We start from the raw sequence: 101,853 nt of genomic DNA, 5'->3' as shown, positions 1-101,853 counted from the left end.
GGCTCAGATGGACAGAGAAAGTTCAGTTCTCTGTCTACCTGTTCTTTATACCTGTTCTACCTGTTCTTTTCCCACATCTGAAAGTATTAGAATTGTTCTTAAATGGATTTCTAGATGGAATCGTAAATAAGATGAGAATTTTTAAGTTCTTAAACTTGGACTATCTCTACCTGCAGTGCAACTATTAAGGGATTTAAAAGAGACACAAGTGATACCAAAATTAACCTAATGCAAAAAAAAAATTAACCTAATGCAAAAAATTAACATAATGCAAAAGGTGGAGAGAGGATTGCGTTTTTATGGTGAGTACAGTACACAACATGTAATCTGTCTCTTGTTGGTTTTAAGGAGGAATGTTCCAGTGACTTCAATAATGTTCTAGCTTCTTAAATAATTGAAGAGTAAATGAAATCTGTGTTAAACTGTGGTTTTATTGATTAAGAGAAGTCATATCACTGCTGGTTAATGTAAATTACAACAGTATATCTGAGGACAATAAAAAAGCACAGATGGGCCTATTTGAAGTCTGCCATCATGCAGTTTTTGTTATTAAAGTCACTTTGCTTAAGTTTCTGTTTGTAGGTTTCCTGATAGAAAAAAAAATCATTATTTCCCAGGTAAATCAGGTATATTTAGCTTGAATTAGTACTTTATATCAAGTGAGATTAGCATTGATGAATTTTCATAAATATAAGGATATAAATTATATGGTTATATATGTGGTTATTTCATGTGTACTTAATATCTTAATTCTATATATTTTACCACAAAAATTAAGTGAAGAAAAGCAGTTTATATGTCATTCTATTAAAATCATTCCTACTTATTCATTAGTGGTTGTTAACAAACCAGCTTTAGATGTTTTGGAAAACTTGAACATACGCCAGTGGAAAAAACAAGAGACATCTTGGCTATTTCTTATTGTGTATACATTGGCAGTCAGATGTATCAAATCGATACAATCAATATGTGCACTAACTAAATACCATGTAGGACTCAGCTATATTGTTCCTACAGCTACTGTGAGAGTTTTGACCAAGATCTGGGGGTCCTTTTTGTCTGAGGTGCAGTGGATGTACAGGAGATGATCTCCGTGTGATAAAATCTCTAACTTAATAAGAAAGGTTCACAAAAAGGGGAAGAAAGTCTGATTTCTGGTAGAAAAAGTGAGGAAAACAAAAAGCAAAAACTGGACCCAGTGCCTAACTGACAGTGTTCAAGGTCTGGCTTCCCAGAAGCTGCAACATTCTGTAATAGTGCTTAGTACAGAAAATAGTTACTTTGGAATCCAGTCTGTGCATTCCTAATGAGTTAAAGTCCATTTCAGTGTTCTTATGGTTTCCTTTCAATGGTACTTTCTTAATCTGTATTGCTTCCATTATTCTTACTATATTCTTCCATTTCTGTTAATTCCCTCTTTGGTATGTCAATTTAGCCAATTTGTCCAAACATTAAATTATCTACTGCTGTATTTCTTTTGTTCTTTTTTCTTTGTATTTACTGTGTGGGTTTTTAATTGTTAAGGTGGCATCTTCAACATGGTAAATAGTAAATCATTCACCAAGCTTTTCCCTTCCTTGGGTCTCCTTTGTAAACTTTTTCTGTCACTAAATGTGGGTTTCAGGACATTGTTTTACATTTTTGAAATGCCTCTGAAAATATGGACAGCAAACCCTGTATGTTATATCTTTTCAATTCAGAATTACATTACTAAGAAATCTAAACTTAGGGTGAGGTTTCTATTGGTGCTGGGTTTCTTGGGCAGGTTTGCATATCTCAGTCTAAGGCTCTTAGCATCTGATTGCACCAGAAAATATGTTCCTTATGTCCAGAAAAGTTAATTCAATTAATTTATGCTACCAGAGAGATGAAGTCAAATATGTCATCTGAAAGTAAGTTTGCTTTCCAAATCTGGTCTGTATTCAAAAATAAAATACTGATTTAGGTAAAGAATGAGCACCTGAATGGAATTCTTTGAATAAAACCTCTGAAAAATGAAACCACAGCTGGAGTCCCCAAAATTACATTCTTCTCCAGCTCCCAGATGTGTTTGACAGGGAAGGGAGACTCCATTCAGTGTGTTTAATGCATACAAGGGATTCTGATGCCTGACTAGTGTGTGGGTTTTATACTAGTGGAAAAATACATGATTTCTGAACTGAGCTCAGCATGGGCCCCAACATGTGGATTGCATCCTAACGCACTCTGTTCATACAGGCTATTTGTACAGGAGACACACACCTGCTTTTTAAAACTTCTGATTCACAAAACAAAAAAAGGCGTCAGCAGTAGTCATAAATCCATCATTGTGGTAGCCAGTGTTCTCTCCAGCTTCCTTGGCATTGTGGCAGAAAGATGAGAAAAAGAAAAATATCGCATGCCAACATTTTATTTTATTTTATTTTTTGTAATTATTATCGTGTGCTTCCTTTGGCAGTGCAATGGCAGCTATAGGGTCCACCGATCCATAGTGCAATCTCAAAGCAAGCCTGTCTAGTTCTCCAAGGTGATGTCTCAAGCAGTTGTCTCCCCACCAGGCAGATCACCAGTTACAGGATGTCAGCTGCAATGGCACTAAGCCCACGGAGACTCTGCACATAGCTAAACTCAGGTGGCTATAAGACGGAAGCTCACATTCTGTAACACTGAAATTTGTCATGCTACTGGAAATGCGTATGTGAGAAGCGCTGGAAAGTCTCATCATTTTGGTAGTTGTGGACCTCCATGTAGATTGCAATGGCAAAAGTGGTGAAATAAGAAGTAGTGCGTTGTATTGCTCCCTCTTTCTGCTAACAGCTCTTGTGCCCTTGCAAAGAGGCTTAGCTTCTTCAGGTTCATTCAAAAGTGAGCAGTAAAAAAGCTAGTCTTGGGCCTGGCCATGCCACAGACTTTCATTTTGACCATGTGCTAGTTAGAAGAAGGATTCTGCCAACCTGACAGTCCTTCTAGATTCACTGTCTGCAACTGAGCTAGCCCTTTGACAGGGTCAAGAGAAAGAAATTTCTTCAGGCAGAATTCATTGTAATTCACTTTCTTGGCTGCCCTACTAGAACTGAATCAACTCCCTGTTGCTGAATCAGCTACCTGTAGCTGTTGCCTCCTCTCTAGTGAATAAAGAGAACAGCTAAGGTGAGCACTTTAGGCTTAGACATCCACCTTTTTAGCTTTGGTAATGCCAGCCATAACTCTCTAGTATCTCCATTCTCATTTGTTACTTCTGTAATGGTATCTCCTTTCTCTCATTCTTCCCAGTCATATTTATTTTGTTTGTAAAAATTTATTTAATTTTAGGCTTTTTATTAGATTCTAGGCTGATTAACTTGTAGATAAACACTGTATTATGGATATCTAAGAGCGGGTAAATGTGCTTCATTTGTAACATCTTTGTAAGAAAGTGCAACGAGTCTCTAACCTCAACTATAAACTGTAATAACAATTATTATTGTTATTATTATTACAAGTAACCATAAGCTTATTTATGCATAGATATAGCTGTGATTTAAAGACTAGTCTTGCAGTCAAAGTGATGATAAGCAATGGTCTTTATCAACACCCATAACACTCTTTCTAAACATATAGGTTCTGCCAGCAATAAGTAGGGATTTTCAAGCTTTAGAGCTGCAATCCCTAACTCCAGCTTCAGTATTTATTATTATTATTATTTCTATTATCCTGAATTACCATGCTGATAGAAAAGGGAGGGGGGATTAATTGTTTTTGAAAGTCTGTCTCTTATGTCTAGGCAAGATATTGATGTGTAGACCCAGACAGGAAATTTCATGGAATTCAAAGGAAGGATGAAAGGCAGTCTCTTCCCTGCTGGTTTCTGAACTTGCATTTTCTGCAAGTTTGGGTATTTCTAAAGATACATTCAGAGCACTAACACATTACTTGCAGCTGCCATTTAATTGATTAAAGACTATGTTTAATTAAAATGTGTCACAGGAACAGAGAGATGGAAGGGTGAGTTAAAAGTACATTTCAGCCCACCTGAAATGATGAGGCTCAGAACATACACTCTAAATCACACCACCAACTGGGAAAGCATTTTCAAGGGTAGATCCAGAGCCGTTCTAGAAAGATCCAGTTGCCATCTGTCAGTATTACCTATGGATCCTTACCTATCACAAAGGCCATGGGCTGCAAATGCCCTTCGGTATTTTGGAAAGGAGTGTGCTAAGAGAGCAGAGTTAAAAATCCTGTGGAAAGGATTTACATTAGTGTGAATAGATGAATGAAATGTTCACATTTAAAACATAACTTTAGCCCTTTAAAAGTAACATAACTTTCCCCCATGCCATATCTTCAAAAATATCCTAGCTTTTTTGGGTCCCCTCTTTTTTTTTTTTTCTTTTTCATCAATTCTTTCATTGCAGCTGCCCATTTCCCTTGTCTCAGGACAGACACTGCTGTCACTAGATCAATTACTAGCATTCATTTCGTCTCTTGCTATGACCCAATGGACTCCTTGTTCTCCTTCTGTTGACAGCCAGAGAAGGCTCCAGGCAAACTGGCCATAAGCTACTGACCCCTCCACAGACAGCCTTATTAGAGTAATTGCAAGGCTGGAAGCAGCCGAGACTGGGGCCCAATTACACCTGTCCTTGTCCAATTCAGCCAGGGCTTAAATTACTTGGATGGGTCAAGGATGGTAGTGTGCTCAGGTGAACAAAAGGTTTTCTTCTATTCTTATGCCTTTCAGAGACAGGCATTCTTAATTATTCTTGTCATTGGAATATAATAAGGCTGATTTCTTTAAACGACATCTTTCTTCATCAGGGTAGCCAAAGCATTGTCTTCCTAAACACCACAACTGAGCGGACTATGGTTTTAGAACAAGAAGCCATATTTAGGATTTTCCTCTTCAGGTGGTTATTCTCTAGTCTGGAACAGAGAGAAGTTGTTGCTTAGCGTGTATTATGTGCTCTTATTCATACAATTAATTAGTGACAGTGGTGACAAAAGCATGTAAAAATATGTTTCATAATGTTTTCCCATGACAAAGGTATGATCATGAGTCCATTAGTTTAATTTTGTTTGAAGAAGATGGTCATTTTAAGTGTTTAAATGAACTATAACACTGAGTTATGGACAAAGAACTTAAAAATAATGAGAGATGGGCTTCCAAACTTTAATTGTCTTGATGAGAGACTTTTTTTTTTCTAAATTTAAGAGCACTGCTATGAAAATAGCAAAGAAAGTATAATTTTTAGATTAGATGGCCTATATAATCTTATACTAAGTACTAAGAGAAGATCCAACTTCATCTATTACATTTGCCTTGGATATTTAAATCAATATTTAAAGGATTTTAATAAAATGTGATTTTAAGTAATTTATTTTGATTTACTGATTAATTTACTTCCTGTAAATCTCTTTTTGTTTCACACAAAATCAGGTTACAGGAAAGCAAATCCAAATGAATAATTAAACAAAAGATGCTTATAGATGCTGATAAACATCATGAAAAAATATACAAGTAAAATGTATGAGTATTGGCTTCTTTACTAAAATCTTTCCTGGTTTTCTGAAATCATTTTCCAGTACGAATAAAAATGCCAGAATTTGCGTACATCTTTTTCTATTTGTTGTTTTTGGTGGTGGTACTTTCAGTAATCAGTCATTGCCTGGAGACACAATTTCCAGATTTACATTTGGCATTGTTGGAATAAAAAAGCTTCTTGGCAAGGGAATTTATTGCAAATGTTTTATTTTGATTTTTCTCTGACTAGTAATGAGCTGTCTAGTAATGCACTTTTAGAAGTTGTTTATTGTATGACAGTTGAAATGGGGATGGGATGGGATGGGATGGGATGGGATGGGATGGAAAGGAACGGAATGGAACGGAACGGAACAGTCTTAATCCAATCTTTGGATAATTAATATAACTAAAAAGGCCATCACTGGAAAGCAAAACATAAAAGTGATTTTACAAGTGTCCCTATTTATTGTCCACTAATACTACTTGGAACCAAGTAGAAAATAGTGTACAAAATAGCTCAAACATAAATCTGTGGAGTACAGTTTCACATTGCAACCACCTTTTAATAAAACTAATGATTACTTGGGTGGAAATGTCATACATGTGCTCTTCTAGACCGGACTTGTTTTAGTAATCCTTTATCATGCTGAAATCACTTTGTCTGCAAACAGTGTACCAAGATCAGCAGTGAAAGACCCACACTTTAGCACATTTAAATAAGGGAAAACATATAATCTCTCAAGAAAAACTCCTAAGAGTTGCAAGGAAATAGACAAAGTGAACCAATCTAGCAATCCTATTCTGTGCTAGGTTGCATCACAGTGCATTTGGACTGCTTCCAGTTTAGTCACAGCATTCCTCTGCATTCTGTTTGATCAGATCTGGCCTTCAGTATTAGTAAGTTCTATTTTCCATGACATTGTGTGTTTTGCCTTGTGGAAATCAGTTATAAAACCATCTTGCATTACTAACCCAAATAATGAACTCATTTAGAACTCTTAGGTAGGAATCCATCTGCCTTAAAAAGACTTTGAAAGGAAGAGATTCCTCCTGTTCTAAGATACGGTTCAAAGATAGGTGAAAATAATTTTGAGTTACTCTCTGGAGGTACACATTTCATCAATTTTAATGGCTAAAATAAGGTGAAATGAATCCTGTCAAATGGAGTAAAAGCAACAAACATAATAAAAACAAACATATTACTAGAAACAAGACGTGAGATCTCAGTTTCCTCCTGGGCTCAAGAATTCATATACCTGGAGTCCTGATGTTACTGACAGTTTCAACATTGAGTTGAAACAGCAGAACTATGTATTGTTTGCTGCCTTAGCTTGAAGCTGCTTTTCTGGAAAAACAATTATAAACACACCTATATTTAAAATTAAAAACTATAGCCTCATAAGACACCACAGGATATTAGTTATAATGACTTTTCACTTCAGCCAAGGACCTAAATACACTTTATAAACACCATTTAAATGTCATCACTGTCCATTATTAACCACAAAATGCATTTCCTTATTCTCTCTGGAGACTTTCTAATTTTCTCTGCCCTTCCATGGTATACAACACACATAGTGAGCAACAGAAGCTCTGTACACAGAATGAAAAAGCACAGGAAAAAGAAGATAAATCCATCTTAATGACACCCAAACCAAAGTAGTGCGATGAAAGAGAAAGATTTTGCTCCTGCTCATTTCTGAGACCAAGCAACTTAGATTTTCATTGCATCCTTTTCCCATTATGTTGAAAACTATCTAGATTTTTTCATGTACAAACTCAGCATGTGATCCAGCCATTTTAAGCTTCCATGAGCAGATGATGCCCACCATTGCGAAAATCCTTAGTTGAGATTCATGTCTGTAAACACCACCTTGCAATATCTTTTAAAAGATCTCTGATTCTGGAACTCCATGTCACTGCTGATTGCTAGACCACTGAGGCACTTTTGCTTCTGTTTGTCCTGAAGGCCAAGATATTTGCTTATGTAGACAACAGGTTAGTGGGGAAAAAAAATAAAAATAAAAAAGTAAGGAAAAATCCACCTGAGAATGGCTTAACAATTAGGGCATGTGCTAAAAATCTGAGTTTGTTCCAAGTGAGCAGAACCAATCCTGAATATGAATTTTTAATACCACAATTAAGTGCCTTAGCCCCTCTTTATTAGTGGGAAGGAAATACAGATAAATAAATAAATAAATAAATAAATAAATAAATAAATAAATAAATAAATAAATAAATAGGGGTTTTGAAATTATAGCTCTTAATTCAGCTGCTGTTTTTGCCAGTAATGTGATATGCATCATCTCTTGAATCTGTGATGCATCTATCAGTGTAGTATGAAGCCACCTTGTACGCAGATGGGAATTACATTATCTGGGCCAGATCAAGAGCAAATTTTGCCTTGTTATAGTGTGCATTTCAATTTGCACTGGCATAACTGAGATCAGAATCAGCCATGTGAGTATGGAAGTGAACATAACTCTGCTTCCCATTTAAAACAGCTTTCTCAAGTGGGATTAAGGGATTAGGTTTTGTGGTTGTCTTCCAGAAGCAATGTCACGGGGTGGTTTTACTATGGAAAGATCTGGTGTTTCGCCAGTGTAAAATAAAGTCTGCTGGCAACATGAATGCAAAATCATTGAGACAGAATCTCAGCTCAGCTGCAACAGCACAACCCCAAAGTTACATGAACTCCAGCTCTCCTGCAGCAGTTGATTAAAATTAGATGGTGAACTTGTGAAATTCCACTCTCTCCATATTGTCCCTCTTCCAAGGTTGCTGCTCCACTGAAGAAGTATCTTAAAGCAGCATCTGAACAGTTGCAATTTGCATCTCAGTGCAACACAATTTGGATTAATTTAAATACATGAGGCTGAACAACGAATATTTATTTAAGTTTCCATTGGGTCAAAAAGTGTAGTAGTTCAGGAGCTGCTTAACAAACTAATCATCTTGCTGGCAAGTCAACAAAATTGGGAGGACAAACACAACACTGACCTCAGCTATCCAATTTCAAGCAGCTGCCATATGTGGGTGAAAGCCATTACAGCCATGGAGCCTGACCTCAGTGCATATGAAAATAAAGAAACACAGCAGAGGTGTTATAGCATCCTTCAGTTCAGCAGACTGACTTCTTCAAATGCCAGTAAGAACAAGAGTTGCTGGCCAACTTAATTAGCACAAGCTGGATGATCACTCCCCCTTGGACAGAAGCTCCATCCACCTTGAAAAGAAGTCTTGCCTCTCTGTCCCCTCTCTTGTGTATCTAACACTTCAAACCCTAGTGCTGAGTGCAGTGACTAAAGCTCTTTGCATGCTAGGAATAAGCCAGATGTACTTCCTAGAAGTCACTGATATAATGATGTCTACAACTTTGAAGACATAGTGGTAGTGTGGTCATGCAGAAGGACATACTGTGCCATGCATAAGAAGCTGGTATATCTGGCACTGCACAGGATAAGGCAGTTTCCTCTAAACAGTGCAAGATCCCATGCTGAGCTTGCTCCTCTCACTTCACTGAAGTGATGAAAGTATTAAAAGCAATGTCATGTTGTATGTGGACATGTTGTGGTGTGTGTGTCATGTTTGTTGCAGCCAGCTGGAGGTGTAACTCCAGCTTTGCCATCTCCTCCTCTCTTAAACAAGCTGTTGCAGCTACTGCTAGAATTAGAAGTGTGTGGACACCTCGTCTGGGTCTCATCCACAGCCCAAATTATCTGTTCTCTTGTCAATCAATAGGTGGCAGCTAATGGGAACCATCAGCTACCATCCAGACCCCTCTGCGGGTCTCCAGGCAAACCACAGAAGTCCCAAGGATCCCCATTTACTGTGCCTATTTCTCCTCATACAGAAGTCCCAAGGATCCCCATTTACTGTGCCTATTTCTTGAGAGGGGACTGGAGGTTCCCTGTAGGTTTCTCATAGGGAAGCAACGCCATGAGCTCTTCTAATAAAAATAGACAGTGTCTTGGTGGTGTAATCTTATTATCTGCATTCCTAGGAGGAACTTGTGGCTCAGTTTGAGGACGCTTTGGTCATGCCACAGCAGGGATGCAGGGTTGAAGATGGTGAATATTTTTTTCTTTTTTTTTTCTGTGCTGTTTCTCCACCAAATCCAGGTAGATTGTTAATTGGTTGTAGATTAGAGAGAAACACTGAGATGAGAGTATTTTGGAGCACAGCATAACATGTTTTTCAGTTTGATTTCTCCTGGGTTTGATCTGAGGTTCTGTACAAAATAATCTTCTCCACTTCAACAACCGAACTTCCGTAGGACAGTAATTCTTTTATTAACTTCTTTTTTTATTTATTTATCTTTCTGGCACATCTTTGATGCACTGGAAATACGATTTACCAGAATGTGATCTGAACCTCTCTGACAATATATCACCAAGATATGAAACATAGAGAGGGACACACACACACATAAAGAGGTTCTGAATTTTGTCCTTGTATTCAGAAAAAGCATGGTGTCAAGTGGTTCTGACAACTGTGTTGATGTCCCAGGTAATACTTGGAAGAACATAAGAAAAGGGAGACTGACTGCTGCACTTGCCTCCAAAAATACCGGATAGTTATTGAAGACAGGATTGAAATAAAAATACAAATAAAATTGAAATTATATTTAAAAAAAAAAAAAAAAAAGAAATAAAATTGAAACAAAATTGGATTTGATATAAAATTCCAACATTGATTAACAGAGTTTTCACTTTTCTACTGAAAAGCTTGTTTGTTTGTTGTTGTGTTTTGTTTTTTTTTTTTTTTTCCCTTGACGACCTTCTATCCCAATGCCACTTTTGTTTTAGAGCTGTTCTTTCAATAACAGTCTTGTCATTTAGGCTCTGAACAGGTGAGCTGGATCTGGGAATCTGTGGAGAGAGAAGAAGACAGGGAAAGAGCACCATCACAGTTTGAAGTACAGATTTAACATTGGAAAGTGACAATTTACACAGGCAGATAGTGATAGGACAAGGAAGAATGGTTTTAAACAAAAAAGGGGATATTTAGATTGGATGTTAAGAGGAAATTCTTCACTCAGAGGGTGGTGAGGCACTGAGCAGGCTGCCCATTGAAGCCATGGATGCCCCATCCTTGGAAGTGTTCAAAGCCAGGCTAGATGGGGCTTTGGGCAGCCTGGGCTGGTGGGAGACATCCCTGCCCATGGTAGAGAGGTTGGAATTGGGTGGGTTTTAAAGTCCTTTCTAACCCAGACCATTCTGTGGTTCTATGATCCATGTAGGTCCTTTCTTTGATCTGATCCTGACTCCTTTATCAATATTTTTGTAAGTGTAGAGCACAACATGCTTCATATTAGTTGAAGCTGAACTGTCTCCTTTTGGATATAATGTATCCTTACATTAATTTTAGTGGAAAGTTTTCTCTAGGACTATTTTCACTATTTACCTGTATCATGTACTACACAAACTCCATTCCTCTCCCTTTCATTGAAAGGAATAAAGAGATTCCCAGGGATCAGAACTGGAATGCAGACCCGGGATCCCAAGTGATTTTCTCTTTCTATTTTATATCCTCTATAAATCCTTTCCTCCGGTTTTAGGGTTTCAGGTTGAGGCCAGGGTACTAAAATCTACTCCTCTTGTGGAACATTCAGGGAATTTGCAGACTCAGCTTGGTAGAACCAAGCCCTAGAAGTCACCAGAGCTGCATTGCTTTGACTCACCTGCTGAATACAGCATTTCTTCTGCTGTGTTAGGGCCTGCAGATATCCCAGCACAGTATTTAGCACTCCATGGTCTTGCAAGGTAGGTTGGCCAATGGCATTTCTGTGTTGTTTTTTAATAAGCCATAGAAATATGTGATTTCCCCTCTTGGGTAAATAAACATGATCTCTGCCTTGCACAGTACCTCTCTCCCTCCACATCCCTCCTCTTACCCTTGGGGGTGACAGGATTGTAAATCTGTGCCCCTGAAAGTGAGACTTCATTGAGGTGTTTCCACATCTTTCCCCCTTACCCAATGGTTTCCCTTTTGCTCATTTCCATCCTTAGATTGCTACTCCTCTCCTGCTCCACAGCTTTGTGTACTTGACACAGCCAGTTGACCTTATTTGCAGGCCACCCCAGCAATGCATGCTTACTGAGACACCACAGTGACCACGCCTCTCCTATGGCCTACCAATCTCAACACTTTGCACAGCCTGACATTCAAAGCTTAGGAGATCTGTGCTAACTGCACAGGGTGATTATATTTGCAGGAAGTTTCTCGAGCGTTGCTACAATCTAAGCTCTTTCTATGTCTCAGCAAAAATGTTTCACCTTTTTGTATAGGCATTACTCTACACACTGAACAGCTGTGAAGAACTGTGGGTTGAAGATTGTTTGTAATATGCTTCCAAGATTAAAAATAAATAAATAAATAAATAAATAGAATTTAAATTAAATTAATAAATAAACAAAGTACAGCACCTTGTCTATTGCTAACACTGAGAACATGCTGTCACATCACAACTCCCTGGCTCCCTTTCCATGAAAGAAAGAATGACAATATGAAAAGAAGCTTCCAAGAGTCTTTTATGGAAAAATACAAAGAAGAAGTGATATTAAATACGTATAAATCACAGATATAATTACTGCCTGGAAATCTGTCAGAAAAATTTTATAGTGAGGCTTGATGAGGCTTCCCCTTTGGGCAATGTAGAGACCATGAAACTCTTTTTCTTACCTTTCCCTAGGCTGCTCCATGCTTTCGCTTGTGACAGTCATATGAGGCTGATATAATTTTTGCTGTCTCCTAATTAGCACCATTTCATTATCCAACATACTGTATATATCAGTTTTATTTGTCGTAGCATGTAGTATATGACAGTTACTAGTAATTTAAAAGATTATGATAAGTCACCAAACACATAGTCTTCTTTGCAGAGTTATTACCCCCAACTCTGGTGGAATAGAGGGGAAAAAAAATCCATGCAAAGAGATTTCACAAGCAAAGTGACCCCCAGATTTTAAGCTTTTTAACGACCACCCAATTAATCTACTTGGTGCTGCTCTCAGTAAATCTTTTTAATAATGCAACATGATTAAGTTATTCCCTGATTTTTCATCTCCAAAGATTTACGAAAAGTTACTCAAGAAACACCTGTGTGGAAAAAAACATAACCCAATCCATCACAGTTTGATGTTTGCCCATAGGCAATTCTCTTCAGCTGAACTAATGGCACTGTGTCAGGTGAGAGTCATATCTTCACACCACAGAACTATTTTGCCTGTGGGAATATAAGGATTTATTTTTTTTATATATACTTTTTTTTTTTTAAGATTATTCCTAGTTGTTACCTTTGTAGCAATGTATTTATCAAACAGGTGATACTCTGTAGTTGAGAAGTAATTCCACTGGAAAACCGCATTATGTTTAAGGAATCTCTCTCTCTTGTTGCGATGGTGTTTTCTTCCAGATGGATAATACTTAGTATTTTCAGGCAGGAGCTTTCTTCCAGTGACCTCCAGAGACATTGTCGGCTATCACAAATTTATGATATCATTAGAGTGATTCATACAGTCAAGGAAGCATGCAGAAACTGTGATCACAGATTTCCTCTGATCACTAACTGGATGTCCTTCTGTTTCAGGACACTGAACTTAAGATATAGAGAGAACTATTGCAGAGGTAACCTGGGCTCTTCTCCAGACATTTCTCCTAAATCTTCACATCACTCATCTCTGTATTGCAATGGTATAGTCAGCTATTACCATCTGGCTTGACTCTTGGGTATACATTAAAACATGAGAGACCAAGCTTATCTCACTTGCAAAACCAGTCTTGCATCTTCCCATCATCCCCAAAGGTCCAGATAAATTTTGCCAGAATGATACAAGAGACCAAACAACTTCAGAAGAGCCACTTATTTCCACGACTGTTTTTTTCCTGTAGGTTCAATGGTGTTGGCTGTTACCAAGGGTCTGACACACTTGATTGAGTTGGACTTTATTAACAGCTGCACTTCTTTGGCCCTTTCATCCAGGAATAGCTGCTTCTTCTTCTATCCATCAAAACAATTAATATCAGTCCATTTTTCCAGTTTTTCTTTCATTTCAAATGTCTTATCCAACCTTTTTAAGGCATAGAATTTAAGAAAAAAAAAAAAAATTAAAAAAAAAATGTAAACAAGAAAAATCTTATTATCAAAACCATTTTTTATGTTTTTTAAAAAACAAAACCAAGTCATGCCAAATAACGGGGACAGATGGGTGGTGTCAGGCTTCTGTGGCTTCCATGAGAAGTGCAGACTTCTGTAATGCCTAGCTGCACAGGGATGAGAAACAGCTGTATTTCTTTGTTCATTGAACCAAATGTCCAGTCAAACAGAACACAGATGAATGCTGAAAAGCCAGCAGCATGATGTAGAACTGGACTAACTAGTGGTGAAACATCTACAGCCTTAAAAAAAAAAAAAAAAGTCTGTAAATATGGTTCCAGTTGTTACAGTTTAATTGCAAGCATATACATGCATGCATTTTCACACCTGGATTGTTTCTCCACCCTTTCTGGGGACTAGCCCTAAACATCTCACTGACACACATAAAAGAAGAAAACAAGTTGATTTGCAGTCTGTCCTTGTGGAGGAAGTCTCTAGGCAAAGCACGGAGATCTGGCAGGCCTACAAGAAGAAAATATGATAGGAAAATGCACAAGGAGGGATTAGCCACATTGCTTTTGGCCTCCATATCTTACTCTCTTCTATTGAAAGAAATAGGTAAATCATTAAAACTAGTAAACTTGAAAGGGAAAAGAAAAATGCATCTGTTTGGGTCTAACGTTTAGCAAAAAACAGAAGGTTATGCCAAGAAAAAATAGAGGCTGTTTGGTTACTTTGACTGTTTAATCAAAATTTAAATTGTTTCTTTTTATTTGGACTTGCTTTCCCAATCATATCCTTTATTTCTACTCATCCTGCTATTGGCAGAACAGCAAATGTACCTGGTTTAACTGAATCCCAGAGAAAAGGTGAACACTATCTCCTAATTCTGCAGAAATGAAAGCAAATCTGATATTTTAAACCTGACAGAGACCACTGTGAATATCGAGGCTATCATTCAGGAAAAAAAAAATTAAAAATCACCTTGTGGGTCCTATTTGTATGCAGTGGATCTGAATCCCCTGGCACTGACTGATCTGTTCTTCAGGTTGCACATGGCTATAACTTGTTCTTTACTCCCTGATACCAGCTGTGGTGACAGGAGCTACAAGTGTTACTGTTAGTCCCCATCATGTATGTACAATAACTCTAATCTTCAATGTCAGTGAAATGAGAACAGTTCTCAAAACCTTGCATGTCAGCTCCAAGTTAGAGGTAAGGACTGTACGGACTGCCCTATCATCTATAAATGTAAACTAGAGTGAGAAGGGGCAACCACACTGTGGCATATCCAGTCTTGAAGTCACTAGTGGGTTTGGTACCAGACCTATGACCCTCTAAAAGCACCCGTGGCTTAGAGAGAAATGTCTAAAATTCACTTCTTCCATGAAAATTATGTGGCCACAGATTATATTTATTTTCTACGCCATCCCTCCAATTGCCCAAAACAAAGTAAGAGACAATTAACAAAGCTGGAAGATGAGTGGTTTAGTTATATAGCAGTTTCTTGGTAATACAGCATCCACTATGGCAGTTCTCTTCATGAGCTTTTTTCTTATCTTGAACATCTGCTCCTCTGATCAAAAAAAAAAAAAAAAACAAAACAAAAAAAAAAACAAAAACAAAAAAAAAACCAAAAAAAAACAGGGAAGAGGGGAAAGGAGCAAGAAGGGAAAAAAATACAGCAAACTGAAAATGTTTTGAGAGCAGCTACCCTATTCTCCTAGGAACCAAATGTCAGTGGACTGAATAGGTCTCCTAATGGGTATGAGCACATGCCAGTGATCACAGACAATCACACTAAATTTCCCTTAGCAATATCCAACAGACCAAACTGTGATCGGTGATAACTGAGCCCTTAGGGACTTACTTGTAGCCCATTCAAAAATGTATATGCCCTCAAGGGAAGGTTTGCCTTGTTTTCCTGAGGAAATTAAATAGACTCTTTATAGAATTAGCAAAAATCAGCAGGGGTTCAGATTTCCCATAGTCTTTCACGATCTGCAGTTTAATAGCAGGCTTTAAGTTAATGTATATCAGATACATGCATTTTCATTTTCCTCTCACTTACACTGAAGAAAAGACATTGACTTTAATGAGTTATTCCTGATTTCCATGTTAAGTGAAAGGACGGAAAGGGTCACAGTGTTCAAATACCTTTCTGAAGAAGAATATCAAAAAATTACATTGTTTTTTCTGGGATAGATATACAACTCATAGCACCAAGCATACATTAGTTTGCATTTTCAAAGTATTATTGTTTCAAAGTATTAGTGTTGTAGTATAAGTGTTAGGTCAAAGTCACGGGTAATTATTCTACTTCTTTGAGATTTTAGCTTGAAAAAGTGCTTTGTCTGCTTTCTGACCAAGTTTTACAATTCTAAGGGAGGAGAAGAACCTTTTTTCCACATTAGTTTAATATTTATACTTATATATATATGTATATAATAAAAGATATCTCTTGAAACTGATAATTCAGTTTGCTACTTCCAAACAGCTTGGGCAGAAATATCTTCACCAACTCTGGATATTTGTTTTCAGAGACCAGATGTGATCTGAGAGAACTGAGCTTCCCAGTATTTTGTTTCATACACTCTATTACTGTGGCAGATTGCAGAGACCGGGAAGATCTGAAGTTCTTCCTTTTCCTCCTTTTCCTCCTATCACATATGTGATCCTGTTAAAGCTCTCTCCATTGTAAAGCTCTCTAGGAGGAAACTTTGTGCCTTTACATTTTGGACTCCCTCAGGCTGATGCAAGCACTGTGGTTTGCAGCCCAGCTGGAGAGAACCATCACCTTCAGTTCAGTTGCTCTCTGACTGACACCACTCTCAAGAAGCGAAAGCTGAGATTTCTCAGCACATCAGCCTTTGAAAGTTCCTCATTCTGGGGACATGAGACCATCAATAACAGCAGCTTTCTCAGGAGGGAATCTCAAGAAACTCTTCTGCTTTTTAGGGCATAAAAGATGAATGTGGGCTGAAAAAAAGCAGCAAGACATCAAACATGCTTTCTTGCCTCAGTTTCCCCAAATATTCTTTTGCAAAACTAATTGTCCAAAGACGACATCTCTCTCTCCTCCTCTCTTGAGTCTCTTCCTATGAAGGCCCTAGAGGTTTGTTAAAATTTATAATAGTCAGATAAGAAATCCTCTTTTTTTTCTTTTTTCTTTTTTTTTTTCCTATTCTTTTTTTTTTTTTTTCCTATTCTTTTTCTTTTCTATTTTCTATTCCTATTTTTTTTTAAACTCCAGCTTTCTTTGTGGGATTATTGCTCCACTTATTGCTTTATTGCTCCACTATCTGATCCACATTTTTGGCAAACTTTATATTTTTAAAGCTTTTTTTTTTTTTTTAAAAAAAAAAAAAAAAAAAAAAAAAAAAACTTCTAGAGTCAAGAGCCTAAGAAAACTTGTCATTTAAGGGACTGTTGGTCTTATTCTCGGCTGTGAGGTCACTAATGTCACATGCATGCCTCACAGCCCCACTTAGGAGGACGTTGCTTCACAAATATATGCAGAAAACATCCCAGATTGTTACTGGTGATAATATTCCTTGCTAGTTCTTTTCCTGCTTTCCACATCATTGGAACGATAATTTGCCCTTTTCCTTTCAGTACCTCTCTTAGGAATACACACTGTGGAGCAAATCACGTTCACCTGTAATATAAAGGAGACGGGATGTAGCTAATAAAGAACAAGGCAATTCAAACTTTTTTCCTGAGCCCTCAGGAGGAATACCCAGGTGTGCTGAGGAAGATATGCTTGGAAAAAAAAAGAAAAGAACCATTCTGCAGTCAATCTAAAAGCACTAGGCTTCCTTTCATGAATTGATTTACCCACTGGGTGACATATTGGCAATTTTCTGTTACCTACCCAGTGATATGACTAAGTAGATGAAGCTCAAAGGCAGGTCAGATAAAAAGACTTTAATCTAACAAAGGCAGCCTGAATTTCACATGTCAAGGAAGATGATTTAACAGGGAATAGCAGCCTAAACGCGATACCGAATCAAGGTGGAGAATCCATAATTAATGTTATGCTGCAGAAATGTTTACTAAAAAACAGAATGACAAAAAGGGTTATATTAGCCTTTCCTATAGGAGACCCCAATCCGGCACAATACATCACTGTGGTCTTCATGTTAAACATATGCCTCAATGTCATCTTGAATCTGGACCTGCATGGGAAGCCTTTGAATTCATGTCTTTAAAGCCAATGCAAAAAGGGTGAAAATCAGTCATGACAAGTTTTAAAATACACAGTCTGAGTACTGTTATAATTTTATGAATAAACAGACTTGGCAGAAATGTTGTTCAGAGAATTAATTAAAATTTTTTTCTCTGAGGAAGGAAAAGTGTCTTGGGAGAAGTAGTAATATCATAAACAAGTGACATGAGACTTGTTCAAGTATTTTCAGGCCCAAGGGGTAAAATGCCCCAAGGAGCAGTTAGTCCTTGAATAATGTATTTATTTTGCAGTTATGCTTCACCATTTTCCTACCAGGGTTATTTGAAATTCCTAAACAGCAACCAAAAACATAACCTCAAGTCACTAAACAACACTGGTGCTGAGGAAGAGGAAAGCCATATTCTGCTCCCCGAAGTGTTTTATATGTCCCTTCCTTTCTGACGACTTCTTCTTTATGCTTTAAAATTAAATACGTGCAGTTTCTGTATGGTTGGTCTATGTGTACTAAGTGAAGCAGTCACTGTCTGCAATCCCTCAGCTGAACAAGGACTGCCCAGCACTTTGCAGAAGGAACAGGACAGGGCCAGCAGCTCAGGCTGAGTTGGATGGCAGGATGGCTTATCATTGGATGGCTACAAAACCATTTTTTGTCCTTTTACTTATAATTTTAAGGTTTTGAGCAGTCAAAAAGCCTCAAGTAGCCTGGACTTTGCTGTAGTCAGGGCCTTAGATGAACTGTGTCTGGGGCTACTATAATGTTTACTTTGCACCTCCTGCAATCCTGGTGGATGAGGGAGTATCTCACACTACCCTTAACACAACATGACCCCTCATCGTAGTTAATGACCATTTTGATCTGAAGTAGTCCAGCATGAAGAGACAGCAGTCCTTGAGGTAAAGTATTTGGGCCTAAACACTGCTAAGCACCCACACCACAGCCTGAGGTCCACTGGAGGTGGCTCTCAGACTGCTCACTCCCCTGAAACAGAAGGAAAAAAAATAAAAAAGATACATTCTGCGGAAAGCCCTTGATTAATTATCTTCATTACTCAATATTTTAACCCACCTTGTCAGCCCTTCCCACTCTGCCTTGCAGGAGGAATAAGACTCCCAAACTGCCTGGAGCTAACAGCAATGGGGAAACCACACACAGACCAAAGTGCTGACAAGAGCAAAAACCTGCTCCTCCATTAGCGCCCCCGAGTTCTGGCCAACCTCCACAACCTGGGTTTAAAAATATACACCAGATCCTTTTCACTTAGCTCTGGATTAAAGATTGTGTCTGCTTTTTTCCTAGGTGGACAGGCAAGATTCTTCTCCACCACCTGAACAGAGAGGATTTGTTCACAGCTTTTTCCCCCTGCTCTTGCACAACTTGTTTCTAGCATGATCAAGCACATTTTCATGTCCTCTGCTACAAGACTGTGAGTCACAGCTGAGTTTTAGCTTGCACAAATCTCTGGGCTCTGAGAAGAGACATCTTGGATAGAAGGCATAGATGTGAAGAAGAAAGACTTTGTCATTTGGGAAAAGTGAAGGAGATGTTCTTCTGTTTTTTATGTCTAGATACCTACATTCCAAATGTGACTGGTACAGAAACTTAGGGGCATGCAGTTTTGAGGTTAACAGCCCCACTCGGTTGCTCTGGGCTAATGGGTAAGGGTTGGAACTGATTTCCTCAATGTTTTTGTTTAATCTCTTGTAAGTCTTATTAATAGCTCCCAGTGGTTCCCATCATAATTTTCCCTTCCTCAAAACTTTCCCACTGTCAAAATCAGCCTGCATTTGCCTTCAGACACATTTGTCTAAGTCCCAGTGCTACGGTAGTATGTATCTTCATGAAGAGCCAAACCCACCTTGCAACAGGACTGAAACCCTCCAAAAAGATGTGGGTATGAGAACTGTTGTATTCAGTCCAGGGGAAACCACTGAGGCACGTCCTCCAATATTTCATTGTTAAATGAGTGGTTTACTCATTGTCTTTCTTTAAAGTAAATCGGAAACTATCTGTAACTTACTCCATATAACGCAGAGCAAGTATTAAAAAGATTTAAAGTGATAGGTTGAAGAGCATTTTTTTCTGCACTGTCCTTGACTACAGATAGGAGTCTTAGCCTCTGATTTTGTGATCAACTGATCTATCCTCGAGGATAAGACTACACAAGGGGAAAAGAAAAAAGGATCTTGGCTTAGTTTTATTTTACTTGCTACCAAATTCACTCTAAACCAGGAGGAAATGGAGGCTCTTGGAGTTATTCTAATGATGATAAATTTAAACTCCACCTCACTGAATATAAATTTGATACAGCTCCTTGATTGTTTACTGTTTTTTCTAAGCTTATCAGCAAATAAAAAAATCAAATGTTTATGCCACAACAAGTACAAGAAAATTTATCTCCTCCCTATATGGGAGGAGAATGGGATAGATTCATATTCTGCTGTGTAAATGTATTTTCCAAAATAGAAGACTTGATTTTTTTTGTTGTTTTTGTTTTTCCAGAAAATATTGTTCTCCTGTGACACTTTTTTTTTTTTTTTTTGTAATTATCTTCCATAGGAAAAGTAAACAAATGAACAAGGAAGCAAAAAACCTCAAGGTCTAAAACATTTTAGCTTTTCCCAAAATAAGTAAGTAAATAAATAAATAAATAAATAAATAAATAAAGTGGGACAGGATAAGCAGAAAGTGGGAGGGAGAGGAAGAGATTTGGCTTTGCAGCAAAGCTGCTTGCCTGAAGATGTAAGAACATTTTCCCAGTGAGCTCAGCATTTAAAGCCAGGCAGCCAGAACATGCTTCACAAGAGACAACCTCCTGTGAACTCCTCACCTTTGCAAGGTAAGTCAGTGTTCACAAGGAAATACCCCACCACACCATTCCCTTTGATGTTTTCATTCTGCAGAAGAGAAGGGTGGTCTCTTTAAAGAATTCACAATAGAGAGAGAAGGGGAAGAGGAAGCCCTTTGAAGAGAGCAGAGAGCCTCCTCTCATTTTGTTGCTGACTAGAAGCCACCCCTTTTCCTTTGTGCCTTGCACAAAAGAAGATTTGCAAGCCCACTTCCCCCTTAACTAGACAGACATTTTCTGCAAATACCATACTGAGAGGAGGTGGCTTTCCAACACACAGAACAGAGAGGGGGAAGGAACTGTATGGCTTCACACATCAACCATAAATCAAACCTCTAGAAACATTTGTGTAAAGTTTTAAGGTGCATAGGATCTGGTGGGTCTTCCAGCAAGAGCACACATGCAGGTCCACATGCAAAGGCCTCAGGAAATCCCATGTCTTCCTATGTTCTGCTTGAATCAGAATGCAGTTAATAGTTAATACTGCAGTTTGGAAAAAAAAAAAAATGTTTTCAGCTGGAGCTAAACACACCTAAAGACAAAATAAGTAGAAAGAAGGAATTTCATGAACATGCAACTGGAAATTTAGAGAAAATTTTCATTTATTGATGAATATGGGAGACAACATTGGAAAAGATTCTATGGAAAGGGTTGAATTACTTCAAGACATTTTTGCCTCAGTCTTGACAAGTAAAGTATGGTCCCAGTCCCCTGATTCCCACCAGCATGGCTCAGGAAGGAGAAAGATAGTGAGAGAGCAAGTAGTAAGGAAAAACTCAGATATGCTGGATGAATTCAAACTCTAGAGTCAGGTGGAATTCACCTCAAGGTACTGCGAGAGGGTAGGAGGGTACCCATCTTCTGGAGGGTAGTAAGGCCCTGCAAAGGGACCTGGACAGGTTGTGTCAATGGGCAGAGGCCAATGGGATGAGGTTCAACATGGCTAAATGCCAGGTCTTGCACTTTGGCCACAACAGCCCCGTGCAGTGCTAGAGGCTTGGGGCAGAGTGGCAAGAAAGCTGTGCAGAAAAAGGATCTGGGGGTGTTGGTCAATGCTCACCTGACCATGAGCCGGCAGTGTGCCCAGGTGGCCAAGAAGGCCAATGGCATCCTGGCTTGTATCAGGAATAGTGTGGCCAGCAGGACCAAGGAGATGATCATACTACTGTGCTCTGCTCTCGTGAGGCTGCACCTCAGTGCTGTGTTCAGTTTGGGCCCCCCACTACAAGAAGGACATCAAGGCCCTGGAACATGTCCAGAGAAGGGCTACAAAGCAGATGAAGGGTCTGGAACACAAATCCTGTGAGGAGCGGCTGAGGGAACTCAGGTTGTTTAGTCTGGAGAAGAGGAGACTTTATTTCTCTCTGCAACTACTTGAAAGGAAGGTGTGGGGAGCTGTGGGTTGGCCTCTTCTCATGGGTAACTAGTGATAGGACTAGAGGAAATGGCTTCAGTTTGTACCAGGGAGGTTCAGGTTGGAAATTAGGAAAAAATTATTCTCAGAAAGAGTAGTCAGGCATTAGAACAGGTCACCCAGGTGGTGGAGGAGACACCATTCCTGAAAGGTTGGACATGGTGCTTAGTGGTATAGTGGGTGCGTGGTTTAGTGGGTGATATTGGTGCTAGGGTGATGGTTGGACCAGATGATCTTGGAGGTCTTTTCCAACCTTAATGATTCTATGAAGAGCTGGCTGACATGATTGTAAGGTTGCTGTCTACCATGGCAGTTAGGGCCAACAAATCCTTGATGATGGAAAATATTAATACTATGCCTAACTATAGTTCTTCAGTCTCACCTAAAGGCCTGGGAAGTCCTAGGAGCACTTTCTCCTGGTATTTACTTCCAAACTACTGAAAGACACAAAGAATCAAGAGTAGTATAGATAGCTTTGTCTAGGGCAAATCATATTTAATCAACTTGGTTGGCTTCTGCAATTAAATGACTGGTGTAAAGACAAGTGAAGAGCAGTAGATATTACATATCTTCAACACAGTGAGGATTTTGTCAGCCATAACATTATTGCTGGGAAGTTGAAGAAGGAATAAACTTCTAGAGAAGTTGACGTGGGCTCATACACTTGTCATAAGTGACTCAATGTCCAGTTAGGAGTTGATAAGAAGCATATTGCAACTAATTGACAACTGGAACAGTAGAGCTTCAAACCAGGAAGGTTTTTAGAAACTTAAAGATTGGAATAGCAGAGACTTTGTGAAGATCAACAAAGATAGTATAAGTTTCTGCACCTGGAGTGAAATAACACCACGGAGCAGTAAACACAGGGGACAGGCTGAATAAAGCCCAGTTCAAAGTGGATACCAAACAGAATGTGAGACAGGAATGTCCTCTCATCATGACTATAACAAACTTTTTGCTGGGTTATGTCTGGATGAGTGAGACCAGAAGGTTAGAGAAATTATTATCAATCTCTGTTCAGAAGTGAAAAGGCTGCACTTGAAATCCTTTGTCCTGTTTGGGTTCCACAGCTCAAGGACGATATTAGAAAACTAAATAGGGCTTATCAAAAGACTAACAAGGTGCTTAGGGGTTTATATCACATAATGTACAAGGAGAGGTTGAAGGAGATATGTTCATATAGCCTAGCAAAGGAGAAGTTAGGAGTTGATTTATTGAGTTGATCATCCTACAAAATGTGACAGAGAGTTACAAAAAGCAGATCTCTTCTTGTTAATGGCAGGTGTTAAAACCACAGATTGTGACTTGGAAGGTCCAGGCTGGTGATTGGGAAAATCTTTTCCTCTAGGAAGACAATGTAACAGCAAACAGGGCCACTCAGACAGGCTGTGAAATTTCTATCCTTGTGGCTTTTCATGACTCATCCAGACAAGTCCATGTTTGACCTGCTCTGTGTTGGAAACAGGACTGCTTCAGCCTGGAGGTTGGGCTGCAGACCTCCAGACACCCTTTCCAACCATCACATCTGTTCCAAGAATGGAGGTCTTAAAATCCCAATAGCAGTGAGGAATCTAGATCACTGTGTTGCTAGGCAAGAAAACTAGGCAAACACTACATAGACCAACTTCTTTAAACCCTTTGTTTGCAAATTATCTCTTAGACAATTGGGTTTTTACCACAATCAAGAGCATTTCTTGTATTTTCTAATCAGGCCAACCATTGACATTTGAAAATGCATCCAACTGACTAGACGTGGCCTTTGTGGCTGTAGAATTGGCTAAGAGAGTAGGAGATAGGCTTGCCAACTGCCTCATGTGTGGATACTTTTATTTTGCATGGCAAGCCTTATGCTCACAACATAACAGCATAACAGCTGTGATGCTTTGAGTGTCTAGACAGCACCTCCACAGTGCTTTTAGAGTCCATGGTAGCTTGTCTCAGCATGAGGAAGAGGAAGGGGGCGGAGGAAAGAAAGAGAGTTTATGCAGATGAAAGTGCTTCCAAGTCAACACTGATTAATTTTGAAAACAGGCAGGTACTCGTGGGCGATATGCAGCAGAAAGCCTGCTGAATGGTGTGTGCCTCCGCACGCAAGGGGAATAATAAACATTCAGGTCATCCTTTCAGACCCCTCCCAAGATATATTAGCCAATGGGCAAGCCATCCATTATGCACCAGGTGCATTTCCTGACCTATGTTCTTTATGACAAAAGTCCACCTCTTGTTCCCATGAGTTGTATTTTATACATATGGCTGGAAAAATGAGTATCATAACATCCAGCATTCACATGACAGCTGGTCTGGAGAAAAAAGGCTAGTCAACATGAGACATGCTCATCTCCCACCCACTATTCAGAGCAGAACAGGTTTATAGCTCTCCAGAATAAAATGGAAGAGAGAAACTTTGATGAAGCATGAAGGTGCAAGTGGAGGAACGATACTGTGCTTTATCCCTGGTTGCAGCTTCATTGATTATTGAATATCAGGCAAATTAAGTGTTGTCTGTTTTATAACTGCTTTCTGAAAGAATGCCTAGAACAATAGGTGGGTTCTTTTTCTTTTTTTCTTTCTCTTTTTTTTTTTTTCCTTCTCCTCCCCCCCCTCCTTTTTTTTTTTTTTTAATATGATAACAAATATCAAGCTACTTTAATCTTTGTACTAAAGTAAATAGCTATAGCTGAGATGGAAGACTTCTCAGCTGCAATACTGCTCACTATAAGAACAAAAAAAACCCTCATACTGGTATTACATTATTTTGCACATAAAGTCATTGAAAAGGTTGTCTTCAGAGACTATAATACTGAGTTATGAGATTTTTTTGGCATGAGGACAAGATAAGATATTACTAGACAAAGAAAATACTTATAATTCAGTTACTGGCTGGCAAAGTTATACTCTTCTGCTACTAATTAATTTTCCATATTTCCAGCCAAACAAATGGTGAAGTCCTGTATAATCACCCAGGACAGCAGTCAGAAAAGTTTTAAAGCATCCTTAAGTTAAACACTGTTCTCCATTAAATGTTTTGCACCAATTTTATTGGAGAGGATAATTTTCTAAAACTCGTATTGACTGCATGCACTACCAAAAAGTGAGGAAATGTATGGGTGAGGGTAGCTAACATCCCTTAAGTCAACCTCAAAACATTTCTTATGAGTTTTTTTGGTGAAATTAGAACTAAAAATTATCTCACTCTAAAGCAAAGAAAATATTTTAGCTCCTTTTCAAGTTTTTTGTTTTGTTTTGTTTTGTTTTGTGTTGTTTTTGTTTGTTTGTTTTTTCTAAAATCACATTGGCAAAAATTTCAAAATAAATGTTTCTGAACTGGTCTTTTCAATAACTTTTTTATGTTTGGATTTGTGGGGGAATACTTTTTGTGTTGGTTCATTTGTTTGTTTGCTTGGTTTCTGTTGACGTGAATCTGCAAGAATTTTTGGTACAAAAAAAAAGCTTTTGCCTTCAGAAATAAAAATGCATGTTATAGAATTTAGTCCTTCACCTCTGTGAACTTAAAAATGTATAGATCAGATTTTCATCCCTCTCTGTCAAGAATGTAATGTCCTATGGAAGATTTAACACTTTTTTAATTGATCTGCTAATGGACTTGCACACGACTGGACATGATATGTTATGGACATTAAAACTTTTTAAGGCAGAATTATTCTCTGTAGGGAAGATTTCAATATTCCAATGGTAAAATTATTTTTAATTTAAAACAAACCTCCTATTTTTACATTTTAGTGATATTTCAGTGGATCCTGAGCTCTTGGACAGTCAGATGGTTGGGTGGATGAAATGAGAAATGGTGTTCTGGTTTCTTTCTGTCTCCTTTTCCACCCAGAAAGAGATAGAAAAAAATTTAACAAGTATGTTTTAACATTTGCAGGTTCCTGATTCCATGCCTGCAATAGCCCTGATCATGTGCTGATGTGCTTCAAAGGACTTGGTTCCCACCAGGCCAAGCCATCTTGAAAATCTAGTCTCCAGTGGAAATCTAGTCATTAGAGGTTAATTGTACTCAGCTTGGTGTTTGTCATACTTGAATCAAAATTGAACGATCTCGGCAAAATGTTTGAATTACTATGAATCAGCTTTTTCAATTGGGAAAATAAACGTTCCACTGAGGAGTTTTCAGTCAGTTTTAGTGAATCCTGACCTTAAAATAGATTGTTATGTCTTTCTACCTGGAAAATTTGGCAGATATTTAGTGGAATATGTGACAGATAACAGCTAATATTTCCAAAAGCTGTTGGTAAGTGTGATCTAGATAAGAACTTGGAGGAAGTGGAAACATTAAAAAATAAATAAATAAAGTAGGAAAAGGACTAGGAAATAAAAAAACAGAACAAAATTTCTGAAAACAGGAATTACTAGCTAAGAGAGACATTCTTTCTGCACATGTCCTTCACTCTGCTCTCTCCAAGTGACAGACTAATCTATCAATAACACAAATTCAGTGCTGATCTTTTACAGGAACTATGGAGCACATGAATATAGAACTGTAGAAGGCACAGGTATTCAAGTAGTTATTTTTGGATGCTCCAATTCAGATACCCTGAAGGGATTGGATTTCCTGAGAAGGTGTTCAGCATTTAAGAAAATTAGATGCCTTTGAGATATTGAAGATTTGGCTTTCTCTGAAAGCCCTGAACTTCTGCTTTCAGAACACGTGGACAGGTTAAAAACAGCTTGTGTAAGATGGTAGGTATCTAGACATGACTGAAATGTTGGAAAGGATAGCTAAATCTACATGAAACTTGCAAAACCTCAGTTTTTTTTCAGATTGAAAATTCTTGACTGTCCAAATAGAATCTGAGGAGTGTTAACCTTTAAGAAGAGCTTTAGCAGCAATTTGGATGCCCACTGAGGCATAGTCAACGCGTACTTGGCAGAAGTTTGCTTTGCTTTCTGAGGTGTGGACCGGAAGGTCAGCTTGATGAGCAGTGCAAGATTCCATCCTGTAAAACATCTGCTTGGCTATGACTACATCTCTGGGTGTATTAAACAAAATCCTTCAACAACAATTCAATTTATTCCAGTTCTGGACACTCATTCCTGTAAAGGAATGCCAGAAATGCTGCTTGCAGCAAACTGGCAATTGTAACACAGGTATTCACTGGGTATCACCCAGCAGCAGAGCTTACTCTGGCACGGGACAGATCATTTCTGCTCCATGACTTGCTGTGTACAAACCTATCTAGGCCACGTCGTTTTGAAAACCGTGTCTCATTCCACCTCTCCTACCAAGATTTATGACAATTAGCTGCTGAATCCATAATTAGCAAGTGGTAACAGATCAGCAGATATATTCAGTTCTGGTGACACCTCTGACAGATTGACGCCGACTCCCCAAATCCCTGCGAGGCTTCATGTTTTCCCTGTGACCACTCTCAAACACAGTTTTGGCAAGGCTGTCTCAGCGGGGAGGAGAGGGAGGGCTGGGGAAGAACAAGTTCTCACAAGCATGACAGGACCCATGCAGAACCATTTGGCTTTGCAATTAAAAACATGTTCTGTCTTCCTCTGCGTCACTGAGGGAAGCGTATAAGTAACAGTCGCTCTGCAGGCTGCCTGGGATTCAAATAAACAGGGAGGTTTGGGTTTCTGCATGTGGGTTTTTGTTTGCTCAGAGGAAGCAGGATCTTTTTTCCCTTCCCAAAGAAATATTTCAGGAATCATTCTAGGGGGAAAGAGGGAAAGGAGGTGGGAGGAAGAAGAGCTGTGTTTGTATTTGTGCAGGAACTTCCAGTCAGCAAATTCCAGGCTCAAGGTGAGAACTGGAAGGGAAGAGGCCATACCTGCATTGTTCAAAATCCATGAATCTGTAATTCCTTAACTCCTGTAATTCTGCTGCTCTAAATGTCATCCAAAGTCCTCTGTGTTAGCTTCACATACCCACCTCTGAGATGTGCAAATACTATAAGCACGTTATGGGGGTCTTTAATCTTTTGCAAACACTCAGTGGTATATTTGGCCTTTCTAGGCAAAGTTCCCCAGATTCCTTACTCAGTTTTTTTCAACCTCAGCCGTTAATTTCAGGTCTCTATGTACCTCTTATCTCAATGCATCCCTCACTAGCAGACGTTAACTGTGTGCATCTTTCTCATTTGCATCTGTAACCTTAAGTACAGATATTCATTTTTCCAGTTCTTCTGGGTACAACATTTGAGAGAATCAAAGAGTAGCATTTAAGCAGTTCACCATTAAGGAAAAAATAAAATATGAAGGTAGGGCTAAGATTATATCTCATGTCCAGTGTTACTTGGAGTCTGTGGCTGATACCATATTCCCTGACTTTCAGCATGGCTGGCTTTGCTGCCTGACTGATGAGAACCACATTCAGGTCATCTTCCATGACTTTGTAACAGAAACTTCACAGCTACTCATTACATTGATTGTGTTGGAAGCCTGACTTTCCCATAATTACCCCAAGTAAATATGCCATTTTTTTCTGGATAGTAAAACTAATTATGTGCATTCTGAATTCAGGCCTGGGTCACTTTCTCTAACGATGTTTTTTTATTTTGTTTCTCATTTACAATTGTACCTGCTACAGGGTGACAGCTATGCAAAGGCTGTTATACAAAAGTCAGCTCCCCTTCAGAGGTCTCTTGCAGTGATAAAGAGGGTGTTTGGTGTTACAAGCTGGTATCTGGCAAAACGCATCTGTGGCTGTAAGAGAGCCTAAGAAAACAATATAATAGTTGTTCAGTGGTAGCAGCAGCAGCAGCATTAGTAGTAGTAGCAGTAGTAGAAGCAGTAGTAGTAGTAGAAGCAGCAGCAGCAGTAGTATTGTAAGCTGCTGGAATAAGTGATGTTGACATTAGGAAATTCCCAAACAATGTGTTGGTTGTTTTTTTTTTTGACTGAACCAATATTAATCAAAGTCTTTATCCAATAACGGTCACAGTTCTGCTGCTTGCCAAGGTGCTTTGAGGGAACTCAATGAAGAATCCTAATTAATTTTTAGGTTAGCTCCTACTAGCATTGTCTCAGTACATTTTTCCTATGTAGATAAATAAATAAGACAGATAGAAAAATACCAAAAAGAAAAAAAAAAAAAAAAGAAAAGAAAATAGAAAAAGCCTACTCTTTCATCAAGTGGAAAGCAGAACATTTTTTCTATCTGTTTCTGTTTCGTTTTCTGATCTCTGGCGCTATTATAAGCCACATAAGGGCTGGATTGTCTTTCCGTATGTCTGGGCCTCAGGTAGTAAGTGCAACAGGGTCAGGACGATTCCTCATTGCAATACCAAATCTCATTCTTTTCTCTCTCTGTAGAAGATTTGTCTTGCAGTCTGAAACCAAGTCAGGCAGACAGGTGACAATTCAACAAGAATAATCAGAGTCGTGCTTGATCTGAGTCTGTGACCTTCATTTGTTTAGAAAAACAAAGGTAACTGAAATGTCTGCCCCCCCCCCAAAAAAAAAAAAAGCTTGCACATGCTTTTTGATCTTACCTTAAGCCTGCAAGATGTGAATACACACAATGATCACTGTCTTTACCAGACTGCTATATGACTCTAGATGAAGATCTGCAGACATATTTAGAGGAGCATTTGCTTTCAAAGGAAGCTGGTCTCTTCTTTTTAATGTTTTGGCCCCAATGGCCTAATTCTACTTTTTTAAATATGTTGAATGCTTTGAAAATTCCAGGTCACAGACGTACCTAAATACTTTTGCAGATCTGGGACTTGAGAGCTGAACTTCAGCTGCTCATCTTGACAGCCCTGGCCCTATCTCATTAGATCTAGAAAAAAAAAGAAAAAAAATGGCAGAAATATTTCATGACTCTGTATATATAACGGGAAAAAAAAATCACATTTCTGTAGCAGGAATTCTCTATATTAAAACTAAGACAGCACAGAACTGGTACATAAGTCTGCCAAGAGACCTCTTCTTGGTTTCTAGTTACTTATGATGTGTTCTTGCTTGTTGCAAGCTCTATGTTGAGCTTTTCTCATCCATCTTCTTCCTTCTTTGCCATTATACATATTTATTACCTTATCATAGTCAAACCTGAGTGAAATACCCTCCCCCCAAAAGGATGATTCTTATATTTTGCAAAGAATTTTGTTCTACAGAAACAACCATTGGTTTGTTAAAGGAGTTGTTTGCAAGATGACTAGATTAGATTAATTAGTTAATGTTTGTAAAGTACTTTGAAGATTAAGAACACTATATAAGTGTTAAGTATTATTGTTATTATAATAGATAGAGAAGGTAGATAGCTAGATAGGTAAAGAGATACAGCAGTCAGATAACAATAATTATAATACTTAGCATTTCTATAGGGCTTTACATCTTTTGAGTGTTTTACAAACATTAACTAATTAATAGAGTTAAGAAGAGAGATAGTAGATAAAATAGTAGGTAGATTGATAGATAGGAACAAATTTTGCCTTTGGATATATGAATAGTAAAGTCAGTAGAAGTTTTAAGCCATTGATGAGGGCAAAATTTGGTCCACAGACAAATTTAAATTATTGAGTTATTTCAATGGTTTTGTTGTTTGATTATTTGTTTTCCAGACAGTCTGTCTTCCCAGTGAGTAGATTTACTGTGAGAACAGAAAGTAAATAAACCTAAACTGTAATACCGAAATTAATGCATCAAACATGTACAAATGTTACAGTGTCATATTATGGAATCAAAGCTCATCCTTAAGATCAGTCACATCACAGTGTCAGTGACTCAGCTATAGAACAGTTGAAATGATACATCACATTTTGGAAAGCACCTTCAAAGTGCTGGATGAAATGGCATTATCACTGTGCTCAGGTACATCCCGATTCTTCACTTGTCATTGTGAAAATACAGAAATATGATCTAGTGACTGAGAAAAAAAATATAAATTAGAGCCAGACATATGTATATTTTATTTTCATTAAATAAATATGGTGTTAATTAAAATGCAGAATTTATGTAAAGATACAGAGAATTGAAAAGATGCTAGTTTCCTTTAATCTGTCTCTCCTTGAACAATGATTTTTCTGCAATAATTTAACCCTAAACCTATGCAAGGATGCAGAAAACTAACTGTTCCTTTTTGAAATGGAGTTCGTTTCCAAAATGAATGACTGTGCCTTTGGATGAGGTTCTACCGCCTCTTGCACATCTGTATTGTATAAAGGAAAGGAGGAAGAGTAGCCTCAGCTGGGTTTGAATGGGCTCACTCTGAAATGGTGTGCTATTCTGTGCTTGAGTTAATTACCTTTCCTGGTGACCTCTAAGATAACTCTAGAGCCTGGCTGATGCATCAGTGTTACCCCTAGGTCTTGTTCTGTGATACCAGACTAGGGCTTTCCGCATTGCTCTGAATTGTGTGCAACTGGTGCTTCACATAGTTTTTCTGCCACCAGGCATGTGCAAAACCATCTCAAGTCTTCAGGATACTTAAAACTACAGACCACAATTAAATTTTGATGAGATAGTAAAATGAAGGAAAAGGACCCATCTGACTTAATTCTTGACATCTATGGTGTAGATACCTACCTCTGAGATAGACACTCCAGGCTTCTTTAACAGCTGACAGAGATGTAGATGCACATAAAAGATCACTTTCATCTGCTTTGTATTTATGTCTACACTAGAATGAACTGCATCCTAGAAAGTCCTTTGTCTCTTCATTGACTGTTACTGAAGCCTAGATATTTAGCTTAGATAAGGCCAGCTCCACGGAAAATATTTAAAGAGAGATGTGACATAACTCATAGTAAATGTCTTCTTACTTCATCCGCAAGGCCTAACTACTGGATTTTCCAAAGTTTATCTACCCAATCAGCCTGATTAGGATTGATAATAAGAAGGTGATTATGATTGATAATAAGAAGATGATTAGGACTGATAATAAGAAGGTTTACCTGGAAATTGGTTGGAAGACCATTGGACGAAAAGACGAGTCAAGTCTACATGCTCATCTTTACTGTTTGCTTGGTGATATGACTCCACCATTATCCCTGCTCTTTCTTGTTAGGTTCTCATTATCTCTGTTCTTCTTTGTTAAGTGCAAGATTCAGTTGCATCATGACTGGAAGCCAAAAAGATGCAAGATTAAGAATTATGTCTTATCTCCCTCTCAGTCAAAACCTCTATGCCATGATGCTATCAGCAACATAAGTTTCCCTTCAGTAGTACAGTGGTGCTTCCAGTGATGGGAAAGCTTCTGTTACAAAGACAACACAGAAGGCCATCCATCTGACTCAGCCAAAAAAAAAAAAAAAAGCAACTTTCAAATATAGTATAGAATAAACATTGTACAGAACAAATACACCATTCATAACACAACAGTCCTTTGATCACCTAAAGAAAGAGACATAAAAAATTAAGCAGGCAAGCAAGAGCAAGAAATAGTGTCAATGCCCTTCTTTTTAGTAGAGATGGACAGTACACACCTTGGTAATTAAAACATATAGCTTTCTTCTCAAGAACTCAAACCCAAGTCTTAAGTTATGGGTGAATATTCACAGTGTAAGGTTTCAGGACAGACCTGTCTGAAGTTCTCTTGCTGGAGCAGTTTTACATGTATTTGTATACCATATTTCACTATTTCCTGGGTCATAGGGAGAATGGCTTTCTAGTTTAGTGGTTAGAGTATTCACCTGGAAGGGGAAGTCCTCAGTTCCTGTGCCTGCTTCAATTAATGTTTCTGTATTTTTTGTTTAAGTATTCATTGATGTGGATAATGGAAGCCAGGTCTCTGGTCCCAAATGAAAGACTATACCATGTATATAGATATATAGTCATTTGCATAGGCTTGCCATCTTCCTGTTTCCATGAATATTTAATTAACCTATGCAAAGTGAACTGGTTTCAATATGAGGAACTGAGAAAGTCCTGCCCTAAAATATTCTGTAGCCTAGTGGTTGGGGCAGTCAGGGAAGTGGAGAGACAAGTTCAAATCCCCTGAAGCAGAAGAGGGAATTGAACCTGGATCTTCCAGAGCTTGGTGGGTATTCTCTACATAATGTTACCGGTGAGAAAAAAAAGTAACATCTCTGCTTCCTTTTCTTGCCTGTGCTACTGGGACACCCTGCCAAAATGCTTATCATACTGAAAGATCATCACGGAGTGTGACTGATATAATCTTTATTAGAAAACAAATGATTTCATGATAAACTTTGCAAGAAATGGAGTAAATGATGTGACAACAAAATGGCTTACCACAAGGGAGCATACTCACACCTGTATTATTCACCATCTAGACAAACAATCTAACGATTTGTAATGACAGAAGGAGGTTAAGGCTGCCAAAAAGCCTAGTCTCCAATTCAAAGACTTGGCCTGAATGAAAGCCATGTTAACATCAACACTCTACCAGATTACAGAATATCATATGAAAAAATAGTGCAATATCCCCATAAATACAATGCTATCAAGTAAGTCTCTTTCTTCTCTAAAGTTCAAGGCCCAATAAACCAAACAGAATAATCTCAAAACAGATATGACTCAGAATCCAGACTACATTGAACTGACATTGGACTACTTGCTTTTCCTTAGGGCACAGATAGAAAAGACAAAGTGCAAGGTTAACCCATGGTATAAATTACAGAAGAAAAGTGAATTCCAAACTGAAGGTCAGCTCTGCATTGCTGTAAACCATGGCACTTGCATTCTGTTATCTGGTAGATAAATATTTATGTCACACATAAGAAAGCACTGATATATCAGTACCTATAAAGAGGTATGAAAGTGGATTTTTTTTTATGCATGCCTTAGGCCATCTAGGGAAACAATCTGTATCTCCTAGCTGGGATCACCTGACAGGGGACTAGATAAAAAGAAAAAAAAAAAGAAAAAAATAAATAAAAAAGAAGGAAACAGGGAAGGAAGGAAGAAACAAGCTTTGAAGTACGCCTTTAAATGCCCAAAGCCACTGAATGGTGGACTGGTAAATTCCAGATTAATCTGACTGAATTTCCATTTCCTTCTAGTTTCAATTATTAAGAAAAAAAAATTACCTCCATAATTTTCCTCTCTGTTTCCGTTAAGGTCATTCCAAAAGTGAAAAAGAAAAAAAAAAGGAAAAAAAAAAAAAAAAAAAAAAGAAAAAACAAAACTAATATTGATAACTTTCTCTGAGGACTTTGCTTATGGAAAAAAAAAAAAATATCTATATGATTCAATGCTCTGTATACACAATGTGTTTCCTTGGTGTCAACCCAGCCTGAATACACTGAGTTCTCAGATGGCTTTGCTGTAGACTCTCAGCACAAGAGGTCTTTAGGTGAGAACATTTTCATGACCAATCAATTTATATCACAGACAGATTAAATGCAGAATGCATTAAAAAAAAAATTAAATTAAATTAAATTTAAAAAAAAATGCAGACAGACCAATCTTTGTCAATCCTAGTGCAAACTTTACTGAGGTGTTTTAAAGCAAACATTCTTGGAGTGCAAGCATGGACTTGCACAAATACGGATCTTGTGTGTTTAGATTATGAGCTCTCTGGGGCAATGACTTTCTCTTCGGATGTATATATCCACTTCATAGCACCAGCCCTACCATAATAACACTAATAATAGTAGTTACGACAACAAAATAATAATAGCAATAATAATAAATTCATCCAGGATGCTGCAAAGCATAGAAGAGCTGAAGGGCAGCAGGTGTGTTGGGGAAATAATATAATACATCAAATCCTATGCAGTGAGCACATGAGCATGTGATATCAAAGACACTACCTATGAAATTAATTTGCCAGTGACACTGCCTTGCCTACCATCCCTGGGCGTTGTGAGAATTAATTAATGCTTGCAAATCGCCTTGAGAACTTCAGAGGAAAGACGCTTTATGTATGCAAAGCCCTGCTGCCTTTCCCTGGTGTCTGCTGCACACCTGTGCCCATTGCATCATGTGCCGCCTCTGTCTGGTCGCAGAGTGCTTGCTATGTACATATGGCTTCAGCATGATTGATGGTTGGATTCGGGTGCCGACACTGGAAGCTCTCCCCTGTCAGCGGGGAGCTTGCCCACACATGTCCGTGCACCATCAGCCTCTTTCCTCCGGCACAGTTGTCAGGTTTCCCAAAACAATGATTACCTTGCCCCAGAAACAAACCTCCATCCTGACACCTTTCCTAGCTGTTGCCTTATAGCAGGAGGCCTCCCTTTCAGGGGTCAGTTCCCTACCTCCCAGGGCTCTTGTGAAACTTCATTCCTTCATGTTTTTAAAATATGTCAAGAGGACGACATAAAAGTGTGAGAATGAGAGAGCAGTTTGTGCTCTTTTTTATTATCATTATTAGCAAATAATTATAACCATGCATGCAAGACATCCAACTTGTACCACAAATGTCCCTACATTCCCCCAGGGAAGGACAACAGAGTGAGGCTTCTCCACCTTCAAAGTGGCCAACTGTAATCTCAGAGGTCCTGAATGTACCTGGAGGTCATGGCAGCTGCTCTGAAGGGAGCTGCAGGCACATTATGTCTGCAACCCCAGTGCTGAGGGGACTCCAGGTTGCCAAATTCTTCTTACATCGAAAGTGAGTCTTGCTCAAAGCAATTAGTTATTTCCAGTGATGCAAAATATTTGTTTAGATGGCTTTTTCTTATTATTATGTAATTAATGCACTGTTTTAAATTATTAGCATCACTTGCTTCATTTATTTTAATATTTTATTTTTTTTAATGTACATATTCAAGCTCAATTTCCAGGTCATCCTTGACACCCCTATCTGAGCAGACCAGCTATGTTTACATCTGCTTCAAAAGAAGGGGTGGAGGATTTTTCTTCCTGAACAATATATATATATATATATATATATATGATTATGAGTGCTATACAGTATCTCTATAGCCATTGGAAGGCAATACCCTTCTGTTGTTGGGTGATTTCAAGCATCAAATGTTGGCACTCATCTGCCTTGCCCTGTTCCAGCTGCAACCAGAAATGCACAGCAAAATGGAGGGGAAGAAAAAAGAAACAGGAGAACATATTGGAAGGAGTCAAGGGTATTTTCATCTTCCACCATCCCCTTTCCTATGCTTAAGGAAGAAATGCTGGACTCACTGCATAAACCTTCAGCCTTTCTTAGCACCATAAAGAGATGAAAGACAGAATACAGACTCAATGAATCCAAGACAGTGAGTATCATAAATTCAATTATAATCTATCACAAGCCTAATATGAGATGTATTATGTTACGCTTAGTCTCAGGATTTGTTCATGCAGCACTGTGAGAATCATAAAATCATAGAATCATAAAGTGGCTTGGATTGGAAGGGACCTTAAAGACCATCTAATTCCAATCCCCCTGCCTCAGGTAGGGACACCTCCCACTAGACCAGGTTACTCAAAGCCCCATTCAGCCTGGCCTTGAACACTTCCAGGGATGGGGAAACTTCTCTGAGCAAGAGAAGAGAGCAGACATCAAGCTAAGGATCATGTGAGGAGTTCCACAAAACAATAATCAGAAATTTTCTCTGAGCTTCACATAAAGATCACATGGACCACAACAGAAGAGATCCATATGGGAACCCTCTGTTTGGCCAAAATCTTCATGCATGGGCCATCTTTTCATAAGAACAGAATTTTTGGTAATCAAAGATTTTACATGATCACACTGGGAAGGGAACTGATTGATGCTAGTTGTGATGTCTCATAAGATTTTTCCAGAGGGCAACAACTTATGAATTTTGCTTTTTTATGTTTACTTCCATGGTTGTTTTCTGTCAACAGCTTTCAAAGTTAGTATAGAAACCTGAAGTCAAATAAGCATGTTTTGGTTTCTTCCACCCTTGCTAAAAATATTTCTTTTCTTACTACTATGCCTGAAATAGATTTTGAGTGAAATTAATAAATTAATGTATTTTTTTTATTTTTTTATTGATAATCCAAATATTTTATTTGGATTGTCTGATTTTCAGATAAAAAGTCTTTTTTTTTTTTTTTTTTTCCCTCCAGAATAGATATATCTTGCAGAAATCTTCCATTTCCATTAAGAAATTATTCTGATGGATAATTGCAGTTTAATTTCTCTGACCAGCATCCTCAAAGGCATTCAGATGCTTTCTACTCCATCATTCCCATTTCACACAAAGAGGAATGATAATCCTTTCCTGGTCTTGGAAAACTAAGTGTTGGAAGGCTGAGTCCTTTTAAAACTGCTTAGTGTCTGGTTAAACAGGCCCTAAAGGGAGAACCATCAGCACTCAGTGCAATCTCCTTTTGGCTTTCCTCTTCACCCTCTCTCCTCATTTTCCATGCTTTGCATGGGTTCTTGGGTTTTGCCTCCTCTGAAGAGCTTCAGCTCAGCCCATTCCATACCCACAGGCAACTAATAAAGGTCAATCTCAGATATAATGAAAGGGGACAATGAGTTTGCTCTGGCCACTCCTAGTTTTCCCCACTGCTTCTCACGAGCTCTGCAGGTTCTTCTGGTTCCTCCACCAGTCCTGAATGTTAGGGGGAGGCTGTTCCCACCACCATCCCCAGCTGTTCTTCAGCCATCCTGTTCCTTTGAAGATGTGCATAGTTATCATGTTATTTCAAAATACCAAAGGTCACATTACCTTTTCTTTTCCCTTCCTCTTAACTGGAAAGTAATGGCAGAAGCAATTACTGAGTAAACAAGAAGGAGTGGGTTTGCAAAGTATTGCAGTGAAGCTCCAAGAGACTCAGCCAGACTGGTCTGTTGCATCCAGAACTCCCTTCTCCCCAGCTCTTCATGCAAATTGAAGCTTCATGGGCAAGAAAGTGACCCTAGCACAAAACATTTTCCCTACACCTGGGCTGGCCCTTTTATCACAGAAAATCTGGTTAAGTGTCCATGAAAGAACATCCATGATTCAACAAAAAATGTATTTTTTCCCCATTTTTACCTGAAATGCTGTGCCAGAGTGATAGAACTGACTTTTGGAGACAGTTTAAAACCTAGGAGACATTGAAAATCACACATTGAACACTGTGGGAAATAGAGATACCTGTAGACCACAGAGCACCCCAAATTCTTGATGACCCTCTGCCAAAATAGGAACAAGAACTGTCTCAGGGCTATTTTAACTTAAATTCATCCTCTTCTAACCTTGTATGCAACAAGGCTTCTGCTAACTTTTGCTGTGATTCCTATGAGGTATGTTGGCCCAGAAGGATAAGAACTGCTGTTCTGCCTACTAATTACATCATGTAATAGGTCTGCCCCACTCCCTCCAGCTCAGCTAGCTATGGGTTTGGTAGAGCTGGGCCCTTAAGAAATACTTTTATGGAACTTGTGAAAAGCTGGTGGTCTGATGAACAGAAAGTACCTTAGCACTAATGAAGATAAAGAATTTCACAAAAAGATAATTGTTTGCCTAGCAGCTGAATTTATTTTCATTCTCAAGTTGTAATTAAGGGAAAAGATGTAGTTAAAAATGCAATATGTTTTTCCCTCCCTTTGCTTCTTGCCTAATAAGCAGAGCAAAAAGTTGATTCATTTTTATCTGTAAGGTAAAAGTGTATCATTTTACTCATACCTGATTTGAGTACACAAACTTTACTGAAATGAATGAAAGAAAGATAAACAGCTGGAGAAACCTGAGGGGAAAAAAAAAAAAAAAATGAAGACAATTTTCCAGAATTATGCATGTCTGAAAAAGAAAGAATTAAAAGGAGGAAAGGAGAAAAAAGAGAAAAGGAGAAAGGGAAGATCGGAGAAAGGGAGAAAGAGAGAAAGAAAGGGAGAGAGGGATAAAGGGAGAAACAGAGAAAAGGAGAAAGAAAACTGGAACTTTCCCACTGAAGTGTCAGAGACTCAGGAGAGTCAGTCTCTCATCTTCCAATGGTGTGGAAGGATGAGCAAGTTGAATGGACCAAGATGTTCTTAGTGGTGTTATTATTTAGTGTCTATTATTTACTATCTGTATGTGTGTAATGTTTAGGAGTTGCAAACTTAAGAGTCCAGGAGTCCTTGAGCATGTCATAAATAAAAGTTGGTCTCAGGTTGCTGGGTACTAAAAAAGAGAAACAGAGTAAAAAGGAAGACTCAGTTCCAGAAAGCTTGCAATCAAAGCAGAAGACAAGTGGTAATGAAAAGGCATTCTATATGGATACAGAAGGGGCAGTACAAGAACAGGACAATCCAACATAATGGACAGTTGTCTCACAACAAGACATAAGCCAAGTCAGGTTCTTTTCTATGTCTGTAATGCATGAATAAATTTTTCTAAATGATGACTATGTTCTATCAAACTTGGAGAGAAAGTTGATTTGATACAGACAGAATTACAGCCACATGAACATGTCTCCATATAAAATGGAATACAAAATAAATTGCATCTCTGCAATGGCTTGTCATAGACGTGAGCAATTTAAATTTTAATTTTGGATTTTGGATCATTCAAGATTAGTTTAAAAAATTAAAAACTTTTTTTTTTTTTCATTTAAAATAATCCGTCAGGTTTGAGCACAGACCTCTGACTGTGTTTATGTGTACAGATTAAGTGGGGATACATCTTTGAAAACGTTTGTGAATCTGGGTTTCATATTCGCTCTAAGTTGATGATCATCGAGATAAAGGTCATTCTCCTGCAGGACAGTAAACACTGAACTCCTGGATCAACCTTCTAGTTTATATAGAATAGGATTCTTTTCTCTATCATTGACGAGGTCCAAAAGTGTCAGAAAAAAAAATTATAGCGACTTTCAGGAAGGAAAACTAACTATCCATCTTCTCTTTTCTTGAAAACCTATTGTTGATTTAGCTAAGTAAAAATAAGTTTAGATCTCAAAAAAAAAAAAAAAATATATATATATATATATATATAATATACAGAGAGAGAGAGAGAGAGAGAGAAGCAAAAGAAAACAAGAAGGGTATATATATCCTTCCCACCCTTCTTTTTTTCCTTTTATTGTCTATATTTCTCTCTCATTCCTTTCCCTTCCCCAGCTAACTGGAAATACTTCCAACTGTTTCTTGGAATCTTTCTGAATTTTCGGTATAACAATTAATCAGAAAGAGGTAGCCTGTGAGCACATCACATGAGACAGACTGGAATATGCAATTATTTGGTGTTAAAAACAGACCCCCCAGACTAGCAGTTAGCTAAACCACTTAGATGACTGACCACAAAGCACAGTCCAAAGCTGAACCTTTTATATGTTTCCACTTTCATTCAGAGCTCCTCCAAAGACTCCAAAACCTGAAATTGTTTGGACACTATTTAAATTTTTGCTGTCAGAAATTGTTTATAGTTTATGAACCTCGGAATGAATGAATAGACTGGCTTTCTGAAAGTGAACCACTCAGACCTTCATCAAGCAAGGCAATGAAATACATGCTAAACATAATCTGATGAGTACTTCTACAGATTAAAGTCATTTATTATTAAATGAAAATTCTGGTAGTTATTTATTGTTTTCCATAGATACTCCAAACAAGAAACAAACTCTGTTATAAAGATTACCTTTTCCTCCTTCCAACCAAATGCTTCAGGTATTTTCTGTTTCTCTTTCTGTACTTTCAGTTCATCCATCCAGAGCCGCAATTTTTGGCACATCAAGCACATTAGATAATTATATGTCAGTTGAGAAACTCTCAGCTTCTTGTCACTAGTCTATAAAGCTCTCTGTAATGTTGTAATACAGTATCACTGATATCTCAATGAGATAACACGTTAAGTGTCTACTGGCTATATAATTTGAACCAAAAGTTAACAAAGAGAACTGATCTTTCAGTAAACATATAGTATATTTTTGTCATCTCTTCCTGATAGTGGTTTTGATAAGCAGATTTAGATGTAGTATTATCCTCTGATTGCTTTTGCAGCATACTTGCAAGACAGGGAACTCCCTCATAATTCCTCAGACAGACGGTTGAGAGGAATTTCCCAAATACCCGCAGATCAAAGATTGCTCCCTGTAAATAGTGATGGTTACTGATATTACAAATCCACCCAGACATTTATTCTTCCTCATTCTAAAAATCCTTTCACTTTTCTCAGACCAATGTGAATTCTCATTAGGTGGGGAGGAATAATTTTAAACCATCAAGAGGTAGTATGATAACCTTAGATTGCTCATTAAGGACCAGATTGTGCATGAGGTGTAGATGACAGAGGTCTAAGAAATCAAAGAGGAATGGAAATTGACAGCAATTGTTCACTGTCTCTTCCAAAACAGGAGCAAGGGGACATCAAATAAAACAAGGAGGAGGCGGGTTCAAAACAAACAAAGGGAAATGATTCTTCATATAGTGCATAATTAAGCTGTGGAGCTCCTTGCCACAAGATGTTGTGGATGCTGTAAATTTACATGGGTTCAAAAAGTAATGGACAAGTTCATGAAAGAAAAATTCATCAGGAACTATTAAATACAAAGACATTACCTCTGGCTCTGGAAGATGCTGAAATGCAAATCTCTTGATGTTGGGAGAGTGTTCCGAGGAAGTCTCACTTGGCTCTATTTATTCTTCCCCAAGCATGCATTCATTGTTGGGCCCTGTCAGAAAGAGGTAAATGGGTTAGATGGGTCCTTGTACAGCTGATACAACTTTTTATATGCCCTAACTTCATACAGCTGTCTTATCCAGGGAGTATATCAAGTGATGGCTATTGGTAGACCTACGTACCATTCCCTTCTTAATGTTCTTTGTCTGAGAACAGTAATCTGAAAAAGGGTGTACTGCTAAATAATTTTATTTTGAGACAGTTTAGCTTCCCAATTTTTTGCCTGGAAGGTACAGAAAATTGAAGCTGGGTGGCTGGCTCTGGGAGAGTATGGTGCTGTGGCCTCCCAGAGTCCTTTCTCTTCATGGTGTTCAGACTGGTGATGCAGGTAGGCATGTGTGAAAGACGTGAGGTGCCAGCCTCAGCTCTTTACCTCTCTGAGCTAACTAGCTGCCCAAATAACCACACCAGTCCTAAATATTTAATGATTCAGGAGTAGAACACACACATAATTTGGGATGCTTGGCTATGTGAAAACTGGCTGGGAAATCCCCCAATAAAGCTTTTTATCCAATTACTTCTGGCATTTGGCAAGCTTAGCAGTGCCTCCTCAGCTAGACGTTAGTCTGGTAATGAGGAAAAGCAGAGAAAAGTCAGTAAAAAGTGCCTCCATCTTGCAAAATACATCTTGGTGCTCTAAGTGGTAAACCCTCCATTTGACCAAGCCTTGGAGGTAGAAATATCCCCCTTCACTCCTACTGATTTGTAGTGGCCAGGTTAGAGGAGAGTTAATGCAGGAACAAGTCCTATCCTGCACTAGAATACTCCTGCATCTGCAAAGGCTAAATGTCTTGTTAGCCAATCCCTTGGTCCCTCAGGCTTAACCATTTTTCTGGGCTAAATTAACACAGTGGTGGTGGGGACTCAGAGAGCTACCACAAAATTAAGTGTAGCTGAGTGATGTACACCCCCAGCCCAAGGGATCTAACAGCTGGAGAGGAAGTTTAGCTTCAGGCTTATTGCAGGTATCCCATATTGGTCACCCCAACATAGTGGAGGCACTCAAAAAAATGACAATCTCCACAGCAGGACTTATCCTGGGGTTTCAAAAGCCATTTCCCTTCCTTCCCAGCACCTCTAAAAAGCCTTTTGGGCAAGGAAGGCAACTCTTCAGGCTCTACAGGTATTATTATTTGGAGGCTTGCTTTGTATTCAGAGTTGGCTGCTCCTTGAGTTCACCTAAGCATTTTAGTGCATGCATGCCTGCGTGTATATTGAATGTGCTTAATAGCTGCAGTAGGTGGAGAGAGAGGAAGCTGTTCTCCAAATGATGGGAACTCCTGGAGGGAGTTGTCTTGCCACTGGCATGCTGTCATCATGCCAATAAATAAGAAAGTTTGGATGATCAGAGGAAGCTCCCTTAAAAAAAAATAGGGTGGAAATTCAAGTCTGCATGGTGATCAGGCATAGGAAATACATTCAGTGGCCATCCAGTTTCTTCCTGTGGTTCAGGTCTGATATTCCTGAAACAACCAGGAACTATCTCTGTGCCCCCAAAAAAGCCCTGTGGCTGCTGCCCTTTCTGTCATGTAATTCCTACTGCCAAGCAGCACTCAGAAGATTGTTAGTGCAAACTCAGAATGAGGTGGTTCAAAGGTATTGCAAGATCTTTTTGTGTAGCTTTGCAAACATTGAAATTAGCCACTGAGCAAAACTATCATGATTTTGGAACAGAGAGGGTCACTTTGTATGGTGTTGGAAATCACTTCCAAATTTTTCAGTGCTCTAGGGCTCCAGATCTTGGCCTCGCACAAGCACAATCCTAGATTTCTATGACTGTGGGGAAATCAGCATCTAGAGGCAGGAAGATAGGGAAATTGTTCAGTTATCTTCTTAATAAAGAAGATAACTGAACCTTTGGGCAGGTAATCTCAATAGTTGACTGATTAAATGCATAACTGGTCCACGAATGACCCCAATTCAAAACCTCAACATTTTTAACGGGCAGGGAGGGAGCTGGACCGAGATTTTTCACCTCCAGAGAAAATACTGAAGATGAAAATGCAGAGATTAGTCTTGTCATCAGTAGCTTCTGAGCTCCTTCTTTGGATGAAATGTCCAAATGAGACAGAGTGTCTCTGTATTTTAATTTTTAGTCCATTCAATGGGGAGAGGCAGACCTTTTCTAGTAAAACTGTGAAGATCAGAAAAGAGACACTAAGATACCAAATATTTTAAATGGCTATTGGAGACATAGTCCATGGACTGATAAGCAAGCCATAAAACCTGAATGAAGGATGGTATCTCCATCCAATCTGGAGCCAGGCACCTGCCTACCTAATGAGAAGAGAGCACAAAGCCTCACACCTATCCTTGGCTTTTCCTCCATCAGACTGGGCTTTTGCCTTGTGCTGCTACGTGCTAAACCCTTTCTTTAGATGCTTGATTCTCTTCCTCACATATTTCATGAGAAGCTTACATGTTTAAATTGGGCAACACACTATCAACAAAGATCCTGAGAATTAGAAGCTACTAAATTCAGTGCTGTGATATGTAAGTCTTTTGGTAGATGTGGATCTTTGATACCACACCAGTGAGAGAAGAGCTAGAATAGATTAGAATAGAAAATAATAGAACAGAATAGGAGCTTTAATCCTTATTCATTTGTATCCAGGATCTTTAATACCTGCAGCCTATCTGAATCTGTTTACTTTATTTAACCCAGCTCGCATACATTTGATCTACTAAAGCTGGCAACCTCCTTGTTCCTCAGGCATGCTGTTTATTATCTTTTACAGATGAGAGCTCTGCCGTCTGTCTGTCTCTACCCCTCACTCCCCCAAGCTGACATTCAGCTCTTCCCAGGGACTAGTTGAATCAAATTGTGTTCAATCTTCCCTCCTCTTAAGCGTATTAATTATGCTTAATCAAGTACCTTAAACATAGTCATAAGACTTTTGTATTCGACTACTAACCCTCAAAGCTATGTGCCAAGGACAGATGTTCCCCAAATAAACCAGGCTTCCTCTGATCAATTGGTGGTATTTGCAGACTTATCAAGAAGAAGCTGAAAAAAAAGAAAAAAAAAAAAAAGAAAAAAAAAAAGCTACAAACCCCACCTAAAGTACCTTCAGCTTCACCAGGTTTCAACAAAAACTATTAAAGCTCCTCAGTGATTTATGAGGGTGGGAAAAAAATAGCTGGCATTGCATATTTAAAGACAACTTCACTTGGACATTCTGAACATGTACAGCCACTTTATGTTTAGCAGCATGGCTATAGATTAAATGACATAGAGGAGGGCTACTTGGATGATCAGAGAGACAAAGTGAGTACTTCAAAAGAGGAGACAAAAGGGAGGTCTAAGGGGCAAAGGAGAGAGGGTTTACATCTGGTTGAACTAACTCTGGTGAAAAACAGAGAACTGACATTAAAGTAGTTATAGAGCTTGCAGAACCCCAGATGATATGACCGCAGTCCAATGCACTATCCTACATAGGCATATCAGTTATTTTCCATCTGTCTTTAGTGTCACTATCAATTTGGCATCAATATAACATGTCTGAACATGGCTTGTTCACTTAAAAAAAATACTCAGCAACAAAGGATTAGAGATGTTGGAAGTACACTGTATAAATACATTGATAAATAATCAAGGGAGAGTAAGAAAAGCTCCCTGAGCTAATGGCCAGTGTTGTCACCACAACCAATAGGATATAAAGGCTGTGAATACCATTAAATCAGGATTTATAGAACTTCAGTCATGTAGAGGAACATAACTAAATTGTAACTAAATTAAAAAAACAAAACAAAAAAAAAAAAAACAGCATGAGTTTAGATACCTCCTGATCAGCTAGTGAAAGGAATTAGTGTTATGACTGTGACATTTTCTGAGCTAAAAAGTGCTGCAGTACATATGGATGTATCACATGTCCTATTTACTCTAGAATGATAAACACCCCAGCACAACAGTATGTTTAGTCCACTGTGTCACTTCAGAACAGAGATAGTATGAGGGAACTTCTTTCCTTTACCAAAAGATGTCAGGATATTTTTTAACATAAATTATGAATTTCTAGGATTCATATTGCCTGACTGCAAGATAGTTATAATATTCCCATAATCTTCTTCTTTCTCCCAGAATAACTAGCTAAAGCTCCTTTATATTATGCTGTGAGATTTAGAATTTTGTTTTTGTCATAGAGTATGTATTTGTGGGGAGAAATATGATTACTGTGAAGACAGTCAGTGAGAGCAGATACTTTCCCTGCTACTGATTTGCTCTCAGTCTCACGTCCAATATCTTTCAATAGTCTCAGCAACATCTCCAGGGATTTGCTTTTCCTCAGTAACATCCCAGTTATTGGCTGCTAGTTCTACCTAGCCTGAAGACAAGCATTCACACAGCAAAGTCCCATCCATATGGGCATGATCTGCTTGTGACCTGCATCTCTCTGAGGACAAGCTCAAGAGCTTTCCTCTTAGACTCTCGTGGATTTTGTGTCTCTTTGTCGTGCTTGCTTGTGGTGATAAGGTTTATCTGGACTATCTCTACTGAAGTAACATTTGCTCATACATGCCCCAAAGAACAGGTTTCAACTCCAAGCAAAATGGAATCAGGCTTTAACACAACTTCAGCCCAGCTGAATAAATGTGCTCAGGCTTAAATGATCTCCAAGTATAGATGCAGGGTTTTTTTTTCCTGCGTGGATGATCAAGCATTTCTGATTACTGTTTGGGTAGCTTGTTTATATAAAGGAGACAAATCCTAAACTAATACTGAAAGTATTCTACCCCAAGAAATTCAAACATATAACTTAGCTCAGAAGCTGACAACAGGTTTTATTTTTTTAAGGTTATTTTTACTGCTAAGTCTCAGATGTTCAGGTTTTCTGAGAAGAGTAGAAGTTTACTTCCTGTAATAATGAAAGGTCAGAAAGGAGTTTGAGACATGGTGAATTTTTTCATTAACAGAATAAAGTTTAGTATTGCAGAAATTGAAATAGTGTGAAAAAAATCCACTAGGATGGTGTTTGTTTTATTTTTTTCTTTCTGACTTCCTAAATTATTATGTATATTATTTTAAAAGATTATTTTAATATGAAACACTGTGCTCTTTTTATTATTATTATTATTTTTTTTCCTTTATGAATGAATATGGGGTACATTTCTGCTTGAATGTCTGAAAACCAGGAAGTAATACTGCATTCTTTTATGCTCATTATTCACCAAATATATATATAAATATATATATGTATACATAATGCAAGCAACATAAACAATTAGAGTGAATAGATTTTAAAAAAATATGTTGATCTTAAATAAGAATCTAACATGGCATTAATAAAAAAGATAGGGAGCCCCTTTTTTGAGTCACCCCCATTAATAAATAAATAAATAAATGAAACTGTATTTGCAGAAAGAGATTTTTAACTGTCTGCATCTTAACCTACCTCTTTAAGTGTGTACACAGCATACACATTCTTTTTATTTTTTTCTCTAATGTTCAAAATTAAGCCCCTCTGTATGCCTTCCGTGCTGAAGTTTATAACCTCAGCCTACACAAGTCCAGTGCAGAAAGATCTACAGCCTCCAGGCAGAGCGAGGAAGCTCTTTAAAGATGAATCATTTTCATAAATGAGTGCAGAGGGAGGTCAAGCCAGGGGACACAGAAGGTTACATGTGTGGCTGAGATAAGGCCTCATTCATCCACTTCTTACTGTCAGGTCTTGATGGGTGAACATTGCCTTGAGCTCCCATAAAACATGTTGTTTGCAGAAAACTTGCAGGTGGTTCATAAAAAAGTCCAAACTGTTACCAAGAAATTTATCTCTCAACTGCTGGATCTGTTTATAATAGAAGTGAAGGATCTCATAGAGAAATTAAGTATCGGAGGCTGACTTATATTGGCTTGCCAGACTGAAAAATCCAACCTGCTTTCCAAATGCTGCACTAAAAATGTCAAAGCAATTGTATTGATGACATCTTGACAAGATACTGTACAAGACTGTTAAAAATCCAACAACAACAAAGGAATGTTGCCTGTTTATGGAAAACTTGTCCCTGAGGAAGGGATGTGGGTATTTAAGAGACTTTTATGGAGGAAATTCAAACTGTTCTTGCTGCAACATTTGTTTTTAGAGAATGTCAATCTTTTTGTACAGTGGTACCCATTTGAGAGCCAGCTTTTAAAAGGGTGTCATTGTTTCTCCCTGTTTTTCAAAGCAAATAGTCAGATAAAACTGGATTGTGTTGGAGGAGGGGAAAGGTGAGGGTTAAATTGATGCAGGAGGCATCAGATGGTGGACAGCTTGATGTTTTTGCACTGAGGGCCTAATTTGAGACCTGTTGAAGTCAAAAAAAGTCCCTTTATTGACTTCAACAGACTTTTAGCTCTAAGGAAATGTACAGAGACTGCCAGCTGGTTTCACATAAGCTACTCCAGAGCCATCAAATAGTAGCAGCTTTCAACAGCTACCAACCTGAAAAGTGTTCACATTCATAACCAAAAATCAAAAGGCCCCGTGTCTATTACACTGCAGTCCCTCTACTCCCGTCTCCTCTGCACAAAAATACAAAGTTAAGTTTTCTGCATTTTTCTCAACTTTCTCTCTCATGCTTTCGTATTCATAGATTTTTACGGCCTGAAGGAGCCATTATGATAATCTGGTGTGACCTCCTGAAATCAATGTATCAATGGGACTGCACCAACATTATGGAGAACAGTATTTGGCCTCTAGATATCCTTCCATATAGAGACAGCACAGAATGAATTAAAATGGATAGGGTATTCATTATGAATTATTTGCTTTGGGGGTTATACGTCCAACATTCTGCCACACTTGTCTGGCTTCTTTTTTTTTTCTTTTTTTCTTTTTTTTTCTTTTTTTGGGGGGTTTGGTTTGTTGTTGTTTTTTTTTTTTTTTTTACTGTAGCCAAATGAAGAGAAATATTTTCTCCGGAAGAATCTGCATAAGTAATATGTGTTCATCTCAGTTGCTGTTGCTGCAGTTCTTGAGCAGAGGCAGTCAGGGGCCCAAAGTTTTAGTTATTGTTTCCTTAAGGATTTGGATCAAAAATATAGCTTTTCACTGTACCCCCTCTTGGTCAGTTCTTTCTCACCAATTTCCCTTGCTACATTTATTGTTAGAAATGTTCAATGCCTATGACGTGTCACTAGGTTATAGTAACAACCCAACCGCCTGTGATAGTGTCACTGGTAGAAGGGAATGAGCCACACAGGTCTGGCACCCCTTCCTCAGGGATTCCTCCACCTGCTCATACACTACTCAAGGCTGCCTCATGGATGTTAAAACATCTCCGTACAGAAGGATCTTGGGTACTAGGCAGCAATATTACCATATGGCCCATTTCCTAGGAAGAATGTGGGATCATCTTATTCAGATCCCTTTAAAAACACAACCTTGAATCACACTATCACATCGCAGAGACTCTGAATTTGGACTAGGACAAGGTTATATCCAGGGAATGGTTGTAGTAACAGTAAAATGAAGCCTACCGCATAAGTGCAAGAGAATCTCAAGGCATATAGGAAGCCTTGGTCCATTAGATCCCTTGGTATATGAAGGACTTTCACTTTGAGGCCAAAGTATATGGTTTTAGGAGTAGCAGGTCCACATCTGTATGCTAGAGCAGCTTTCACTCACAGGAAGTGTCAATGACAATTTCAATCACAGGACCCTAAGTACAAGGCAACTGCTACTTAATTAAGGGAAATTTAATGAGAATTGTTGGTAAACAAATATCAGGTGATTATAGGATGACATCTCCCCGCAGATTACTCAGTAATTACATTTCTCTGACCCCAAAGGAATTTCCATGCAACCTGCAGCAAGGCTTAAAAGACAGAGATAATTAGGTCTTTACTCTCTGAAACTTTTCAGCCTTTTTTTTTTTTTCTTTTTCTTCCACAAGCATATAGAAATTATCAGAGACAGGATCACCCCTCACTCTAAATTCCACTTAAAGAGATGATAACTCCTCTGGTTCCCCTTAGCTGCTCAGCTTCCATAGCTGCTGCCAAGATTTTGTTATCTTCAGCTTTGAAACTCCAACAGGAGCAAGGAGAACTCTCCTCATCTGCCCACAGATACTCCCCTGCTAGAACTGCCCTATGTAAGCTTTGGAAGCAGAAGGATTGTACTACAAATACCATTTCCCATCCCCAGCCTGCCAAGCAAGAAGTGAAGTTTTGCTAAAAACACATTCTCTTTACATAGTTAGAGTAACACAACTGGGGCCCATGTTATTAACATATATCAGCCCTCCTGATGCAACAGAGTAGGTTAATATTGTTTTGATTATACAGCTTTCTATCAGGAAAAAGCTGATTTATCAAAATCAAGATGTTTCTTGGGAGCCAGTCAACTGTGATAATATTCTTGTTGGCAAAATTTCAAACTAACTCCAAGACTAAATAAAGTATTTAGTTTGACCTTCTCACTAACTTTGTTTTGTTTGGAATTTGTTTTCTTTTATTCATTTTTGTTTTCCCTGTTTTTAACTTTAATATCAAAATTTTGTAAACGTTCATCATTAATTAGTGTTACGGTACACAACAGTATAAGATGTTTCAAGTAGTCTGTCATTTCTATGACAACATGCAGCCATTATGAAGATAAAACATTTCACAGTGTGATGGAAAAGTAAAATGGCAAAGATGTCAAGAGAATTTCCAACCTGACCCTTTCTTATAATATAACACCAAGTATATCTAGATCATTCTTGCCAGGCATGTCTCTAACCTGCTCTGAAAAACCTCCAGTGCTAATGACTCTGCAGCCCATCAACCTTATGCTGTTTCTGTCCACGAAGTTAGAAGGATTTTGTGATAACTAACCTACAACTCTCCCATTGCAAATTAAACCCATTTCTTCTTGCTCTACCAACAGTTGACACAGAGAATAATCAATCACTGTCCTCTTAAAAAAAAAAAAAAACAAAAAAAAAAAAAAAAAAAACTACTATATATTTGAAGACTCTTATCATGCCTCCCTTCCTTCACTGCTTTTCTAGACTAAACAAACTCAATTCCTTCAACTTTTCATTATAGGTCATGTTTTCTTAAACCTCTTCTCTTTCGTGTTACTCTCCTCTGGATGTTTTCCAAATGGTTTATTACTTTTTTTAAAGTGTAGTGGTTAGGACCACATACCTCAGGCCAGCTGAGTCCCCACCTGTGCCAAGTAGTACAGGCTAATGACCTCCCTTTTGATAAGTATGTTTCTGTGTTTCTGTTAAAACAGCTTGGACTTTCCATTCCATAAAACATCATAATTTCTAATTACCAAAACAAATTTTGAAATGCTGGAGTTCCCCACACAATGGGAATTAACTTCTGGCTGGCTCTACTACATGAGAAAAAGATGCTCCTGTGACTGGAATACACAGTACTTAGACTACTGCAGTCTGCACAGTTAAAATACTCTGTCATATACAGGGCTTTTACCTGTAGACTTCATATTGTTTTGAGAAAGATGTATCTATCTACAAATGCAGAAAGCCAAGGAGGGAAAAGGACAATACTCCAGGATGGGAATTATCCACACTGAAAGTCATGTCTGCAAAGATGAGTTTCTAGGATCATATTTCATGAAGTGGAAAAGGCACCACTCTATTTGTGTAGAGTCAGATCAAAAAAGGATCTGTCCATCCAGGAGGGCACATCTCAGCTATCCTCTTCCTTCAGACACCCTGTCATGAAGATGACACATACAGTGACAAAAGAAGCCAAAAAAAAACTGAAACCAAACTTGGGAATCCCTAGTGTCCCACCAAGTTTAAAATGCATGCATACGTATACATCAGACTCTATACTTTGACTTATAGAGGGACTCTAGAGTGCCCTATGCTATTACAGGGGACTAATAACCTGAAGAGAAAGCTTTGGTCCAAAACACACTGTTAAAGTCAAAATCTGTTACCCATGCAAAAATCCTCTCCCCTTGGCTTTGAGCTCAGGTGAAATGTATGTGCTCACTCATTACTCTGAAATTTTGGAGATTTGGATCCTGTCCCTAGCTCTGCTTTAGGGAATCATTGTTGGGTGATTCTGGATAAATCACCTCCCTCTGTCTCAGTGCCCCATCTGCCAAATGTAGTTACTGTCTTGCACTTCCAGGTACTTCTTCAGACTGTCTCATAGAAGTCTCTAGAGAGAAGGCAGATACTCTTATTGTTATTTAGAAGGGAAAGAAGAAAAAACAGCACTGTAGAAAAGTGACAGTAGATTTACTTTTGTGGAGAATAGTGTCTCCCTTGATGAAATGAAATCAAATGTGTCTGAGACAGAATGGAAAATTATGGAATGTGACATTCAGGAATGCCCCTTGCTCTCCTAAAAGTCTGCAGTAAATGAGACCCTGACATGAGTACTTAAACATAATAAAAATATCCGTCTGACTGGAAGGAATCCAGAATTTTGTGAAATACTTTTATTAATATCGTTTCCTGTGCAATAGCTACAGGACTTTTTTCTCCATTAACACTTTGGGCTCAGAAACCAATAGTGCCAGTTTCTGCTGGGCTATTTGGCTGGTAGATCTACAGAAGACAAAGAAGTTTTCCAACTATGTGTCAGCTAAGGAACTCTGCCTCTGCTGGAAGTTTCCCTTGAAGATGCTTTGAGGAAGACAGTGATTCTTTAGAATTGAAAGATCAAAAGAAAATACTTGTATGGGTAAAAAATGGGAGGGCTGGAGAGGGGAAAAATACAAATAAACAAATACAACAAAAACAACAAGAACCAACCTTTGCTGTGTTATGAAAATACTATGAAGAAGAGACTTCATAGTTCACTCAGGATCCATAAACCTGCTATGGCCTCAGAGTGGTGATCTGCACAATTTAAGCACTCAGCAACATAAGTCTCAGCATTTTTTCTAGCTTCCCAAGGTCACTGTCACATGGAGAGCTATCTGCTCACAGCTTGTCACTTCCTGCTGGTGCCATCCAAATGACTGGAGAGCTCTTCTGCACTGAGATTCAGTGGGGATTTATTTCAACTTTAAATGGAGTATCTTTAAGATTATGAGAGGAGCCAAGGTCCTGGTTGCCTAACATAACAATAGGGAATTTAAGACTTAAGTGGGAGTCCATGTTTTTTTTTTTACCCTTGGGCTCCAGTGAGTCCAGTAGTTTCCTGAGCTCCTCCTTTTCCATACCAGGTACATCACTAGAAGGTCCACAGAGCTGACCAAAACTGGAGCTGAACCAGACAAAGAGCAGAAACCGTGTGATATATTGTGACATTTTTAGTTTCACACAACATAAAAAAGACTTGTTCTGCAATGCATGAACTGAGGCTTTGGGCACAATTTGGAATGGATTCTGATTTCTGTTTAAATCAGTCAACAAATATCATACTGAAAACTGGGCCTGAGTTCTGTTTATATTAAGCCTTGCACTATGGGGTATTGTTGTATCCTTCATTAACTCAGCAGTAACCAAAATTCTCCTGTCCCATCAGAATAGATTAAGTAACACTGAAGGGTCTTCTGGAAGAAGAGGACAAGGAAAATCTCATCACTAACCTTACATATGTTTTTACATGGTGCATTTAAAATCCAGTGAGGTCCAATCCTATACTCTGGAGGACTTTTTCTTTCATTTCAAGGGACAAAGGGTCAGACCTAGCATATTATTCATCTACCATAGTGACCATGCCAGCAGAGGTCCTTAATGTCCCTTCCCAGAACAGGGTTGCCCCTTTATTTTTAAGTCATCTCGCACCTCCCACCTCAGGGCTTGTTCCCTTGTTCCCCCTCTGTCCTGCACTTGATCTTATCTTCTGAAACAGTCAATCCCCTTTGTCTCCTTTTGTGTCTTTGTTTTGGTACTTATAGGGTCTAGTGATAAATATCATCCCCATACCTCTGTGTGGGTGCTAGTCTTTGTGGTGTCTTCCACCACCCACACAGGTTTGTGTGACCTTTTCATGCTGTTTTTACATGCCGAAAGTCCCTTCCTACTACACGTGTTTTCAACTACATTTCCACTGCTGCCTTCTGTCTCCTTTAATTGCTGTGCATGCTCAAGAATTACCTACAACAAAACACACAGGATCATTCCAACCATGCCATCCTAATATATTTGCCTTAACCCTTCATATATCTTCTTATCCCTACCCGAAACTTTGCTCACTCCTTTTGTGTATGTGTGTGTATGTTTGTGCATTCATTTAATTTGTGAAGAATGAAACAGGATGGTTCAAAAAAACTACTATGCATTTCTGATTTTCTTTCTGTGTCTGAATCACAAAGAAGTCACATCAGTTTTAAGTGCAGTTTCTGCAAATGAGTCTTTAGCTCAGTGCTAGAAGCTTACCTGTCTGTATTTGATTCACTGCCACCTCTCGTAGGCTGGTAGAATACTGCTGTAGCACAGCAATATTGCCTGTTGTCTACAGCAGCTACATCTATACCATTACCTGTTTCTCTGGCCTTGAAGGCAAATGCTGCAGGACAGGTTCATAAGGTTGTATTACTTTCTTTTTCCCAAAATGAGAAGGAGAGCTCTCTTTGGATGATGCATGTTGGGAATGTCCCCTTGCACACACTGTTCCCCAAAATGTATCAGGGGGCTGCTGGAGAAAGTGTTAGTTAACATGTACCAAAAACAACTTAGGAGCCATGCTCAATCCTGTCTTACTCTGTTTAGTACCAGTAGAGGTTTAACCTGAAACTTTTTTTGTTTGTTTGTTTGTTGTTGTTTTTATTTTTCATTTAACACATAGAGCCAGATTCTAGTGTTTTGTTTTTTGGTTTTTTTTTTTTTTTTTTCTACATTGATGTACAGCAATAATTAAATCTAAATGCATCAAACCATCTTGTGCAGAAGTGTAATTCGAGACTACATTTGGCCTTTTCTTCTGTGAACTTACCACCTAATTCTCATCTTTCTCAGGTTAAGCTGTTAACTCCTGATTTCACCCCATTCTCTGGATCATGGACCACTACAACAAAATCATCCATTAACTTTAGCTCATCAATCCATATTCAACAGCTTCCAAGAGTAGTGTCAAAGGTGGTGGAGCAAATCATACCAATGAGAATAAAATTTTACAGCCCTTCATCTTCATGATACCTGACATCATGAATTAACCATTGAGTTCAGTGAGAGCAAATTTAAAATAAAGTATTACTTTGGTATTAAGTAGTGGTAGGTAAATCTGAACAAAGGTACATGAAAATAACGAAATCAAAAGCAGGAAGCCAGCATGTGGTTGACCAGCTAATTTTAAATAGAAAGTTTGGGGATTTTTCAGAGTACAGGAACTCTGCATTTAGAGCAAAGCAGACTTTGCAAGAGGCACATTGCTCCTGACTGCACACAAGCAGAGAGGTTGTTGATATGGAAAATTACTTGGCCAATGGCCAACATTTATTTAGGCTTGTGAAAAGGGAAAGAGAACACTTTGGAAGAAAAATCTCGAGGTAATACATTGACTAGTTATTATCACAGGGGATAAAAAGACGTAAATCAAATGAGATTAAAAAAAAAAAGGATGTTTAATACACATAGGTTAAAGATGTATTCAGTGGCAGGACATCATCTGTGATTTATATTTCTAAGCAATAACAAAACAAAATAAAAAGACTCAGGTAAACAGGGCAAACTGAAATGAAGGAAGATAAAAGATACCCAGGTATCCAGTAGCTCAGGTAGACCATAAATTTCAAAAATATAATTCTTCAATAATAATATAATCCATATTTAATTAAATTTTAGAAATATAATTATTTTCAGAAACTACCAGTTCTGGCTTAAGTTCCTTCTTTCTTAAGTAATCATATCATGGCTTTCAAAGTAAGATGTTGTGGACACTTTCTGATAAAGCTGTCCTATAGAAAATGTGTTGTAGGACTGAGCTACAGCATCCAAAACAAGATCTCATCTGAGACTAGAATGATGATCTAGGTTTGCTATTGTGCAGTTTCCTTCTGATGACACTGCCATTACTTTGGGACTAGCTCATGATATTTAAAACAGAGTTCTCAGCCATTAGCCAGAGGGCCAATTTCAACCCACACAACCTATGGGATTGGCTCAGCAGGTTTCCCCACACCTTGAGTGTCACACTGCTCCAAGTGCTATGTGATTGTGGTGGGAAACATGCAGCAGCCACACTGCTCCCAAACAACTCATTGTCTGAATGATAGAGGCATAACTTCCGATCATTTTGTTCCATTTTCTGCTGCTATAACTTCCTGCCTATAGGAAAAGAGACCATCAGTCTACAGTGGGTAGTGAACAAAAGGGATGACTTGAAGTGTTTTAAGAGAAAGGTGGTCCTGGATACTGATGATGAAGCAGTCCCTTTGGGTGCTGAAATGTCACTCCACTGCCCAGCCCAGCTCTTTTGTCAAACAGACAATCTTGTTTTGATGCAGATTATACTGAGCCAACAAGATTTACAAAATGTGATATGACTCTGAGAATTTTGCTTGCCAAATTCAGCACCCCTTCATCAGTATGTAGAAGTGAATCATGGTGGAGAAAGAATCAGACTGGACTGAACAGGCGTGATGTGACCAATCTGTTGTAGCATAACTGCAACACAGCCCCCATTTGCTTTCCATCATTCAGTTTTGAGAGATTTTGATGTGGGAAGAAGCAACAAATAAGGTAGATCTTGTTACCTGTATCATTCCCTTCTACATAATCTCTCCTTCTTTTTCCTACAGATTGAATACAGCTGAGGACCTTTTCTCATGCCTTTGATCACTTCTGTTGCACATTGTAGCTACTGACCAATACTATTGGCACCTTTATTCTCATTCTTAGATGTGCAACTCTTTTCTCCTGGGATTTTAAAACTCCTGTGTATACAGCTGTGGTTCTGTATTGGCGTACTTTCCACCACAGCATTTGACCTGGCACAGCCCTTCTCAGCCATAATATTGAACAACATGACATAGTCTGTAAACAGCTCTTGTCATATCGCTTGGTATAGGATATCGCACTGATGGACAAAAGCCCATCTGCTGTAAATCAGAGCTCTCCTATTGACTTTGGTGGAACCATGCCAATTTATGCCAGCTGAGAGTGGCTCTTGCTATTATTAATGCATCCTTATTCTTTTCCCCATGTGTTTTTTGAAACAAACAGAAGACACCATGGAAAATAAACTACGTGTTCAGTAATTCCTCATTGATCTCAACTGAACAATTCACAGTATCAGAAAGGTAAGTAGGGGTAGAGGAGACTGCATGTTTTTAAAATGTCAAACAACATCTGGTCCCCATTTGTGAGAATTACTGAGTCTTCTTCAGTCCCTTAACCCTTTCACCCACATTGTATCTGTGTTTGCACAGTTTATGAGTTTTATCTTTGGAATCCTTTCAATGAATGAAACTCGATATAGAAAATGAATCTTTTCTACAGGCCCTTTCCAAGGATTAAAAGAAGGACTGATTCAAAAAGCCCTCACCCCCATGCTCCTCCCTGACACCCACATCACTCCAATTTAGGGCTGTGTCAACATTTTCAACATAAACCTTTCAATTTCAGATGCAGTATTTCCACCAGACTGGGAACATGGTAGGTAAGGTGTCAGTTTTGGAGCAGTTTTGTCTCTGACCTCAAATGCAAAGTGTTTCCATGGTTATTTCAATCTCCTAAAAGCATTTTGGAGTGGGGGTGTGGAAGTTGTTCCAAAATTACCCAGTGAGAACGGGTTTTAGACAGAAAGGTTCTTAAATTTGTGATCTTTTCTTCGGTATTTCCACGTGCTGATTTTTAGAAACTTCTGAGTACCAACTGACCGGATACCAGTCACTTTAGATGCCTCAGTTTGGGTGCCCAAAGGCAAAATGCCTGTACTTCACTCTAAACTTTTGATATAGTCGTGCCTCTAGCATGCTGATACTGCTTTTTTTTTTTTTTTTTTTTTCAGTTACAGCTAAGGTGAGGTAGGGTGTTAGTCTAGGTGTGAGGTACAATTACATGAATGATTTCTGAGTGGGAAGAGACTAAAACCTTCTCTTCCAATTTCATAGATTAACCTCTGTACCTCTTCAGCAGGGCAGCTTGTACCAAAGTTATTCTCTGCTCCCACTGAGGGAAAGTCCTGTTACCTGGACTAGCAAAGCTGAGAAGGGCTTGGCAAAACCCATGATGTCATAATATCTCATCCGGCCATGTACTTGACCATAAATATACAACCCCAGGAGGAGGACCAGCCTCCTGTGAACCCATTTCTATAGGGTTCACTGCCCAATTCACAGTTCCCACTGGGCAGCAGGAAGCACAGATGCTGAAATTTCCTTAAAGATGGCAGCAGCACCTATTTGACCCCTTCAGATCCACTGAGCACCAGTGAATCTGTTTGCATCAGCTGATGGTCCTTGAAGTACTGGTGGAAAATCCTGTCTCAAAAAAAAAAAGAAAAGGAAAGAGGAAAACAGAGAACCTGGAAAAAATGTCTCTAGAGAAATGTAAGTTAAACACAAAAATACCTTCACAAGCACTTTTTCAGGATTGTGAGGTTGAACCCTAAGTTAAATCAAGTATTTGGAGCACAGGTTTCCCTATAGCTTCCCTCAGAGGAGAGTAGTACAATTGGAGCAATAACCAGCATGGTGCTGAGCAACTGTGAAAACTTTGAAGTTAGATATCCTAGGTGTGTGTCTTCCAGTGAGGAGGAACATCAAGGACTTCCATCATCCATCCACCTCTCCTTCATAGACTGGTATTAAGGCTATGCTTAACACAGGTGTAATACAGCTACAGGAATACAGAAATAGGGTGTTGACTCTTTGAGACAATGTTAACAGGTCCTGGAAGTTCTGCCCAGCTGCACAAAACTCACAAAAGTTTCCTGCTATTTTTGGCTTGGCTTTGAAACAGGCCCTGAAACATTACTATGGCAGAGCCTCAATGGATTGGCAGGTACTTTTTTCCATGACAGTCAAAAGGACTTGAATTTGGCCTTCTGTTACTCCTGATGAGACAGAACTGGAGCTGAAAGTCCAATTTTTCCAGCAGAAAATAATAATTATCCAAATCACTGTATTCTGGAGGGATGCATTGGCTCCACCAGGAGGTTAAACATGCAATTATTAAATGTCTCATTCCCCTAAATTAAAAATATTTCATTGTGTCTTTATTCTTGTGACGAGATCAGGAAATATAACGCAGAGTAATCATTGCCTCATATTGGCATGAACAATACAGACAAAAGTTATTGTTTCAACAAGGATTAAACAAAGCCTATCAGAATACTTAGTTTTATGAATGATTCTGTGATTTTATTACTATTTTCTGAATTTGAGATTCATCCCTTCCCCTAAGGGAAAAATAATAGATAAATAAATAAATAAATAAATAAAAGAGAAATCTTGTAATTCCCCAAAAAGGCAATTCTGTCAGTTTTTAACCAGCTCTACCTCATTTGTTAACTGAAAATTCACCCCTGCAAGTATGAACCTGTAGAGACAATGGGATCAGGAATGTCCTTTTAAGGTCTCGTTTATAGATGGACAAAGTCTCCAAATTACCATTGATTAGAATTGGAACAAGAGTAGCTCCACATCTCTGAAATTCAGGCCTCAGATGACTATCAAATAATTAAGAACAGTTAGCAGCAGCCGCTAACATAAGGCTTCATCAGAATTTTGCATGCTGGCACAGACTGGGGAGTCTTAAGCAATAACAGAAACTGAGTTATACAATCAAAGCATATAGGGATAAATTCTGTTCCTGATAGCATCTGTGGGAAAATTGCCATTGAATTCAATATGACCACCAAGATGTGCCCATAATTATTAGCAATGCATGAAACACTTTGGACACTTGGTAAGGCTGCATACATGAATAGCTCTGCTTCAACAAGGAGGAACTGGACTCCGCATGACATTTGTTGGCCTTATTACAGGAGTTGTCCATGGGACAGCAATTCCATTTTACCATAGTTTTTGAGGTTGTGAAATTTGTTTCCCTCCACATTGGAGAAAAGGAAAAGAGGAAAATAAAAAGCTTTTCAAATATTTTGGCAAATTTTAATGGCACTAGATTTTTAACAGCCCTTTCATTATACATGAGAGACATGAGCTCTGCTTCTCTTTGAATTCTGTCCTTGACCAGAGCCCTGAACCTCAAAAATTTCTCCAAGAAAAGTGTCAACAAAATAGACACTTCTTTACAAAATGCTTCAGCTTTGATGAAACATGTTTTAACAAAATGTATCTAATTAACAGCTCTAATTAGAATGCAGTATGTAATTCCAGAGGTGAAAAGAAACTCTGCTGCATACCAAGAACCTTCCATCACAAGATAAATTCTCCTGTTGTTTTTTTTTTTGTTTGTTTTTGTTTGTTTGTTTGTTTGCTTTGTTTTGTTTGTTTGCTTTTTTTTTGTTTGGTTGGTTTGGTTTGGTTTTTTTTGTTGGTGGAGAATTAGCCTTTATTAACATTATAATTGCATTTGTTGTTTTTTCTTAAGAACCAGTTTTCCAAATTCAAGACAATATTTTTGTAGAAAGCCCTATTCTCGGCAAAATGTAGTTGTAGGCAATATGATCAAAAAAATGATCAAAATCATCAGCAAATTTAAAACAAATGTGGTTAACAGATTGGGATTAAAAAGCTTTTAAATCAGTATGCCTCAACTTTCTGTAAACCAGACCTTCCAGATTTCTGTTCTTAAATCATGTTTCATTTTCAAATTCATATACATTGAGTCTATCAATAGATAAAATGAATATCAAAGTAAAATATTTAATTTATAGCCAATGGAAATGTTTCTTTTCACATAAGTTCATTTTCATTTTGATAAGGAAAGTCTCCCAAATAAAAGTAGCATTATTTCTAGGTAATTTCAGGACAGTGATTTAGCTGCTGAAGCTGAACAGACCCAAACCACCAAGACACTGTTATCCACACAACTTTGATTGATTAATTTCTTTTTCTTTCCCTTTATATATTTTTTAAGAAAGACTATTGATTGAGAATCAAGGTAGAAAACTCAAAATTAATATATAATTATATGTTGAAAGTTTCAGAGTTTCTTTCTAGCAATTTTGATCTTTATTGGTTTCTTAATTTTGTCACTATTTTAGCAAAAAAATAAAAAATGGACTTTCATTCACTGGACAAATGGGGTGATAAGATCATGTTCTTGTGGTTAGAGAAACCTCATAACTCTTCTTGAATGAACCAGTGCATCCCAAGATTGACAGGGTAGGCACTCTCCATTGGGTTGCATTTAGAGAAAAGAAAGTGTTATGCTCCGCTCCAAAACAAGTCGTGCTAAATGAAGAGGTGACTACCTCTGCACCATCCAAAGGAGCTCACCACTGCCTCCCAGCTGAAAGTTACTATCCAGCAGCAAAGTTGATGTTATGGGCCTGCCCCCCCTTCTTTCAGTCAAAATAAGCCAAGTAGATGTACTGATATAAATACCGACTGTCTGAGAGGTACCACTTCGGAGTAATGGTTGGAGTATGCATTCAAGATTTCATATCTTAAACATAGAAAGGGGGAAGAAACTGGAGAACCCCAAGTCTCACCTTGCTTCTTTTGAGGAACAAATTCTTCTATCAAAACTAGCCTGGAGCAATCCCTTTCCTTGAGGAGAACAAGGAATATGACCGTGATGAGTAAAGTCTTGCAGTTCTGCAGACGTTCAAAAGGCTTTCAGAGATATAAAAGTACAAATCTGATGGAAAGTTAATGAAACTTTCACTCCTAAATCTCTTAGGTCCTTTTGAAACTTTCCTCACTTATCTTCAAAGCACTGTTCAGGCATAAGCCTTGGCAATTTGCGTGGGTGATACTATATAGGGATTAACAGCCATTTTATAGATGAGGAAACTGAGGTGAAGTGACGTGCCAAAGGCCACACAAGAAGTCGTGTCAAAGGATTCAGATGGAGAAGGATTAGCAAGGGGAGAGGGGATATTTCATCATTTAGATAGAGAATTATGGAGAGAAGAAAGAGGGTTCAACAAATTTGTAATTAAAATTCTAGGCTGTTCAGAAACAAAATACTTCTGCTTAAAATTTCTAATTTTGAAAAACAAGTTATTGTGTTCTTAGTTGTCTCCCCCACCTTTCTTTTTCTGTTTTCTCTTTCCTGCTTCTGATGTATTTTATTTTCTATGGGGAAAAAATAAAAAGAAAAAAGAAAAAAAGAAAGGAGTGAATAAAGTGTTCTGTAAGATCAAAAATCAAGATAAATACACAAAAACTGAAAAATATTCTCTATCAATTTCATTTCACGTTTTGCATTTTGCTGTGACTTAAGAAATAAAAAGAGTAGCATGTAACTGTGCTAAATTTGTCTAATAATAATGGGAATATTGTGTCCTTATGGTCTGAGGATGTAAAAGATTGAAAGTTTACAGAAAGATGAAATAAGAAAAAGGAAATATCTGTTGATAGGACTGATACAATACATGAGTTCTGGTGCACTTAAATCTTTCAGACATGAAATTGGCAGTAAACCTCAGTCTTACTAGAAGCCTTATATATTTGCTTAACCTAATTATGTTAATCATCTAAACAACTGAAAAGGAAAAAGTGGCTCACAAGTGCAGAGCAAAAGCAGGTGTTGTTGGGGCAGAGGTGATAAGGTTTGACTCCCTCTTGGACTTCAAGAAGGATGGGTAATTGCCTATGGAACTATGATTATCTGGTGGTGTGAGGGAAATTATAATGTGTTAAAAAACAGTTATGTCTTTAAAAGAGCAAGCTCAGGATCCATTGGCCAGTGCAGGGCAGAGTGGCTCAGCCTAATTATGAGCATTTACTTCACTTCATACCCAGGTTTTTCAGCCCACACAACATTCCCTGAAACTACAGCTATCCTACCAATGGTACTCCAGCAAATTAATTTAAAGGCAGCTCGGGGATACCTGCATGAGCTTTAGTGACTGCGGTATAAACATCCCCAACTGCGGGGTGAAGAATGGAAGCAAAGAATGGGTGACTCACCTGCTGAGACAGGAGTGTGCCAGGCAAAATCTTTCCAGGAAAGTGTGGAAGTAACTAAATTGTCTCCCAGACACAGGCACTGGTTGGGCTGGGACTGGCTGGTAGGATGCTGTGGGGGAAGTAGCTCTTCAAAAGTTATTACTGTCCCTTCCATGCTGAGGGGAAAAAAAAAATGCAAAAAGAAAGGGTAAAAGATACTAAAGAAAGGGTAAGCAACTTGCCCAAGGTTTCAGGAGTCATGAGTCACCAGTGTGAAATTAGGACCCTCTCTCACTGAGTGTGTAAGTCAGTGGAAATTCAGGGCAGGATACACATGGCCGTGTCTTAAAGGTCCTTAGACACTTCAAAGACCTATAAGTTTCTTAGAATGCCTCTCCAGCCCAGGTTCTTGGAAGGACTGACTCACCCAACTCCCACAGATATCATCCTCATGTTTAGTGGCCTTTCAAAATCTGTCCCTGATTTGGTACTTAAAGGCCCTCGGCCTTGTTTCTTGGAGGTGTTAATGGATTTCTGCTCAACATCAGGTCTTTCATCACTTGCACCTTAAATGTCTCTATCCTAAGCACTCAGGGCTAGTGGCCTGGTCCCGAGCCTATCAGTGACAATAGAGAGATTTCCATTGGCTTCAATGGGCCTTGGAACAAGCTCTAAATCCTTAAATAACCTGCTCTGAAAGAGTCTATCCCAAAAATTAATCAAGGGAAGGAAGGTCTGTGAAAACACAGCCATCTATGTTCCCAGCTCCCTCCCAACCCCTCCCTTCCCCTCCCCCATGTTTCAAACACTTCTGCAGGTGATTTCTGTAATTTTAATTAATTTTAATTGCCTGATTAATTTAATTGAAACACCACGGAAATTAAATGCGCACATTATGGTGTGTAATTAACATTAAGGCAATGACACAAACTGGCCAGAGTGGAGTGAAGGTCTGTGTGCTCTGTTAGTGAATCATGCTCTTCTGTTGCTGGTGCTCGGGAACACAAATTTGGAAGGAGTGTGAGACAGGGGCTGGTTTTGCAAGAGGTGCTGCTTGCTGGGAGAAAGCCACAGCAGGCTGGGATGAATTATGGGTGGCATGGCACGAAGCCTTGTTGATGAAACCTGCCTTGATCTAGAGGGTTTCGTCATGCCACCTGGTGAAATGAATGTGGGGTATGGGGTGGGGTGAGGGAGAAGGAGTATCCAGAGCTTTCCTCAACAGAGAAGAATGAATTCTCAAGATTATGTAGAACAGCAACCATTAGGATAAATTTTCCTTCTTACAAGAAGTGTAAAAACTACTTTTTAGAAGAGGACTACATTCAGTCTTTCCAGCTGTGCCAGGAACCATGAATGTATTTGCATGTTAATATTGAGTGTTCATTAGAGTCATTTTTTATTTTCCTAACCTGAGGCCTTTTTTATTATCAGGAGGGTGGATGGATATTTTCCACGATAAGATCTTGTTTGCAGTTTTTTTTCTTGTGTTGTGCTTTTTTTTTTTTTCCTCTTTCTTTCTCTAACCCAGCGTGTCAAATTCCAGTCTGTGTGAAAGGTGAGGGCGTGTTAGAGAAGACAATGAAAGGTTCTGCATATGCAGGGAACTCTGGAAAAAGCTCAGGGCTTTGCTTGTCCCACCCCGTTCCACCCCTGCCACTCCCGAAGAGCAACACAACACTGATGGGTGAGATCATTGCTCTGAGGGGGTAATAAAACAAAACCAGAAAGGGTAATTTAGCAACACTATATATGGAAAAATTGGCCAGTTTTGTGCAACCACTGACTACTGCAAAAATGCCAAGCTGACAGAGGTAGATCAGATAGGATCTTTCAGATCACGGCTGTTAAAGGCAGGGAGACTCCCCTTTACACATTTTATAGGATTGACATGAATAGAGAGTTTGGGCTATTTTCCTATCTATTTTACAACAGAAACAATACAGTTACTATGGGTTTGAACTGAATTGTCCTAAGCTTCAGTCTGGTGCAAATGGAGAAGAATCCTTAGATTCTACATTTCTACCACTTACAATTAGCATATCCATTCAAAAGAAAATTGTGGAGGCATTGCCAAGACAATAAAATTCCCCATTCTCTTTTCATAGATGCAAGTTCTTCCAGGCCCATCAGACTTATCTGTGGTTATCCCTGGCTCCCAGTCCACCAGACCATTCCCAGAGATAATCTGCCCAGTTGCACATGCAAGTATGCTCTCAGCACTTTCCAGGACATGGAATGGCATTGCTGGTCAAGGGAATGTGAATAATTGTCTGTTCTGCAGGTTAGGGAAAAAAAAAAAAAAAAGAGAGATTCCTATATAAAGAAGGAAGACTAAAGTTGGTTGGTTTGTTCTGTTCTCCGCAGAATGTCCCAGAGGATCAAAACCCAAATGTTAATTTTCCAGCTCTTTTAAGAAAGCAAGATCTAACGTCCACCTCAGCACCCTGTGGCTGAAGAGCCATCCTATCCCCATAATTACAAGGTAGTGATAAGAGCGCTTCTTAGGTTTTAGGAGACCTGAATTAAACTCTCTCTCCTCTCCAAGTGGATTCAAACTCATGCCTCCCACGCATGAAGAGCCTCCTAACCAGGCAGTATTAAGTATTGCCAATCCCTCCCAGTTGATGCTGTTCCACTTCACAGCCCAACGTGGATCTGGGATCCAGGTGCCTCCCTCCCAGGAGAGCAGCCTAATCAGCAGACTGGTGACTCATCCTGGCTCTTTGTTTGCGTGAGCTCTGAATTATTGCCTGCCAAGTGGAATAGCTCCAGAGCCATCCCAGATCACGTTGCCCTCAGATACACTCCAGCCCAGAGGCTAGGACACTCACCAGCTGGGTGGAAAATGCCTGCTCAAATCCAACTTTCTTCCTGATTCAGCTGCCTCCTTGCTGAATATCCTACTCCCTGTAGATTGCTCCCTATGGGAGTCTGGTGCCCTTAATTTCTCCCCTTGGACCTATACCAAACTCAAAAAAAATATATTAAAATATTAATTGGTGCAGAAAGTAAGTGGACTAATTCCCAAGGATGTTTAACACATTGTCTGTGGGTTCTCGTGACTGCATAATCACATGAAATAAGATGTTGTGGACAGGAGCAGTTGAGTACATTCACCCTTCTTTGTATACTAGTAGCATGGGCATTCTCCAGGAAAGAAAAAAAACTGAATATGAGTTTGTTGTATCCTGCAGGAAAAATGTCAGCTACTGAGAAACCACTCATGAAACCTGGTGTGTGTTGTATTCCTTTTGCTCCTTCAGTTTTTGGTGAAATTACTCTGTAAATGTCTCTCCCAGATGAAGCTACAAGCAGATTTGACCTGAAGGGGGCAAGTAATTTCACAACAGCTGAAACTGCATTTCACAGCAAACTTAGCCTATGACCAAAAGTAATCATAAAAAAAAAAAAAAAAAAAAAAAAAAAAAAAAAAAAAAAAAAAAAAGGCCCAATATTTCCTTATCCATCAGGTGCACTTTCACTGTGGAAGATTTGGTTGCCACCGTTAGGTCCCTCCTCTGCCCCCAAGGTGTTCAGTGATTCACAAAGGCTCAGCAACTGCCCTGCCCAGTGTCACAGCTTCTCCTTATGTCCCCAAAGCCAGAGGAAGAGCCTCTGCAAAGCTGTATGCAGTTCTCCACATGACAAATGAGAAGTCCTAGCCTGACCTCAACTCCCTTTGGAGCCCCAGCAAAACAGTAGAAAGGTCCTTGGTATGGGTAGCAGGGCTTCAATCCTCTCTGTGAACACTTGTCCTCATCGACATCTAGGAAGTCTTTTGTGTTTTTGTTCTTTGTTTTTCATATTACTACTATGATTTAATTTGAATATAGCAGGAAACAGAGGAGAAAAAAAAAAAAAAAAAAAAAAAAAGAAGGAATAAAGAAAGAAAAGAGCAAACTTCATGCACAGTACTCTGCCTGACCAAGAGATTACTCACTCCAAAGAAAAATGATCATTTACTCCTGTCCCTTACTTAGCTGAGACCGAGACCATCACCAGTGACCATGCATAGAATAACCTACACAAGATGCCCTGCAAAGCCTTAACTTCACAAATTCATAGCAGTAGCGGTGATATTAATTAATAAAAATCATATTAAAATTATAAATAATGACATTAACAATAATAATAGTTTTAAATAAAAGCAATGATAATGGTAGTAAAAATAGTAATAGCTGAATCTGCATTCCACTACCATCTAGAGGTAATAGAAAATGATATGTCAAATTGTGGGAGAAGTGCTCAGGCAAGAAAACCTGAAATGTTTCCTATTTTAATTGACTGGGTCAAGAACAAGGCTGTTACTATTCCCACTGTGTGTTTGAGAATGACAAATTTAAGTCAGAGCACACAAATACCAAGAATGTCTGCTGATTTTAGGTGCTTCAATTGAGATCTCAAGGGCAGGACTTTTCCAAGACCTTAGCACTGTAGAAAGTTTTCCATGTTCAAAACATATAGATCCCATCAACTCTGATTGTTACAATAAGAGCTGCAAAACAAGCTAGAGTTCCAAACAGAGCTCCTATAGGATTAAAAAAAAAAAAAAGAGAGAGAGAGAGAGAGACTGCCAGAATTTGTTAACCTCTACAAGGGCCTCTTCTATAAAACTCTCCTTTCCATTCCTGGAAATCCTCTTCTTTTTCTGTATATACCTTCAAATTTCTGAAGCAAATGTGATCTTACAGGAGATAGGTCACTAACCTGAAACATCCCTAAAGCAGGGGATTCTGAGACCTTCTTTCTGAGCCAAAGATCCTGGTGAAATGTGGTCTTTGTTTTTGTGTGTGTGTGTTTTGTTTTGTTTTGCTTTTTAAGAGAAAAACAAAAGGCCTTAATCTGACCCTGTCAGTGGCAATGAAATATATTGGGTCATTACTACCAATTCTATGGATGATTTTCAGTCACATACAAGTTTTGACAAAGTTGATGATATTACAGATTTTGTCTAGACAATTAATCACTTTGACTGCAATCAACTATATCCACTACAGTGACTGATGTATATTCTGGCCAAGACATTAGATAAGACAAGAATTTGTAGTCCATTGCAGACACTGACAACTACTCAGGTTAATACAGAGCTTGCAGCTGAGTTTCCTTTGTACATATACAAGTGGGCTTTTGTATCAGAATTAAGTTCAGCTCTGAAGGTAATTTTCAATTCATATCTCTCTGAAATATACTAACCTCCCAGAAATTGTTTTAATTCAGAATAAAGCAAAAAGTTTATCTAATTTCATTGTTGCTTTATTTGTTTGTTTTAAAAAATAAAACAATTATTTCTCCTAATTTACCTTGATACATAAGTTTGATTGAGACTCAAGAACCCTATTGAGCTTGAAAACACATTTGTATCTAATGATAAACTTATGTTTATGCTCAGATTATAGTCAATGTTGTACTCTGGGTCAAAGACTCTGCAGTCATATTATAAGACACTTTCAGGCATATACAGAGTAGGAGGTCAAAGATCCAGCTGGATTATCAAGCATATGACTTTCCAACCTTAATATTGCATTTCTTGCTTTCTAAGTGCTTGGCCACCCAGCCTGAACGATGTTGAAGCTGGTTACTTGCTTAGAATAAATATCAGCTGCCATGTGGAAGCACAACTGAGTATATTGATTTCATTAGGCACCTTTTCCTGAATAATATTTGGCATCTGCCAGAGATACCCCGAAAGAGGATTATATAAGCAAGCTAACAGAGAAGCAGCAAATGGCCTAAGCCAAGCAGTGTATCCCCCTCTGTATCCCCACCTGTATCCCAAACATGCATCCCAAACACCAGGGAGCACAAATGATGCCAGGTCAAGAAGGACTGTATAAAATCTGATGGGGAGCTGTCTGCTTGAAGATTCTCTCTGCTTCCACACACCTGTCTTCCTGGAGCAACAGAGCTAACTAGTCAGATTTTCATAGTTCTCATGTCAGAAACTAAACAGAAGCTGAGAAAACTAACAAAAAGTTGCAAATCCCCTTCAGCATGAGTCTCAGAAAGGCAAGCACTGAGCAGCAAGGGCACTAATGCCGACCTGCTGACTGCTGATGGGAGCCTGGCTGCTTCCTTCTGCACCATGCCCCTGGCTGAGTCATGACACATCAAGTCACGTTCCACCTATATTCTTGCCCAGAGAAACTGCCTGATCACCGGAAAGCACTGTTCAGGTTTCTAGGTTTATGCAAGAGGCAGAAATGCCCTCTAACTCCCCCAGACAACTCCCTTGCTTCCCAGGGAGCACAAACCCATGATGCTGCAGGGCAATTAAAAGGCTTGCACTGCTGAATAAACAGTGACAAATTGTAGATTAAGAAAAAGCCTGTTATTTGTGTGAAAGAGGCAGCCTTTGCCACTAAATGGATTCATCTGTCATTGCTACTGATTGCTCCCTTTCCACTAAACGTCCCCTAAGAAAAATGTAAATCCTATGTAAATCCTTTGTTATCACCCGACAATGTGCGTATCACAAGCTGCATGGGTTAGAACACAGGTCCATTTTTCTCCAGTCTCTGCCACTCCTCTTTCAAATTTCAAGGTCTTAATGTCTCAAGAGTGAGGTGGCAGAAGGCATTCAATCCCCCTGGGACAGACTGAGTGAGGAAAGCCCTCACAAGAGGAGAAGGGGAATCTCTTTACAGGTTTTGCTGTTGCAGTCAGCTACACTGTACTCTGGAATCAATCTCTTGAGAGAGATGCAGGTGAATGGAGACTGAGACACAGACCCAGGGCTCAGAAGAAGAGCATCTCCCCACAGTGAGGAGGAGGAAGGCCTGAAGGAAGAGGACAGGCAGGAGGATGGGAAGTACAAAGCCAAAGTACAAGGGTGCATAATTCACCTGCAATACTGCATACCTCAGTAGTTCATTCCCACCTTCATGCCAGAGTGACACATTCATGCCATAATGCAGGGGGGTTATGAGCAAGAAAAATAAAGTATAAATATATTAACAGTCTCATATTTACAGAGAAGCCAGAAAGCTAATCAAAGGAATCTGAGGGCTGTGGCACTGAACATTTGCTACAGAAAGACTTACCATGTTTACTAAGCAACCTATGAAACACTTGGCCAACCACCCTACCAAAACGCAGGAAGCTCAGAGACATGTACAAGTCATCCACCTGAAAGCTACATCATCTTATCTCCTTCTCAGACAGCAAGACAGAAACTATAAGCTATTGTCCAGACTCTACCCTCAATGCACATTCGTGGTACCAGTGGGTGTATTTCAGCCTTATGAGCATACTCTGGTTAGGATAACATCAGTCAAACTATCCATCCCATGGAAGTCCTTCCAGTCTTCCACAGATCAGTAGTCCTCTTTGAAAAGCCAGACCCAGAGAGCTGGTTACAGAGCTGTGATTACACAGATAGGGTGAGATGTTCCTGTTTGTCAGGTGGACTTGGAAACCTCAGCCTTCTGTTTTTTTGTGATTATCTACTATAATAGTTATATGGAGAACCGCTGTTATCAGATAATTTTGTTAATACATGTCATTATTAAGAATGATTCCTGACACATAAGTCAAACTAAATTCAGAGAGTTGCAATTATTATTATTATTATTATTTATAAATCGTGGAGCTCAGCATATTTTAAGGTCACAAGCATCCTGAGGTAAGCTTGAGGTACCTTAAGGTTGCTTCTCATGGTACAAATCAAGTTATATCTAGCAAAAGCTATATAGATATGTACTGTAGATGTTTGTGTGCATTTGCAGTCAGTGGTCAGTAGAGGTAATTTGATTTAACTTTGTCCACAACTGAAGAAATACAATCTCACATGCTCTAAAGGCAAAGAATTCACACTTTGCACTTACGGACCACATTTTTTGCAGTGAAGTAGGCCTTCATCTCTTGATCATAACTCTCGTAAACTGACATTCACTTTGCTACATTCTGTGCAAATGAAGAATGGAAAAGGCTCTCCCAGACACACATTCCTTCCCCAGTCCTTAAATGCAAACACAGACCCTTTGTGTGGGACTTTGACCATCTTGGTGCATCCTGTCTCCAGTCCTGTCACACCAAACATAAACTACTTATCTTCATTTTAACAGTCCTTAATGTTTCTGATTTTGCCTTCTAAAATTCTTTACCATTAAAAACTCAGCAGGTGTCCCACTGGAAAAGAGTGGTAGTAAAAACACCATGTTTTCTTTTCACATGTATTTAGAGAATGGCTCCAACCACTCAGCTACCTTTCTTATGCTGCTAGGCAAAATATTTTTTAAAGGAAAGTGTTGTCTGAAAGAATTTGACCCCTGTGCTAATTAGTTAATTGTGCCAACAGCATCTCCCTTTCCCACAAATTTTAATCATTCCTGCAAGATTTCTCCTGTTCAACAACCTCCCTTAGCACCATCAAGACACAGTCAAGAGTCATCTATACAGCAAACGTGAGTCATCTAAGATCAGCAATGGTGATACAATACAGCACAGTGATGCTAGGGCTGGGAAGAAAGCACATGTTTGAGGTATTTTCAGATGTCTCTGTTTTGGCAGATAAAGAAACAGACCCACATACACCAAAACTCAGCATTGGTTTAGCAGACCATAGAGGCATGTTCTTGCTTCCATGCCTGAACAGCTGTGATGTGGTTACAGGCCATTTCCAAACTGAAATAGCTACATTTGAAGAAATTGTTAATGTATTTATACCTCTTTTCAGGGGTCTTCTGTCTGTAAGAAGCCCATTGTTTATCTGTGGACATCCACATTGAAGGGAATGCCAAGACAGACATTTTCTGCAAATCCCATCTGCCCTTAAGGATGGTAAACCCAAGATTGTTCAAAGGAGAAATCCAACATGACAGATGCCGCCACAAGGTTATACAATATCCCATACAGTCCTGTCAGACGTTGTACAGGGTCAAGTTCATGCCCTAAATTTAGCACAGACCTGAACACAAAGTGCATTTTGGTTAAAGCACATGTTAACCCAAGGCTCTACACACAATGCACCAAATGTGTAAACAGGGTCTCTGAGGCCGTATTTTTAAAGATACTTGTGTGCCTTCAGCTGTACGTAAGCACCCACTGGGGTTTGCAGAAGTGACTGCAAAGATGTATTTAGGTACATAAAGTCTTGATGATTTCAGTACCACTGAAGATTTGGGACTTATTGACTACATCCATTAGATTTGGAAGACTTCCAGATTCTCTTCTCCAATTTAAGAAGTTTAAATATCTCCAGTAACCTAGCCACAGAAGTCAGAGAAAATACATGGCTCAACAAGGTATTGAGCTGGGTTCTCCCAAATTGAAAACTAAATACTAGATCCAAAGAAAGGAGTCAGGTGCTATTTTTTTTTCTCATTGCCTGGCTCCAAAACGGAAACCCAAAGAGCAGTGTGAGGCCCCTGGGCTCTCCCTACCTAATGCATAAGGAAAGTTAGTTATCTAAGAGAGTGAAGCACTTCCATACACCTCCTCTCTGGTCCTGCTACAGCCTCAAGCCTGGAGGCTTAAAACCAGGAAGTCTGCCACAACAGGGAGCAGCCCTGGGGTGAGACTCCATGTGGTGCATCTCGGAAGCCACTGAAAGCAAGCCAATTTGGAAATGCTGAGCACACAGGGTGTGCCTGAACTCCAACCCATCCTGAGGTACACAAATCAGGTCTGCAAAGCAAAATATCTCCCTCCACTTAGGTTCCAGAGGGCCGAGCCCACTCCTGAGGGGAGACATCTGGAAGCACTCAGAATTGAGCTTTGCTCGCTGTTTTTGAAACACGGACTAAGACAGGGGTGCACACACCTTTTTTTTTTTTTTCCTTTTTTCTTTTTTTCTTTTTTTTTTTTTTTTTTTTATCAGGAGAGAAGTTAGCAAAAGCACTGGCCCATGAAGTGAGAAATCTGGCTTCAGCCTCTTCTTCAGCCTGGAGGGATCCAAACCACATTTCCCACCTCCCAAGAGAGGGCCCGAACCAACGGGGGTAAAGTGAGGTTGAGATTGGGGAGATAGAACATGCAGCCGCCTCTTCTTGAAGCTGCCCAGAAATGCATTCCGGGGGGCATGAGGAGATCAAAGAAACCTCCTGTAACCCAGACACGCATAGACCACCACTCGGCAGTCTAGCGGTTGGGCTCTCAGCCGGCCGACATGAGCTCTGGGTTGGAGTTGCACTACTTAGCATCTTCTACATGGAAAGCAGGCATTGGAAAGAAAGAACAGAACCTCTCCTCACAGCAGGGAGAGGAATCTCCTATCTCTTATTGCCTCTCCCCACTGGAGGTGCCTGTATCACAGACTCTGGGAGCAGGCAGCTGAAGAGAGTTTTCAGTAGAGGTTATGTGTATCTGTGGGCATCTTTGTCCTTTCTTTGGTTGTGGTTCTGAACAAACTGGCAAATGAAAACACAGGTCAGCTTGCCAATTTGCTGTTTCAAGCCCAGGAATAAGACATTGTAAACATCATTACAGTCTAGAAGCAGGTAAACATCCATGCACATCGCTTTGGGCGTTTTCTGGGCCTTACAACCTAACCATTAGGTTTCTTTCCAGGGAACTCTATTTTTCTCTTTTTCTGCATGAGACACAACTATTCAGAATTGAACAAGAGAGGGAGGACTTGCTGGGGGCATCTGGTTCTCTGGAATCATGCAGTGGGCCATGTACTTAGGGCAAAGGGTAGGACCCCAACCCAGAACTGCTACTGAAGCTTGTAGCTCCCAGTAAGATTCCATTGACAGGCTGGACCAACAAGCCTTATCTGGCTTTTGAGGCAGCTGTGAAAGTGCAGTGCTAAATTGCCATCATGCAGGATAGCAGCCTGATTTTGTGTGAGACAAAGGTGAAAGTGGTATTTTTAGGAAGAGAGAAGAACAATCCTTGAATGACTAATTCCTCTCTTACTCCATGAGCATCCTCATTCATTCACTGCTTTCAGGGTTCTAAAAGCCCCAGTGAGCTAGTAGTCTCTATACTAATAAAATATAGGATTAATAAAGGTGGTTCTACCATGAACATATCCCTTGATTCCAAGGAAAGAGAATCTCTCATGCCCAGAACCAGACATCATACAGCTGCAGGTAGCAGCTTTCCCTCTGGAAAATCCTTTCATTTGCTTGCAGACATATTTTAGTCTCCTTTATGATTTTGTACTGAAAAAAAAAGAAAGGGTATTTGTAGTCCAGCCAACCTGAGCAACCATTTCTAACAAGTGTTGTTGAATTCTGTGAAGATATCCATGTAAGTCTATTTGCACTTACCTGCGTGAGCATTGCAGATGGAAATATTTGCTGTGGAAACATTAGCAGCATAGTTTGTTCATGTATAGCTCTGAAACACTTGTTTTACTTTTAATAGTACTGATTGAAAGCTCTTGTGTCACACAGGAGTTTGTGTTTTTTGCATATGCACCTTATCCAGAGATGCCCTGAAAGCTCTCATATTTAGGAGGGAGACCGTCTTAATACAATCTCTGTCCTTGCCACCTACGCTAGATTTTTAGGCACGGTAAAGGAGCAAAGTTTAAACATCCCCTTCAAGGTGGAACGTGTCTAAGCAGTTCACGGCCTGGAACCTAGAACTTCATATGACCATGATACACTTTCGCTATGCTTTCTGAAATGCAATTTTTCTTACTTCTCTGCATATTTTAGCAAATTCTCTCAATCTCGTTTTTCAACATTTGCATCTATCACCATTCATCTTGCAAATTAAAATATTTCTGCATGACACTCTGACACACAGGAGAGAAAAAAATAATAATAAAAAAAAAATAATAACACAAAAGCGTTTCTGAAAGTAACAGAACTACAGAGCTTTTCAAACTTCCTGTTTCATAGCACTGATAGAAAAAGTACACTGAGTTCCTATGAAGCACCCTCCTGACATTTCCAGACTTATTAGCCAGTTTTCACACTGACTTCAATCAACCTCTTTAATCCTCCAAGGAAAGAGCATTTTTAATTCACCGATTGGCTGATAAGCTTGAAGCCAAAAAATGATTTACACGTAGATGAATTGTGCTTACAAGATGGAACTTCGAGCATTAGAAGCGGATCTGAATTTCCTATCTGTCATTTTATTTGCCACATTCATTTTTGCTCTGCCATTACCCTTGCTGATTATGATCTTTCAGCGCTATTGGGCTCCTGCTTCCACAGTTTTTAATCTGCCTTTAATCCCATAGATTTTAAATATTCCCCGGCACCGAGAGACTGGAGGCAATTAACTGCCCTTCTGATGCTCTCCTTATCAGTTGCCTCCTTGTATCTCTCAGAAGCAGCCTCAAGACACTTCCAGGCTGACAAATACTACCAGCATTTCTGATGAAGCAGCCGCAGCAAATGCAATGTGAAGTCCAGCTGCGTAACCTGATTCTAAAAAATCGAGTCATTCAATAAATAAATAAATAAATGCAGCACAGGCATCTAAACTCCCGTTCCATTTTGACTGGACACACAGAGAAATAAACAAAGAATCTCTTTACATTTTTAATTTGTGGGTTTTTCGGGTTTTGCCTTTAGCTTTTGTTTTTGTTTTCTTTTTTTTTTTTTTCCTTTTCTGAAAAAAGAATTTCTGTCTCTTCCAATCTGATTGCTGTTTGAAATAGAAAATATGCAGCACATTTTCTGAATGTGTCTGGGCACTTCTGATGCCCAGAAAACAGATCTGTTGGATCAGAATCTGCATCTTTTTGTTCTTAAACAGTAACAATTAAAAATCAGATGCACTAGTTCACCTACCACTAGTTGATGTAGTGTAAATTTTCCTACATTTCTAAGGGATGTCCACTCATACTTGAACTAATTTAGACTATGTAAACTCAGCTCTATGCATTTTTCCATTACATCAAAGATCTGGTACTACAAATGAAGAATCAAATCAGTGTGACACAGCTCATGAAAAGAAGATGTTTTTCATTAAAGACCATCTGTTTATTCACTAACGTATACATTTACATAACCCTTCAAGAATGCTAAACTTTTGCTCAAATAGGCCACATGGCAATAGTTGGGAGACACAGAGAATTAAATGTAAAGGGCCCAATTCTCCATGGCTTTGCACCTAAGGAAATCAGTAACAACAGAGCAAAACAAGTGAAAGGTGTTATTATTTTCATCTGCTTTGTGCAAGCACAGATTTCTAACTTTGACTGAAACAAACAATTCATTTTTCTAGTAGCATATATATATACACATATTTGTACACATATACATATACGTGTATGTGTGTATCTATATGATATGTATAGATAATTTAGACCTCTTCTTTAACAATAATACTTTCACTAAAACTTAGGAATACTCTACTCAATTTGTAAAATTCCCATTACTGCAATTTTGTGAGCATTGTGCAGAGAAGGAAATTTACCCAGGGTAAAAAATCCCATTTTTGTCTTGTTCCTAGAATAACTGAAAGGGAGTATGTAACATTTCTGATTTTCTATTCAGTGTTTTAACTGTCTTTTTCTATTTATATGCTCAAAATAAAGGAGAAAGTGTGTGTTAGAGTGGGGAAGAGGAGACGAAAGCTCTGACAAGGAAGAAAAAATGTTGTGCTTCATAATCCACTTTCAGGGAACATAAAAACAGTGATACTTGGCCAGAGAAGAAGACCTCCCAGCTTTGGATCATTCTTTAAGAATGGCCGAAAGCAAATGCATGGAAAAGAATATAAGAAAAGGGAAAGCACATGACGGTACTTCCCAAATATGCCAGCAATTTGCAGATCAAGAATTTCTGAGCCAGAGATCATGTCCTTGTATTTAACAACATAAAATTGCCTCCTCTTCCATTAACTTCTCCAGTGGTCCCCTAAACCATGTAGATTTTAAGTACTCACAATGTCCCATAACAGTGAGTTCCCCCGTAAAACAAGGTGGCAGAGCTGATGATGTTTAGTGATGATTTGCTACAGTATATCACATTGTGTTGGTTAATTCCAAATACCAGTTCTATATCAGATCCCAAAAAGGCAAAGAAACACAAATTCCTGAAGTAAATTTATATTCTTCTGCTGAACTGAGTGAAGGCATTCCAACTAAGTCAGAGGAACTCAAACGATTCCTACTTTCTCAGTAGCTTATCTGAGGTTGGTGGAACTATGCTGATTCTCATTAGCTAAGAATTGAGCTCAGTATTTTATTTTTGAATGTGTCTTACAGAATTACAAATTCCATTCCAGCCAAGCTGATATATTGTGCTCACAGCTGCAGGAGCTGAGCAATTAAATTGATAATATTTGATGATAGTGTGTGTATGTGTGTGGGGGGAACACATTCAATTTTGTTTGGCTCTCGAAACAAAGTCTCTGATTTTTGCAAGGTTGCAATTCTGTCTCTCCATGTGCAATTGAGTCTGTCTTTCCCTTCCAAAGGGAGTGCCTGCATTCTGGAATTAAAATTTGCTCATGACTATCAGGCAGCAATCTATGACCGATTTGTTCTCACAATCTTCAAGGCAGGTACAGAAGAATCAACATCAGAACAAGTTTCTCTTTCCATATGCATCAGTTTGCAAAGGCTTCTCTGTAGGTCAACAGGTAGCTCATTTCTTCTGCCATGAGTTTTGGGTGTCTTAACAAAGAACACCTCAACAAACCCCTGGCAGGTGGTGTGTTTCTTGGGTGAACACATCTCACTTGAGAACTAGACTATGAGTAACATCTTCATTTCCTAGACCTTTAACCAAAACAAATCAGAAAACAAAATAACTTCTGTCCGTTATTGGCCTAGACTAGATTTGGAGCAGCAATATCAAGGTAGAAGTACCTCATTAAAAGGTTCTTTGTTTCCTTTGCTTCTTGTGCATTCCTGATTAAAGACAAGAAGAAAGCAGCCAACCGTCTATCTTGGATCCTGAGCCAAAAGTGTTCAAGTCAATGAAAACATTTCCTATTGATGCCACAGCCTCCAAAATGTATTACCAGTGGTATGACATTTGCGTAGACTGAGATTTTCTCATTGTTTAACCTAGCTGTGCTTTTATACAGATAGAATAAAACACGTATAGATAAACTGTTGCTTTTTTTTTTTTTTTTTTTTTTTTTGCTCTGCCTTTTTTCAGTGTCTAATGTAAGTACAACAGCAGACTTTGAATGTTCCAGTAATATTAATGATAAATTAAAAATATACTGGCAATGCATAGTTCAGCTGAGGAGTGTTCTATATGCAGAGATAAGCATTGTCTTCCATGGTACAAAACAATTTTAATTTGCATCACTTAGCGTTCATCATTAGAAATAACAATAGCCTAATGTTATTAGTGCCCAGGATAACAAATAGATCAACAATACTTGAAAATGTATGTACAAAATATCTATTTGCTGCTGACCTGCAACCACTTCCAGGCTGAAATGCCCCAGTGGAAAAGCAGTGGAGGACAAGCAAAAAGGAAATATGCTAAACTGATCCTGAATTAGCTGGTACTAGTTTTACATTATATATATACATAGTTAGTCACTGGATTCACAGTATAGCAGAGGGGGTTATATTAAAAACAGTTGTGTTTTTTTTTTTAGGGAAAATAGTAGAGCTTTTTTTTAGGGGAAATAGTAGAGTTTTGGTTACATTTGGGATTTTGTTGTTGCAGCCCTTTTTCTCAAGAAAACATAAACAATTACCCAGCAAAACAGTAATTTTGGCAAGAGCAAATAGACCAAAGGAAGAAACTTTGTTATATAACGCGAAGAACCTGTGGTAACCATCCTCAGTGTGTGTTGTTTGCTGTGACTTACAGCTTTGCTTAAGCATTTTAAAGATTCTTGCAGGTCTTTTTCAAGCTGCCAGCTCTAGCCTAGGAATTATGGTAATGTGCCACTTCTGAGCCCTCGGCAGGATTTGCAACAGAGAAATCACATCAGCCTATGCTGATTAACAATTCCATTCCATCCAGAGATTTATATAAAAAAACTATCTTACATTTTGCTTTTTAATAAGAACGATCGCTATCTCAAATTGAGTCCCAGCAAATTTTAATAAAGGCCCAAGGTTGAGTGGCATTTTGCATGCTGATTTAGCTGTGATTGCTTGCTTTTGATGAGCACCAGCCGGGCATGTATAGCTTTCCTCAGAGCAGGTTTAAAGACCAGTAGTAAGGAAAAGGATAAAAATAAAAACTTCCAACTGAAATTCGAGGTCTTTTCTCTCTATGATTGATTACTGAATAAATACCTACACATATCTCTGCGTTCAACCCACAAGTAATATTCCCTACAGCAAAACAGCTGTTTTAATGGTTTTTAATATACTCCCCTGTCAAAATATGTTAAGTTTGAAGGCTGCAATTATTAAAAAAAAAATATGATATAATCAATCTATTTATCTATCTATCTTTCTGACAACTCCTCAGTTTAATCAGCTGAGTTTGGACCAGAGTAAACTGAAAATTTTATTCTGGTAATTTTGTATTTATATGAGGGTCCCCATTTAGCAGATTCTTTGCTATTGTTTTGGATAGCACCTTCATTGCTCTGAATAATAGTAGCATACTGGTACGATAACATTTCAGGTTTCTGTCATTATGTGATAGAGACTGTCTCTATCAGTGGGATATTAAAAAAGAACAAATTGTCAATGTATAAGCTTTTGTAGACACATTTTCCCCTCTTTGTGTTTTGAGGGAAAAATAATATTTATTTGGGGAAACTGTCTTTTCTGAAGATATGGGGGAAAAAAGAGATTGAACAAAATAGTTTAAGTCAAAGCTCGGTAGCAGCATGTGTGCTTGCATGTGTGTGTATTATGAAAGCAGCAACGCCATAAAAGTGATCAGGTAAAGCATTCCATTTGTTTTGATTCAGCTTTTATGCTTCTTCTTTTTCATCCCTCTCAATAAATTGTATTTCAACTTCTCTCATTAAAATAGTAACCCTTTCTTGCTCCAACGCGGGTAACAACAGAGGCAAGAAACCCTTTCATATACAAACCATCCATCATCATTAGAAATAATGATCCTCCCACACAGTAACTAGTGCAATGTACATGAAGAAGCAACTAATTCCCACCCAGTTCCTTTGCCTCTTTCTCTTTGAGGGATTGCAAATGATAATTTAAAGAAACAGTGTGTGAAAGACACCTTCAGTCACAAGAAAGCTATTTCCATTTCGAAAATTGGGAATTCACAAAGGTGGACAAAACGAGAGCCAAAAAGGATGCTGTATTATCCCAGTGAAGACATGGCCCTATTTTCCAGATTAATGTTCCATATTGCCTTAGCACATGCAGAGAACATTTTTACCAAAACATTTTAATTTCATGTAGAGTAAAGAGAAGGAAAGAAACAGCAGTATTGCCCAGTCCCCCAAGAGGTAATTCCTTTTTGCAAAGGACACTGCTTTCACCTTCACTGGTGTACTGCTGCAGCCCCTTCATTAGGTGTATCTCACTCAGTAATAAAGCTCTAAAGAGAGTGAGCTGAGAACGAGAGCTTGTTGGTGGTCTTGTCGTAGGTCCAATTCAGCAAATCATTTAAGCATATACTCAAGCCCAATGCAAAGTGCTGAAGCCTACACATCATTTTAAGTGAATAAGCATATGTTCAGATCAACATTTATTCCATTCCAGTCAGGGCCCTGCTTTAAGGTACATCTGTAGCTTTTCTCTGTGCTTCATGAACAGAAGAGCTTATCCTGGAAGGGGATTATGGTGTTAGGTGGGATCAACACCTCCCTGGTGGTGCCTACCTTTCCATCGAGAGACCTCATGGAGGCTGCCCTTTCTGAAGGGCCTCAATGCTTACAGATGAAAGAAGAAACATGGGGGAGTTTCAACATCCAAATATATATATATATACATGTATATATATGTATATATATGTATATATGTATATATATATATATATATAATCCCAAAGACCCTCTTTCTGTCATCTAAGCCTGGAGGTGCCTCATCTTGTTGGGTGCCTCTTGGCTTGGCCCTGACAGCCCCACTGCAAGCCGGCATGGCGAGGCAGAGTGGCACCGTAGTCCCCCGAGGGGCCCAATCCTGGAGGTATGCTGGGAACACACCTACCTCTTGCTCGCAGGATCACACCCTTCAAGAATGCAGTCATAGTTGCTTTCTTCTTTTAAATGCAGCTGGCGGAGGAGGAGACGGTAGTGCCAGTGCCCTCCGCTCCTGTAATAACCCCGGGATGAAAGCACTCACCCAGGAAGTGGAACAGTGGGCTCTGGGCCCTCCTCAGCCTCAGGGGTTCAGAGTTTCCATTTCCCATGAAACCAACCTAAACCTCCAGTTATCAGGTGAGGGTGAGATGTCGGGCACCGGGAGGTGGAGAGAAGAAAGCATTCATTTCCTCATTCAAGCTACTCCAATGAGTAGAGAGAAAGAAATGAAAGATCCGTAGTCCCTCAAGGTGACTTTACAAGGAGAATATGAGTCTGTGGCCTAATGATTAAAAAGAGGATTGTCTTAAGTTTTGGATATAGCTGTATGGGTATTTTGTACTACAGAGCTAGACTGAGATTTGAAGGATGTAGAGGGTATAAATCTGTATCCTTTACTTATTAAATGCTTGCTTGACTCAGTCCCAAAATTGCCACTCCCCCTTCCCAAATCTGAATCTCATATTCTGTCTAGATAAACAGACATCAGATTGAAGAGAAAAGGGGAAATGCCCCAGGATCCAGTCATCCTTTTTTCCTCACAAAGGGTCGTGGGAATTTCATAAGTCTTTCCTGTGCAGTCCCACAGCTTGACCAAGGAATGCAGAAATGCTTTCTCCACCCAGCGTCACCTGCAGTCTTGTGGTTGGGGTACTCCCATGGCAATTGGAAGACGTAGGTTTAAACCTCACAGGCAGAGGCAAACCAAGAACTCGTCTTGCTTTTCTTGGGCAAGTGGTTTTAACCACTGGACTACAAACTAAATGGTGAGAGGATCCTCTTTTTCCTTTGGTGACTACAATTTTTTACAGGAGCAAAACGAAGCTGGTTTTACTCAGTCCTTTGAAGGGAGAAGCCTGTGGCTTATGTGTCCCATCGATACTTTTTTTTGCAGCACTGATTTAAGCATTTTCACTTTATGTTTTCTTCCTTCACCTCTTCCTCCTTACTGTGGAGGCTTGGGCTGAGATTTCTAAGGCATTAAATGTTCTTCACATGCTGAACCTGAGCTTCTAACACTGATTTTGGGGTGCACGTGCCTGAGAGTTAGGTATTGCCATGAGTTGTCCCTGCCAGAACAAGCACTGAAAGTCCTGTTTCTTCTGCAAGTGAAAAAAAAAAAAAAGCCTACAGAGCTAAAACTGTGTTAGAGTAGGGTCTCTTCCAGCTAGAGAGTAGTACTCTTCCAGCAAGATATCTCATCCCACATGGATGACTTCAGCCAGCTCTGACAAGTGCTAAGAACATAGTGCCTCCTATCCTGGTCTGAATCAGGCCTTAAGGACAGAGTTGAAACTTCAATAAAGGTTTTATAAAGGAAGGAGGGATAATATACCACAACAGAGATGCCATTTCAAAAAATTTAATGACTTTAGGCAGATACTCAGAAACCATAGAGATGACTGTGGGATGGCCTGGATCCTCAAAGTGCTCTGCACCCTGGCCCTAACCCAACAGGGCAATTCAGTTTGTTTTTCCATTACAGCTTATAACCAGGTTCAGTGGGACCACTTGCACTTATAGTCAAAGGGGGTCTAAATACACAGCTGGATGCAGACCAGAACAAAATACTCGCATAATTTAGCTTAAAAATACATGTATATAATAAGGTATAATGTCTGACATCACAGGTAGCAGAAAAGTGAACCTTCTTATCTGCTAGGAATTTTTTAGCAATATCAGCTTGTGATTTGTCCCAGATGTTTACTTGCAGTAGAAAAATGTCCTGAAATGCAAGTAAATATGTAGGTAAGGAATTAATAGATATTCATTTCTTCATTCAAAGGAAAAGCATATCACTATATCACTCTGTCTTATTGCTATAATGTGCCATGGGAGAATAAGCCACCACTTTCTATTTCTTGTCTTTTGAAGTTAATTTCCGATCCTAACAGTAAATCAGAGCTGTATAATCTTGCTGATAAATTACAGGCCAATGAATATATATATTTTTAATAAGATCTTTACTTAATAAATAAATAAATAAATAAATAAAATAAAAATAAAAAAACTTGCAAAAGAAATGAAGAAAGCTGTCTTCAATCAAAAATGGGGCTTTAACATACAGTGGCTAAGTTTAGAATAAAAAAATAACATCAAAGAAATGTCTTTTAGTTTAATTTCAAATAGCACATGCCACTTTGGAAGGGATAAATTCTGGAACATTTCTGTAAAATCTAGAAAAGACCACTGAAGCCTAAGGACATCTAAATAATAAGCAAAATGTAACACCTACTGCTGAAAGAACATGAGGACATCAAACTCTGCATGTGGTCTCCAAGAGGAGTAATACTTACATGTGTTAGTAATATTCACAGGATTATGCTCAATGCATGCAGCTGGGGCAGCTTATTAATTGCTCCAAATTAATTCACCTCCAAACTGACCTGGGGTGTACTGAGTTGCTTTGGATGCAGTTAGCATATAGTTTCTAAGGCCATAACAATTTGTTACCTTGTGAGCATGCATATATCTCTGAAGGACCAAAGTGCACTTCAAATGAGAGGAATCCAAACAAGATGTTAAAAGAGTTAGGATGAAAAAAAGTCAACCCAAACTCTGTGCAAGAGAGTTGATGAACCTTGTAACAAATGGAGACTGTGAATGCTGTTGTGCACACAACAAATGTGACATTGTGCCCACTTTCCAAGAGCCAATTAAGGTCAGCAATCAGCTTTCATGGACATTAGTTCTGACTCAAAACACTTTCCAAGAGAAAAAAAAAAAAAAAAGAAAACTAAGCCCACTTCCCCTCAGTGCAACAACTATTTTTATGGCAACACTTTACTTTCACGGTAGCATGCACTCCTTCCTGTCATTTTTCAGGCTGAAGAAAGCACCAGCCTTGAGGCAGGAATCCATGCTAAGTCACACACCAGCCTGAAGCATCCAGACTGAGATTCCAAAAAAAAAAGCCCATTTCAAGCAGTAGTCAGAGTCTGGGCCCATTTGGCTTCAATACTCTTTTTTTACTGTAAAATCCGCCTCACGTAGAACTGAGCAGCAGCGTCAGAGAGAGGCTGAAGAGTTCCCTCTGGAAGAATTATCCGCTAAGCAGATAAAAACTAATGTCTGTGACAAACAACAACCTTTTGTCAAATCAGCACATTCTAAAGACCACATTTTTTCTCTGACTAGGCCGCAGTTCCTATTTGTGCTTTCACACTATTGCTTTGAGACCTGATAAGATGCTATCAATGGGCCCTCTAAGTACTCAAGAACCACTTTAAGGGGAATCACTGGGGCAATTACCATAAGAAGTGAAAGATATGGTATTTATTGATGGTAGATTAATATTGGCCACAATGCAATTGATTTTTTTTTTCCCTGCAGCTTTATTTTCAAGTTCTTGCAGTGTTTTGTGGCCTGCTGTGGTCTTTCAGGTTTCTTTCTCTTTTAGATATGAATTTATTTTTAACTATCATTCTAATTGGCTGGAGTTCTTCCAAGAGTCTCCAATTTACTCTTAGAATGTTTGATATGAATTGCCCTGATTTAATTAATAACTGGAAGGATGAGTTGAAGAAGCTGGGAATCCAGATCTTTATGTTACCAAACTTTGCTGTAAACATCCTAGATGTAGTAGGGCAGATCCCTTAAGTGTAAGGCTGGTGCTTCTGAAAGTGCTGCATAGCTAAGAACAACATCTCATAAAAGGACTCAGATATGTATGAGTGAGACACTGTAATGTCTATGTTTTAGGTGTTTGAGACCAAGAAGAAAAGAAATCCAAAACCTGGAATTCTGCTGCTACTCTCTCCCTGGTGAGGTCAAACACTTTTGGCTGAAGACAGATGAGTCAAAAGAAATGATTCACTGATCAGTTTTAATCTTCCTTGTAGTAACATGGAATGTGTTGTGGAAAAGAAGGGAATAAGAGGAAGGAAAGATGCAATTCTCAAACAGTTTTCTTCTCCTAAGATCTTTTAAAGACTCCAAAAAGTCAAAATATTTTCCTAATGGGTAGGTGCACATGGAGTTGAATACAGTGTTATACAGCTGATGAGGAGATAGGCCAAGGGTTTTGACCTTCCTCAACTAAAAAAGATGTTACATGTCTTTCCTTCTTTGACCCTCTGTGAGGTGACGTCCTAAAAGGGACACCTGAGAGCCACTTGGTCCTTCTTGGAGACACTCTTGGATGCAAAACCAATAAGAAGGTGCAACAGAGACTAGACAACAGAAGCAGGTACTGAATAGGGACTGAAGTGGGCAGTCCTTCAGATGAAGGCAACTGCAGTGGCATTTTGACACCCACATAATTCATTCTTACTAAATCTAGGAAAATTATGTTTTTTCTTGTTTCTGGGCAGCCACAGACCAAATCAAACAGATCTTCCAGGACAAAATGAAAGGTGGAAAATGACTAAAATGTAATGATTTTTGAGTGTCTTCATTTTCTGTGCCAATAAACAGACCTGGTTTGCACTGCATGGTGCACAATGTATCTTAAAGTAGAAAATTTCTAGGGTGCTGCTAGCCATAAACTAGGCTACCAATAAAATTTCTTTTTAATTAAGCTAGAAAGACAAAATTTTATATCAAAAATAAAAGATCTTTTGTCAATTAAAAAAAAAAAAGTCCTTTTTGCATAGCCCCTTTAATTGTCTAATAAACATTGAGAAAAAAAAAAAAATCCTTCTTAAAGACTCCTGACAAATAAACCCATGAGTGTTGAGATGTTCAACAAAATCAAGGAAGATATTGTTTTGCCTTACAAAAAAAAAAAAAAATTAAAGTTTTTCTTTTAAAATAAAGACATTCAGGTTCACTTTAGAATTATGAAAAGAAAAAAAAAAAAAGTGCAAAATACCAATCATTTCTTTTTTTTTTTTTCCTTTTTTTCTTCTTCTTTTTTGCTTTAAAGTGTTTCTTCAGTTCTGTGTATCTTTGAAAAATGCAAAACATTCTGCTGCCTGCCAAAAAGCCCCTTGTGGAAAGCACAATGTCTTTGCTGGCCAACATGCGGACATATAACTTCTCAACCTTGCATTCTTTCCACACACAAAATTCTCGTTGATTTCAGTGGGAGTTCTGCACAAAAGGACGGAGTCTTTGGGTTAATGCAAGACTCTGAAAAGGGAGAAAGTGCTTACTGTACTGAGAATATGCATCTGAATTGGTTTTATCACAGCTGGCAGGGCAGTAAACGAAGTTTATGCGCAATAAACAGCTCTTGTGGTTAGAGTGACGTTGTTCATTCCTAGCCTAGAATTTGGAAGGAGTTATTATTTAATAAAGTTTAATTTGATGAAGAGAATATTTTTAACGCCCTAAACTGCACTCTATGAAGATGACTGATAGGCCCAGCCCACTCACAGAAAGAAATGCAATTAATTGGTTTAATGAACTCACCACATTAATTAGCTAATGTCTGTGCAGTTTCAGAATGCAATTGAATGGGCAAATCCTGGCAAAGCCATGCTCTGGACTAATTCACCCCAAGGTCTCTTTGCTTCTCTCCAGCTGTGCTGAGTGGTTACCAAAATGGCTATGCAGGATGGTCAACTCTCTCCTTGCATGTGGAGGTCAGGGCATAAGAGCTCTGCTCCAGCCCAGGTTACTTACTGCCTTCAGTCCCATAAAAGAGGCTTTGTCATCATGGGTGGAAGAGGTGCAATTGGTATTTCTTGCAATAAACAGCAATTTTCTGCATGCTGCAGACCATGGTGTACATGACAGCATTGTAGACCAGGATTATAAAAGTGCAAACATGGACTTTCTGAACTCCTGGCTTCCTCTTGGACAGGCTTGCTCCTCCTGGGATGCACCAAAGGACACGTGCCAGTGTATTTAACTGCAAGAGGTGACTCAGCATGGCCAGCAGTGTCAATGCAGGACTTGGCATGCATTTGGTGCTGCTTTTGGGGACAAGAGCCCTTCGTGGTGCACACAGAGCTGTACGGGGCAGGCGGGGCTAGATGACAAAGCACACCATCACTCCACCACCTGCACCTTCCTGTGCAGGGAAAGGCAGGCTGAAAATGGGACAGGAGCAAATGCCGAGGCCAAAGAAAAAAGGACGAGACTTAAATGAGCGCTTCAATCAATAGAGAGTCAGATTTGGCAGGTCTGACTTTTCCCCACCAACTCCCACCTCAACCTTGATATACAGGAGCTAGGAACAGCTAAAACCTCTCACTAAAATGGCACTAATGACATTTATGACCAGCTGCTATAAGAGCAAGGTTAGCTAATGTCTGCAGGTTGTTTAGAGGCACATGCTTTGATAAGCAGGTGCCATAAAACATATTTTAGTTCACTTCCTTTTTTAACCTCCCTAGTGCAAAGCATATTAAGAGCAGGGAAACTCCATAGAAGCTGGACACTAATAGGTGACACAACTCTGTAGCCTCTCGATATCCTACAATTTTATCAGATGATCAAAGAGGAAGCAACGACCAGGGAGATGGAAGTACTGCACATTCACCTCATTTGGCTGCCTCATAGTGGGAGTTTTGCTTGTTCTAAGACTGATGGATCAAGGGGGAGAAAAAAAAAAAAAAAAGACACACTCAGTGTTAAAGGAAGCCTGTTTATGCCTATAAGTAAGAAAGCTTGCTCAAGAATAAGTTAACTCTTGCTAGAGGATTATACCTGTAATGCTGGCAATTCTGGCCTCTGCATGAGCTGTAATATCTACTTGCATTACCTCACAGGGTGTTATGGGCCTTAATTAATTAATGTTTGTAAAGCGCTTTGAAATCCTCGGATGAAAGGCACTATAGAAGTGCAAAGCAGTTATTAATATTAATATTGCATAAGTGGCTTGGCTCCCTCTGCACCGCAGAACACACTAACTCCTGCAAGGGCTGCAGCCCTGAATCAGCAGTCTTCATACCACCAGGCAGGAGCCTCCCTTCTGCCTCCTCCTCTGATCTCTTTCTTTAGGACTTCCACAGCCTCTTCTCCACAAATCCTCACCAGCCCTTTTATGCCTCCTCTCACGCAAGCAGTACAAGCAGTGAGAACAGCACTTTTCAGCCCATCACCCTAGAATGGTGCTTCTCTGGACAGGAGGCTGTGGGTAGAGCAGCTGTTAGAGCAATTAAAATCTCTGTATATGTGTGGTAAGACTTTACAGGTTTGTTTTTTTCTCTTGATTATGAGACACTTGAAGTCCCACTTACGCAATACAAAGATGAACCCAGTCAAAGTTTTGTGTATTTTATAAATTTTAATATAAAATTGAGATCACTTTTAGTCATAAGCAGAGAGCAGGCCAACCCCTTAGAAATGTTGGTGTCACTCCAGATTTTTACAGATTTTCAAAGAAAAATAGAAAAATTATTAAAATATACAGGTTATTTCCAGAAAGGGTTCTTTTTCTGGGAGAAAATTTCCCACCCAAAAGCTATAATCATCAATGTAAATTCAACATCCTCCACCTCTCACAGGAAACATTAATGTGTTAGAAGAATGAATACATATAATAAACTACATGCATATTTTTGTTAGTTAGATTCTTGTTTGGTGAGTAGAAAGGCTGTGCTACAGCCTTTCAACAACTACACAGGAAATTGAAAAGAAGGTAATTGACACTTTATATACAAAGTCCATGAAACCATCTCAAGATGAGTCAATTCAAAGACCGTGGAATAGCTCTAGGATTAATTTGGTCAGTATAAACTCTGCCTAATTTGTCTTGAAATATTACCTCTGTGATGAACTCTGAATAACAGTGATAGTAAAATAACAATAAATAATAACGATAATATCAGCTGTTCTGAGAATCCCACTCATGTTAACACAGGCAGTTCTGGGAGGTTATTTTTAACTAAGATGTGCAGATAAACATATATTGGTGTGAACAATGAAGAAAAAAAGTCCATTTCTTATTAATTGCAGAAAAACAGACATTTATCCATCAGAACTGAACAGTTCTCCCAGCGATGTATAACCAGATCACAATGCAGCCTCGTCTGCAGCAGCTGTACTGGCTGTGTATAGTGTTAGCACTAGTTTGAACTTGTTTATGTCAGTGAAGTAACATATAAGCTAAAAACAAATCAGGCTTATGCACTTCGGCAAAACTGTTATTGACTTTGAAGGAAGTTTTATCTGCGTACAGAAAGCAAGCTCAACTCAGAAGTGAAAACAATACTCTGTCGGTTGAACGTATCAGCCTTCACAAAGGAGGCAGGGAGCTCTTCCCAAGCTCCTTACCAGAAAGAGTATCACATTTGCAGAGATTAGGAACTGCTGAAGGCAGCTTCAAATCTTAGTTTGTTACGTGCTTTTCCGTTGTCTTGCTGTAAGGCAAAAAAAAAGGTGCATCGTTGCACCAAGCACATTTGCTGGAGCTAAGGAAAAGGTGCGTGGGATGTTTTACCAAAAGGAGAGCAATTTGGCCTGGTCATGTAGGGAACATTATTGCCTGGTGAGCATAGCCCAGCCCAGGCAGCAGGGCACCTGGGTTTCTTCCTTGGCTCTGCCACTGACTTGCATGGCCTTGGGCAAGCTAAGCAACCTTGGAAGCCTGTTCACCCCCCCAAAAAAAAAAATTCAGAATGATTATAGGAATTAGAAGGCAATTCATTAATGCATTAATTAACAGGCGGCAGGATGCTAGAGACGGAGCTGTTCTGATTCACCCTGGCAGCCAGACAACTCCTGTCCTATCAGCACCACTGCAGGGGCTCCCCCACCCCTCCCCATGGGACCCCAGTAACAGGGCAGAGGGGAGCAATGGGGCGAGAAGAGAATCCAGCCTCAGCATCTGTACATGTCCTTTTTCTTGGACAGAGGGAGCTGGGAGAAGGGCACAGCTCTCCCTTTCTACAAAGAGCCCATCCCACGAGGCCTCTTGGGCTGAGATTTATTTTTGTTGCCATTTAAATGAAGGATATAGGCAATCCTGAGGCCGTTTGGATCAGGGCCAGCGTGTGCAAGCACCATGTTTGGAACAGGGTGGGAACTCTATTTGTGTTCAGACGCAGAGGAAGCACTTTAAGCCGTGTCTACAAGACGGATGCCAAGGACCTATACTGGAAGGTGCTGAGCATGCACCAGCTAGGGAGGGCTACGACTGCACTCTATAAATACACGGCAGGGAGGGGAAGGTGGGCAAGAGCCACAAAGGGAAATGAGCTATTTAAGCAAAAGGACAATGTTGGCAGAAGAACAAACTGGCCGTAAGGCTGGAAATTCGAAGATTTCTAAACACCAGAGCAGCAAAGTTCAGGAAAAGCCTTCCAGGGGGGAGGCGATGGAGGAGAAAAAAAAAAGAAAAAAAAAAAAAAAAGCTAATTGAAAGGCACTGGCAGTAGGTTAATGGCTGTGACCTAAGAATTAGTTGCTGGCAAGAGCAGGGGTGTGGTGGATTTAAAAGCAGAGGCTCTCCCTTCCAGGAACAACTAGGAAGGTCCCTGCAGAGTTGGGCTTTGCATTCAGCACAAGACCACTGAAGTCAAGAGAGTTTTGTTGAAGATTGTAGCACACTGGAAGTGAGCTGCATTTGGTTTGGCATGGTGAAGCCTTTTATCCATGTAGTATTTGCTTATCCTGGTGATTATTTTGCTACCACTGCTCAAGGGTCTTCCTCAGAGAGACAAAAACATCAGGCTAAAGGGAAACAATGAGGAACTTTGGCACTGGCAAATGTAGCCAAACATTTTTTTTTTTTTTTTTTCCTGAGTACAAATAAATTCTTATTTACCAGGGGACTTAAATATTTGCTAGGCCCCCCAGTGTTATGTCCTGGGCTTTGCCATGGAAGGACAAGTTTTTCTAGCAAAAAGCTAAGACTGGGAATACCATGGTGCAGGAGTGACATGAAGACCATGTTCCTCCTCTCCAAGTACCGAACAGTCACTAAAGCCACATTAAGAGTCCTGGCTATGAAGTCAAATTTGCAATAGTAACATTGGACTAAGAAATACAAACTGTAATTGTTCATTTATTATAAATTCTCAAGAATTTCAGAGAAATGCAGTCATCACAAGAAGGTGGAGAGGCTCCGCACCCTCTCAGGATGTATCCCTCAACAAATTAAGGGTCAGTAGGAAACTGCCAGAAGCAAAATAGATCTCTTTCCCTGGAATAAAGAGGCAACAGGTAAAGCTGCTAATCATTCCAATGAAAGCCAACTGGCTGGCACCACAAAGCAACCTTCCATAATAGCTCGAATCTCATCACCCGAGCATTTGTATAGAAGACTTAACAGCAATAGTGGTTTGTAATTCATTTTACACCCCAGTGCCACTCACACAGGTTGCTTCTGGGGCTGTTCTCCCTTCAATGAAAAATGTTCCGGAGCAGTAATTCCCACTGGCTTTCCAGTCGAAACTGAAATAACTCCATCGGTGATGGTACACTGCCCTGTACATGGAGCCTAGCAATGTGAAATTGCTGTACACTGCCTCCCCCTCCCAGCCACATGTATAATGCTTATTAGGAAACCCAACAGCTGGGACTGCTGTAAGTAGCTCTGTTGTTGGTGTCTCTCTTGAATTGTCTTGGCTTGTGTTTCCTGCTCAGGCACCCACGGGCAAGGTTACAGGGTTCACTCATATTTAGCTATTATTATTATTATTATTGTTATTATTATTATTATTTACTAATATTAATTATGCAATGTGTGGTAGTGCCTAGGAGCCCCAAACCATGGCCCAGAACCGCAGTGCACCCAACCCTTTACATGCAATGAACAAAAAAAAAAACGTTCCCTGCCCCAGAAAGTACATGAGCTTGTACTGAAATAACAGAGGGAAGAACTTGCTACCTGGAGGCCAAATTCACCAGGGCATAAAAGAATGAACTTTCCTTTAAACTCATCTTTACCCCATGGAACATATCTATGCAAGCTAGGGCAGAATTCATCCCCTTAAAGGCATTAAGATGGCATAAAGAGAGAGTATGGATGTGACAGTTGTCTTTTTTCTTTTTTTTTTTTTTTTCTCACACTATCAGTGGGTTTATTTGGCCCAGGACTGAAAAATTGCATTTGTTTTCTAAATTAGAAGTATTATTGTTAGCTCTGCTGAAAGCAACTTTATTCTGTATCCTGCAGACTTATGACAGCATGAATCTCTTGGTTTCTCCCAGGGACTGGTAGTCCCAGGGGTGTATAAAACTGACTGGGAGTCCTAGGGTTGTATGAAACCTTGGCCTCAGACAAGACAAAAGACAGCACACGGTTAGCCCCGTGGTTGCAGGAAAATGCTGTAAAGTCACAGTGCTAAAAGAACTAGAAAATAAATAATAATAATAATAATTAATAAATAAATAAATAAATAAATGTTGTCTTGTTTTTCAAATCTTGAATGTCATGATTTTATGGACTGGGAAGAATTTACCTTCAGGTTTTAGATGTTCGGGGTTGACTATGCAACATCTTTCTTATTTCAGTGTGAGAAGAAGGTCTCAGAGTAGTTCCCATATTGCTTAAAAAAGGCAAGGTGTACAATTAATTTGAATCAAAGTATTTTGTTATTTGCTTAGGATTTAGTCTGTAACAATGACAGAATATATATTTTACACGTAGCATTGCACAATATTCTGTGGCACCTGTGACTAGTGCAAAGAGCTGAACTCTCCCTTCCTCTGTAACAAAGCTGTTACATAAGCTTGCCAAGATACTTCATTTCTCTTTGCCTCAGTTTCCTTCACTGTGAAAAGGGTATAGGTGTAATTTATTGATATTCCTTTGTAAATTGTTTTAAGATCTTCTGAGCTCTATGATTTAAATGAATGAAGGATATTTGACACAAGATAGGATAGAAAATGATACTTGCAACAGCATGTTCTCATTTACTTACAGTACTGAAGCTTGTCCTGCAATATAACAACTTGTCACTTTAAAATGCGCTCTAAATATTAATTTAATTATTACTTTAAAATGAAAGCACTAGACATTTCAAGTCAGGGGAATTCTGTACATAGATGTCTAAAGGCCTAGGAAAGTTTTCATCTGTAAAGATTAAGGGTCAGTTGGCACCTCTTAATGAAGGAAACACTTTTATACATCTTGTGATGGTTTAAAGGTCATTTGTCCTTCTGATTCTTTGGTGTGTCATCAAGAAAAATTAATGTGGAAATTAAGTATTTCCAGTACTATTTGAAAGTTTTTTGAGAATTCTTAATTAAAAATATGATTCACATTTTCTGATTCATTAGAAAACCACATTCTAAAAACAGTCTTGAAGGTGTGCACCTCTTTTTTAGAGCCTACTGTTTCTGGCAGTATCACTCAGGTGTTTAAAATCTGGCATCAGCTCATATCCTTCAAAGAGGTTTGGAAAAGTTCAGAATAGTCACTAGGATTTCCAGCTCCAAGGATATAGGTGAGGGCATTTTGTATTTTATTTGCTGTAAAGACACAGAGTAATCAACAGAAAAAAAAAAAAAAATCAAAAATGGACCGTCCTTTGAGCTAAGAAACTTGGCTTTTTTCCCCCCCTTTTAGTGGATGAAAGTGCTTATGAGTGAAAGGCAGTTTCAACCTAAGCCCCTTTTCTTTTTCTTTAGTTTCATAAAGCAATAAAAACCTTTGGCTAAAGGAATAATTAGTAAATAATGCTAATCACAAATGGGAGAGGGTATCTACACACCTTACAGGGAGAATGGCATATCAGGTTGAGCATATGCTAGAGCAGCAACATTACTGTCATTATAGTAGCATCAGCTTAATGCACCATCCTACTATCCTTTTGTTTTTGTTTGGTATCTTTTTTTTCTTTTTTTTTTTTTTTTTCACCTAGAGCCCTAATAAGGGCCTAGTACTACCCAAAGCTCATGTTTAACTAGGGAAGGTAGGCCCACCATTTAGTCAATGGAGCAAGAAAAGCTTGTCAAAGAGATGAATCATAAAATCATAGAATATCCCAATTTGGAAGGGACCAACAAAGATCATCAAGTCTAACTTCCAGCTGCACACAAGACCATTCAAAAATCAAACCATACTTCTGGGAGCTTTGTCCAAATGCTTCTTGAACTCCAATGTGAGTGACTGTTTCAAATCACTGCTGAAGGACTTTAGACACTTAAATTATCACCAGCAGATTCAAAGTAAAGAAAATAGATGTTATTTTTATACAAATGGGAAAACCAAAGCACAGTAGGATGAGGGAGTTTGCCTTTGTTCCCAGTTCCAGTGTCTTAAACTAATACCCTGTCCATTGAGCACCACTACATCTGAAGATGCAACTGTCTTTTGATAAATTCATCATGGCAACAAAATGAGTCCCTCTCCCCACAGACATTAAATTTCAAGGTAGTGGGGGTTCTTAGATATTCTTAGAAGGCTAATGCAGAATTACCCAGCCTGGAAAGCTATTGTTGCGTGTTGCAATTCTTCCCATGTTCAATCTGTGTAGCCACCACAGAGCGGAAGGGCTATGGCTGATGAAAAAAAATAGCATAGATGGTCTTGGTTCCCCTTTACATGTACTATGAGTGAGCTCCCTTTCGGAAGCAAAAAAAACCAGGCCAGCAGTGGAAAACTGTTACACTACCAAAATTTAAACATCTGTCTGACTTGCCTAGTCTCCATACCTTGCACCTAGCCAACAGAGAGAGACTTCTCCAAAAAAATGTTTCTAAACTGAACCACCCCAGAGAAAATTATTTTTTGCAATGTTTATAGAGCCTTGGGAGACCAACGAGGTAACTTAAGTAGCTCAGCTGAGTGTTGAGAGTTATGAGTCTCTATGGAGGGGAAGCATGTGTTTAAAGGAAGAGTCCCCTCACATTCAAAGAATTAATCCAAGCCACACCTGGGGGCTGCCTCATACCCCAACAGGATTCAAAATGTCTTTAATGCCCAAAAAGCATATGTTTCTCAAGGGATAAAATTGTATCATCTGAGATTCTTCTAATCAAACATACATATATACCAAAACTGAAAGGGTATAAAAAAATAGGCAAATAAAGGGAGGAAAAAAAAAAACAAAAAAAAACAAGGAATGCACTGAAACCCAAACCACAGAAACCCCAAAGAGAGAACTAATAACCACAGCATCACCCAAATTCCAGTTGCATCTCATTAGAGCTTTCCTATAGAGGGACATGCAGGAGAGCGAAGGCAACTCAACTAACTACAGGTGTGAAGTCAGTGCCTGTAAATTAAAGCATATGTGCCTGTTCTCATTTAGGATTAAAATACCTCTAGTGTTTAATCCTCAGAGGAGGATTAAGCTTCAGCAATGTAAGGCCACTTTATTCCTGAATGAGAGCATCCCCACAAATGCTTAAAGGTCTTTAGTTGGTGCACATTGACTTCACACTTTTGCTCATTCACCTTCCTGAGGGCCCTTGCAAACACATGGCCAGGGAACACTTGACTGCCAAGGGGCAAGCAAAGTGGGGAGCCAAGCTGCCACTGATGTGGGGAGCAGGGTTGGGCCCAGGCTGAAGCCAGTCCTGGAGCTGATATTCTTTTCAGGTTGCAAGCCTGGCTGTAGGAAGCAATTCCTTCCCAAGTGGCTGTATGTGACCTGGTGGCAACATACACGCAACTGTTTGCTCATGTAACCAGACGTGTTGGGCTTTGCACTCCACTGCCTATGTCCAGATATAAAACATCTCACTCCCAAGACCAATGAAGATTTGACTTTCAGCCTTTCTTGTCTTGCTTTTCTTTGATACTGCTCCTAAGTCACTGTGAGAAAAGATGGTTAATTTTTAATGTACTGTGGGTCTGGAGAAGCTTTGGGTTAGAGTAAGGTGTGTTGGTGAAAATCTGAAGAGTTTTTGGAGGAGGGAGAAGGTGTGATGATGGGCAAACACAACAAGGGACTGAATTTGATGACCCAAAAGTTCCTTGCCAGTCCCTTGCACTTAACCTTGCAGGAAAGGTATGCACACTGCAAACACATTGTTGGTTTTGGTGCATGAAAAACATGAGTGTTAATGCCCACTCACTCAGTGAGAAGAACAATCCCTATTTCTCCTCCATTCCTATGACACACACATTCTCATCTTAACCATAGTCACAGTAGTGAGCGACAGCCTGTAGGTTAGCCAAAACACTAGCATCTCTCCTCATTTTGCAGGTGGAGAAACTGAGGCACTAAGCAAGAAGAGGTAGAATGAAGCTCTCACAAAAATCTGCAACAGGGCTGGGAGAAAAGCTTATTTTGTTTCTTTGTGCCCACCACTGAATTGCCACATCCCTCTTACTATACAAATCACACAAAGAAGGCTTTTGCCAGGCTAGTTCCCAGGTCTCCAGCATGGCTCTGCTTGAAAACCAGCATGACCCGTCACATTTTTGCAAAAGAAAATGAGGAAATTAACTGCAAGAAAGGAAGGAGGAGTCGGCAGTCAGAGCCATATCAGAGCAAAGATGGGTAACGGCTTTAACCACGCCAGGAACAGAGACAGTTCCCCATGGTCGGGGCTCATCGCAGCAAGGAAGGTTCGTGCCGCTCACTGTGCACCCATGCTCAGCTCGTCCTGGCCACAACAGGGATGGGAGCCTCAATGATGGTGCAAGGCAAACTGGGACGTCCCCCAGATCAAACACACCCCAATCCTTTCCTTTGCTGCAGAACAACCACAGTTACGTCCTTCAGCTGCGCTGAGAAAGATTTCGGTTTTACCACACGTGCCCAGCACTGCGGGAGAATGGCAGATAAACCCTTCTGCCTGGGTGAGTGCTCTGCTGAGCACTCTCTGCATTGCCTTTGAGCCCATGTCATGAGCAGGAAGGTTCTGACTGTAAGAAAGGCTTTGCTGTAAGAAAGGTGGCACTCTCATCCTGGTTACCTCACACGGTACTGGTTTTGCCTCCTTAAAAACAATGGTCACTGGCATGGAAAGGATCAAGCACTTTTCTCTGGGTGATGGTGGAATAGGCCCAAAGAAATAGAGCTAGGAATTGTTTGCTGGAAAGGAAACAGAGCTCCATCCCATAGATTTAAATGTCCACCTGCGGCACATGAATTACCCAGGGGTCAGCTCCACTCATGCAGGCAGAGAAAGGAGTTCTTCAGTCCTCTTAGTCTCCATCAACCCTGGGATGCTCCTTGCTGTCTCCTCAACTCCACAGGAAACCAGCCATCCTTCCCTAGGTGCTTGAATTTTGCTAAAATTGCTCCATCCTGGATGGGACCTGAGCTCTTCCATCTGTTTTCAAGGCCCTACAATGTCCATCAGGGTAAATACCTGTCTTCAGTGTTGCTGTCACCAGGTCATGCCAATAAACAACATCACAGGGCACAACGTGAAGCAGTTCCTGCCAAAAGAAAGCACAAAGCAACGTGACTGCTGAGCAAACCACACAACCCCACAATAACACCCGCAAGGGCAATCACATAGTATTTTTTCATGTCAGGTTAACAAACATTTATCTTTGCGTATAGTACAACAACATCAGAAACAATGTTGGGATAAACAAACCAAGGCATCCCGGGGTCACCCACACTGATGGCATCACTGGGGTTTGAACCTCTAACATCTGCATGGGTGGGAAGACCCATTGCCACCTGGGTCTAAGAATCATTATGCAGAGAGCTGGGGGGGAGAGCTGTAGACCCTGTTTCCATCACAGACATCATCACCAGGATATCCTGCTAGTAGAAGGAAGTTTTATGTCCTGTGCTGCCAGCTCAGGGCTGCAACACCATACTTTTGAGTCCCAAATTTAATAACAGGGGAAATGGGAGTCTGCACACCCTTGCAGTTGAGAGCAAGTGCTGTACGTACCCCACCTTTGGTTCTCCAGGGGCAGCAGTTAGGTACAAATGAGCTGTGCTGGTGCCAAGAATGTCCAAATTGACATCTAGTAAAAGCAATTGAAAAGATTGCAGTGACTTTCTGGAATGATCCATTAATGTTTTTATGATGAAATATAGGAGTAACAGGTCCAAACCATCTCCTCTCACCTCCTTAGTGTGGCCGTGGCCATAACACCTGCAGACATGATACCCCATATGGCACCAGGCTCCCTCTGCCAAGAGACACGAAACCGCGTTGATTGAAATATGAAAACAGTTGCACCTTGGGCGGATCTGGGTTAAAACAGGGAAGTTGCACCTTTCAGGCTTCTTGCATGAGGAATATTTGCAACAGGGGGAGGGAAAAACACATGTGGAAGTTCATAGCCTCCTGCTGAGCTTCATTTAGTCAAGAAATCAGCTACACTAGATGTGATGGCCAGCATCCCAGGCCCTGGGGAGTAATGATGAGGGGAAGAAAGGAGAGAATTTGAGGACTATGGGTCTTTCATTCAGCTTAAAACAAGTTACTGGGTCAACATGAGGTTGAAAAATACGTGTTTCTATATCCCATGAAATACATGGGATATAGAAGTTGCCCCAAATGGTCTGAAGGTTCATTGCAGCTGTAGGAATCAACAGCTGAGATTTTGCCTCATCCTCTGAGAAGGGTAAATGAGAAAGATGGCACAGATCTGGGGACTAGGACCACTTTTGCAGATGCTGGGTACCTGGGTGCGAATTGAAGAGATGTGGTGCTTCACCAAGGCTGGAGGGTACAAAAAAGTCAGTCAGAAGAAGGAGAGCTCAAATAAGAAAATATCCCATTCTGTTTCCCTTCAGTTTCATTGCAATTAAGGCTCCTAATTGAAGCCAGTTTTACCCAAGGTTTACTGTGGTGGTTGTTTTCTTTCTCTGCTGTAAAATGCAGGTGTTCCACATAGCAGGAAGTTGGCATGAAGGGGTAAATTTCCAAAACTCTGCCTGTACCATTCATAAATTAATGCCTGAAGAAATCAGCACTGTGACAAGCCCAGCTGTGCAAAGTAGGGTGGCTATGAGAGGAGGATGGGGGAGAGAGGAAGAAAGGGTGGGGAAACGATGTTTGCCACCACCTATATGGATGGAGGCCTTGTGGTGAAGGTGTGAGGAAAGTCAAGTAGGATCAGCCTCTACCCACAGCAGCATGCAACAGCATTAGCCCTATCCTGCCTCTGTGAAGCAAACAGAAAATTTCCACTGGGTTTCCTTGGGGGTAAGTGTTAAACCCCATCATTTTGTATTCGACTTCTGCAGAACAGAGCTGGACCAGATGAAGGAGGACCTCCAGGGAGCTGTTTACCAGTCTGGAAGTGAGCTGCAACTCTGTACATGCCACTGTGCTGATATGGAGTGAGTGAAACATGAACCAAAGCAATATTAAAATCATAGTATGCCTACAGAGCCATGGGTGTGTGTGTGATGCTTTGCAGACAAACAAAATTCTAAAGGAAAAAGCATATGTGTTTTACCCTAAATAAAATACTTTCATGGAAGCCAATATTTACAGGGGAGAATCTATTGGACTGCAGATTCTACTTGTGAACTTGGCTGTCATTGCAGACTCTTTTTGCTCATCTTCCTCAGTGTCTTAAATACAAATTAGTAGTGCTTAGGAATGGAGAAAATGCACGTATATTTATGGACTGAGAACCTGGCAAAACCCCTTAAACAGCTACAGACATTCCCAGCTCAGGATGTGATGGTGATTTTGGACATTATCATGGTGTAGAGTGAACCCAGGTCCATATAACCTCCTCCTCCAATTTTGACATTATTTAGTCATGGAGGGAAACAAAAAAAAAAAAAAAAAAAAAAAAAAAAAAAAGGAAAAGAAAAAGAAAAAAAAAAAAAAAGCATTTGAGATTGTGAAGCAGCTTTTGAGCAGGGACACAATGTGTGGGGAGATTGGTGTTCATGTATTTCTGTCTGCTCCAGCATCACCTTGTAGATGCAAAAGGGCCCTAGGCTGGTGATGCAAAAAGCTCCTAATGCACAAGTCAGCTCAGTGCTGAGGGCTCCATCCTGCTCTGCAGCTTGCATTTCCCAGCAAAGCCCTGACCTGGAGGAAGCGTCAGTGTTGCAGACAGAGGTGGCAGTGATGCAAAGCCACGGGCCAGCCCTCATCTCAAGCAGATGGACAGCTCTGCAGCTCTCAGCCAGTAGATCCAAGCACCCCTCCCTGACAGATGGACAAAAGCACCAAAGTGAAAAAATGAATACATTTACTAGGAAATAGGTCGGCAAGCTTTGGTTTTCAACCACAAGGGCGATCATTTTCCTATCACATCACGGCTGCCTGCCCTGCACCCGCTCCAGCAGTTACTCACCAGGCAGGGGCAGCCCTGATTACCCGTGCCAACTCGAGCACTAAATTATTCAGCAGCGCGTAACCCTGGCTTGTTATGTACAAATTACCCCCTGCTCGATTAAGCAGTGCCTTTCGGTTGCACGCTCGGAGGCCAGCTAATGTGATAAAAATGTGTTTATATCGCACACAATTAAGCTGTGTATCAGTCAGGTGCTGTTTTCAGAGGAGCTGAGCGATGTCACGGGGTTAACCACCAACGGAAGCTGAAGCTTCAACAGCCTTTATTAGCTCAGCAAGTGCTCCTAACCACACTCTTCCTAGTTGCAGAAGAGGCATATTCTTTCATGAGACTCCTCTTGGGCTGTGGAGGTGATATTTACCAAATAAAAACTGTTGCTGCACCTGTGTAGTTCTCATGTGGCTTTCACTACCTCCCAGGTTAACCCATTCTTCTCGGAGGCTGTTTTAGGATGCATCCTGCCTTTCATTTGGTTTTGCAAGGGGGCGGATCGGTGCAGAGCCTTCCTGGTGGCATCTTGGCTCATTTCCCTGATGGCAGTGGGGAGCTGGGAGAGGAGGTGGGAATGCCTATAGATATGGGCTGAGATCCTGAGCCTGTTTTGGTTGTGACATGGAAAGGCATGGCCAGGCACACACACATACAAGAAAGGTCTTGGCTGGGTTAAAAATATCCCCCAATATCATAATCCCATGTAGGCCTGTGCATCAGTAGGGTCAACATCAACTTTCTCTTAGGCATATGTGAAGAGTGGGATGAAAAGGAGGTGCAGGGTTGCATGGAGGGACAGTTTTGGGAGCACTGTCTGAATTCAGAAAGACTTTAAACAAATAACTGTGATTCCACATACATTTTTTAGGGGCAACACCCGCCCTTATCTGTATCCAGGTCCCTCATGCCCACTTTGGTGTTGCTCTTCAAAAGAGAAGTGGGACACGTGCTTGTTTTTTGTTTGTTTGTTTGTTTTAAGCAGAGTCCAGTTTGCTGTCTGGTTCTCATTGCATCTGCACAGGAAGCTGCACTGGCACAGCTGGGTTAGCATTAGGAGGAGAAGGAGGAGAAAGGACAAGAGTTCCTTTGTCACCACCTGCAGAGACTTCACCCAGGAATCATGCCTCTTTTATCAAGCTTCATCTTGTCCACCCAAACAACAGTGGGAAATGAATTTCATGTTAAACTCAGTAACTGGTGCTGTGCTGCTGGCCACCAGATAGACGCCCCATGGGCCAGGTCTCCCCTACTTGCATCACACCAGGATGTCGTTGGGAGCATACCTTCAACCAGAACTCTTCTCAGCCAAGGGCCCTGCCAGGTGCCATACCCCATTTACAGGAAAGCACAGCAGCCTCTCCCACCGCCATGATTCCTGTAAGCTGAGCCTGCTGTTTGATGCACACCAGCCCATCCCTACCAGCAACACCTAGTAGGTGAAAATACACAGCAGGACAGAAGCTTCAGTATTGGTAAAGCCAACTGTGAGAGGCCATTGCTAATAGCATACCTAGGTCCAATGAGCTGCCAGAGAAAGCAGAAAAAGAAGACAAAGACAAAGAAAAAAGAAAGAGAAAAAGAAAAAGAAAGAGAAAAAGAACGAGAAAAAGAAAAAGAACAAGAAAAAGAGAAAAAGAAAAAAGAAAAAGAAGAAAAAGAAAAAGGCTACTGAATATAAACGCAGCTTCTCTGGCTCAGGAAGTCCTGAAAATGCAAATCAGTGACACCTGGGAGGGTGCTTGAGGAAGTATCACTACATGATTATTCTCAACTTTTTTTTCCCAAGATATCTATGGTTTGCCACGGTTAACCATAACACACTCCTCTTCCCCTAAGTACCCATTCTTCTCAGCTACAGGAAGCATGACATATTGTGAGTCTTGGGTTCAATGTATGAGGCCCAGTAAGTGTGACCTGAGTCCCTTTCTGGCCGGCCCAGCTCAGTACTGGGTTACAATTTCAAACAAAAAGTCTTTGAAAGTACAGCGATGATGTCAAACATTAAAAATGAGGGAATCCAGCTCTGCAAACTCTGAGACAACCTTAAAAAAAAAAAGGAAAACATGAGATTTTACTAAACGGCAAACCTATGTTCTCTTTTATCTTCTTTCAGAACATTTAGGGCATCCACATCATTAGCTTCATCTTTACCACATGAACATGGGCTCTTAAAAAAATAAAAATAAAAATAATAAAAATAAAAAATAAAAATAAAAAATATAAATATAAAAATAAAAAAATAAAAAAAATAAAGAGGCTTTTCTTCAGGAATCATAGAAGGTGGTGCTCTGGAATTGTCTCATGTGACATTCAGGGGACTGAATGACATGAGAGATGCAGAATACTTGTATTGACAGAAATGAGCATCAGGGAGGAAAAGGGAAGCCTGGATTTATGCCCCAGGCTGGTCTTTGCCATTCCTTGAGGCCACCAAGGCCAACAA

At 39.5% G+C, this 101,853-nt stretch overlaps 1 long non-coding RNA gene across 2 annotated transcripts; it reads right to left on the bottom strand.

Annotated features, from left to right (window-relative positions):
• Window positions 1-9,329: 9,329 nt before the first annotated feature.
• On the bottom strand, window positions 9,330-80,752 carry LOC119716303 (uncharacterized). Of its 2 annotated transcripts, XR_011811995.1 has the most exons (8): window positions 80,301-80,752; window positions 62,357-62,511; window positions 41,342-41,454; window positions 31,893-32,059; window positions 30,770-30,865; window positions 29,699-29,779; window positions 12,781-13,882; window positions 9,330-10,353 (listed from the first exon to the last, which is right to left on the bottom strand). It is a non-coding gene; the product is annotated as an uncharacterized lncRNA (long non-coding RNA). The 2 variants fall into 2 exon arrangements; XR_011812003.1 differs by lacking the exon at window positions 62,357-62,511.
• Between the last annotated feature and the right edge of the window lie 21,101 nt (window positions 80,753-101,853).

The sequence above is a fragment of the Anas platyrhynchos genome, chromosome 1, assembly GCF_047663525.1.
Source record: "Anas platyrhynchos isolate ZD024472 breed Pekin duck chromosome 1, IASCAAS_PekinDuck_T2T, whole genome shotgun sequence".
Taxonomy (NCBI): Eukaryota; Metazoa; Chordata; class Aves; order Anseriformes; family Anatidae; genus Anas; species Anas platyrhynchos.
The sequence above is the reverse complement of the archived record's forward strand: the minus strand, read 5'-3'. Positions and strand labels throughout refer to the sequence as shown.